Genomic DNA, 128,032 nt, shown 5'->3' with positions numbered 1-128,032 from the left:
GCTATGTGCGCATGTTTATCGCGGAGCCACTAGCATTCCTAGTGTTCAAACTTTACTTAATTACTTAATTTACCTGTAAGTAGTAGTACATGTAAATCGTGTTAGCACTAATGGTTGCAGGTAATTGTGTATAGACCTGTTTACCCATCTCACTCCTCATAAGGTTCAAGGTCAATTATGATTATCAAGTACAATTGTATTAAGGTGACATGTACACTTCCAGATTTTTATTGCTGCCTGTTCCAGAGGTAAACTGCCACGCAGCTACTTCATTGGTATTCTAAAGTACCCATTTGGGTACTCTAGAGTGCACACATCAGAATCACATGTACAGTACACACACTGGTGCTGCACTGGGGCGGCAGCAATAGGAAACCGGTAGTGTATTATGATGGTACAGTTTAAATGATAAACTTACACTATTAATTGAACAAATTGAACTCAACAACAAGCCTGCCCTTCACCAAGCAGAGACTTGAGGTACCAAAATGTGGATGGTAAGACAGAACACCCTAGGTATTTTGTTCAGATTCTTTTGCTGTGCATTAACGGTGACATTAGGTGTACACGCAGGATCATGTTCAACCCATTGACCTTTGCCCATACACATGGGAATTTGAATGTACCATATATCGACTGCTCAGTGCCAGAAGTGGGTAGTGCAATAGCAGCTCTGTGACCATTTGGCTACACAGTATATTGTACTCATCTATGGTAGCTACACATGGCAGTTATTGCACTTATCCACTTCTGGCACTGAGCGGTCGAGTGCCAGAAGTCTTGTTGTGTATGAGCACCATCGAGGGCGACATATGTACATGATGATGTTTGACCAGTTGATCTAAGTGCACATGTAGACACTTCTCATGTCCCATGCATCTAGTTATATTGTACATGTGCACTGTGCTGTAAGGTCATGCATTGGTAATGGCAACCAGGGTTATAGCTAGGCAAATTTTAGTGCCGGGTGAAATTTATATGAAATGGTTAAAAATTTTAAATTTTGATAAGAATTGCTAATTTTTATACTGATTGTACATTGATTTAGAAACATTTGAGACTGGAATGCCGGGTATTTGGGCTCAAAATTAACTTGAGTGCCGGGTGGAAATTAAGAGTGCCGGGCGGGTACGCCCGCCTCCGCCCAGCATAGCTACAACCCTGATGGCAACACACCAACAAGCTCTGTATAAATTGAATATTAATTCTCAAAAAGTTAAATCGGTTTGCTACAGGCAAAATATCTAATTCTCTAAAGCGCAAACACAGCTTCTGAAAATTGACCAATCATGGTTTTCGAATACGGTTGTCGCTAGGCAAGTTTCGGTCATGTAGGTCGCGCAATCTTGTTATCGAGAATAAGATACTTTGCCTAAAGTTTATGCAGTCAACATTACTGTAATTTAGACCTGAAAAATTTGTTATTATTATGCAGTGTTACTGTTAAAATCAGGATGTATATTGGATTGGTGTGTGATCAGAAACTGGTTAATAACATACTGTATTCTCGCTATTAAACGCCCCTCTTATAAACGCCTCCTCATATATTTTGCCAAGTAAGTAACATAGCTGGTATTACCCTTTTGGGAGGCATGTGTGTGAAAACACAAGTAAATAACATAGCCAATACCAGGTTTTTTATTTGAAAATTAAAGGCAGATCTTGTTGGATCTGTCTGCTTCTCAGTAAATGACAGTATATGCTAGTACTTGCAAATGCTGCATTTATACTTGAGACAGAACATTTGACTAGTCTGGTTTGGTTGTACCACATATGTGTACATACATATCAAAACGATGCACTTGTCGGCTGCTACATGTGTCTCATTTCACATAATAGCTAGGAATAAATACCGGACTCATCTCCGAAGTGGAGGTCACTTCAAATCATCCCAAGTCACATGGTTTAGGAATACAGATAACATTCCTTATACAATTTGACTTGGGGATGATTTGAAGTGACCTGCACTTGATATGAGTCTGGTATTTATTCTTACTAAACCTCATAAATATTTATTAGGTAATCCAGACATCTTATTGGTTAATAACGCCAGCGTCCGAGTACGGTATTTTGACTACTTCCCGCGCCCATGCAATTACGCGCACGCGGGAAGTAGTAAAACTTCCGCACCCTACTACCACACGGTGTATCGACCCCGCGTGTCACCGTTCCTTTTGACGTAGCATTATGCTACATAACAGCGATTCTGCAGATGCGTTTATCGTGAAAATGGCGTCTGCTGCAGTTATTTTGCCGAGATACCGATGGATAATAACACGCGAATTTGACGTTTTATGAAACCAAATGTTATTTATGGAATGTTAAAAAGAAAATTCAAATAATATAGGTCAAAATGTAGATTGAAATCCTCCAATAAAATCAGGTAAGCAAAGCTTATTTACCATGCCGGCCGGCCGCACGTTGACTGGTGTTTGTTTCGACTTTTGTTTACGATTTACCGTGATAGTGAAAATATTTATGAGGTATAGTAAAACAAATACAACATGTTTTATTTCGGGAAAGTAGTCAAAACTACTGGTCCCTCGTGTTGATGATTTGACTACTTCCCTCCGCGCGCCGGGAAGTAGTCAAATCATCCAACACGAGGGACCAGTAGTTTTGACTACTTTCCCGAAATAAAACATGTTGTATTTGTATACTAGTTATTATGTGAAATGAGACACATGTAGCAGCCGACAAGTGCATCGTTTTGATATGGATGTACACATATTAGCCAAAATATTATTTAAAATGTGAGATTGTCACCTTTTAACTCTATTTTTTATATTATGTAAGCATTATATACCATGTAATTCCATCTACAAGAATATACTAGTATGCCTCTAAACAAACTTGTTGTTTTTTGACGAAAGAGACGAAAGGCAAACACCTTCCACAAAAACATTATTTGGAGTTTGAGCAACTATATTACTGATACAGGTGGCTGTATGAACATGTAATATTATAAGACCAACCTATTCTGTCGGTCGGACATCCGGGCTATCTCTAGTCTCGGGCCCAAACTGCATGTGGCTCACGGTTTGTTGTGAACAACAGAAACCGGCTGTGAAGGAGGCTACATAGCGATGTTGCTGGAGTGACATTCAATTAAAAAAAAACGACACTCGACCATGGAATTTAATTTTAAGTTTGTCAGTATATAAACGGTAAATCAAGTAAGTTTCTTTCACTCTGAAGACTTAGAAATGGTTGTTTGATTCCACTGATTATTTGCGATCGAAATTTACATTACACCAATGACAGAAATCATCAACAAAAATCGAATCAGGGACTTGTTTTCACTCGAACATCATCAACCGGAAGTGACGTGACACGGACCGACAGAATTGTAATGTTTTGTGGAGGTGTCTGCCTTTCATTTAGAGGCATATGCTTGTAGGTGGAATTCTACGGTATATTCATAGGTTTATGTTTCACCTCTACATTTTAACATTGGACTCAATATTCCATCAACAGTATTTTTTTCTGTTCTTTTTAGGTAGTAGTATGTGTGTTCATTTTTAGAATCACTGCAGCCACACCAATAGATAAGGTTTAGGTTTAGGGTTAGGATTATGGGTCGGGTCAGGATTACAGTTACGATAAGAGTTTAGGGTTAGGATAATGGTTGTAGGTGGCTGCTACTGTTCTTAAGTTACTATGTGTGTTATATTTATGTTATAAGATTATAAAGATTATTTTCATATTATGAAAGAGGTATCTTTGTATTGCCGAAACTTAGCTTGGTGAAATACTGTAGAAATCCATCTACAAGCATATATTCCTCCAAAAAAAGTGTTTTTTGATGAAAGAAAGTAAGTCAGATATCGTATTTAGAGTTTGAGCAACTATATTACTGATACAGGTGACAAACAAGTATTATTGTATATTCAATCTATTGTAATGTTTTTGTGGAGGGTGTCTGACTTTCATCTCATAAAAAAACCACTCATTTAGAGGCATAAATGTTTGTGAATGAATTTCTACATTATGAGAACAGTTTTGATAGAAGAAAGGTAGCAGAGAAGCCAAATTTCATTTATTCTATGCTCTTATACTGGGCTTTTGTGGAAGAATGTTTATGAGGGGTGAACTAGTTGGTTTACTGGCTTTCTCTATGTACAATCATTGTAAATTATGAAGATTATTTGAGATTCCACATATTGTGCTCCTGCAGTACAATATGTATCCTCATCTCTTAGCGGCTCTATTCATTATTATGTGTGTGGTTTATTCTGTAAAATCTGATACATGGTATTTTGATCTAGTTTTAAAAATTAATGAAAAGAACTTTTTGGCCCAAGAATTTTTTTGTTACGGATCAAAATTTGGATTTAAAAAAATGGGTTTTTTTTTTTATTATCTCCAAAAATTAGCATTTTGGCCCAAATTTGACCTCGCAGATGAATTTATCAAGTCTTTGCCATTCTGAATATGTATACTTTAGACCAACAATTTAACAGTTACGAGGCCTGAAATTTTCCATAATTCCAGGGTTAAGACCACCCTTAAATTAACATGCGGGCCACTGTTGTACAAGGTATCTATGTAAACTATTTATGAAGCAGAATGAAAAATACATTGATAAAATTGAAGCTTATATAACACAACAGTACCAGTATGTCTGTTTAATATCAGCACTGAGATAGTCTAATAGAGGCTTCACGCTCACGGCCGCATTAAGATAGAGGGCGTTGCAATTATATTTCATATCAGTAGCTGTTGACAGTGTAATAATTAAATGAATTGTATAAAATTCACTTCATTTTGTATGCATATTCATAAACCATATAATCACTGATAAGGCAATAGAAACAAATCAGTTCGATCTTTTAATCAACCAACGATACTTGGTCGATCTTTATTATTTATATAATCAATTAATTGACCATTATTAATTGTGATAACATGTAAATCTTTGCCTGTATTGATATTGAAAAGTATAAATTTAACATTAATTCTGATTAATTAGTCGTTATTTCATTTATAACAAGCATAGAAGCTGTATCGACAGTCGATCCAAAGATTGAACAAATTTGTTTCTGGTGACTAATTATAGTATACTTGTCTTAACAGTAACTAAACACTGCTGTAAGGAAGTTAGATGTTAGGAGCATGACAAACTGAAATATGTCATTTTTGTGTCAGATTACATTGTAAAATCTCTGTTGCTAGTTGTGCATATAACAAATTAATCAATTATTTAGCAGATATTTGTACAAGAAACCTGAAATTCAAATACCACTTTGCCAATTATTGCCTCCCTATACTAAAAATCCCAGTGTCTATTGTGTTATATTGTGAATACATTGTTGACCCGACTGTCCTACATTTTACAGAAAGTTATAAAATATTTCGCAAAAACGTTTGCCAAAAAATATTTAGCAAAAACGTTTTGACAACATTTTTAAAATGTTGTAGCGTTTTTCATTTTCAAACGTTTTAAAAGTGTTTTCATTGTCTTTATATAACCCGACATTTAAATGTTGTTAAAACGTTTAAACCAAAGCCAAAATGTGTTTAAAACACATTTATAACTTTCCCCCCATAAATTTTCCCCCATTCCCCCTGTGGTGCCATACGTTATTAGTCCAAGATGTTGATGGTTCAAATGTTCTAGTCAAAAGGTAAAATTAGATTCTTTGTAAATATGGTGTAACATAATAAAGATTTTAATATGACTAAGGATATATTGATAAAAACAAGATATTGTTACTTCTCAAAATACTTTTTTATTATTATAGTTAATTGTGACTCAATAAGAGTAATGTACTTGTCAGTTGTGGGTAACATTATAGTATAAAATACACATTTTTCACATCATAAGGTTGAAAAAATAACTTGTTTGTGCTCAGTAGGTGTGCCTAAAACCAAAATGTCCATGTTTATATCAGTATTGCATGTCAAATCAGGTAATGTTAATTGTGATATTCAAATCACCATGAATTGTGTGCACCACCAGTTTTTTATTTTAAGTGTCCTCAGCATTATGTGGTTTAAGGTTGGGGACAAGGTTTAGTGCTAAAGGTTAGGATTAGGGTTAGTGTTAGGGTAAGGTTTAAACACACAGTATGGAGAGTTCTTGATTTGTTCCAGTTTGCATTTCCTGTCTTCACTCTATGTCTTAAAGCAGCTAATAATAACAGAAAAGAAGACATCCTTTTGAGGAGAGCAAGAGCAATCACTCTCTACTGCTCTCCTTAAATCTGATATAGGAGAGGGATTTTTAGCTCTCCTTAGTTGACCATTCTCTCCTTACATTCTATTGTAAATGCTCTAAACAGCTCTCCTCGAAGAGCTATTTAATGCTCTCCTGCAAATTCCAAAAGACAGTCCCTGCAAAAATATGTTTGTTTCCCTGAAGTGGCCTGAAAACCTATATGCAAACTGCTGTTTTTTATTTTATTTTTTTTTTTGAGTCGGGATGTATGGTAACAGATACCTCAAATCACTTGCCAAATCAGTGTAGAATATGTTAGATATGAAACTTGACAGATTTAGGAATATTATAGATTAATTTTCTTTGTGATTTCATATTGCTTGTAAGCAAGATATTTTTTTTAAATTTTCTCGTAATTTCTCACGAAAATGAAAAATGGTGAAATTGCTCCAAAAAAAAAACCGAAATGGATGACCTATGGGAAACAACGTTTGTTTAGCCTTATGTAATATTATTTATCTCTAAGGTACTTGGCTGGTACTGTGCAGTACCAGTGTAATACAGTGCAATACCACTGCTGGTGGGTCCTGTGCAGTAGCATCATTGGTACTGTGTAGGTAGGTACTCGGTGTGTATCAGTCATATACCTTGGTAATGGCGTACCTGTTTGTAACAGTGCAGGGTCCAGAATCTGAAATCATCTCACAATGGAGCTTGATGGGTATTTCCATTCATTATTTTGTGAACAAGAATATCCTGAAAAAGGGTCTGATACTCTGATCCCAATCAACATTCTGCACTGTTACATGTGCAAGCGGCCACAATTCAGTATCGAAGTTATGCAATGTTAACGGGATCACCCGCTTGAGTAATGAACCAAGATCGAAATAATCACCACACAAAGTATATGGCACTCGAAGGCATACCAAAATAGTGTGATCCGGTAACCAAGATAATTATGTAACCACTTTGATGCTGAATAGGAACGTACCTTGTAGTATACTTATCAACATAATAAACAATAAGCTGTCCCAGCCAGGGTTATATGCAAATTGTACTTGTTGTATTTTTAGGAATATACATGTATGATGCTTTATAATATAGGGCAATAATATCGGCTCTAATATTTTTACTTCAAATCTTAATAATGTGGATCTTTTTATTAATTAAAAGTTATCACCTATCTGTGGCTCTAAGTATTTGTTATTTATATGTGCCTACCTAGCTATCATGTGAAGGTAATAGAATATAAATAAATCGATAGCATATCTAACCTCTCAAGTGAAAATGGTGTATCTGTAAGGAATGACAAAGCAGATAATGTCTTAAGGGCTGGGGTATGAACGTTTGGACAGTATTTATTTTGGGACATTAGAGCACATCAGACATATCGAATTGCATTCTGAATACGAAGAATGTCATTCTGATATCAAATAATTTTGATTTTTGAAATTCGCAATTTAATACACATTTTATGGCAAATCATTAAAATTGATATTTTGATATTTAACAGTACTTGAAGTAAACTTTATAAATCTGATGATTTATACTTAAAGTGTATGTAGGTGGGATAAAAAGCCGACGATCAATTGAAAATTTTGACCTTTCGTATTGAAGATATGGATTTTTTTTCCCAAAACACCAAACAAAAATAAGGTCTTTTTGGGAAAAAATCCATATCTTTGATATGAAAGGTCAAAATTTTCAATTGACCGTCGGCTTTTCCTCCCTGCTACATACACTTTAAGAATATATCATTAGATTTATATAATTTACTTCAAGGACTGTTATATATCAAATATTTGAAAAATATCAAATTTTTATAATTTGTCATAAAATTTGTATTATATTGTGATTTTCAAAAATGAAAATTATTTGATATCAGAAAGACATGCTTCGTATTCAGAATGCAATTCGATAGGTCTGAGGTGCTCTCATGTCCCACAAAAATACTGTCGAAACGCAATAAACGCTCATTTTAGATCCCTTAACGAAGGGTTAAAAGTTTAGTGAAATGGACCCCAGTTTATGCTCTCATACACTTCTAGTGCCCGTTTCTATTCATCGTTATGTATTCTTCTCCCGTGCATTATTTTCGCGAACTACCCTTCACAGCCCAAATTATATAAACCTGCACGCTAAACAATGCATTATCTAAAACCTGCACGCTAAACAATAGATTCTAGATAATACGTGCACGCTCAAATACTAGAAATACTACTTTCACATAACCATATAGTAGAGTTAGGTGACGCTTTCGACACAGAGGTCACATAACTATATAATTGTCTGTTCGATATAATTATATACCATCAAAAAAGTACGAATATACATTCTGTGGTGTTAAAATGGTATAGTTACAAACGGTGTTCTATAATAGGGTACAATTACCGAATAGGGTGCAACTCGTTAGACTTGAGTCCAGTCCTCGTTTACGGAGTTTAGGGTTAGGGTTTAGGGTTGGGGTAGGGCAGTCTTGTAATAAGACTAGTAGAGTTGCACCCTATTCGGCAATCGCTCGTGCAAAGGGCAGATCATTGTCATAAATTATGATTAATGACCTCAAATAAATCAAACATCAAATGAGAATAATCGAGCTTCTATTAATTAAAAAGGGCCAAAAACAGGTGGATCATAATTATACAAGATGACACCATTGCAAAATATTCAGCATTTTACAAATGAAATATATGTAGGCCTATATCTAAAATAACATAGCCGGGCCCGGGAAACACACACTAGCGCATAATATCATGATCATGCACATGTGTTTGAAGGCCTATGATAATACTGAACAAATTGTTAAATCCCAATGTCGTGTGTTTTAATATAAGTAGATTTTAAAGTTCAAATTATAGAGCTATAAAGTCCAGTTGATATTCACCGTAGTACTAGTCGGACTAAATCGATCGTTTCCAACTGGTTCAGTGCTCTCTGTGTTCGAAACCACGATATTAAATGATCACAACATAAAGTCAATTGGTTACAAACCATGCGTGAATAAGTTACTAAAGTATGACGTATGGCGCAATCGATACCATTGATAGCTAACTTATACGGGATTGATTTTCTTTACCAGTTAAATGCTACGTAGCTGGTCAATGTCCTGACGGTGTTTTTAAAATGTAAGATATTTTCCCTAATATTAAAACTAATATAATGAATGCAGCAATTAATATTGCCTATTGTTTTAATAGGCCTACACTCAAAGTGTATGACGGATAATGTAGGCCTACTCGTGCAAATACATTCGTCAAGATAATTGCACTTGCCATGGAGTTATTGCATTTAGCTCTTGAGCCTATCGGCTCTTGAGCTAAATGCAATAACTCCACGGCGCGTGCGATTATCTTGACGAATGCATTGCACTCAGTTCATTATCCTTATCATACCTTTACTACACTACCACATTCCTATTGCTGCCACCCCATGAGCTACTCTTCTGCCCAGCTACTTCATTGATACTCTTAGTATCACACATACAGTACACACACTGGTACTGGATTGGTACTGCACTGGTACTTAGAGTAACCACTAATAGCTGGGCAGCAGTGTACCTATGGGGTGGATAGCAATAGGAATCTGGTAGTGTAGTCTACACCCAAGGTAAAGTATACAGTATATACAAGTAGATGGTATAGTAGATACTGATCTTCTGTTGGAGACAGGTGTTTTTGAATCAGTCTGCTTCAAGTAAAAATCATTATCTGGTAGGAAATAAGAAAGCAGGTACCACACTTTAACTTGGGAGCAGAGATATGCTGTCTAGTAACATCACTAAACAAAATCATTGTCTTGTATTCAGCTTTATGGTTTATTTTTGTTTGCATGGAAAGTATGGATAATGACCATAATCCAAATTGAGGGGATTTTGAGAGGTTTGGCATTGGACAAATATGACACTGTCAAGCTCTCATGATTAGCTATGACTTTTCAGGACATTTTGGAGCAACTTAGGGCCCTACTCACTACCCAAACCCTAATCTTAATCTATTAATCCTAACCCTAATCAACCCTAATAATCTTAACCCTAATTTATCCGTAGTCTTTTAATCATAACCCTGATCCTAACCCTAATGAAGTAGCCCTAATCCTATTGACCTTTTTTTGGTAAGTCCCATAAGCCTTTGGGGTAGACCCCGGAGATGTCGTCATTTGACGTCACGCCGATGTGCACGTTGTTTAGCGAACATCGATACCTTGCATTTCAAAGCTGTGAAGTGCACAGTTAGGCCTACAATATGTGCATTGGCGTGACAACACCACAGGTCTACCCGCAAAGGCTTGTGGGATTTACCGAAAAGGTTGATTGTCTTTGGGGGCTGGCAGTAGACTGCCCCTTGTGTTCAGTTTCATGATGGGATTATGATCTGAAAAGTAGATTGGTAATAATGGCACTCAAATATAGAGGTCGGTTTGCAAAGGTTTGATCTAAATAATTAGTAAGTGTTCTTCGTGTATTGTAAGAAGCATCAGACATTAATTTTGCAAAAGTTCAAAAAATTTACTAATTTACTGGTAAATGGCCGTACTATCACAGATTATACAAGCTGATTGGTATCATCAGTTTTTGTTGATAATGGACGAGTCTGACACATCAAAATTCAACATAAGATCCAAATAATTGTATACCAAGTCATAAACTACACATTCTGGACATTTTAAAAGGATTCAATGTTGCATTTGGAAAAGGCAGGCTTTTCAATAAACATCAAAATTGATGAGTGCCAATCATTGTGATACATGCGGCTTGTAGAAGGAAATCACGGTGGGCCTATATAAGAAACGTTTAATGATTTTGCTTCAGGATTAGGGAAGTGTCTTATTTGGGTCGATCCTTCGTGTAACCCTAAGGTTTATCCTAATCCTAACCCTAACCTTAACCCTAACCCTAATTTCGTATAAAATTACATGAAGGAATAACCCTTATTGGGGACATAACTAAAATAACGCCAAGTGAAGTCTTCAAGAACAACTTCCAATATATGTGGTTCCAGAAACCTTCGGAGTTGGGATATAATACATGATACAGAATCAAATCAAAAGACACAAAAAACTTTGTTTCAATTTTCATCAGAAAACAATGTTTACTTTTAATACAAGTTTCATCAATAATATTTCACATAGGTACATGCTTTTTATCTCTTGGAATGGCGGTGGATTAGAAAACAAAAACACAGAACATATCTTTACTTGAATGTAGTAGGGGGCTGTAAATACTCGACAAAGTAAGCGAGGACTTAAAAATTATACTATGAAGAAATACAAAAAAATATAACCTCTACTATACCATAAAATTGGTCTATTCCAGTTGAAATCCATACACTTCCTATGGAAGACATAACCGGTCTTAATCTGCCACCCACAGGATGTAGATTTCAAATGGAGTCACCCATTCAGGTAACCCCATTTGAAATTCACACTCCCTGTGTGTAAGATTAAGGTCTTGTCTTCTACAGGGGATGTATGGATTTCAACTGGAATGGCACATTCTATTCACCATTGTTATTATTTGTTTCGCCAGCTCGCTAAAGCCACACACAAAAAATAACCAAATTCATTTGAAAAAATTGTACATTATGGATTTAAGGTTGATACTGGCTCTATAAAAAAAAAGCCATCGTACTGAATGTTGTGGTTAAAATAATAATCAACTTATATTGTTTTAAAAATTCGAGATCACAAGTACCCTGTTTACTCAAAATATTGCACATTTTCCTCATGTCATTTCTAGTTGAAGTATTTTAAGTAGTATAGATTCCGTAAACATTGAAATTGCCATAACAAGGAATGATTTTATTACTACCACCCCCATAGTATTACAGAAAGTGTTTATTTACTCTCATATACTTTTTCGAGTATTTATTTATCATGTTCAATCAGGGCAAATTTGTATAAAACAATACGTTTCACTTCATTTTCAGGATTGAAATAAGAACCTTAGATTCCGTGCTTGTACTCGCACGTGTACGTATGACGTCACAAGAACAATGCCTCGAACCAAGGACCTGAACCTTGAAATTTATTTGCTTGAAATTATAAGCACAATACTAATAAATTAGTATTATCTATATTCTTATATAAAATATGTATTGTTTGTACATGTTTGCCCCAAAAAAGCATAAATTGAAAGGTTGCTTTTCAGACGGGCTATTCCATTTTTAAAAAAACACTACCTCTGTAGAAGATTTTGGAAATATCTTCCACAGGGGGTATTGATTTCAAATTGAATTAGCACATTAGCAGCTCCATTTGAAACTCACTCTCCCTCAGGGTAAGATTCAGATTGAATCTTTCTCAGATGGTGTATGAAATTCAAATAGAGCTACCTCATGTGGTAATTCCATCTGAAATTTATATTCCCCCTGTGGAAGACATTTCCAAAATCTTCCACTGGGGTAGTGTGGATATCAAATGGAATAGCGCAATTCACCTTGTTTTAAATAATTCTGTAAACATAACAGGAACAACAAAAATAATACATTAATTACTATCATTATGTATGATTTTGCAACATTATTAACAAATATCTTAATCTTTTGAAGGGAATGATACAATGATAATATGTGACGTATCATGTCAAAAGGAGACACTTTTGGGCAGGTTATAAATTTTGAGGTTTTTACATATCTTAAATATAGAGTTATTTTGCTCCACACCGCCGTTTTCCCCAATAAAATCGGACATTCCTAAGCGAAGATATTGAGTTTGTAAGTTACGGTATTATAAAATTGGAAATTGAGATATCGGCCTTTAAAAATATCATTGGCAATGTTGAGAGTAGGAATTACCTTGAAAAATGTCTCAAAAAATACAAGATACCCGTTATATTCCGGTCTGAAACTATCAGACAATATTTTTAACATTAATACCATCACAAATTCGCAACAAACCCAAATTTTGAAAAAATCACACCCGGGCAGGTTTTTGGTTATTTCTCCATTTACGATCCTGCCCAAAAGTGTCTCCTTTTGACATGACACGTCACATATTCAAACTCTTTTTAAATACGAAAAATCGAAGATAATTTTTCGAAATATACCAATATCAAGAAAAATATGTACAAAACATGTATTGTATAAACAATGTACATCTTTCAAATCTATGTACTGTTTAAAAACAGTTTTCAGCGTTGTCGTATCCCTAACACATTGTGTCAATATATAAATTATAATAAATAACAATAATAAATAGTAAGCTCTGCATTTGGAATGTCTTAGCAGGAATAGTTAAGATCCAATCAGAATAAAATAAGGATTTTTTTCTTTCAGATTGCACTATATTGTGTTTGTTGATTGGCAAAACATAAAAATAGTTAGCACACATAACATGTAACTTAAGTTAACAATATATTTAGCTTTTCAATATAAAAAGCATTCTAAATAAAGAGTATAATATAATCTTTTGTGTTGAAATACTGATTAAATTTGGACAGGAAAGTTCGTATTTCTGGCAGTGGTATCCCTGTTTAGAAGTATAAAGTACTAAATAAAAATGTTGTGTTAAGCAGAAAATCTGCAATGAAATATATTTAAACCCAATTTGGTTTCATTGTTGGTCATCTTATACTTTAAATGATGGCTGTCAGTCCAGCAGGGTATCAGAGGCGGGGAGGGGGCAAGGGTAAAGATTACCCATCCCCCTGCGGTTTTTACGGGAAGAAATCTACCAAAATTGCACTGTTAATCTTCGTTTTAACCTGGTAAACACCTCCGCAAATAAGTTCATCAGGATTGTCAATAAAACAGATAATTGAGGTACGTAACATCAACCCAAAATATTGGATTTGTTCACAAGAATCTTTCAATTATCTGGTAAACACATGTCCCCGGGAAAACGTGCCTAACATGATGCACATTGGAATTGTTTTAAATCTTTGTGCCAACCCCTCTCCCAACTGACCATGATATGCCACTGTCACAGACGCACATAGGTTAGTGTGTTTCTTAACAAAATTAATTCAACCCTGCTTTACCCCACCTAAGTTAATCTTCGGATATCGAAAATCACTTTCATTTAAATCTTTTCACGAAACAGTTTGTAGGCTTTAAACACTTAAACTACGGACGGTGCAAAAATATGATTCTGCGTATACAAGTAATCAATGGTCTAACTTAAATAAATAGGTAGTATAGGCCCTACAATAACACGTAGTGAGGACAAACGGACTATAGTAAGGTCGTAATATTAAGTGATGGTATGAATTCTGTACAACGTAACGTAGTTTTAACGGCTTATAGTGTGCTGATCTTGCGCATGGATGGAACATAGCTGGTAGTATCTCGGGATGTAAATGATCTCAAGAGTTGTAAACCTTGGAGTGTTAGAGCTCATCTGAGAACCAAGTTTCAGTACCTTGTGTTCGCTCAAAAGGTATGACGTGCATATAGCTGGTAGTATCTCGGGATGTAAATGTAGACATCCCTCAAGAGTTGTAAACCTTGGAGTGTTAGAGCTCATCTGAGAACCAAGTTTCAGTACCTTGTGTTCGCTCAAAAGGTATGACGTGCAAAGTTGCGTTCCTTGAACTTGAAGTGTACACATGAATGATAGGGATTGCAGTTCTGAGAACAAATTGTTTCAATTCACCAAGCTCATCGGCGGTTGTCCGCTAAAGTATAGGTTTAGACTAAAAAAGTGCTAACACGGTGCTTATGCTTTCTCAAACATAAAAGCATCATCAGTAGATATGAAAGTTCAGTGCATATTTGTAGCACTTATCCACTGTGTCGCCTTTGTGCGTAGGCGGTACTTGCTGTCTCTAAGTTTGTCAGCATGAGTAGCAGCTATAAAAAATCACGTATAAGACGAGATGAGAGAAAGAGCATAAAATTGAGTTGGAAAACATGTTCATCAAGAAACATCATCAATATTGGGGCTGTTCAATCCACGAATGTTGTGGCCCAGGTGTAAAATCATCGTAACTACCCGCACTCGGTGGCCCGGATGTGTTCATGTCCGGGTGCACCATTGCTCTCATGGCATCGCCAAGTCCATGGGTTCCAGGGGATAATAACCCTGCGGGCATACCGGCAGCATCACTGAATGGAATTGACGGCATCATGTTGTGTTGGCTTACGGGAAGAGTTGGGGAATGGTTTAAGGGGTAATTGCTGTTGCCGGGCGGTGAGGCGTAAGGATCACAGGAGTTGACTCCGTATGGGGTGCTTCTGACGCTTGGAGGGGCTGAGCCGGGAGGGGTGCGTTCTCCACTGCTGTAGGTGATACTTCTGTCGGGAAGGCCTACACTTCCTGGCGATTCTGTAATGAAAAAATAAAGCAATTCGCATTATTGATATGTTCAGTCAAATGACATGCAGTGCTATCTTCTGTATCACAGTTTGCCGAAGCAGACTGTACTGGCTTTTGAATGTATCTTCCGTAGATTTCGAATATGCTATCTTCCGTAGATAGCAGTTTGTCAAAGCAGATTGTGCTATCTTCAGTAGATAGCACAGTTTGTCAAAGCAGATTGTGCTATCTTCAGTAGATAGCACAGTTTGTTAAAGCAGATTGTGCTATATTCCGTAGATATTAGTTTGTAAAACAGTCTGTGCTATCTTTTTATTATTTAGATAGTCTGTTTTTGCCGTTCGTTTTATTGGATCAGCAACTAGTAGAATATACGTAGGCATACATGTATATGTAGGCCCTATATCTCTTATAGGTTACAATTAGGTTTGGTGTCTTCAAACTAATTTGGTGTGTGGTCGTGTATGCAAAATGATATTCTTCTATAGAGATTTTGAAATATATAGAAATGAAAACCAACCTTCAAAATCGACTTTATCAAGCTCGCCTTCAAGCTTGACTGGTGAGGACATTCGTTCGGGGCCCGATGCGGGACTACTGTTGTCTGTCGCTCTTTTCATGTTGCGGAAATACTGTCCCCAGCGTTGGCGATTTGCGTCTTTCTTGAGGCGTTTTTCCTTTGCACGGCGGTTTTGGAACCATACCTGAAAAATGGAAACAAAACAATTAAGATTAGTTAGAATAAATGTAAGATATAAATGAAACATTCCGTCGTGAGACTTCAGAATGCTTTTTTCAATCTCCAAAATACTTTATGATCTTATATCAAGACTAAAATGAAATCAAGTGAATGTTCTTTGACCAGAATTAGTTGTAATCAACAAAATTGTAGAAGAAATCTAATGGAAGTCGCTATTTTTTGCAGACTTACTACGTTAAATCTGGAACCTCCCGACCTCATCAGGCAACTAACCCGTGACCAGTCCAACGTTCCAGTATTAGATTTATTCTCAAACAAAACTATTTATTATACGGTTTTGATATTTTTATCAACTTTTAATAGCAAAATCTAAACAGTGATCTTGAAATATCTTGAAATTATTGAACAATTTAGCAAAATAATTTAATCAAAAAAATCGTGATTAGAAAACAAAATTGTGATTATAATTTACATAAACCGTATATTTAGCTTTACGTGGGTGAGTTGAATGAACGAATGTAATAATCGAACGAAAATAATCAGATACTCAGATATAAGAAGACACTCAGAATCGTTGATATCAATCCAAAAACATATTAGATTTGCAATATTTCACGTAATTCCCCTTGATAAAACTTGTCATCTTTGAAATCAGCGCTTTACAAAAAGAAAACAAAACTAAATTTTGAAATCTGCCAGCTTATCACGACTTCCTCTTTTGTTAGTTTCGCAATACTGTTGCAGAATATTCCCATGATAGTAAAATACGATTTGCAATCAAAATTGCGATTTCGTCAATTTTATTACATTAGCACATTTCTTATCAATTTAATATCAATCTACAAAGGCTTTTTATACAATTGTCTGTATTTTGTGCAAAAACATAAACATCCCTGTAGTATACATTTACCACGACACAACTTTTTTTCTCAAGTATTTCTCTCAAAATTTGCTTCATTTACACGGAGCTATAAGCTCTGTTGCGTGGCTTATCAATTTGCTAGCTATCTACTGAAGATAGCAGCTTCAACATTAATCATAATTATTCAATTTATATCTACAAGAAAATTAAAGCTGAATATATATAAGTATTTCTAGGCAAAGGACCTCATCATCAAACCAATAAATGCAGTACCCACCTGGACAACCCTCATGTCAAGCCCCGTCTCCGACGCTAGTTGCTCGCGGACGTGTCTCGCTGGTTTAGGACTGTTTGTATAGGCTGTTTTTAACGTCTCCAGTTGTTTAGCTGTTATCGTTGTGCGTGGTCGTTTGTTGCTGTTATCCATTTCTAGTTCTGTAAAAAAGTAAATAAATCAGAGATAGGGAATGATTAGGACGTTTTGGGGATACTGTTTTGTGCGTTACGATGAGACAGACAAACGGAGACGGGAAGCTTTAACGGCTTGAACGATTGTACTTAAAGGAAGTTTGCTCAAATCTTAGAGACGGAGCAATGTAAGAGTCTTGTTCAGTGAGAACAAAATGAATACAACAGCAGAAAATAAATTACAACAGAAATTGAATTACTGTACAGGGAAGAAAACAACTGACAGAACTTATAATTGAAGACCGAATTAAAAAGACTAGTTTGCGTATGACGTCCTGTCAACTAGACCAAAAATGATGTACTGCGCGGGTCAGCAACCAATCACGCCGTGCCTTTGCCCTGACGTCAGACGCAAACTAGTATTTTTAATTCGGTCTTCAATTATAAGTACAGAAGTGGAAGGAAAGGAATCTCTATAGACCTCTCATCGTCGTCATGCGTAGGCCTACTCAAAAAGTGCTGGATGCGAATACACTTCTTATAACTCATATTGCCGTGTTTTTTTCCTATATCATCTCCGTTCATCCCAACGTTGAACTTCCGACGTATTGTTTCATTTGGTTTTGCGTTTTATTCAATAATAATCTCATTTTATAAAACATCTAATAATAAGTACATTAAATAAAGTACAGGATAATGGATGTGAGTGGGTTTATTTTACGATACATATTTGACGACGTTGGTGACATTCAAAGCGTGCAAAAACATTAATAGCATGCCGAGTTCCTCATACAAAAGTGACAGGTAAAGATCCACAAATGTTTCATGCGACCAGAAGGCAGAAACAATTTGATATTCCCGTATTTTTGTGAAAAGATTATTTTCATTGTCTAAACATGCTTTGTGTATGGAAAGAATTGAGGTGCCAACAAGCTTGAAAACAGTGAACTTTAGTTTATTAAAGTTTAAAGTACGTGCGGGAAAAGAAATTTTAGAATCACGTGGGAAAATACAGGATGATGTGTAGATGAGGAATAAAAAAACCCGGATGTTCTTGCACACTTAAGTGCCCGGATGTTATTGTACATACCTGAGTTCTCTTCCTCTCCAGCAACTGAGGCTTCTGAGAAGAAGAGAACGGTATGTCAATAACAATATATTTAATACATTTATGGATTATAAGAATACATTTCATTAACACATAATATACGATGACAATTTTTATCAATAACAATATTATAATATAACTTTTTATGAACTTTTTATGGTACAAATTACGTTCAATAAGGTTAGATAATTTAGTATTACTTAATGACTATTCCGTATTTACTTTACATTCACGAATCATGTTTATATGCAGTAATGTTAGAGTATCTTCATGGTATGCGTTGAGTATGCGAACATCCGTAGTCTCTTACGCAACCTTTTAATTAACAACCGAATGCATTAAACTAATTAAAAATGACAAAAAATTGTGAAACTCACCCAACTCACCTCTTGTCTTGGCCGCTTCGTAGTCTCCTTTGCAGACTAATTTATTATCAGACATGAGGTAAAATTCGTCTCCAGTTGCTAGTTGTCTGTTGCACATGACGCATGCGAAACAGTGAAGATGATATACGTTGTCCTGCGCCCTTCTTACTATCTCTGTTGGTGCGATTCCTTTATCACAAGCAGAACACTTGGTTCCAAATCGTCTGCAAAGAGAAAATAAAACAATAAAGAGAAAAGGTTAATATTAAATGAATAACATTTTAAGCTGTGTTCCAGCTACGGTACTATTTGTAAAAGGTGAGCACGGTGTTCCGTTCTGGAGAAGAAAAAAACGAGCAATTATAAGTACGGAAACTATTGTAAGCTTTCCGTTCACCGGAACACCATACAAAAACATTCCCAGCTTTCTCCATGTACACGCACTTCATTGTCAAACGAACGGAATGGAACCGCCGCTCAAGGGGGAAATGGAAGCTCTCCGTTGGACTAGATCAATCGTGATATCCTCTTTAGCCAAAAGATAGATCATGTTTGGTCATGATTCCAAATATTCCCATTTCGCATGCATGCATAGCATTATATGAATATATAATTGGCGCGACACTGGTATTGTCACGATTAGAGTCTTCCTATCAAAAAAGTTATACGAACAACGTCAAACCCACACGACCTAAACCGATTACAGGAAGCACACCTTGGTGTAACAATGTCCGTATGAAAATGAAACCTAATATATGAAACTACTTGTTGTGGTATTAATAGTAAATTAATTAGAACAATAATTTATTCATGCATGAAATGTCGAAACATAAGTGATATCACAATACAGTGTGTTCTTTTATTAATGTCAAATGACATGGTATAAGTTAACATATAGTTTGACCGTTAGTTCTAATTAATTTGAAATAAATATCCTATAGTACTTCACATTAGGTGATCCAATGCCCACAAATAAATCATAAAACACAAACAAGTAGTTAAGCAAACCCTCAAAATATGCAATTTCATTCTGTCATCTTTTATTAACCGTTAATGTTTTGAGTTGCTGCTGCGGCAAAAGTAATAGGATTGTGCTCCGTCCATTCCAGCCGTCTTTTCAGCGTGGCCGAGTGAAAAATCAGTGTTTCCGAAAAACACAAGAACGATGATCTAACAGCTAAGCTTCAATTACTTTCCCCTTTATATGACCTCCATAACCGGTTATTTAAAGTTATGCCTTTGCTTACAATCACACAACAATATAATCCCACTGGGGCTACATATCGCTAACAACTATCTTGGAAAGCAATCTTTGATTTTTTTTTCGTCAAGTCTATCTTCCTTTTGTATGCGCTCTATACTAACTGATGTGAGTAGTGTTCGGGACGCATTTTGTCTCCTTTCACCCCTTTCCCCGTCTTCATCATCAAAAGAGGTTATCTTGGGACCGTAATAACCAAGATCAATAGATCAGGTCTTTAATAATACCTGTTTTGATAACTCGAAAATGATACGTTTTAAGCGAGAGAGTGTGAGATATATCTTATGTGAAACTAGGTTCAAAATAGGGGTACGTTTATATAGTGTCATGAAGATCGTGGAACGATTCGCTCAGAAAACAAGAAAAGAACTCGGGTTACATCATTTTGCCCAGTAGAGTTTTCTCCCTCTTTCTGTGCCTTATATGGCAACTCATCATTTTGTGACAACAAACAAAACTCTCGGTTTTCTCCAGAGAGTTTGGGTTGGCGAAGCGATTGAAGGGATACAAGAAAAACGAGCGCATCAATTTCAAAGCGATGTTAGTCGTTGATGCGCGTAACAACTCGACCCCTAGCTAGATGGTTTATCTTTCGTGATATCATGTTTACAGGGGCTTCGATGTGATTGGGGAGAGAAAGAGACAACCGGAAATTAAAAAATATGCTGGTGATGACACCTAGTGACACGGAGACAGTGTGACGTAGGTGTATTTGTGCGTGAGGCGAGGGGGTTGAAAAGTGGGTATGTGTTCGTGTCTGTAATGTATCTTGTTGTATGATGATTTCGATTTTCACAGAGAGACAGACAGAGAGAGACAGGCAGACAAACAAACATACTGAAAGACACACAGACAGCCAGACAGATTAGACTATACTCCACATCCACTCAACCCTACAAACTACAACACCGCAACCCTTTTTTTGTCCCTGTACACGCTCAGTGATTGGTCTGGTATTACTGTACACTTTCCTTCCGTCGAACCTCCTCGCAAAATTATTTTCCTCAAACATGTCAAAAACGAAACCAATGTACGCTTTCCATTTACCGGACCACCTCTCAAAAATCTTTCTTCATAATGTTATCAGTCAGCTACCTGCACAACCGATTCTTTTGTTCTGCAAGGCTCACTCAGTCATTTAATGAGGCAATACAAACGATCGAAATTGGTGTTGAAATGAGCAAAATTTTGAGTTACACCTTTTCAGTGTAAAAAATGTTTTCTCAGCCAAATGAAAAGCAATAATTTTCATTTTTTTCAGTAAATGGCTGGAAAAACTATAATGCTTGATACTGATTTTTTTAAAAATCCTGGTGTTAAACTTAGGCCTGAAATTCAGTCATTTAGTGTAAGATATTCGATTTTTATAGGCTTCAGCTCGGCCCGCGAGCTTTTTCTTGGATCAACCTTTTAGCTTTTCAAAGTAATATAGTTTGCTAATGAAGGATTTTCCCCAACTTTCTAAAGCACATCACCGTGAGCTATATATCATAGTTTTGTCAGAATTTCCGTTTTGATTTCACCATCTTTCACTGTCGGCTGAAAAAATTTCTAAATCAACACGTGAAATCTAAAGGCTAGTACTAGCATTGTGGATCGATATCCCTGGGTTTAATAGGAATACCGGCATGGCTATAGTGTTGCCAGAACTTCAATATAGCAAAGAAATTCCCAGACCTATAGCGCTCCTACTGATCATGTTTAACCAGAACACCCAATTGGGGATTTAATCGCTGGTCGGGCAATTTGCTTTCAATGAAAAATTGACCTGGATAACAACAAAGGAAATATCGACTATTTCAGCTGGTTGCTCTCGAGATAAAAGTACTCACCATTGCCTACTTTTACTTAGTTTGACATTTTCGGACCATGAATGGAAAAAGGGTAAAACAAAAACGGAAATTCTGACAAAACTATAACATATAGACCCACACGATGTGCTTTACAGAGGTGGGAAATATCTTTCTTTAACAAACTATGTTAGTTTGAGACGCTAAAACATGAATTCCGTAAAAAGCTCGCAGGCGAATTCAAGGCCTATAAAAATCAAAAATATCACACTAAAAGACACAATTTGATGCTTAATTTTAACACCAGGATTTTAAAAAAATGTATATCCAAGCACCAAGTTTTTAACTGACATTACTGAAGGAAAAAAAAATATTGCTTTATATTTGACCGAGAAAATTAATTTCATAGCAAAAAGGTGTATCTCTGAATTGTGCTGATTTTTACATGTATCGATCGACTTTTAGCGCGACTAAGCATTTCTAAAGAATTGGTTGTCCAGGCGGCAGACTGTTATGTGTGTTTTGTGTGCGGGGTGTGTAGGGGTGGTGCATTTATGTGGGGTGGGGTGTGGGGTGGGCGGGGTGTGGTATGTGGGTGTATGGATGTAGTGAAGGGTGCGAGCACGCGTCTGTCTGTCCATTTGTCTGTCCGTTTGTCGGGGTATGTGTGTGGGTATAGGGGTGTGTGTAGGAGAGTCATCATTCTGAAAGTGCATTCCATATAACAGGCATCCTCGTCCTGGTCTTCTAAATCACTCCTTTGGCATCAATAATCAAGGTGTGTCGTACTTCTTTGTATTAATCTGATGAAGATACCGATTACAATGTCAAGTGCAAGCTTGTTTAAGCAAGATGCCACCAGTTACAAATGGGTGATCATTTATAACAATGACAACTCATATAAAAGCTTTTACTCTCTCCTTAACAATGTGTCGCTACCTTTAAAGTATCTGTATTGTTCCTTGTTGTTTAAATGGATTATTCTTATCCAAAAAGCATGAATAAAATATGTTTAAAATGGTTTTGTCGTTGGAAATGGACACGCATGGTCAGCCATGCTATAGACGGGGAGGACTCTCGCGGGAGTCAACCAGTTGATAGGTCGCCGGAATTGACTGGCGTATATCATCAGCGGTTCAGTCGCGCGTGCAAATTAGTCGAACTATAAAGCAAATGCCTATATGTACCGAACCTGCAAATTGAAGTCATTGATATCTTATTTAGGCCTATACTTGCCTGCTTCAACTTGTCTGAAATTGTTTCTGTTTGTTATACCTTTACAAAATAATACATACAACAAAAGTATGAAATGAATAATAGAACAGGTCTTGTTTTCTTGTAGATATCATTTTTAACAAAGCGTACAAAAGATGTTTTCACGCTCATTTTATGATGATCGAAATTATGAGTCTGTCAAGTAGAGTAGGGTCATTAAGCTAATTATCTAAATAAGAAACAAAGAACATGTAATAAATTGCACTTAGTATAACAAGTGCATTGGTACTTCTGTACTATTTTGTTCTTTATAAAGGCAATACATTAATAGTGCATTAATGGTTTCAAATTGGTACAGGTGGTTTGCTGAATAATTTCTCTTAAGTATAAAGTTTATGATAGCCTAATGTACAAAGTTACATGCACACCTTGCGCGTACATACTGAGTGCATGAGATAGGATATGTGCAGGACATAGTGATGAAGAGTGGGTTAGTGGTTGAATGCGAAAAGGGGGATGACTACAGCGAATGTATGATGGAGAGGAATTAAGAGAGAAAAGAGGGAGGAGGAGAAAGAGGGTGGTATAAAGTCAGCAACCGGAAGAGATGAAGCATAAAAAGGGCATGAGAGGAGAGGTGGGAAAAGAGGAAGGGTCATTCTTTGGTTTGTGCTAATTCATGCTTGAAAAGGTCAATTGCTTTGGAGATATTTCTTAATTACTGTAGATTATGTGTATATGACCACATAGGTTTGTTTGCTTGCTTGTGTGTTTTCGGGTTGTTGTTTTTTATTAACAAGCTTATTTCTAGGGAAAACTCTCAATGTGAGTAATTTCAAGCTTTCATAAAATCACATTAACAATCCATGTTATTCAAAACTTTATAAAATGTGTAAAGACATTTCAACCCTTCCAGCATATCAACCACTTAGTTAACCCGCAAAGCATCATGGGTAGTCCGTCCCTGTATTTATATCCTCCCGGAGGTCCCATAAGACCTGTGTTATCAATTCACGGCGCTGACAGAGTCGACGGGATTTGTTATAATACCTCTCTTTCCCTGACATCTATACCGTCATGTTTTGTGCTAACAGAACGATGAACCGCCGTTAAATCTACCCCTGACGATGACGTTATAGCTGGTTTGAATCGTGCACCAGAGGAGAAAAAAGAGGAAACAAACTCACAGACGGTGTTTCTGTCTGTTACCCTTATTTTATTTTTTTTAAGCTGAAATTAAGTTAACAAATTTCATATTTTTGTATTTTAATGTAAATCAGTTATCTTAAAGTATACAAAATAATTTCAAAGTATGTATAGTTATCACATTTTTGAAATTATGTTAATACGGTATATTAGTCAATTCTGCTGTAAGTACACGTGAAACGTCGCTTGTTCTTGCTCTTTAGTGAAGACAGTAATTGGTCTGAAGATAGCAAATTTGTAGTATTCACTATCTACTGAAGATAGCAAATTCGTATTAATCACTATCTACTGAAGATAGCAAATTTGTAGTGTTCACTATCTACTGAAGATAGCAAATTTGTAGCATTCACTATCTACTGAAGATAGCAAATTTGTAGTAATCACTATCTACTGAAGATAGCAAATTCGTTGTAATCACTATCAACTGAAGATAGCAAATTCATAGAATTTTAGCAATAGTAGAATTTTACTTTCGTACTGTAGGCCTACTCAAAAGACTATACAAGTTTAACAAATTAGGTATAAAATAATTGAAAGAAAGATCAGGGACATCTGGTTTTCAAAAAGTTGATAACTAACGTACGTACACATGCAAAGTATTAATGAAGGCTGCATCTGGCTCAACTTGATATAATGTTTTCGGCCAACCATTTGATTGGCTACTATGTTCTATATCATAGCTCCAGGCATGTACATAAGCTATATACCTGATCTTTTGCGGTCTTCCTGTCTCTCTAGTTTATTTTTAACCAGCCTTTTTTCAACTAAAAAAGAGCTCTGTTACCACGTACGCAAGAAGCATCCAATAGAGATTGGTAAAAAAAAGGCCACGTCTTAAGATGATGATATGGCCTTGTCCCCGGCGGCAGTAATCAGAGAGTTTGCAAGTGAGGACCTTTTGTTTCGTGCAAGGGAATCAGCCGATAAGATGAGATACAACATGCCCGAAAGGAACCGCTAATTAGAAAGCTTCAGCGCACGCACCTGAATTACTTCTCACCAACTTTCTTCTTCTTCTTCTTTATTTGTACTGCTGACACAAATTTCATCAAGGTGTTTGCGCGAAGGGTTAGTAGTTTAGAAGTCTACTTGAGCGGGTTCCTGATTAAAATCGATCTTTCTTTTTCTTGTTATAGCATTTCTTTTTTGACATTCATTTGGTATGTTTGGAATTCGGTATACTATACTCTTGATTACAAGTTATGTATGCTTTTATAAAGATAGAAAAAACATAATATCTATTTTTACGGTTAGTAATTAAACCATGTTTTTATGCTGGAGGAGAAAATATTTCGTGAAATAATTAGGCGCAAAGCTACTAAGGCATTTTGTTCGTTGTCTACAGTCGATACCAAAGTTAGGGGTAAGGCTGTAAAGATACTTGCTACCTACTGAATAAATCACACACGTTTTTGCTATAAAATTGCAATTTTTACAATCTACTGAAATACTGAAGATAACAAACGTAAAAATAAATTTGCTTCACCCTGAAGACAAACCCCCCGCATATTTGTCTGCTAACCAAGGTAACGAAGGAACGAAGACTTTAATGCTATCTACTGAAGATAGCAAACTTGTGCAGAACATTACATCTAAAGTACCCGGCTAAAGTACTCTATATTTGTTCTTATCTATATGGTATCAATTATTAGTGCTATGTAACCCCTTGAAAAGTGTCATCTACAGAAATAAATGAACAAACTCGCCACCTTAATCCGACCCCACGGATGCTTCCCGTTTCCGGAATATTCTTTCCTGCATTGAGCAGCCTTCATATTATGACCTCTATGTTTGAATAGACCGAATCAGAGAACTAGCCCCCCCCCCACTGGCACTTCCAGTTTCCGGAATATTTTTTCTGGAGCGAATGAATAGACCTGTATGATCTCCAAGTCTGAGCCTAATAATTTCAAATATTAGTATTAACTAACTAACAAAAGGTCTAACTAAGGAGCTAATTAATATATGAATACATGTTTACTGACATGCAATTATGTCTAACTATAGCACTCCAGCAACGTGTACAAAAATAAAAAGAGTTAAATCTCCCAGTGCGATGATTTCCAACAACCTTCCGAATGTGCTGAATTCAACACACTTTGATTACCTATTCATAACTTAACAATTAAAGAACAATATAGCTTATTATATTTTCTATAATTATTCTGATTTTTGTATAATAAGAACAATACAATTAGGGTATGGTCTCAGGAAATGTAATAAATGTAATTTTTAATTGATTAATGATGGTGATGTGTTCGATTTATTATATTTAATTCAAATTGAGCTGCAATAGTATAAAGAATTCTTGTAGACACTGCATGGTACATGCATGCAACGAAAACTTTTGTACGACAGTAGTACTACACACGGTTTTGAGAACTTGCTATCTACGGAAGATATCAAATTAAAATTTGACTTCGCGAAGTGACCATCGATTATAAATATAACTATTACTTTGCCTCCGATTTTTTTGACAAGAAAATGGAAACTGACGGCATTGGACTATTCCATTTAAAATCCACGCTACCCCTGTGAAAGGTGTAAGAAATATCTTCCGCAGTGGGAGTATGAACTTCAAATGGAATAAAAATTTAAATTGCATCCACCCTCTGAATCTTCCACAGACATGGTGGAGGGGAGTTTCAAATAGAGTTGGTTAATGTGCTAATTCCATTTGAAATTCACACTCCCCCTGTGAAAGATATTTCTCAAATCTTCCACAGGGGGATTGTGGACTTTAAATGGATTAGCGCATTATAGGCCTATACTACAGTAAAGTGGGTATACGTTTGCAGAACATCATACAAAAGTTATCCAAACCAGGTAAAGTCAGTATAAAACGAAGTATAAAAATAGCAAAAGTCAAAAGTATACAGTAAGAAATAACTCATCGCAAAGGCATAACTCGTCACTACAGAAATATTTTGCCAATTTGGATGACTAGTGTGTGTCTTCTATGTGTGGGCCTACATACGATGAACTTATCATCTATCGGGTCACAGCTAGTGAAGATAATATAAACACACATTGCCATCGCGACTTTCCACGACTAATTGGAAATTTTAGGGGACTGCTCAGAACGAGGAGTAGATATTACAATCGGCTTAGAGAGAAGTCTTGATTAAAAATTTGAGGGGTCTTCTTCTGAACGTTTTCATCATGCCTTCGTGCGCGGATTGTTAGCTTTTTCTGGTTTTTTTTCTCTACTTTTTCTGCCTTTTTTTTTCATTTTTGTTTCCTTATATGCGATCGACGTGTGTGCACTTTTGGTATGAAACATTTTTTCTTTTTTATAATTACAAGACTAGCTTCACGGACAATATGATTTGTATAATTAAAATTACAATGCGTTGGAACGAACACAACATATTCAATTATGGTATAACTTAGATAAATCAAAATATTGTTTTTAAAATTTAATTTTATGCATTTTTTTTATTTTTTATTTTATACTTTTTTGTATTCAACTAAACTAAAAACAAGTTTTTAACAAGGTATTCATATATTCCGAGGTTTTGAAATGAGCAATTTTTGGAAGTACACACTCGCCTGCTGCCCAATGTTTTTATAATATGATATTGTTCACAAATCTTTACCGTCTCTTCTCTCTCCCCCCCACTCCTCTGCCCTCTCTCTCTCCCTCTCTCCCCTCCCCTCTATCTCTCTCACCCTCTTCCCCTCTCCTTCCTTCCCCCTCTCCCCTTCGCTCCTTCCTCCACTCATTCTTACACTCTCTCTTTTGAAAAAAAAATGTTTACAAAATAAAATACATTTGTACAAGGTATACATGTATACAGGCTAACAAGCTATCTTCAGTAGATAGCACTTTGACTGCACTGTTCGCTGTCGCGCACGGGAATTAAATTGACGACTCTAGCATACGCGACAATATCAGTTTACCCCAATGTATAAAACCACCAAGCGATTTGAGTTGACTAAATATGAAATTTGATCGCAGTTAGATTTTTTGATTGTTGGTGCGATCTAGTCGTTACTATAGTTTCTGTTTTCCATTTTCAGTTTTCTATTTTTGAAATTGTAGAAAATCAAGACATTCTCGACTGTATTTTAGATATGATTTTTTTTTTTAGATTCACGTAAAATATTATTGAATTTAAATTTAAGTTGTTTTGAAATATGTAAATAAAGTAAAGGCAATACGAAAGATTATAATTGAATGAAATATATAACTTGTATGAAGACATTCGTAAAAATGAATTAATTCCAAATTTCAATGCTTTGTACATTTTATCAACAAAAGGATGCCTTTGTGTTTCAATTACAATTTTAATACTAGGACTGTACCGAAAATCAAATAAATAAAATAGGACTGTTTGATTTTATTTAATAAGAACTGATCTATTTTAAGTGCCAGTCCGGTTTGTCACGTGATCATAGTCTGTGTAGTTTATGTCTGTTTTTTTTATATAACATGCCTTGGTAAGAAAAATTCCTTAAAAGGATAGACACACATAAAAACATATCAGATGGAATCGTCTACGGATATACTATATATGGCTAGTCTAATCAAGTTGTCTCTGTCTGCTGTCTGTCTATGTCTGTTTGTCTGTCGCTGTCTCTGTTCTCTGTATGTTTGTGTGTCGGTATGTCTGGGTGTCTGTCAGTCTGTAGGCGCTAGCCTATATCTCTCTCCCTCTCTCACTCTCCGAGTCTCTTATTCAGCTAAAACATGCAGTCTCTCATCCTCTCTCCTTCTCTCATTTTTCTCTCTCTACCTCTCTCTCTTTCTTTCTTTCTCTCACCCCTCTCGCTCTTGCCTTCTCTTCCCCCTTTTATCTCTCTCTCTCGCTCTAATAACAACATCATTTTAAATAACAATGACATAGTAAGAGCTCACCAGAAACCAGGTCAACATTTGCGCACGCGACGCTAAGTACCAATGCAAAACGGTGATAAATGTAGCGCAATTCTAGATTTAACACATCGCACAAACGCGGAAACAATAAAATAATAGATTGGTAAACCGGGTCAACATTTCTAAATGATCATTACGGAGCTTACTGCCACGCTTTGAAAACACAATTGATGATAAGTTTATCGCAATTTCAGATTTACATCTCAAAATCGTGGGAACGCCCTTGTTTATTCGCGTTTAACCACGTCTTCCACCATGCTGTTTTGGCCGTACGGGCCAAAACTCCCTTAGGACACCACCACCATATTACGCATTTCTCTAAACTCATTTAGGCAAAAAGAGTTTAGAAGAGAAACATAACAATAAAGCAGCTATAGTTGTGTGGTGGTGTAGAGATGATTATCAAAACGTCTCAAGCTCGGTAGGGATCCTGAAAAACCAGCTTGTTGCGTTAAACGGACAGTTGTAAAATACAATCATTGGTATCTAAAATTTAACTAATTAAGCGCGTCATTAAAGACGGTGTTGTGAAAACGCCACCATTTTCGTTCCCACCGTTTAGCATTCACTAATTTCTTATATCACACCCTCAAACTTCTTATCGTCAGATCTAACCCAATAAAATACTTCAAGATTATCTCAATCTTCATGAGAAGTATTTTCTTCCTCTAAGTTGATGACTTCAACTTAACAAATTATTAATATATTAAGCCGTGATTGACTCTAACACTCGACTTGCAACCTCTGACTTTACTCTTAACCCGCTCAAATCGGTATCGTCTGCAAATTCTAACATCTAAAATATCACGTAAAGCTTCATTATTTTTAACCATGGAAATCATAAATTTCATTATTTGAAGACAACATATAAAGGCATTTAAATGAGTACAAACATTCCTAGTTTCATCCGTAATTTTTTTAAATAGACTTTTTCAAAATCTCATAAAACCAAGCATTTCAGCCGTGTTAACCATTAAAGTCCCTGCTCTCGGCTTGTTCAACGAGGCGAACTAATATAACACCAATACCGTAGGTAAAGTAGCCTTTCTTAAGACTTCTACGGGCATTTTTTCTCCAACAGAGCTATAACACAAAGAGTCGTTATATGCCTAAGGCGATATCAACGACGTTTCCAGGCTCGAAACTCCAACAATGCAAGTTATATTTTGACTTAAATACAAGAATCTATCCTAATGTGATTATGGAACCACGACTTGTGCATTATTTTTATATACACATCTTTTCATTTTTTTACGTTATGTTTTTTTGTTAAGGATGAATAGTACATATTTTTACGACAATACGGGCGTTAAGCATGTGGCTTTGTCGGTGCGGTGAGACTGCACGTTTTTAGGTGAATAAAAGCTTTCTTATGGTATAGAAAAACATTTTAGCATCGCTATGCATGGCAAAATGGACAAGCAGTACAAAAAATAATAAAATGGAATATAATGATGACCCTTTAGGCTATAAACAAAATAGGAAAATATGAAAGTTATTGTACCAAATGGTGCTAATGATAGAAGTAATTTATTAATGATTCCATGAAAAGATGTTAAATGTGAAATAAAAGTGATAAGCAATCAATTAACCAACTTCTATCAAATGAAAATTATAAAATTGAAAAAAATGAAAGCATTTAAAAGAGGTCTACATACAATGATATTTAGTGTTCCAATTTTGCAAGTGTTATGTCGTTGTTGGTGACGTCATTGTTATATTGAGCTTTTTGTTGTTGTTGTTGTTTTGCTGCTACTGATGCTTCTGCTGTTGTTGTTGTTGTTGCTGTTTTTATGTTATTGATTGTTATTGTTGTGGTTGTTGTGGTTGTTGTTGTTGTTGTTGTTATAGATGCTCATCTCAATGCTGTTATTTTAAGTTTGATTTTGTATATTTAAGCACTGACGTTTCAAGCTCATGTGGTGCTCATTTCGAAGTTGTTGCTCTTGAAGGGTACAACGCTTTACAACAATTACATATTAGTGACAACATTTACAAGAAAACTTAATAAGAATTGATAATAAAACATAGAATATATTACGTGTTTACTTACTTAAAAAAGTCTTCTTTACAAAACACCTGACCCCCTCTTGAAAAGCATCTGTCACTGAGTTGAGTTCCGCAGTCAGCACACTGTAGGCACTTTGCGTGCCAAGAACGGTCTAAAACTTTCAAAATGAAGCGATCCAGGATTGGTTGTTCACACCCAGCACACTTTGGAATATTTTCTGTGAATGATTAAAAAAAGAAAAAGAGAGAAATGAATTATTAGAAAAATTGGGACTTGTTTGAGGATTCGGTGTAGATGAAGTAGTATACATGTTTGCTATCTTCGGAACATGATTAATGCTATCTTCAGTAGATAGCAAGTCATCATCGCGTTTCAATATGTGGATCCATGTGATAGCGCGCGGTCAACTGTGGAAAGCAATAATGACGTGGTTGTTATCAATAATAGCAGTTTACAACGCAATCATATCTTCAGTAGATAGCAGCGGTATGTTAATATAGCATTCAACAGCAATATGCTATCTTCATTAGATACCAGTAGTCTGATTGTCATTAGTAAAAGCAGTGGATTATAACAGCGCACTGCTATCTTCAGTAGATAGCCGAAGTCAGCGTGTTGTCAGTAAACAGCAGTGCAATGAAATCTTCAGAAGATAGCATAAATTCCACGTCGTCGAAAGCAACTCCAACTCTAGTAATAGTACTCCAAATCTCTTAAAATAACTTATTGGTTGTAATTTGAAATATAGCCTATTTAGTAACATATATCAAGTGCAATTTGCATGACGCTCCACGACGAACACAATGTGTTTCAATTCGAATTATTTAAATCTCCTTCTGCCGTATATAGCCCTATTCATCACCTCGAATAGAAAACATCAAACCCTCTTGTATGCAAGTTGGGAAAGCCTATACCAATTGACGTGTGCCACTAACAAAATACTATAATCTCTCTGAACTACCACCAGTTGTTATTTTTTTTATCGTTTTCTCTCTTTTCACTAATAATTCTTAGCGACAAGCTGTTACTCTGCTTTATTGTGTAAATTCTATTGGCATGTTGTTCATTAGGTTTTAAATACATATTCGACTTGTTGTATGAAGGGAATAAAAAAAATTATGCAGCGCTGGTAGGTCGTTGTCAAGGTTAAGCTATTGTGTTAGGTTGTGAACAGGTTATGCTTTTGAGATGATGATTTTATTTTGGTATTTAGTATTGTTCAAAATAAAACACCATATCTAAACATGTGTCGCTATAAGTGCCCACTGATGGTGCATGGCAAATATATTTTCTTGATCTGTTAATAACATAAATAATACAAGTGCATTGAGAATATCCTAGCAGTACGGCATGTACAATCATGTTATGTTTATGAGACATAGCAATGTTTGCGTTATTTAATAAAATATGATACTATTTTGATCGATTGATCATGTTAATGTAGCTAGTTGGATAGTCGTCCAATTTATAATGGATATGAAAATAAGCTAGAATAAAATATACATTATAATAATCTGTAATAAAGTAGATTCATGGGATGAAATTCAAAAATAAATCAGGCTTGAGAACAATCCATTTCAGTCACATAAATAATTCAAAATTAAATAGGCTGGGTACAAATCTGTGAATTATTCAAGAAAGTGAATTTTGGTACTGTAATTAATATATCTTAACATATTTCAATACCGTATTTTTAGCATTAATGTTCGCTTTAGAAAAGAAACTTGTTAGTGCAAGCACAAGGTTCACAAAATTAATCGCTTACCAGTTTCAAATTTGTACGTTTAAAATAGAATTTCGCTTTTTAAAAAGTCCTTGATTTTGGCTTAATATGGCTTGTATCACCGTAAAGTCTCTGATAATGATGAATGTTATTTTATATTTTATTAATAATCGTAATCAACTGTCCTTAATATAATACTCTAGAAAGACGATAGACATTAAACCATTTTTATCATTCCTTTTATCATCAATTTCTGTTTGACTATCGTGAATAATTTCCCTAAAGGTAACAATTTCGGCAAAAAAAGGCACACTTACAGTTGTATTACATAAACTTTACATGTACAATGACCTTACAAAACAATCAAACACAACTAAATCAAGTTACAATTTTCTAATATGGTAAAGGCATTTCCTAATATGGTAAAGGCAGTTAAGGTGGCTGTGTACTCTCAGACATGCATGTAGTAAAAGTGCAATAACTTTGTAATTATTCGCGCAAAACATATAAAAGTATACATTTTTATGAAGGCAAGACATCAATAAATCTTAATATAAATACAGATTTGGGGTAAAAACAACAATTTTAAGAAAATCACAAAAAGTGAGTTTTTGGCAATATTTGTTAGGTACATCATAACAAAAAACACTCTTTCCAAAATATTTTATTTTGTTTTAGCTCAATCTTGAGGCTCCATTCCAAAAACGGTTTTTTTATTTTTTGATATTGGCCTTATTTTTTGAGATATTGACCATATAAGGCATCAAAATGAACTTTTAAAATTCAAAAACGCCTATTTGCACAAAATGATGCCCAAAATCGGAAATAGACCAAAATATAAAAAATGAGAAAACCGTTTCTTGAGTCGATCATGCTTTTTACGATGATCATATTTGCTTACCTATAGATGCTGTATTTATTGAGTTATCGTGTACCTAAATCGTCATTTTACCGAGAAAATGAACATTGAAATAATGGCCGTTGAAGTTTAAAGTGGTCACATTTTGCACTTTCATCGAATCTCACAGGAGCATGCGACAGCTTTCGTTTTTGTAACTTATATTACGTGAACATCGGGTAAATCCACAGCCCCTTGAGAAGTTTGAGCGAAATCCATTCATAACTTGATATTTAAATCGGGTGAAAGAACTTGAAAAAACCCACATTTTATCAGCTAAAACGGAGCCATTTGACCACTAGGTTTTTGTGAAATCAGTGCTTCCGTGGTGTTTCCATAAGATGCGCCGCGCATGTAGATAAGCGTCGCGTATTTGTGCGTTAACAAATTGCGCGATACGCAACGCGATGAGTTGTTGCGCGCGTGTACCCTGGCTGGTACAACAATTTTTCTTTCCTTTTCAATTTCAAACACGAGTGGAATAGTGAAATAAAATCCTTAAAATATTGCAGTTGGAGTTTACAAATCTGGATTTTCATTATTTGTATTTATAAAAAACATAACAAAGTACAAAAATATCAAAAAAACTCAATTTCGCGAAAGAAACAATGTCTATAGTACACAGCCGCGTTAAGTTAGAATTGATTCGATAAACTAAACATTTGTTGGGCCAATGTTTCCAATGATGTAGCAACTCCAATCGATTCTAGAGGTTGGTTTGCTCAAGGCGAGTGGCGGAAACTCGGCTGGTTGATTCGTCGCGGAACTAACGGGGGAAGTCAAGTGAAAAGTTTGCCCTTTTATCGATCGAAGAGAGGAAGCATTGAGAAAAGGGGTTTTCCCATTATTGACATGTACAGAGGCGAGTACACACTTGAAGAAAATAAGTAATGTAAACCGTAGAATTGTATATTTGTAGACAATTAATGTTCAATGATAAAGTTATCACGAACACATATCTTCACCCAGTGGTGTCTGTATTTTATATGAAAGACAGTCATAATTTTCAGAAACTAATATCAAATATCAACGCCAATATTTCTCAGCATAATTAAAACGTAGTTTAATATGCCCACGATTTAATCATTCGACATAAGTCGCTTTATTATACAATTTGCTTAAAGAATGACTTACAATAATAACAGAATAATTCATGAAAAAAAGGCGTGATCAAATTTAAAAATATATAGAATACAATCGCCAATTCTAAAAAAGAATACCAAGTTTAATTGTGTAATTCAAAAGAGACAGTCTTAAAATGCACTATATGCCCGTTTTTAAAGAAATATATTCTGTAAAAACGTTTGCTAAAATATAAAATGTTATTTTGACAAATTAGGAAGAAAGGTGGTAAATATTATTTTGATCCAGTAAAATATGTGCAACATCATTACAATGCTATCTTCAGTAGATAGCAATATAATAGCCTTACGTTATATCATAGTTTGCTTACAGACAGAGAGTAACTAAGTTCTTATAATCATTAAAAATTTTAAAGATATCCTCAATATTTTGGTCCATCCTCAAATGCAATCCAACCATGTGTTGTTATCCATAGGACTAATATTCAGGCTCCACATGGCGCAGTAGTCAGACCAATTAGTTAAATTAAAAAAGAGTGAAAAAAAAAATGAAAATCTGAAGCTCTCCGCTCAGTCGGTCGGGCTACCCCCGATTATGCTGATTTCATTAGAGTAATGAGATTAATACTCAATGTTAATGACCATAACATGATCTAAACCCCTTTTTGTGAACTTGAAATTCAATTCTATTAAATTTGATACCTTTCTACCATTATACCATCGAGGATTCATTTTTAACACGATAGAAATATAATCAAAATCCATTTTGTACAAAAAAGACTTATCGTCACCGACGAACAATTTCAAAACAACACATGACATACCTGAAAAAAAATTGTCTGTACTATAATTCCCAAGTCATTCGATCGGAAATAAATTAATATAATTAGGCATCAAACAATCAAATAGTCTACTTCAGACGAGCACGTGGAAAGAGCAAAAGTTTAATACCCATTTAATGTAATTACAAACACTCACTGAAAATATAAATTGAGTCTTACTTTGTAATAGTGAGTATTCCGTACTGTGCGGCATGGTAACGGTGTCTCCAACTTCGTAAGCTTGAATTGCGTCTCTTTTCATTATTCTGTTTCACGAGCTGATAGATCAACTATTAAGTCCTTTTAATTTTTTTCCAGATAAAATATCAGGAAATGTGAACTTCACAGTTTACATAAATTCACCACGATGATTAATTTTCTCGAGTTGTACTTAAGCCGGATGGAAAGTCTTGCCAATCTTTTCCTGTATGTAGTTGCCCTTAGGGGCTACGTGGTGTTGGTATTTAGCAAAGGCGTTGCACCAACCAGCAGCGACACGATGATGAGAGTAGTGAAAAAAATGCGTCCGAATCTACTGCCGTTCAGTGTTGTAATGAAGCAAGTCTCAATTCCATATCATGCATAGCAGCATACAGCTAGGCGAGTGACTGGCTGACTGTTAAGTATGGAGCCCAAGTCATCAACGGCGTAGTTTGCTATTAACGTTGCCCGAGCCAGCAACGCGCAACTTGTCGACGATATTTCCGTCTTTAGCTATTGAGCGACACGTGTGGTTTAAAACTCAACACAGTGACACACGGCATTTTGTGGCGGTGACCAGCTGGGATTTCCATCGCTCGCCACTCTATAAAGCTCACTTATTGGACGTTGAATAGTTATCAGGGCGTGGTCGGGATTTGAGTACTAGCCAATAGCAAATTGGTATTAAAAGTCGCTCGCGACTTACTCGTGGCTACCACGAGAGTTTGGAAAAGAAAGTTTTCTTGAGGGCAAACGGGGTGGATTTGTGGGTTTTAACAAGGCTTTTGATTTCATGATAACAAAAGACTTGAAGTTGAAGTTGAACTTGAACGTTTCTTAGTAAAATATACCAAGCTTGATGATACCACTACTGAAGAGCAATTTTGAAAAGAATGCCAGTCAAGGACCACTTAAGTATACTCTACAACTAAGTCTGAGCTAATTTGAATTAATTCCATACTGGCATAGAAATGTCGAACCATGAACACTTTTTGAATTTGAAAGTTACACCACGTATTCATCCTCATGTAAGGGGTTTTATTGCCTCCAAGAACAACTGATTTCTCATCGATTAAGCAACCGGCGTACCAATGATACCAAAAGATTAATCTCACCCCCTAACAGACTGGGCTATTCCTGTTGCAATCCACCCACCCCCTGTGGAAGACATGACCATAATCTCCTACATAGGGAGTGTGAATTTCAAATGGGGTTACCTGAATGGGTGACTCCATCTACACCCGTGGGAGGTTAATGTCATGTCTTCCATAGGGGGTGTGAGTATTTTAACTGAAACAGCCGATTTATTTTGGTATGGGAGTATACATGCACCATCTTGATGTTGAACCCCCTTTAGCAAGAAAGTTGAGATGAACAAAAGCTGTAAACACAACTTCTTTAAGCTTATACTGCAGAAACTCGCAAAGATACCATCTACAGGCCCCTATGCCAAATCCATGATCAGTATATGTTCAATCCGTGGGAACTGGTTTTGTGACACTTATTTCATAATTAAAATTATGATGGATTTAAAGATAGTAAGGAATGAGTTTTTTTGCATGTGAAACATAAAATAAGATTTGAAGGCAACAAAAACAGATGTATGTAACAAGTTATGATTAAGATGTGCAGTTTCAAGCTACTCTGGCGGTTTGAATTTTTTTTATATTCGTAGCATGACATCCCACCTCAACCCACCCACATGCCACTTACATCCACACATCCCCCCACACACCCCCAATTTACACGAACCCATTCTTATACCCACACACACACACCCACCCACTCACAAAAGCGTGAACAAATATTTTGCCTATAGCGCTGATTTTTGATGCCGGTCAAGATTATCTTGGTTTTGAAAAATTAATAATAAAGCTGCAGAAAAAATATGATTTTACACGACGAATCACATCTGAGGTTTCCTTTCTCACGATTTCTGGTTTTACTTGGCGATGTATGTAACGACTTGGTTATTGCGCACATGTCTCAAACATTCCAAATTAAGGATCATTGTATGTTTTTCTTTAATTCACGGAAGTCTTGGAAGGCAAATTAAATTAGGTCGGAGTTGTAATCATATTTTGGCCAGCGGCGTTCCCTGGATGATCTTTATGATTTGATAACAAAAATGAAAAGTCTTGTTTGGTGCACAATAGAGAGATGTAATACGTTGTCTTGGTTTCAAGGTCTTTGCGGACATTGGTAGAAATGGGGGTGTGTTTGTGTGTGTGTGGGGGGTGTATATTGGCTGCAGGGGGGGTGTATTTGTGCAAAATTTTGTGTCTTCTTCTGTATGTGGGAATGAGCTAGTGTGTATGCACACGATCAGACACAATGTTCATAATGGTTACAAAATTAACAAATTGGCAAGGTAGACTTTCCTCTCTTTGGATGCCCTCACAAAAAAAACGTTTATTGATTGCCTACTGATGAGCGATACCATAACAATCATGATTCTCATCATGAATAAATGAAAATGATGATCATTATCAAGATCATCATATCATCATCAACAACATCATTATCAGCAACATCATCATTGTCATCATCCCAATCACCATAATTATGAAAATTGGTAACAAAATTTCGTTCTGTTACCCAAGGAAATCAAGCAATACTTTCATAATATCAAATTCGATATTACTATTTGGATGTTTACGGCAAATACTATTAGGCCTATAATGTAATTTGCTTCCCTAAAATCATAATACCCCTGATTAATCTGATAAACGCCGCGTTGTATATCGCTACCGATCCAGGACGTCGTCAGTGGCCCTCTAACGGCCAACGCCCATGGTAACCAAAAGAATATGCATAGCAACAAATATATACACAATGGGGCAGTGTGGATTTTAGTGACAAATCCTATTTACTATAATCTAAGTTGCTAAAGCAATCTGTAGCTTTAATATCATATTTTGATAAAGACAAATAACGACTAATATCTTAAAAATATTTATAGCCTTTTATGTGTTCATTTTGACCTAAATGTAGATTTTTATTCTTCCTACAATTTGTAAAAACAATGTCAAAACCATTGTATTATTTGAATGTTTGGTCATTTAAAGCGAATTTGTAAAACCATTAGTCACGGATCCTTTAAATGGTTTAAAAGCATTTTGATAAAAAAAAGAAGAAACCATTAGGTCAAAACTTCATCCATTCAAGCATACATCTAGGTTAGTGTCTTTACAAGCAGACAACGATAATCATAAAATACAGATAATGCCTTAAAATGATTCTACGTTTCTTTCTAATATTATAATACAGCAATGTGCTAATTCACTTTCAAGTTGTTTTTCTCGGACGCGGAATGTGCCAATATATTTAAAACCACATTTATTTAGCATTTTTAATACAATAATGTTTACAATAATTATATAAATAATCAGGGCTCTAATTGAGAACAATTTTGGCTGACATTAATGTGTTAAATTTAGAAACTATACTCTTCTTCTAAGCTGTAATGTGACATATAGTATTGTGCTGTACAGTATACTATCGAATGTGCTACCTTGCTATCTACTGAAGATAACGTATACCAACATTTTGAGAACAATTTTGGCTGACATTAATGTGTCACAAATTTAGAAACTATACTCTTCTTCTAAGCTGTAATGTGACATATAGTATTGTGCTGTACAGTATACTATCGAATGTGCTACCTTGCTATCTACTGAAGATAACGTATACCAACATTTTGTTAAATAGCTTCAGTGTATCGCTGAATTAGGAATGAGCCGTGGCGTGCCAAAGGGGGCTCCACTCCCTGTGAGAAATCTCCTTCTCTTGCGCCATAAGATTTAAGATTTGTAGGCCGTTTTGTACTTGCAGTATTTCCCTCTTGAAAGCTTTCGTGTCCCATGGCCCCTTTCTCCCCCTTTTCCCCTTTGTAAAGGTAGTGGCTATGCTGAGAGAGGAGGGGTTGTGAAAAAAGGGACATGGAGAGACAGAGATGAGAGAGGATACCAACAGAGAACAATGAGAAGTGCAGAGAGAAGGATTAGGGGAAGAAAGACTGAGCATGTTGGGTATAAAAGGGAAGATATCGCATGCTGAAACTGAAAGGATAAGAAAAGAGCTAGAGGGTGAGAGAGAGAGAGAGAGAGAGAGAGAAGAAATAAAGAATAGAAGAACGAAAAAAAATAGAGGGCAAGGAGAAAGGAGATAGATCAAAGAAAGCGAGAGAGAGGCTGATACTTAAAAGCTCTTACACCTTCCCATATACCAATGGCCAATTTCAAATAAAATTGTCCTCAAATTAGGTCAAAGTCAAATTGGCAGCGAGATCGATGTTATTATTACGCTTCTCCGTGTTCGCCTTCTCACGTTATTTCTTTAATGGTCACAGTATACTTGAAGTGAACACCAACAACAAACCCTTAGCCACTCACTCACTCACTCTCTCCGTAGTGGAAGTGCTCAGTTTAATACAATCAGAGCTCGCTTGATGATTAAATCAGGACTTGGAGACCTTGAACAGATAAATCGACACTATGACAATTCCGTAAAATCGTCCATCGTACAGCCTTTTCATTGCAAAACCGCCAAGTGATGAAATTCCGCGCCAATTTCTGTCTCTTATATCGTTTGAGAGAAAATATAGGCCACATCATGGTGGAGAGTTGACGACAAAGTTAGCTATTCCATTTAAAATCCACACCACCCCTGTGGAAGATTTAGCTAAAGTCTTCCACAGAGGGAGTATGAGTTTTGAATAGAATAGACAATTGGGGAACTTCCATTTGAATAACTCCCCCCAGTTGGGGAAGATATAGGTAAAGCTATAAAACAGAAGGGGTACCCCCCCCCCCCCCCCCCTGTAGAAGATATTTTCAAAATCTTCCACAGGGGTAGTGTGGATTTCAACTGTAATAGCCCAATTAGCTTAAGGATACGTGTTGATTAGTCTGTGAAATAAGACAAATATTAAATCTCACTGCTTATGATTAAATACGTGCTGTCATATTCATGATGATACTAAATCATAACTCTCTCAAATCTAAGACTAACCTAAATAGGTATTTTGGTATCAGCTAATATTATAAGTCTCAGCTAAAATTATAAGTTTAAGGGTACGTGTTTTAATGTACGAATGCCATGCAGGTTGTAGATATTTCATTAAGTTAGAATTTATGATGAAATAGATATATAGCAAAATAAATTTATAGCAGAATGCCCAATCTAGAGTAGATAGCAAAAACGTTGTCTACATTATATAATTTAAAAATATCATATACGTAGATATTGAACATGAAGGTCAATTCGGGCCATACATGAGATAGCAAATGCATCATACACTATTATAATAGCCTTACACTGTTATAACGTAACTATAATGCAACGTCGTTAACCCTGTGTACAAGATACGAGCTGCATGTTGTAGGTATTTTCTACTAATTACTTATGTGTTTTATCAAGCTTTCTACCCCGGTAAAACAATTTCTAATGCTATACTGAAGATAGCGCGAGACCATTGCAGTGCTATCTACTGAAGATAGCGCGATACCAGTGTAGTGCTATCTACTGAAGATAGTGCAAGACCATTGCAGTGCTATCTACCGAAGATAGCGCGAGACCATTGCAGTGCTATCTACTGAAGATAGCGAAAGAAATAGCACGTCGAGGACAGTGATTTACCTTTTATGTTTATTATTACATTATTCTGTGTGCAATCTAAAGGATTTAATCAGCATTGTTTTGCTGGTTGTTGTCTTTTCTTTGTAGTGTGTGTGTGTGTGGGGGGGTTGTGTGTAACCTTGTAGGTGTGTGTTTAGACAATTAAACATAGGTAAGACACATTGGGAGTGACCTATGCTTCGATTACCTAAAATAAAAACTATAAGGTAAGTATAAACCGATAAGTTTATTTATGCTACAAAACCTTTTCTTTTTATCCCACCTTGAAAAAGTGTCACAGGGATAAAGGAAACGGGTCGCATGTCGTAACGAGCCATTTTTCATATTTGCATGTGAAATAATATTGTTTTCATATTTTATATAAGCATAAAAGTTATTTTATGTTGTTAATAACAAAGAAATACAAAGGAATTGCAGCTCTCTTTTGGTCAAATTTCAACAAAAATCCTACCGACATTCAAGGGATTAAACTTGCTCAAATGGCAATCATTATTGCAGAATGGACTATTATAATAGCATGACGACCACTGAAGGTATGGACTTGTCAAGGTCGCTTAAGCGTGTTGTGAGAAAAACAAAATTCAACGAATTATTCAAAAATAGATACATCTTTTGAAATTGCGGTCGTATGGCCGGTGGGGATATTTTATTGAACAAAATAAATAATTCAGTATTAGGTAGATTTGAACAAAAAACATATGAAAACACTCAAGGTTTATATTTGCTTTGAGTTGTGTTAAGCACAATTGACAAGGATTTTGCTTAATTGCCACAAATATTTCAGTTAAATTTAGTTTGAGATTTGCCTAATTGTCTCTTAATTTGCTCAACAATTGAAAGAATTGCCCTTATTTTTAGTAGCAAAAATAGCCAATAGATTATAGGACTATATAGATGTGCTTTTGCCTATGGGTTAATTAACGAAGTGTGCATATTTAGAGCGAATAATATATAGTTTTGTAATTAAAAGCACCGACGTGATAATAAAAATTCACCCAGCTATAGCATCCCTAGGAATATTAGCCTTTTTAGTTTTGTTAGTAACTTTTTTAAAGGGCTTACAAAGGTTACCAGAAAACGTTAAAAGGTAAACGGTTATAAAACGTTTTACCGTATTTTTACCATATTTTCAAAAAAGGTATAGGCCTAACGATGTTCATAATGTAATTTCAAAGTTGACAAAACATTTTTAATTAATACTTGAAAATGTTTACCAATAACATTGAGACAACTTCGATAATAGTTATTCTAATCTTTCTTAGACTCGACAGTTTATATCTTTTTTTCTTCAGGTTTTACATGTTTTAATCACGTTTTCTGTTTGCTGTATCATGTAGCCTATTCAATAATCCCAGCAAACACAAAAACGTTTTTAAAACATTTTAAATAAGTTATATTTTGGGTTTTGGTTTAGGTAAAAACGTTTTAATAACATTAAAATGTCGGGTTATATAAAGGTCATGAAATCGTTTAAAACGTTTTGTATGAAAACACACTACAATAATATTTTTAAAATGTTTTCGAAATGTCATTGTAAACTATTTTTGCAAACATTTTTGGCCAAATATTTTGTCAACACTTAAATAACATTATGTTAAAATATTTGCACCCAGCAAACACAGAAATGTTCTTAAAATGTTTTTTTACAAAACGTTTGAATAACATTTAAATGTCGGGTTATATAAAGGTCGTTAAAACATTTTTAAAACGTTATTGTAAATATTTTGGGCAAACATGTTTTGCAAAATATTTTTTCAACCCCAAAATAACATTCTGTTTGGAATGATTTGTACCAAGTTTTCACAAATGTTTTTGGAATGTTATTTTAGTTTTTATACCCTTTATATAACCCGACATTTAAATGTTTTCTGTAAAACATTTGTGTTTGCTGTGCAGTAAATTACCAACAAATGTTATTTAATGTTATGAAAACGTTTTATACCATTAATGTATACCTTTATATAACCCGACATTTAAATGTTTTCTGACAACCTTTTATAACCTTTGCGAATGATGTCGAAAACGTTTTGTGTTTGCTGGTATACTTATTCTGAATCATTTTGAGACAATATAGGCAATAGTTGGCTTTATGTTTCAGACGAAATATATAATATTGTAAACACTGTAATCCCGATTTGAATCTAACACGAATGTTGATATAGAAAAAGGAAAGATCTTTGGGTCGATCCTTCATGTAATTATTTCGTGTAAGCTAATCCTAACCCTAATCCTAACCCTAACCCTAACCCTAACACTAACCCTAATCCTAACCCTAACCCTAATTTCGTGTATAATTACATGAAGGAGTAACCGATCTTTGTTAACAATAATATTTTTTTGCGATTTTTGATAACATTATTTCCCTAAAATGACCCATACTGTTTTTTATTGAATAATTTTAGTTCAAATTATTTCGCTAATATGTGAATCATCAAAAATACAGATCGAAAATGTTTTGTAATGAAATTTACATTACCTTGAATGTGTTCTCGACAAAGATAATATCGCCAAGTATATCGTTTTCGTTAAGGCTCATCTCATATCAAAATACGTAAACCTTACACGTTTTTATTTGATGATTTTGAAAGTAAAGTAATTACAAATTTGTAAAGTCGCGTGTAAAACAAAATGTTACACTTGCTATAATTGCCTCTACACACCAGTAGTTTTAAGTAAAGTGCAATAGAAACATACATTGCCTAATCACTTTCTAAATTATGGCAATCAACCATCAATAATGCTAGTTTTTTTTATACATATGATTTTTGAGGTTATATGTGGCACGCGTGCTGCCGTGGGAAAGCATGGTAGCTCCAATATGACATTATATCGTTCTGGTTTTGGATGATTTATTTCTCATAATTACACATAAAATAGCCTGCAATTATCAAAGTCAAAACAATCTTTACTAATTTACGGGTGGGTTAACAATAATTATAACAATGGAAAGCATGTAAAGTATATAATATTAGACAGTCAGTAAGAGAGGGGTACTTAGACGTATATGCTGATAAAATCACGAAAATCACGGGTTTACCGTGAGATTGGGTTGGAAACACACACCAACTCTGAAAGGGACATACTGTGCTGCATACCCCCTCGGAAAGCTTGCGGTTAGTTGTGTGGTGGTCCGAATCCACTGACCATTGTACGGTAATGGACGGGGTTTTGAAACTGAGTGTGGTGGGGATACTTGGGATACTTTCCCACCAACTTTCAAGAGTTTTTCGCATTTTCCATTTATGACCAGCTTAAGTTTTAGAGAACTTTAATGAGTGTAGGAGAGTCATCATACTGTTTAAATGTAAAACAAACAATTGAAAAAGAAAAAACCTTAGATGGTTGCATTTGCTCGAGAGCTAGTAAAATTGTAGGCCCATTTAATAATACACTTGTAATGACATAACATTAAATATGAGACCAATATCAGCTAAATTGACCCCCCCCCCCTCAAACCCTGACAATATGAGAGAAAGAAAACAATCTCCCCACCGACGACCAACAATCTATGGCCGCTCGATTATGTGTGATGAGTAAGCAATGTTGTTGAACATTTTTTAATAAAAAATGAAAATAAAAATTGTGGATCGAAACGACGTCAAACGTCAGCTGTATGGAATACTATTGCTATATCTACAGAAGATATACTATCTACAGAAGATAAAAATGAAACACTTTGTAATATCATACTCTAAATCAAAGAGCTGGTATTGACAATATTGGCTAATGAACAGGTACATAAAGCCAATAATAATTACAGGATTTGCTAATTTTAACCATCTCTGATTATTGTTTTTACAAACCACGTTTGACGTCATTTCATAACCTATCTTTAAATAACCCAATGACCTATATTTATCTATTTGGGGTCATGGGATTTTTTTATGATATTATGCTTTTACGTTAACATACAGCTGATGGAATACCTTTGCTATCTACAGAAGATATGCTATCTACAGAAGATAGAAATGAAACACTTTATAATGCTATCTACGGAAGATAGCATATTGCAGCTGATGGAATACTATTGCTATCTACAGAGGATTAAAATGAAACACTTTCTAATATAATGCTATCTACAGAAGATAACAATTGAAACACTTTCTAATATAATGCTATCTACGGAAGATAACAATTGAAACACTTTCTAATATAATGCTAACAATTGAAACACTTTCTAATATAATGCTATCTACGGAAGATAACAATTGAAACACTTTCTAATATAATGCTATCTACGGAAGATAACAATTGAAACGATTTCTAATATAATGCTATCTACGGAAGATAACAATTGAAACACTTTCTAATATAATGCTATCTACGGAAGATAACAATTGAAACACTTTCTAATATAATGCTAACAATTGAAACACTTTCTAATATAATGCTATCTACGGAAGATAACAATTGAAACACTTTCTAATATAATGCTAACAATTGAAACACTTTCTAATATAATGCTATCTACGGAAGATAACAATTGAAACACTTTCTAATATAATGCTAACAATTGAAACACTTTCTAATATAATGCTATCTACGGAAGATAACAATTGAAACACTTTCTAATATAATGCTATCTACGGAAGATAACAATTGAAACGATTTCTAATATAATGCTATCTACGGAAGATAACAATTGAAACACTTTCTAATATAATACTATCTACGGAAGATAACAATTGAAACACTTTCTAATATAATGCTATCTACGAAAGATAACAATTGAAACACTTTCTAATATAATGCTATCTACGGAAGATAACAATTGAAACACTTTCTAATATAATGCTATCTACGAAAGATAACAATTGAAACACTTTCTAATATAATGCTATCTACGGAAGATATCATATTACAGCTGATGGAGTACTATCAGCTATTGCTATCTACAGAACTGTATGCTATCTACAGAAGATAGCAGTGAAATACTTTCTAATATAATGCTATCTGCGGAAGACTGCATGGTTACCATCATGCAGAAGATACTGCAGCATAGCTAAGCTACTGCTTTTATGAAGAGAGCTGATATTATACCCTGCAAGACACAGAAGTTAGCATTGTAACGCTTTTTTACCGAAGTTAGCTTTGTATTTTTTTAATATAATATGTACGTATACTGATGGAGAGAATAGCAATTTAATCCACAACTGAAGAAACAATTTCATACTGTTTATAAATAGCATCGTCGTTTCATTGCTATCTACTGAAGATAGCAAGAAGATATTACTAAATCACAGTCTTAAGTTATATTCAAAAGATATTACTCATATACACTATGAAAATATGCAAAATTATAAATGAAAACTTCATAAATAAACTCAACAAGCTCCAAGTAAAGTTGTCTAAATCATAAAATACGTTAAATCACCAATAAAACTAAGATATGTTTTAAAGATATTTTAAAGATCTTTTTAGATACGAGGTAAAAAAACAAAATGCTCTTTTATTACTTCACTGCTATCTATTTAAATGCAGTATTCATAAGTATCGTTTAGTAGATCATGCTTGCGGATTTCAACAGCTTACCGCGCTACAACTCCGTCTAATCCCATGTCTTTGTTTTTAATTACTACTATTCAACAAGATAACTTGTTTTAAAGACTAGAAACAAAACATCGCTCATGACGTGTATTATGAACAAAAGAGTTAATTTTGGATACGATACTCAATTAAGATATAATTAGAATTGCGTTCTTGTCATGTGTATCTAACGACACGCTTATTCCTATAAACATACAAAGGCGGCATAATAATGACGTCATATTCATGCATGGGAAACAAATGCAACTAATAGCTGACACGTGACCACAAAAATCATTAGAAATAATTTGATAGAATCTTGCTCATTCATGTCAGACTTGTGCAAGTGTTCATGTACATGAGCTAAAGTCAACGTAAATGTGTGTATGCTCACAAGAACTTTGTCGAGTCTGCTGCTAATTCATCATCGTTATCATAATCGCATGCAATTAGCTAAAACACTATTTACAAACAAGGGTAGATCACGTGTTGGACCATAGGTGAAACCAACTATACAAAAACAATACCTTTTAAAACATTTTCAATGCCACATTTATTATTCGCATGGTTTTTTTCTCCTAAAGTGGCTACATTATACTCCTAGTTTTGATTGGTTAAAAAATACATAATGATGTCCCTGCATTTTTAAATAAATTAGCAAATTTGATGAAAAAAGTAACAATTTGATTTTATAGAGCAAAATTTATCATAATCGCGCGCTTAAAAGTGGACAGATGTGTTAGCCCACGACGGCTCTACAATTAAATTCAGACAAGATACGTATTACGATGTATTTTGACCGGCTCATTGACGTATGTGTGTATTTGGTAGGTAGCTAGGTGTTTGAGTTCATTGTTGAAAGTTCCTGAAACACGATCCAGTCATTTTACTTCTTCAGCCAATATTTAACAAGCCTGATCTCTCACTCTGTGTAATGCATGGTCAATATACCCGACTGGTTAATCAAGGCTGGTCAGTTTGAAGTCCGCTAGTGTCCATTTGTGTCTTTATTTGATTTAAACTGGCCTGGCCTAAGCTCTCACACATTTTGTGTACTATCTTTCAATATAATTCTACTTCAAAAGAGACAGTGCAGAGATGCGTTTAAACTGGTTTTTTTACACTGTTAAAAACGGTTGTTTACAAGCTTAAACGTAGTATAGCGTCGTTTACTATATGAACCAAATTGTTGTTTACAGAATTACCCAAATTGTGTAAAATGTTACCCAACATTTTGTAAAATTTGGCTAAATTTTAAAACAAGATGAAATATTGTTAAACGACAACTGATATGTTCAAATAATAAATACACTGTTTAAAACGATGTTTAAAAATTTAAACATCGTTGTTAACGAGTGATCTTTAACATCTTAATTAACATCTTAAACATCCTATTTAAATACTTTAAGCAACTGGTTGTTCAGTTCATCGTTAAAACCTGGTGTTGTTTAAACTTAGCAGTGAAGTTCAATGTTTTAACAGCCATTCTATATCAGGGTTTAAGAAATGCATATATTTTAAGACAAACCAAGCATAATGCCATTGGCACACTAAGATGTAGTATTTTATAACAAGTTCTGGCACATTAATTAAAGAGCACTTGTTTCCCGTTTTTCTGAGTATTATCGATACTCCAGATTTTATTGATACGTATTGTTATCTACCGTAGATAGCATTTGACACGTATTACTATCTGCTGTAGATAGCATTTAAACTCTTCACTGATGATATAGTATACATTTAACACTCTGCTGTTGTGTGTTGATGGTATGAACCGTACGAATTGCCATACTGTTTGACTGTACGCTATCAATGCTATCTACTGTAGATAGCATTGTACTCTCATTTTACACGTCACTTTATATGATGTTAAATGTTATTGTCGGTTAGTTTGTTTTGAAGGTGAAAACATATTACTGATAAAATGTTTTAAAACATGTCTTAACATATACTTGCATGTAAAGATATCCTTTTCACATTTCACATTTTTTTACATTCTACAAAACGAACTCTGAAAATTAATGATAGAAATCACGCAAACGGCCACAATTCCTGCCAAAAAGCCAACATATCAATCCTGAAAACATTCTTAATCGGCTTGTCAAGCACCAGCCATCATTTTATGATAAATCACACTCGACAGAAGGTGTGATAGGCCAACACTCTAGGCCTATTGACAAGTTGGTGACTTTTATAAGCGATTTGCCAATTTCTATATCACACTAGCGTGTTGACATTAAACTCAAATTAAGGTGACACTGGTCGCGTTTTACTATATTCAGAATTTAAATTTTATAATGATTTTTCATCATTTTTTTTAATATTGTAAGCTTGTTTGTTTTAAGAAATATTTATGTGAGAATAAATTTCTTATTATTCATTCTTCAGAGCCTAATTGTTTTAAGTACAGTATTATAAAAATGATTTTATATTTCATTTTGATTTATAATTTATTTTTAAGTATCTTATAAATTACCACAAACTCATTGAATAACATATAAAAAATTGTGTATTCGCTAGGATTTGTCGGACGACCTGTACTATGCATACACATCCACATACGTCCACGTGTTACTTTTAGTCAAATGCAATCGACTATCTTTTTCTTTTCTTTTTTCTTTTTCTTTTTCTTTTTTCATAAAAATGTCAAATAACTTGATAAACTATCCATCATCACCTTCATCAGTTGCAAAGATTAATTTATGTCACATTGACTAAGTTTACATGGTATACCCGGCACGGTCACTCACACTCACTCGATTAATCACGAGTGTAGAATTAATCAAAATACAAAGTAAGCATGTAGCTACTTTGTATATGCTCTCTCCTCAGTATTGTATTTGTAGTTACAATGTGTCTATATGGCTTACTCAAGTACAAATAATGCAATTTAATTAATTAAAAACGACAAAAATCTGCTTCAGAAGTCCATGTATCATGCCGCGAATTTCTGTCTTTCTTTATACTTTTGTATGGAATTGTATTTTTTCGGCACCAATATTCTTTAGGTATATACTTCTGTAGAGGTGGACGACCAGATTGACAGCTTCACATCCTCATTCCATAGCAAATTTGAGATTGTGGTGTCTAAAAAAACCTCAGATTTTTCTAACTCCCAGTAATAGTTTAGGTCTCATACATGCTTCCTTTAGTTTGTATGATCAAAACTATGATAGCCTCATCCTGAATTCCCTATTTTGCATTTTCTAAGATCCAACTCCCTGAAGCTATTCAACTCAAAATTTGGAGTTCGATTGGTTATAAGCCTCCATGTAAGGTAGAATATACTATACGAAAAGTTTGGAGCACTCACCCTTTGCATACATATGCGAAATAAAGATTTGTAAACTGTGCCTGCATGTGTCCCATCATTAAATTCTCAAGTAAAACTTATTTTCACCATCAAAAGATTAACATACCGAAAAGTACATGTATAATTATATTGTACCTCAATATCAAGATGTGCCTGACATTTGCCTCGTATAGCCGTTTCATTATATATAAATGTTTCTAAAATCTAAAATAATACAGTTCATTATTTTCTCGCTATTTAAGTGTGATTATATATTAATTTAAAGGATTTTCAGTAATTATAATCTACCAAAACACGTTTCAAAGCGTAAAAAGGCGCCAAAGTTTAAAAATTCTTTTTTAATGAGCAAGAAACAACAAATTGTTCATCTCAGCCCAGTCTAGTCTGTTTCATTGCTCACAAAGCAAACGAGGTTTGTATATAGTCTTGCACATAAGATATATTTATAGTGTTCTAAATATCACCACTCACACTATAGGATCCACAACATGCTCATCTATCAGGGGCACAGTTCTTAAACCCCAATACATTTGTACATTCATTGAATGACCTTAAAAAATTTGGGTACAAAAACTCATACTCTGCAACTTGAGGTCAAATGTTGTACTATGATTATGTAATTGAGGTTATTGGACTATGCCATTGGAATGAGGCTATTGTGGTCCATCGTGTCATATAATGTTTTGAAATAACAAGTGCATGAACTTTTTTGTTAGGTCGTCCTGTATTCCGATCAGGTGAAATCGTAGCTAGGCAATCAGCTAATAGATTTGCCCGCAATACTCGGCTCAGCTCAGTCGCCGGCTATATAGCTCGCTCCGACGGCACATCAGTCCATTCTGGCATTCTCTATATACCATTCGCTCTGTTTTATCTTTGATTTAAACCTTTGCAGATACAGGCGAACGATAACACCATTTTAGCAAATTAAAAAAATTGCTATCACTATAAAATAGTAAACCATATGTTATAATCTTTTTGTGGAATACGAATGGGTGTAAAACGCAGCACAAAGGCTCATCATCTGTATAAAGCAGTAAATTCACAGTCGTAAGAGAAGATATAAAGTAACATAAATGATCACAATTATTGTCAGATGTTCAAGCTTAATGTGTTAACGTAACATTTAAAAAGCTTAAGGATTTTCACTCCATTTTATGTTTAAGCTTAAGTTTAAGTTTCCCCATCTAAATATGTTTTGTTTTTAATATGTTATTTTTCTCCTCTTGAATTTTGAGGCTGCTATCTACTGAAGATAGCAATATAAATAATATAAATTAATTATTATTACAAAATAGCACTACTCCTATAGGTGGCTACATTAAATTAATTAAAATGCATATTTTTATAGGCCAAATCGCTCTATGGATTCAAACAATCTACATTCCTAAAGCGCATACTCTGATCAAACTACAATCAACCATAGCACCCAGATCCAGGTCCCAAATTCCAAACGGGTAAACAATATGTAGTTAATTCGTTGCAAAACTTACTTTTACAATTATAATTTTAGATACTTACTATATACCTATTTACAAAATCATCAATGTTATCTACGGAAGACAACAACATCATATTCCCCATATAAGCTGCGGAAGATTTTAAATATTGGATGCCATTTATATGAAGCCTACAGGATTGGAGCTGCCCTATGGCACTTGGCCCATTTCCACCTTAATGACCCCCACCCACCCGTTCTGGAGCCACTGTTTTCTATCTTCTGAAGATAGCAATGTAAATGGTACAGGCTTCACTCTTAAAAACCGGTAATAAGTAGAACCTAAAATGGTTCTTGTGATGTCCTGTATGTTGAACCATGGTTCTACAAAGAACAGAAAGGGTTCTGAAAAGGTTAGAAAGAACCATTTTAGATCTGAAAATGGTTCTGAAAAGACCAGAAAGAACCATTATGGGGTCTTGCAAATTTCAAGAACCCTTCTCTCTTACAGGTTCTACATACAGGACAGCCAAGACCCTTTTTTCCGAAAACAATGTTATCTACAGAATGTGATAACATTACCTGAGCATACCTTACGTGACCATTCCATCGTAATAGTATTAAAAAAGAGTTAGGCGTAAAAAATGGTAATATCGGAATAATTGTCCATAAGTCATTGGAAAAATACATGTCGTTATTAAAAGGCAATGACTCCTGGATATAAATTTTAAAGGTAAAAATGGTAGAATGGTAACATCTTCTACATCTTCTTCATGTAGGGACTAAAAAAATATTCACTGAAGTCATCTTTTTCAATTGAACTCTTTGGAGAATAAAAAAATACAAAAGGATGAAGTTCGATGCCTTTGTAAAATATAAAATGTGACCTTTATGAAAAATAGTATATCTTTTGTGTTTTATGAATAGTAAAATATTGATATTTTTTATCTTGGTATTTTATTATAAGAAATATTATCTTTCGTGTTGCCACATGTTTGCTGTTAAAGTGTAGGCCTATATATTCAATAGGTATATATGGCAACATATCTGTAGCTATATGTCTCTGGCAATTCGTCGTTAAAGAGAGTCTCGCGGCGTCCTTTTGCCCGTGCAAAGTGTAATCACAGGAAATCATGTCATCTCGTCTCTTGCGCCATGAGGCTGCCGGAGGGAAATAAAATACTAACACTATGTAATAAAGAGGTAAAGTGTTAAAAACCAGAGCGACTTTTAACGAAAATAACATCGACTTCTTGTCGACCTGAGGCTATAAAACTATACTTACTATAGTACAAACGGGGAACATACTATACAGTTGAATCTATATGCTGGCGAAGATGCGTTGTATCATAACAATAGATTGCGATGTACGTATTTTTTTGTATAGCATTAAAAAAGCAATTTTCTATTCGATTTTTTTTTGCAATGATAATACACAAAAATCAAAAGTTTGATCATATCTGGTTTTAATATTTTTGCTTGACTCTATAGCCCCATTGGCAGTATTAAAGAATCCGCCAAGACTATTGACCTTAGGAAGGTAGATATTGTTGTCATTCGGTGCGACTTAACGACGTTTCTGTAACGGGTTGAACCGGCAGAATGATTCTACGGGGCCACGATTACACACAGGGAAATTGCATTTCGCACGCCGCCTAGACCACCACATAATCTAATCATCTCAAAATAGTCTCCGAGCCTTCTGCTGTAATTTGATTTTGTATTTTTCTACTCTTTTCTAGCCTTTTTCTTCTGTTTCGCGCGCGCGCAAGATAGGATGCAAGGACAAAAATGTAACAACACGCTACATGTTTTGAGCAAAGAAATATCAAGCATCTAGATTTCATCCAAGCTGTATAAATTGTTTAATATGCAAAGATAACTTGGGCGGGGGATTCTTGTTATATTATACAAAAATAACTTGGGCGTTTCGCTGATCCGGACGTATCTTTCAAGAGCCTCTTGGTCTTTATTTGTCTAAAGTTTGTTACGGACAATGATATTCTAAGTATCGCTTTTATGCAACAAATATCGAGCTATTTAGCATCTTTCTAAACCGACACACGTAGTCCACATTTAAAATAATATTTGCCTTTTGTGCGTACTTACAAAAAAAAAGGCCTCAAGAAAAATAAACAGCGACTGGCTCCTTTATACGAACGTAATTGTTCTTGAAAATCTAATCTGAAGTAAAACACAGCGCCAGGCGAGAGGTAACTGTTACTAGTAGTTTACACGAGAAATGGTTTTCTAATGCGTGTGTCAACATCCCCGTATGTCGTATCTTTAGCCTTAGACACGAGTGTTTGGGGGAAAACATATCAGAGAGCCGCTTTTGACTTGTTTGACGCCTGTATAACATCGGCTTGTATCCCCGTAATTAGACAACTATTAAATTGTCATTAAGGGCGTAGAAAATATACACGTCAAGTCAAACGATCGAGCTAGGGGGACGTTTAAAATTGCACAGATTTACAAGTATACCTACTTAACAGCGCAGATTTCAACATTGATTTTATAGTGTGAAAGGATTGCGGTGTTTTAAAAATCTTTCGTTGGGTTTATTGTGAAGCAAAGGTTATTCATTTTAAGAATATTTGCTGTCATTAAAGGTAATATTTTAAGACTTCCCCCTTTCAATTTGATGCGTAAATGTGTTGCGCTTACAAGTAAAGGTGAAATCTTTTAGTTCAAAATGGATTTGTACTTCGATCTTCCCTCATTAAATTTTAACTTTTAAAGGGTTGTTGCCCCCTAGTAATGGCTGGTTTTCGTCTTTATAGGCTATATTTATATGCGAGTTATGTTTCGATGATGACATTTTTAACTGAAGTTTTAAAGCAGGAGACACTGTCGGACATCGTAAATCAGTATTTCTCCTTAATTTTCGGTAGTCACTGAATTTGTATTATATAGTCCTATATCACATGCAGACAGTATAGTCACTGTATTAATTTGCAACATTGAGATTCCTTCGACATCCGGGAGCCTTACGGAATGAATGCCACGAATAGCATCATTTAGAGGTTAGCAAACAAGGTATGCTCCAGGAGCATTACATATTGAAGGAATCTTAAAAACTTGTTCTCGATATACACCGCTGTTGGAATGACGCAAAATCCGCAAGTAAGTCGCCCGAGAGAACAAACAACGACTGGCAAAGAGGTTAAGGTCCTTGGTGACCTTTAAAAATGGCTGCTGACAGACGATAGTAAATAAACCGGTAAGTGCTGATGAGAAGCTGCAAACAGTGTTATTATTGCAAGAACCAACAAGGCGGTAGAGGAAGCACCTCTGCGCACTTGTTCTCGCTGGGATAAGAGGAATTATAAATTCCCAATCACTCTATATCGATGTTTAGATTGCCTGACCGACAACTAATCAATAGATCGGCAATCGACAACGACCGTGACGTCATTGACTTATAATACAGTGACTTGCCGCGCTGTCTTGGCTTTACACATGCGTAGTGTTTAACTTTATTATTTTGATATATTTTGATATTAAAAGGCCAAGGAAAGTCGATTTTGAGTTTCCCGTCACCCGCCCTCACTTCATTTTCTGACCCTCACTTGAATTCATTATTGTGATTTTCCAAAAAATACCAATGAAAACTGGTTATATTTGCAAAAAAAATTATGAATATCCCTTTATTTTTTGTGGAAAAATCAAAATCAAAACATACATTTTGCTGTCAACCTTGCAGACTCTTTGTAGTATACTTTTGAATCTCATTTGGGCGAAACATCCATCTTCAAGTGCGTGAGCAGCAAATAACAACACATTTTACATGCGTGTTGGTCATATAATGAAAGGCAGACAAATAATGAATAATGAATAATGAAAAAGTTACCTCACTTGCGTTCAGAAATTATGTGACGGGAAACTCAAAATTGACTGTTAGGGGCCTAATAGGCCTAGTATATGTAGGCCTACTTTATTAAAACACTTCATTATTTTTATATAAACTGAGAAGAGATCTATAAATCATAATTGATATTATTTATAGGCCTAAAAAAACGTTTGTTTGGCGTATTAAACATGAAAAAAAAATAGTGTAGGCCTAGGTAGTAGGGATTTTTATTATTTTTTTAGTATATCCAAGGGCATTCTTTGTGATAAAAAGTTACCAGTGCAACTTTTAAAGCTGTAAATTGCGTTTGATAAAAACCTTGGATATTTTCTTCTTTTTTTTTTTTTCTTTTTTTTTAAATTAAATTTTTCTTCTTTTTTTTTTTCATTTTTTAGGCCTTATTGATATAGCCTTTGTATCTATTTTACTCTGAGTTGAGAGTCAGTCTTTTAAATGTCATCAATACTTCAATAGTTTATAATAAAAGTTCTGCAATAACATTGTAATTTTAAATTTGTAATAATCAAGTTTCTTCTTTCTTTCGTTTGTTCTTGCTTGCTTTCTTTGTTCTACTTGTCATCATAGGCCGGGGTCATAGCACATCGTCAGTGCATGCACATGTAGGTGCCCGGGCTAATATTGATCAACTGCATGACTGAAGTAGGATGAGGAGGTGCGATCATCGAGATAAAATCTGGATGGTGCGATGATGTCAAGATCGATTAGGAGATTATAATCCCTCTTATCCCAGCGAGAACAAGTGCGCAGAGGTGCTTCCTCTACCGCCTTGTCAAGAACCATTACATTTTTTAATCAAAAGTAATCTTTTGATCCTCTATTTTCTTAAAAGTAGTTTGGTTTAATCGCCAGTAATGAATATTTTGTGAAATTGTGCATTTCTTACCACGTAAATTCTGTACCCGTTTTCCTATCGACTGTATTGTGTTGGATCGTATGCAAATATGCAGTACCGGCGGTGTGTGTTTTCAAAGCTTTCCGAACTTTTCCCACCGTTTTGGGCATTTGATACACCTTCTTTAATGTCTAATATCATAGGAGAATGAAAAAAAACATTCTCAATAGGCTGATTGAATAAGTTATACCATATTTAACACACCAAGTCAAAATTATGTAGTAAGCGGGTCCATCATCCATGACATGTACGTTAGCGTGGACATTGTGGATAAAAGGAAGGAAGTTGCAGACTCAAAAATAGACATATTTAATGTATAAATTTTAAACAGCTTAGTTGACTACTGCAGTGAGGTAAGCTTATTATGACATGCGTAAGTTATTTATAAATATAAGTATTTTAAGCTAATTCTCTATAATTTAAAAAATTGTTGTTTTTCTGTAATGATTTTTGCTTGTGGTTTAATATGAGAATGGAGTCTTGTTACATTTTATGGTGGTTACATTTATCATTTGCATTGCAAGTACTCAACATATCAGATGAATAATGTTGGGCTCAACCGGTATTGCATGTCTACTGATCCAATATCCGATTACGGTATATAATTTCGTTTTTAACTCTGACTCTGTTTATATATTTTGTGTTACTCCCCCATTGGATGTTGTGTCATATTTTCCCTGTTTTTTATATAATTTCAGTCGATGTCTAATCTGATTTTACAAATTTTACAAAAATTACAAACTGTAATGTTTTTGTAATTTTTTTTTCAAATTAACTGTGAATGATCCTAGCACCTCAGAATAGGATAAAAAAATGTAAATTTATATTATCTGGTCGATATGACATCAGATCCGATAATCGGTCGAGCCCTAAGTAGGCCTACATGTATACCTTCGCTCAACTTGCTTTAGATAACTGACCTCCATGAGCATTCAAAAGTTGAGTTATCCAGATTCCACATTCTGGTTCTATATAGTTAGGCCCAATCACATAATGTGGTTAACAAAAATAAACACTCATTGATCATGTCAGATAAGTATGTATTATACTCTTTTAATTAATCATACTCAGTCCATATCTTTATTATTGGGCTATACAATTTAAGCCTACTCATGTATTGTAAACATTTCATTTGGATAAACATAGCTTGACGAACGCCCGCATAGCTGGTTTGCTCAGGATTTTGGATTGCCCAACATTTTGGGCCTTTAAATACCATGAAATGTATGTCTTGGGCAGGGGTGTAGTACCCACTTAATTAAGAATCATCTACTGTTGTATTCATTTAAGTGAAATTATTACTATACCATAGTTGGTTCAGTGACTCTTAGGTCTTATAAAATTGACATTTTCGTTCTAATCCAGAGGATTTTTATGAATTGAGGAGGGAGAGGGTATTTAAAAAAAATTTCCACTGTAAAATTTGCATTGTTAGTAGTTTTATGTCTTTTTCAGCAGTGGTCGAGGAGAGGAGTAGGACGATGGAAGAACATCAAAATGCGGTAAGGCAAATGTGTCGTGTATGTGGCCAACGACTTAAGACATGGTGTGCTAGAGCTTCGAGCAAAGCAGCACAAATTAAGGCAACTTACAATGTGGACACCTCAAGAGATGAAGCAAACGTCCACCCCCAACATCTGTGTAAGTGCTGCGATGCAGACCTGTATAAGGCAACAAGCTCAAGGGAGGTAATTTATTTTTGGGAGTCACACAATGACGTCAAATGTCAAACATGTGAAATGTACAGGTAAGTTCCCATATGAAACAAGAAGAGTCCTTAAAAAGGACATATTCCTGTGCAATGATTTATTTAAAAGATTCAAAAAGAAGAAAAAAAGTAATGAAAGTCAGACCGTATGAGTATGAAAAAAAACAGAGATCCAAGTGATTTGCCTGTAACAGACGGGTGAATCTCCGGGGTACCTTAAACAGTGCTATTTGATAGGTCGAAACAAGATCCAATGGATTTGCCCGCAATGGACGGGCAAATCTCTGGGGTACCTTAACTGGTGCTATTTTACAGGTCGAAACAAAATCCAATGGATTTGCCCGCAATGGACGGGCGAATCTCTGGGGTACCTTTACTGGTGCTATTTTACAGATCAAAACAAAATCCAATGGATTTGCCCAAAATAGAAAGGAGAATCTCCAGGGTACCTTAACTGGTGCTATTATACAGGTCGAAACAAAATCCAATGGATTTGCCCGAAATAGACAGGAGAATCGCCTATTTTATAGGTCGAAAACAAGATCCAATGGATTTGCCCGAAATAGACAGGAGAATCTCCAGGGTACCTTAACTGGTGCTATTATACAGGTGAAACAAAATCCAATGGATTTGCCGAAATAGACAGGAGAATCTCCTATTTTACAGGTCGAAAACAAGATCCAATGGATTTGCCCGCAATGGACGGGCGAATCTCTGGTGCTATTTTACAGATCAAAACAAAATCCAATGGATTTGCCCGAAATGGAAAGGAGAATCTCCAGCGTACCTTAACTGGTGCTATTATACAGGTCGAAACAAAATCCAATGGATTTGCCCGAAATAGACAGGAGAATCTCCAGGGTACCTTAACTGGTGCTATTTTACAGGTCGAAACAAAATCCAATGGATTTGCCCGAAATGGAAAGGAGAATCTCCAGGGTACCTTAACTGGTGCTATTATACAGGTCGAAACAAAATCCAATGGATTTGCCCGAAATAGACAGGAGAATCTCCAGCGTACCTTAACTGGTGCTATTATACAGGTCGAAACAAAATCCAATGGATTTGCCCGAAATAGACAGGAGAATCTCCTATTTTATAGGTCGAAAACAAGATCCAATGGATTAGCCCGCAATGGACGGGCGAATCTCTGGGGTACCTTAACTGGTGCTATTTTACAGATCAAAACAAAATCCAATGGATTTGCCCGAAATGGAAAGGAGAATCTCCAGGGTACCTTAACTGGTGCTATTATACAGGTCGAAACAAAATCCAATGGATTTGCCCGAAATAGACAGGAGAATCTCCAGCGTACCTTAACTGGTGCTATTATACAGGTGAAACAAAATCCAATGGATTTGCCCGAAATAGACAGGAGAATCTCCTATTTTATAGGTCGAAAACAAGATCCAATGGATTTGCCCACAATGGACGGGCGAATCTCTAGGGTACCTTAACTGGTGCTATTTTACAGATCAATACAAAATCCAATGGATTTGCCCGAAATGGAAAGGAGAATCTCCAGGGTACCTTAACTGGTGCTATTATACAGGTCGAAACAAAATCCAATGGATTTGCCCGAAATAGACAGGAGAATCTCCTATTTTACAGGTCGAAAACAAGATCCAATGGATTTGCCCGCAATGGACGGGCGAATCTCTGGTGCTATTTTACAGATCAAAACAAAATCCAATGGATTTGCCCGATATGAAAAGGAGAATCTCCAGGGTACCTTAACTGGTGCTATTTTACAGGTCGAAACAAAATCCAATGGATTTGCCCGCAATGGACGGGCGAATCTCTGGGGTACCTTAACTGGTGCTATTTGATAGGTCGAAACAAGATCCAAATGGATTTGCCCGCAAAGGACGGGTGAATCTCTGGGGTACCTTAACCGGTGCTGATTATAAGTTGGCATGGCCTGTATATCGGGATCATTTGATAGGTCGAAACCAAGCTACAATTAGAGGTTAATAACTGCGCGCATCGGTTATTTGGAGGGCATTATGAAAAATCTAAACATTTTGCCTTTGGAACCGAGGAATATCCCGAGGCGCAGCCCCGAGGATATTCCGAGGTCCAAAGCAAAATGTTTAGATTTTTCACAATGCCCGATATATGATGCAAAGTTATTAACCGAATTCATAACCGTCACTTTTAACTCATCACTCAACCAAATCTCAAGATTTTATTCTCCGAAATTTGATGAAAATACAAATTTTATCAAAACAAATTAAATCGCCCTTCAAAAAGTCGAACAGGCTAAAACGGACTTACCAATTACAGCACTGCGCAATCACGCCATGTGCAAATATGGTAGTTGCGTGCGCAGTATAGAGTTCGGCGCAACAGATGCGCACTACGCTGGGAAGTCATTAGCATCTGTGGAGGTCATTGATGGATATCAATAACCTCCGCGCCGGTGTGCGTATATCATCTAACGAGCATTTTAATTGGGACGCACATATGGCGTAATACGCGGAGGTTATGAATAAAATATATAAATATGGCAAAGTGTCAGTATCTTTTTAATTGCAGAAAGCAGGCCATTGGAGGAAGGCCAAAGAAGAAGCAGACAGTGGCAGCTTTGAAAGTCAAAGCAAGGAAAGATGAGCATTCAGTTGCTGCAGAGGTTGAGAATGCCTGTGATGTGTTACTATCAATACAGCCCTCTTGTAACGATGTTGTCAGCAACAAACTGCAAAAAATAGCCAGTTTTATTGTGAAAGACATGCTGAAAGAAGCAAAGGATGGATGTATTCAACTTCCAACAGGTGGACCGGTAATATAAATTGAAAACATTGTGTGAATAATTTAAAACTATTAAGGTTGAACTAGAATTACGCAGTTTGTCATTAAGGTGCCCCCACAAAAAAGGTTGGTAAATATAAAGAATAGGCCTACTATTAAAAGACTGAGTTTGAACTTGACCGGTGCATGCATGTAAGTCGGGGAGTGGATTAATGACAATGTAGGCAAAAAATGCAAATGAACTCATTAATATTCATAAATATGCAAATAACATGACACAAAAGTATACTAGCACATGAAGCCGCCATATTAGCGATATTATCTGTGTATGTTCCATAATGTACACAAATTAAATAATTTTTCTATATAGATGAATCATCTCAAATTGTGACATATTTATATTTTCTTTGAAGTACAGTATGAAGAAACCTATAGTTCAACTTTAAAAATATACTTAAATTTCATTTTTCAGTTTAATTGTTCTAGTGTGCAAATTATACATGGTTCTTCTTTCCCTGTTTACTTAGATCTGAGGGATCTGCCTGCAATGGAAATGACAATCTCCAGGGTACCTTAAATACCTTTCATTACGTTTCACTACATGACGAGAATATTGATCAAAAATTAAGTTCCCTCCTGAGGTTGGTATCTGTCAAGGAGTCTACACACCACCAGGCTGTCATTATAATGTAGCTAGAGGTAGTATGGCACACATGGGTCAATGCGTTACATCAAAATAACTTTGTGTGGTATTTGGTTCCCAGGATGTGAGTTTTGCCTGAGGCAATTTGTGATTAAATGTTGATCCCTCACTACAAGAGTTATTACCGTCAATTTGGAAGAAAAAGGAGGTGAGACATGATCAAGTCTCTCCAGGTAATAAAATGTAACACATTTTCTGTCTGTACAATCTAGAAACTATCCATGACAAAGGCGGTGATACCACGAATAACATCATCCAGAGCAAGTAAACGAACCATACAATCAAGAAACCAGATTATCGATAGGTCCACCAGAATCATCAGCGGTGGCATTGCTGAAGGACGTTTCCAAATGACTTTGTACATTCAGTCACGTAAGGAGCTAAGGGAGCAGATAATACCAAGAATTAAGATACCAAATGGTCATGAGCTGGCCATGAAGGCGGCCTTGGGATGGTCATGGCGACACATGAGACGCTTAAAGAAGTAGGTCATCAAGTAATGTAAATCATTGTATTATATATCAATTAACTTTTACCATTAATTTTGGTGTATTTATAATGTCTCTCCTTGTTTAAGGGCAAATTTCAAACCAATTCCTCGCTTTTTTGTTTGATTAAAACCCTCGTTTAGGTTTAGTTTGACAAAATGTTGACATTCTCGCTTTTTGAAAGTTAATTCACATGGATGTTTACAACTTTCATACATGATTGCCCCCCGGTCCCTCGCCTTTGTTGATATACAATTCAATGATATCAAGTGGTCGAGTATCAGACCTGAGAGTAGGTCTGTGAAAAAATATCTGTTTTTAACTAAAAAATCTGAAATTATTTAAACCATACATATTTTTGTACACAATAAGTGTACAAAAATATCTGGAAGTTGAAAAAAAAATATTCTGAAAACAGATAAATATCTGGTCTCTCATACATCTGAGCTATGCATATAATTACAAGCCTAAACTAAATGGGGAGCATTTTGATCCTCTACATGCTACTGAGGTAAATCGAACACTGATTAATATGAATGAAATTATAAGTTTAATTGTGTTTTAATTGTTATATATAACTGCTCACACAGCTGTGTTTTGTCTTTCACATCCATATGCAGGTGGCTTAAGTTGTATAACATTAAAATGGCAGGCGAGACAGCAACGCGGGTACAGATGGGTCTGCTTTTGGAACCAGCCCATCTACAGTCCACCATGCTCCCCTTTATCTTCAAACAAGAAGACGGGTCAAGCTTATGCAAGGAAGCACCCATGGTGTACATACCTGACATAATCAGCCATATTAAGTACACATTGGATCGTCTTGACAGGTAACAGAAATTAACAGAATATTTTGATTTTGACCAGTTATATATGAATTGAAAATAGCTATTGAAAAAGTGAACTTTGTCAAGAAATTAGAAAAGACATGTTTGATGCTATGGTCATGATAAGTCCATGGCTTTACCTTACCTGTTGCTGACTTCAGGTCTCAAGTCTCTACTTTTTTTGACCAGTTTGTCACACATTTGAATATTTTAATACTATAATATGTAGTGCACATCTTGACGCAGATGCTTTTCTTTTATCAAAACAGACGATAGGTCGAAACCAGATCCAAGGGATTTGCCCGCAATAGATGGACGAATCTTTAATAAGTTGAAACAAGATCCAAGGGATTAGCCGGCGACGGGTGAATCTCCAGTGTAACTTAACCATTTGACTGTGTAATGCTTTTCTTTTTTTCCAAACAGCAACAACATGCTGACCTGGGACCATCATCCCACTGATCGCATACTTGTGAAGATTGGAGCAGATCATGGTGGCGGTACAACCAAAGCGTACTACAATATCATCAATGTCGATAACACCAATTCGTGCAACGCAACAACTATATTTAGTATGTTTGAAGCTCCGGAAACGCAGGCTAACTTGCACATAGCATTGGATAGATTTGTTGAACAAGTGAACAAGTTAGAGTCAGAGACATGGAGGTAAACTTGATAATTCATGTTTGATTTTGGTCACCTTTTAATTTCTTATTATTCACAAAATATTTAAGAAATATTAAGTAATGACAAGGGCAGTTCTACAGGTTTTCTGTGCATTTGGGTCAAACAATATTATGAATGAAAATCACCAGCTTTAACATGTTTAATGGGAGTCAGATCCTTCAGTTCATATTTTTTGAGTTTTGGTTATTTTGATCCATACTATTAACATATTGATCTTATAGGAAATGAGTCAAGGAAGCCATGCACATGCTGGTAACAATTATATGTATTGGAGTTATTGAGTTATGACCGGGGGTACTCAGTACAAATGACCATACTGGGACGTGCCGCAACCATGGGTAGCCTTTTCAGCCTTCTGGTATCTCAATGACCCCTTTTTCAATCTCGAAGCCTATTTTGGTATAAGAATGGGTCCTTTTTTTCAAAATTTTCTCAATTTTTTTGGAAAACAGCCCAATTTTTCCTTAATCTAGCCAACATTTTCAAAATTTTCCCAAAAGTTTGGGAAAATTTGTAAAAACTAAGACAATTTTGGGTAAATTCGGCCGAAAATTTTGACTTTTGGTATATCAATGGGTCCAAATTTCTTGAATAATTGGTATATTTATGGGTCTACTTCCAAAATCTCAGCAGCACGTCCCTACCAAAACCAAACTTGAGTACCCCGGGTTATGACCCTGATTATGACAAACAATTGGTACAATTGAGTCATGTAATCTCACATATTGAACCCTTTTCCTTTCTATATGTGAGTGTGAGCTAACTTTTACTCAATATTGCAAAACATTTCTGATTGAATGAAAATTAAAATGAGCTATTTGAAACATGTATTTCTAGTACCCATTTTATCCAATTTTGTTACTTTTATTTATTTTCACAGAGGTATGGGATTCGAAGTTTACATGTGTGGGGACTATGAGATTATAAGAAAATTTCTGGGCCTTCAAGGAGCCTCTGGTAAGGCAGTTTAACATGATTTTAAAACCACTAAAAAGTAGTATACTTTTCTTATGTTAATACATTGTAACTATGTATTACTTGTTGAGTAAAATTTACAGAATGTACTTGTGCTGATAGTGGTTGGTTTGGTTGAGATGATTGTGTGATAGGGTGATAGTGTTGGGATGTATGTGCATTAGACACATCAACATTCGGTGCTGAAAAACGGGGATGTGCAGCCACATTGACCCCCATTTTCAACTCCCTCTCACCCAATGACCCCCTTTTTTGTTTTACTGAACTCCCTCTCACCCAATGACCCCCTTTTTTGTTTTCCTGTCTCCAAAAGAACCCCTTTTTTTCAAATAAATTGGTATCAAAATGTATCAACTTTTATATCTTAATCAAAAATGTATCCAGTCTCACCCCTTTTCTGGTCAGAATTTCCTCAGTCTCACGGAAACACCCCCGTTTTATGTGTCTAAGATCTCACTGAAAGACCCCTAGCTTAGAAACACTGTCCGCACATCTCTGTAACTTTCAAAGTTAAGTGCCCCCAGGCATCTTATTGAGGGTCACCAGTGAGAATAACCTGAAAAGGTAAATGAATGCAGGTCTAAAAGTCCAAAAACAGGCTGAAAATAAGTAAAAAATTTGTGAATTTGGACTCCGACTCAAAAAACTATGAATTCAGGTTAGAATCTGAAACTGGTATTTTGTATTACTATTTTAAGTTGTAAATAAACATTTTATGAAGGACATTGAAGGTGTTAATTCATTACACTAAATTTGTATTTTGTTTCGCAGCTACTTACCCATGCTTCTGTTGCACAGTAAGAAAAGAAAACATCAACAATACGGAAACCTACCCAAGCCGCACACTAGCACAGATTATTGAAGACTCTGAAGCTGTGGAGGCCAATGGAAATACAGTTCAAGCCAAACAGAAGCACCACAGCGTCTTTGAGAAACCATTTTTCAATATTCCCATTGAAAAGGTAAGATAATATTTAACCAGCATTTTCATTAATTAAAGAATCAATTTTTGCATTTGACAAAGGGATCATTCAGGGGGCTTGTAAAAAAAAGATGATCTTTCCAAATTGATAGTATAGTAAAGTTTGATTTGTGCTGTGAGTTCGGCTCAAAACATGCATTGGAACAGAATTTGTGACGTTATGGTCATGCATTGGAGCATTGAAGCGCTTAATATTATATTAACATCCGGGTAAGTGGAGTCGATCCACATCACATTTTGGTGTTAGTCAGAACGCGAAATCAATGTGGACTCAGTCCACTTGTATGTGGACTCGGACCTAGGTACGAGACCCCATGTCTGTAGTGAGAACACGACCTAAATGTACATAACATAATTAAATATCACAATCTTCATACTTTAAAATGTATTATTGCAGGTGTGCCCTCCAGCACTGCATATATCCCTTGGATTATGGCAGACCTTCTTCGATATGCTGGTACGGGATGTCCAATGTTTAGGAGAAGCGATAGCTGATGAACTTGCTGACATGGTATGATTGTATGCCTGGATTTCATTTGGGAGATATTTCATTCAGGATTTCATTTGGGGTGTGCTGATTTTGAAAAAGTGGACTTTTTACCAAGGGGGCAATTTTGTGGAAAGTGGACTTTCTAAAATTTGGACAAAAAATTGTAAAAAAACAACTTATTTGTCCAAAAAGTGTAAAAAACCCAAAATTTTGGGACTTTTTGTATACTTTTCCAAATTTGGATGGTGCATCGCCTGCGTATGGGCCTGGACTGGATAGAAACTTAGGTGTGAACAGAAAACAGTTTTACCAAAAACATTTTGTGGGGCTTATATCACTCAGAATGGATGCCTGCATGATTGTGTATCCTAAATGACAATCTAAATTGATCGAGTCAAATAAACAAGCAGATAATGACCAATGTGAGCAATCTTTATACACACACAATATTAATGTTGCACTTAGCATTAACAAAGGTCATGTGTGACAAAAGTGGGTGGTGATGTAATGGGTTAGGGTGGTGGGGTAAGAGGTGATGATGAGGGTTAATAATCGTGAGATAAGGATGGCGATCACGAAAGACTAGTTGTTTGAGAACCACCTTGGTATTTATGGATGCTAATGAATGGTGCATAATTAGAGTAATAAAGTGGAGAGAACTTAAGGCCAAAAAAACTAATTGTTTGTTTGTCCTCCACAGCTTTGAAAGAGGACGTGTGGGCGGGCGGATTTTCTTTTTTGGTTACTTTTTTCCCGGATTTGGAGTATTCCTGGACCTAGCTAGAGCTAAATGTTACAATCATTAAAAAAACCCATTTTTTAAATTTAATATGCAATTAAAGTTATAATTTGTGTTCATGTCATAGATTTTAATGATTTCAAATCCAATGTATTTTGAAGTCATTAAAAATAATAGACTATGACATGAACACAAGTTATAACTTTGCATATTGAAGACACAAAATGTTTTTGGGGGGCTTTTTTACTTTCAACCATGACAAATCTTAGTATTTAGCTCAGCTCTAGCTAGTTCCAGAGATACTCCAAATCTGAAAAAAATTGAAGTTTACTTATTTTTATAAAAAAACCAGAAAAAAAAACCAATATTGGTCAGGCCTTGATCTGAGGAGCGGGGGGCGGAGGACACACAAACTACTTTATTTTTGGCCTAATGTTGTAAAAGGGAGATCTGTTTTAAAAATAATCTTCATGTTTCTAAAACCAATCAACAAAATATACCTTAACTAAATTAGATTTTTAATGTTTCCATTATCTTGTAGCCAACATCAACCACAAATGGAAAATTCTCAGATTATATTCAAGTTGTCAAGGATTGCATGGAAGAAGTACAGGAGAAAAGAACACTGGCAGATGAATTACGAGACCAAGCTGTGGATATTGAGTTTCAGCAAATGTCTCAGGCATTGTTTCATCCAACTGAGCCAAGTGATCAGCAAATGAAGGAAGTTGAAGATTTGCACAAGAGGGCAAAGCAATTGGTAACCAAGTGTGATTTAAAATTATTTTAAAGGAAATTATGTAGGGACAGGCTTGTTAACAACCAGCAACGTCCCCCTATCCTTCTATTTCTGCATACACCTACCTATAGAAAGCTCAAAAAGCAAAAGTAACCAGGGGAAATCAATCCCTTATTTATAAAGCTACCGGTATATATACCAATTTGGATAATTAAAGTATGTGGTGTGATCAACATAGCTGTAAATTAAAGCCAAGTTAACTTTAAAAATAAGTTCCAACTGTACATGTAGTTATGTGCATATGACAATTGCAATCTTTTTAATTCCAAAATGTAAGGCTGCTGCTTGATATTTCCCAATACTTGATTTTTATTTCTCTGCATGTAGGATGATGAAGCAGATGGAATTCGGAAGAAGCACAAACTATCAACAACATCAAATCCACTACTGCAGAAATTGGATACAACCCTTGCCAGTTTTAAGGTGCGGAGGCAAGCTTACTTCGGTGGGATTTTCAACGGCAACCATGTGGACAAATGTTTGAAAGTGAGTGAATGTTATTATAAAATTATATAATTTCATAGCCAAGTAGAAAAGCCGCTTGTAGACAAATATCCATAGTATAGCAACTAGCTGTGCAAAGTGCATTTGCATCTTGCCCGTTTTATTATTTTTTCCAGAAGGGAAATGTGTTGCAGATATATTGTTCAAATTTTCAGACATTTTTAGTATTTGCTTCAATTGTTAAAAAATAAAAGCAGATTTGCAGAAATTCTTTATTGAATATGATATAGGTTTTGAGTGTGCATGCAATATTGAGTCGAATTTCTCTCTCAAATACTCATTTATCTATAAAATATTCTACTTACCTGGAGGTTATTCACAAGGAATTTTATGTAACTGAAGATTTAACATCACAAAATGGAAAATACATCACTGTCAAGTTGAGGGCGGGGGGGACAGTCACTCAGAAGATCCGCTACTAAGAAAGCGGCCCCCTATTCAGAAAATCAGTCACCCAGAAGGCTTATCAGAATTCTGAATAGCGGGCATGTTTTCATTTAAAATGACCACTAACCAGAAGACCCGCTAATCAGAAGGCTGTTAATCAGAAGGCCCGCTACTAATATTATAATATTTTCTGAGTAGCGGGCCTTCTGGTTAACAGGCCTATTCAGACAACCCGCCACTCAGAATTGAAGTTCTCAGAAGGGTTGGGGTCAGAGACTTTCAAATGATTAAAACAGCCCACAGAATTCTGAATAGTGGTCATTCTGAGTAGCGGGTCTTCTGGGTAACGGATACAGCCTGCTAGCCAGATAATCCGCTAATAAAAAAATGAGTAACAGCTAACAGGACTTTTATATAACATACAACAAAGAGTCCACTATTCAGAAAGTCCGTTATTCAGAAGGCCCGCTACTCAGAAAATTCTGACTAGCGGCTCCTCTGAATAATGTGTTTCTGCAGGTCTTCTGAGTGACAGGCTGCACCCGTCCAGTAGAGGCATGGTTCAGATCTTTAAAAAAAAGGATGCAGCATCAAATTTTACACATACATGTACATGAATACCCCATTTCATACTTCAAATATTACAATTGCACTATTCATTGTAATATTACAGGCTGACAACTATGAGAAAGTTCTTGACTGCATTGTAGAGGAAACAAGGAAACTCACAACATCTCTGGAACTGGACGATAGAGCAAGTGCAATAAAGATGCGTTACATGCTTCTCTTTGAGAAGTTTTCTGCCTGCCATGCCATCTACAGCACAGCAAACCCAGTAACAGCAGAGGAAATTCATGAACTTGGTGAGAATATTAATTTATATAATACCATTATTATGCAGCTTTTTTCAGATTGTATGAGTTGGGATGTGGATGGGTGGGTGTGGAAGGTATGTGCTTACCAGACTGAGTGAATATGATCTGCACTTATTCTGTCATATGTGTTGAAATGAAAATGGATTTCTGATTAACTACAACCGATCTCCTTTTATAATATGCAGGTTTAATTGACAAAACTAATGCAATATATTATAATAATAATATTGATTCTAAAACTGACCTTTTTTTGAGTGGGAAATTTTCACCTCCAATCCTGAACACATCATCAGCCCTATACTGATCATCTGGCAGGAAATAGTTGAATGGTCAAAGCTGTTTTTGAATTTTTGCACTCAAAAATAGTGAGTCCAATTGCCTAGATTTACAAATATTATAATTGTTTACTACCTGGATGAATATCTTCACAAACATATTTTATATAACCAAATGATATACAATGGCTGGAGGGCATTGGAGGGCAAAATGAATTTCAGGGTGCAAAATCAAATAAATAAACAAATTGTGTAAAATTGCTGCAAAAGGTTGACATTTTTGTGTTTTGTGGTTTTTAAGGCTGACAAGATGATAGTGGTGGGCAATCTGTGGGGGGGGGGGAAAGTTTTGTGGGGAAAATTCATTCAGGCACTCAATTTTGTACTATATCAATAACAGCTTATATATAATGTCCATTATTTGCTCTATTTTCACAGAAAGGAACATAGACTTATTGATCAACCACATAAAGCACAAATGGCCAAAGAAGCGGTTTACGCCAAAACTGCACCTACTATACAAGCATGTGGTGCCATTTATGAAGAGGGTTGGGTTTGGGTTGGGAAAGTTTGCAGATCAGGGGGGGGGGAACAGCTTCACCACAAATGCAACATTCTTGGACGCAGATTTGAGGGAGTAAAGAATACTAATGGTAGCAACCCAAATTTAGCGTTTTACACTGCGATAATGAAGGAACATATCCTCACAAGTCATCCAGATATCAGAGCTCTAATTCCAGAACAGTAAACCAATGTTTATGTTCCTTCATTATCGCAGCAGCTTAACTTTTACATATTGTGCCAGCTATAAGGGATATATGTGACCATACAGCACGAATGAGCTGTAAATCCTAAATTGTATTCTGAGTTACAGTGTAAAATGTGCTTCAAAACTTTTAAATATGCTAATTACATACCTTATTTGCATAATTTATGAATATTTTATGATTATCAAGCAAACAACCTTGTGAACAGATTGGGGCGATTTTTGGCCTTCCCGGCCCGGAGGGGGCTCATGATTATTGCACAGCCTCTTAACATCACCTATTTTCTCGGAGACTATCACACGTTCCTCAAACTTGGTGGGTGGGTGCATCTTGATCCCAGACAGGACAAGTTTGTATTGGTTAGTGGGTCAAGGTCACCAAGGGGTCATCAGAGGTCAAATTACTTAAAACTGTTAAAAAATTGTGAATACAATTCATAATTCTAGAAGCTATTGAGTATTTATAACATCTGCGTTACTTTTTGTGCAGACTTTATGTGGTCCATGTAGCCAATTTTAATCCTGTGCAAGGCCAGGTATGGATGTACAAGCTTAAAAATAATAAAATTTATGTAAATTGGTATATTTCAAGGTTTTTAATGCTGGCAGCTTAACTTGCAGTAAGTTATGGTAATGGTTTAGTGTAAGAGAAGGAACTTGTTGGGGCATAATACTTCTGTTATACAATTGAATACCTGAGTGGAAGAAGGGCCCAACTCCATCAAAACTGTTTTTGAGATATTAAGAAAAAACTTAATATTTGGAAAAGTTTTATAGACAGAATGTTTTCATCTTCAGGAACCTTTAATACATGGCCATACATTATTACATACATTCAAAATCATATATGATGTTTCCATGGCAACGGTACATGTCTTAATACGAGCTGGAGTTGGGCCCTTCTTCCACTAATAGACTGCAAGCGGTAGTTCCGTAAGCAGATGTGTTATAAATAGCTACAGAAATTTGGTAATTATCCATTAATTGCACAAGTAGAAGCATGTAATATGTTAGCAAGAAAGTTTATTGTAGTGAAAAGCGGATTTCATGGAGGAACAGAAATTCCTCTTTAACCCAATATTTGTGGAAGAAGGGCCCAACTCCATGGAGTTGGGCCTTTCTTCCATGAAAACCATGATTAAGTGTACGTGGAAGACTATTTAGAGAGTGGATTTTGGCTCATCTTTCACACACAAGGAAGAACAGTCTGCTGGCAATAACATGCTGGGTCTAACTCATTTTTGTTAAAAATTGGAGTTGGGCCCTTCTTCCACTCAGGTATTCAATTATGAACCCCGTACCAAACTTGAATAGGCCTATCATCCTGTTGTATTATTTCTAAGTATTCAGAATCACAGTGATTCAGAATATATATTCATAGAAATAGAGTATATTCAAAGAAATATTCAGGATGTATTATTTTTTAGTGGTTTAATACTAGGTACCACATATTAATTCAATGGACATATCATAATATATAATATGTGACACGATCTGCTCCATGGGGGCCAAAGGAGGCATTTTTAAAAATTGAGTTATTATAATTATTACCTCATACAAACAATAGGCTATCAGATACTGAAAACACCAAAGGCCTAGCATGCTTGGTTCTAAAGTTCTGAAGCTTTGTGCATGTATTTTCTTATGTATTTTATTGTTTTTTACTCTATATTTTTGCCTTTATCTCTATTTCATATTTGCCGCCTTTGGCCCCCATGGACCAGATCATGTCACATATGTAAATTAGAAGATTAATACCAGTATTTGAACCAATTAAAAGCAATACCACTTATTTGGGTTTAATCAACAAGTAGAGCATCGGGCTGAAAACGGTTAGTGGTATTTATATGTATATGTGTTGAAAAGCGTATGAAGTGCGCTAAAAAATTTGTGATTTTATGCGCTTGTAGGGGGGCACAGAATCGATTAAATATGTTAAATGTTGAATTGGTCAATTCGATGGCTGATTTTAGGAGATTCGCAGTGAGTGATATTAAGTGTCTTTGGCGAGTGGAAAATCGCTCATTAGAAATCGAGTTTGGGCGAGCGGTGGCGAGCGAGAGCGATATGGCTCACCTCAAACGTCAAGGCTTGGTATATACAAACTGTAATATCTCAATGTATCAATATCTACATTTAAAAAATAGATATTGAGGGCCTTATAGGAAGGTCATTCAAACTGCTGCATGATTATGATCAGCAGGGGATGTCAATTTTGATTATTTCCATAGATGGATTTTCAGCTATTTGACTTTTTATGAAAATAAGGAAAGCCGTGATGCGGGTGGGTGACGGGAAACTAAGAATCAACTTTCATTAGCCTAATAGGCCTATTGTATATAGTAAGTCACCCTATGAGTGAACTATGGCATGTCTAATGTGTTTTTAGGATTCTGGCGTTTCTGGGCACGTGCAGTTAATAAAATAAAATAACTTTCACTTTGAAATAGGGCCGCAGCGAGCCTCGCTTTTGAGAATCTTGTTGTTTTTCATGAAAACACATTTCTGTTTATAGTCTTGACCGTCCTCATTATAATTTTTTATTTTTAATGTTATAATTTTATGCTTCTGGGCAGTTAAAGGGGTACTACACCCCTGGCCAATTCTGTGCCTACGTATGTATTTTTGCATTTTTCTCAAATATTATAGCGCATTGGGGACAAGTAAGATATATTATAGGGGTATGGACTACAACTACTGCACTGGAAATTTTATTTCAGCACAGACAACAGTTGTGGAGTTACAGTCAAAAATGAGGGAAAACCAATATTTGATCAATAAATAACAGAACTACTTGCCTTGAGTTGCTGAATTTTCAGTACAGATATAGTTGTAGTCCTTGCCCCTATACATATCTTACTTGTCACCAATGTGCTATAATTTTTGAGAAAAATGCAAAAATAGGCACAAAATTGACCAGGGTTGTAGTACCCCCTTAAAATGAAAAAAAAAAAAAGCATACATTGGGCTTCATCTGCCGCCTGCACAGGTACACTATCGCCAACTTATAGAGGGGTTAGTCTACTATAGTAGACCATTTAAATTTATCATCCCTCTAATCCAACCATGGAAAATCCACCAATCCTGTTCTGATCCAACAGCTAGCTATCCATGAGAAAAATGTAGTCTACTGTAGTAGACCATTTAAATTTATCATCCCTCTAATCCCACCATGGAAAATCCACCAATCCTGTTCTGATAGACTAACAGTGATCTATCCATGAGAAAGGGCAGGACAGTCACTGGGGATGTGGATGTGTTAATTGTGTTTTATGCCAGGAATGGTATGAATTGTTTAAAAAAGGAATGCAATGCAGTCTAGAGAGGGGTTGTCATGGTCCCATATACTAGGCACTGCACAAGTGCTTGCATTGAACAATTGCTTATAGTCCTGTGCAGTAAAAATAGCACAATATTAGGAAGAACCTCAATGCACGTACAAAATAGGTATTTTGTGTGCACCAGTTGGATACCTTGGCAATGGTGCACCTATACAGGCGGCCGCAATTCGCTGTTGTAGTGCACGTTAGAATATGACCGTTGCTAGGTCAGCTGGTTCACGCTTTCTTTGTTACGAACCACTGATCAAAATGATCACAACACAAATCCTATGGCATATCAAAATTCGGAACAGGTGTATGAGCCCAGGCTTGAACCAGCGTTCGAAATAGGGCCGGTCATCCGGCCATTGGCCTGTAACTTTTTTGGCCTGGCCGATAACTTTTCTGACTGGCATCTAGTTGCCGGCCGGGTTGGCCGGTAACTTTTTAAGGTCACGCCCAGCTGGCCTGTAACTTTTTGAGGCATATTTCGAACACTGGCTTGAACCAGTAACCAATGGTTACTAACGTGCACTACGATGTCACAGCGAATATGAATAGTTATTTGTGACAGATTTATATGACTATATGGTGCTATATATTTATACAAAATAAAGAGTAATATATTATAGAGATCCAAATGAATACAGTTTCCTGTGTCCTTTAATATATAAAGCCATGATTTCTCTGTGATGCGGAAAAACAGAAAAATTAACAGAATTTGGGGTTTGGTCGCAGATATAAAACAAAGAAAAGTGATTTTTTTAAAACAGTAATCAAGCATTTTTAATAAACAATCTTATAGCATTAATTAATCTAGGCCTACGATGCAAGAGTCTAGCCATACTACAGTAAAAAGTAAGACTTTTAAAACATGTTTGTTTGAACTTTTCAGTGCTTTTTGTAACACAGATTTTAAATTGTAACACGGAGAAATCATGGCTTTACTTTAATACATTGTACTTGTTGACATTTCCTTTGCAGCTTTGAGATATTCAAGTCAGTGGCCAGGTTCTTAGAATAGGGGATTCAAACTCCAGTAGCTGTGCCAGAAAAAAAAATGGGGGGGGCATTAACGGGCAAAGGGAATTTCGGGGGGTTGCAAAATTGCAGTAAAATATGAGGGCAAAAACTGGGTGTGTATTTACAAATTTAGATGTGTAAAACACTTGGCTGCATAAGTCCTAGACTCTAAAGTAAATTATTAGTTTTTAAGCTTACCTGGCTTTTCATGTGCAATACACTTCAAAACATAGTCAAGCAATAAAAAACAAGACAGTAAATGATATTCAACGGGCCTTGACCCTTAGCCCCTTGCTTGGACATGTCAAAAATATAAGTTATGAAGATTTATTTCATAAAAATTATTAAACATATATCGTATTCGCGTTCGTAGCAACGCCGCGCCGGTATATCCTAAATCCTTTACCTGGCTGGATCTAGCTGCATGCCTGCTATTAAAATAAATATTATTTTGCCATATTCTTCATTCTCTCATCTGCAAAATGTTATAAAACTTTTATTAAAAGTACTGCAAAGTGCAAAGCTTTAAATGTTCTCGAGCGATTGCATGTCATCGGACCCGGCACATGTGATATGTCATGTGCATGCTGTATTTGTAAACAAACCGTGTCAGAGGTGGCTAGTCTCGATCAGGCAAATGAGAATACATTTTTCGTGATTTTAGTATGTTTAGAGAGAGAAAAAGAAAAACATAGTCTTTTTCTACCTGCATTTATTTTTTAAGGGTAGAAATGTGCCAACTTGCATTTATTTTTTTAATGGTAGAAATGTGCCAACACAATTTATTAGGCCTACATCGAATTCAAAAAATCTGTATAAAAAACAAAAAATAAAAAAAAAGAGGTAAAAGTGGTACATTGAATTTTCCTTTAAATTACGAAATCAACCTATTGAGAAAGAAAATTAAGGTTCAGTGTATTGATCAAAGATAGTTGTTTCCAGGCCCGTACGCAGGATTTCATTTGGGGGTGCTGATTTTGAAAAAGTGGACCTTTTTCAGGGGGGGCAATTTTGTGAAAAGTGGACCAAATTTGGACCTTTTTTGTCCAAAAAAGCATTAAAAAACCCATTTTTTTGCTCGCTACGCTCGCAAATTCGGAAATTTTGGGACTTTTTGTACACTTTTCCAGATTTGGGGGGGGTGCTCCGCACCCCCCGCACCCCCCCTGCGTACGGGCCTGGTTGTTTCATAACAAACTATCCCAATTGGTGGGATAACTTCAGAAAAGATGAGAAACTGGCACCAAAAAAGGTTATTTTCATCTTTAAAACTGTGCCGAAATGGAAAAAATCGTGTTTTTTTAACATTTTTGAATGAAGTGAATTTAATATTTTGATGAGTCTGAGCAAAGAATACTCATAATAAATTTCAAGAATAAACATTTTTAAACAAAAAAAATATCTGGAGCAAGTAATTAGGCATAACAAATTTACGCATGGGACTGAACTGTGCCTAGGTGCGTTTTGTAAGGTACCGCGAAAATGGTTGAAAACTCCCGCCATTTCCTACTATAAATGCCGTGCTCATGCGCGACCGCGTAGAACTCAGATGTCACGCATAAACACCGGTGCGTCGGATATCCTTGCAAAATTTGTTGGTGGATGGGGTGGGGGATGGGTAGGGGTGTGTATAGGGTATTTGGGATGTGCATGGGTCTGTGGGAGTGAAGGTCTGTGATACACTTGTTTAAAGTTCCATTCAGTGACTTGATTAATTTATAAATTATTATGAAATAAGAAAATTTTGGCAAAAAAAAAAAAAAGAAAGAAAACAGCAGTATGAAGCCCCATTCATATAGCTAATTTATAAACTGTCAGTATATAAATTACAGATTCATGAAAATGTCTTATTTTGCCTTAAATACACGACTTTCGGCTGAACCACTAGCAGGCTATGTTAGCACATCTATGACAATGACCAAGGTACCAAAATCTGAATTTTGATGATTTTTACGATCGTCCGGATGAGCAAATCACTGAATGGGCCTTAAAGTCACGCAATGAAGACAGTCCACACCCAAATACTTTCTTTTGGCCATGCATATTATAATAACATAAATGACGTCATACCGTTAATAACCAGAGAAATTGGGGACATGATTTAGACATCATAGGTCTGCCTAATGTAAATAAATTCTTAGATGCATCGCCATTGCATCCAACATGACGAAGTCACAAGCCAAGGCAGACTAAAGTATGAAGATGGGAGAGCAAATGTTAGATACCACCTTTTACAATACATATAGAGAGGATATCTACACGGTGAGACAGAATCCAGTTTTATCTCCAGACGGTCAATATTAGGATCAGATTAGGATCAAATTAGGATCAAATTTGCGTATTATGCGTCACACGCACATGCCATACTGATAATGCGCAGTGCGTATAGACTATGCGGTCTATTTATATTCAGACTCGCCTTCAAAATTAATACCCGATTGGATATGATAGTTGACTCAAATTTAAAATGATCCGAATCAATTTGGTTTCAAATCACAGTATAGCTCTCCTCGGTGTAAATCATGCATGGGATTTTCCTGATTAGTCTCATGCAGTCGTTTATAATCAGATTGGCCATGAGTGAGTTTTTTCCTCCGTCTCAGTCAAGCCCAGCCATTTTAATGTCATTAAAAAAGCTCTTTTGAATAATGCTTCTTAACTTAATCTGACGGTCTTAACACACCAAATGAGTTCCCAAGTGGTCTAATATCCTGATCGATAAACTGTTACTATCATAGGTGAGGAACAGAAAAAAGAGCGAGAAAGAAAGACGGAGAGAAAAGGGAAGGGAAGAGGGAGATAGATAGGGAGAGAGGGAAAAAGAGAAGGGAGAGAGAGACAGAGAGCGACAGAAATATATAAGGGATAGCGACAGATATGGTAACCTGCTATATACAGAATGTTTATCTCAACAACCTCTGGCGCAAAAGTAGGCTAGTTTCGTGAGTACTCATATTTGCGCACATATTATAATTATTTAGAAATTTCAAAGAGAAATTTGTAGGCCTACATGTATTTATGACCTCATGATTGCATCTAAATTTTAATGCAAGTAGTTCAATATGATAAGGACCGAGTTGACTTTAGTTTAGGGGAGGACAACAATGGCGTGCGATGGCTCCCTATATGTTTGTATGCGTTTCCAAAATGTTTGACTGTTTTAGTATGTGACTGAAACGATAAATAAGTAGGCACTTTTGAAATGCCAACTATATATACAGTTAATAAACATTTTAATAACATTTTTATAAATGACTGAAGCATAACTTAAATCATAAAAAAAAATCACAAATCGGTCACTTTAAGGGACCGGATAGCGACGTTTGCACAGTATTTTTTGTGGGAACTGACAGCACATCAGACACACCAAATTACATTCTGAATACGAGGAATGTCCTTCTGATATCAATTAATTTTGATTTTATGAAATTTGCGATATAAATACAAATTTGATGGCAAATTATTAAAAATTGATATTTTTGACAAACAGTCCTCGAAGTAAACTTTCTAAATCTAATGGTATGTACTTATAGTATGTAGCTGGGAGTTAAAGCCGGCCATCATATAAAAATTATTGACCTTTCGAATATTAAGATATACATTGTTTTTTCTAAAAAAAGACCTAAACATTTTGCTATCCGATCCCTAAGACCAATTTTCTATCATTTTCTTTGTTTTTGACAGAGCAGGTCATGAACGTATAACTTAACATATGTCTAAAGAAGTGAAATGGTTACAAGAAATAAACGAAGAGGATTGGCCGTGTAATATGTCTATCATTTTAGCACGGAGTCTATCTCGAGTTGCCCTATTATGGACGCTTGAAGCGTATATGATCAAATTAAGAGCTATGGACCTATAATCAAATGCATTAAGTCGCATTAAGGGTCAACAAAAAGTGCAATGTTTCTATTGTTGTATATAGTTCATAATGTGATGTTTATTATAATGGAATCTAAAGAATACTTCATTAAGGCAAGGTCGTTTATTATTTGTAAAATAAAAAGCAAAAATATAAACACTTGGTGTTTCTTTACAGTATAACATGAAACGCCTTGACGTAATTCGTGAATATAATGAAATAAAATATTAGGATTTAACTCTACATTATTTCCTATTTTCTTCTGTGAAAAGCGTTTGGGAACTTTGTTTGTTGTTTTATAAATGTTATACCATGAATAATGTTATCTGCAATAGGACAATTCAAATAGTGTCATTTATACACCATAACAAACTATATCTTCGCTTGAGAGTAACCTGCTATCTACAGTAGATAGCAACGCATAATGAATTAACCTGAGAATAACCTGCTATCTACAGTAGATAGCAATGTATAATGAATTAACCTGAGAGTGCCCTGCTATCTACAGAGTAGATAGCAATGCATAATGAATTAACCTGAGAATAACCTGCTGTCTACAGCTGAAAGCAATGCATAATGAATTAACCTGAGAGTAACCTGCTATCTACAGTAGATAGCAATGCATAATGAATTAACCTGAGCGTAACCTGCTATCTACAGTAGATAGCAATGTATAATGAATTAACCTGAGAGCAACCTGCTATCTACAGTAGATAGCAATGCATAACGAATTAACCTGAGAGTGCCCTGCTATCTACAGTAGATAGCAATGCATAATGAATTAACCTGAGAATAACCTGCTGTCTACAGCTGAAAGCAATGCATAATGAATTAACCTGAGAGTAACCTGCTATCTACAGTAGATAGCAATACATAATGAATTAACCCGAGAGTGCCCTGCTGTCTACAGTAGATAGCAATGCATAATGCATTAACCCGAGAGTGTCCTGCTGTCTACAGTAGATAGCAATGCATAACGAATTAACCTGCAGAGTAACCTGCTATCTACAGCTGAAAGCAATGCATAATGAATTAACCTGAGAATAACATGCTATCTACAGTAGATAGCAATGCATAATGCATTAACCCGAGAGTGTCCTGCTGTCTACAGTAGATATCAATGCATAACGAATTAACCTGCAGAGTAACCTGCTATCTACAGCTGAAAGCAATGCATAATGAATTAACCTGAGAATAACCTGCTATCTACAGTAGATAGCAATGCATAATGAATTAACCTGAGAATAACCTGCATGCTATCTACAGTAGATAGCAATGCATAATGAATTAACCCGTGAGTGCCCTGCTATCTACAGTATATAGCAATGCATAACGAATTAACCTGCCGAGTAACCTGCTATATCTACAGTAGATAGCAATGCATAATCAATAATGTTATCTATGATGTTAATGACAAATTAAAGTAATCTATTTTGCAATAACAAAATATATACCATATTTGACTTGTTAAATGTTATCTTTATACATACAGTATAAAGTATATACAGTATACCAATTTACATTAAATAATGCATGTTATACACTAAAGTAAGGAAACCGTATATACTATCTTTGGTGGTGTGTAAAATGCTATCTACAGAAGATAGCAAACCACAGCAAACAATGCTGTTTCTATAATTATTATTATATAATCTATGAAAATGCAACTATTTGCAATATAATGTACTATGTTACCTTTAGAAGACGCAAAATGCTATCTATATAGTAGATTGCAATACAACGAAATATTAGTTTCTACAGTAATAGTAAGCAAATGAAAATAATGCAATCTGCAACCAAGAATTACTGTGTAACGTAATATCTACAGTATAGTAATACACCGAAAATAATGCAATCAACAATACAGTAAGCAAATTTCGATGCAACTTATATACAGCGGACACTAAATAATATTTACCGTATAGAAACTTATAATATCTCCAAGCTATAGCTATAATATCAAAATAATATAATGCTATCTACAGTAGATTGCAGTTAACACTAAACAAATTAACCTAACATATAGTCGACAGCTGATTATGCTGGTGTATCTAGTTTTATTATATCTATTTAGTAGATAAAAACACATGACAATAAAGAATAACAATGAGTAACACAGCAGATCAATTTCTCCAACATTAAACGTTTCATCCGATGACGAAATACAAATTTATACCAAGAACGTGATTTCCAATTCTCTATGAATCACATTTGACGCTTAGAGAATAATTTCGCCGTGCTAACACATCATATAAGCTTATTTTAGCTCGTGCTTTTATCTCTAGTATACTGTACCATCTCCCGGCCTTTCTGACCGACAGCAAATTGACGCTTACAAATTCAAGAAAGACCTCCTTCTACAGCTTTTTCCGACTTTATTGGTCTTTACCACATGGTCTTACAACGCACCATTAACGATTTACTTCTTCATTTTTGTCAGTAGCTGTTGTTAAGGAATGTCACTCAAAAAAAGCTCTTTGTTGTGGTACTTTAAATCTTTGTATGGTCAATAAAAGGTATATTAGAACATTTTTGTAATTGCACAGAAATAGCATAAATATAATTTGCTGAGAAATTGAACTTAAACTAAGGTAGTCGTTTTCGCAAAGCATTAAAAAAAACCCAAACGGATATAGATATATTCTTTTGTTAACAAAACTGAAGATAACAAAAACAAGTATTTTTTCAACGCCATTATAATCATGATCATGGAGGATACCCGTGAAGATGACGAACACCGTTTATGTTAATACTAAGCTGTATTTCATGTGTCATGAGGGCATTTAATCCCGGCCGATCATGATAATCAGGATGATACGTCCTCACTAAATGCCTGGGATATAACCTACATGTACGATCACTGACATTTTGATGGTCCCCGCCATTTTGGATCAGACAAGGGCAGCAAAAGTGCATGAAGCATGCATGTGTTGCATATACGAAAGAGTACATGAGGCATACTACCGGTGCAATGTATTCGATACTTGTATCAAATTTCCTTAAAGGAAATTGGTGCAATTTCACCACCATGCACTTTTCTTACCTTGTTATATGACTTTCGTTGACCTGTACATCATATAACTGTGACGTTTTACATAATCAATTGATCATAGAAGACATACATCTACTATATACTTTAGTAAAAGGCTAGCAAATGATTTGATTGTATGTGCTATCTTCAGTAGATAGCAAGAATACGTACATCTACTATATATTTAAATAAAGGATAGCAAATGATTTGATGTACTATCTTCAGTAGATAGCAAGTGAAGCTTTACATTGATTGTTGCTTCTGTTTTAGTGTGTCTTAATCTTATTAAATAAACTGTTATATACACAAGTAACCCATCTTCAGTAGATAGCAAAAATGGTCAAAATAATAAAATAAAAATGATTGCTATACGTGATTAATTATAATAAGATGACTACATATGCAGATTTTTACACAGCTCTGTTAAATGCATTTTGAAATGTTTCGGTTATATAATAACCCTTCAATGTAATGATACTTTTTGACCGTAATTTTGTTTCTAAAGATGGGAGCAAAATATATCAATTATTTACCACATGATTTAAATCAACACCAAGGTTTTTCGTCATGGGCCTGCTTGTTTTACAGAAAATAAAAAGAATACTTGCGCACTTTAGCTTTATACGACTTGCTTGTTTTCATTATACCATATATCGTATATAGTTTGAAAGTAAAGAAATAAAAGAAGGCAGGAAACCAAAATTGTATTCCATCACATTTGTGGACACTTAAGCAAACATGCAATAAATACGATATGCTTTCTTTTCTTTGTATACAAAACGGCATTGACACGCCCTACATATTTCCTGGATTAAAGCGATCAAATAAGCTTCATGCCGTGTAAAGAATATCTTTATTAAGGTACAGAATATCCTGATTAGACGTAAATTAATCCTTCAACGCTTCCTCAACAAAAACCTCATAGATACCAATTTTTCCTAATTTTAACCTCCCTAAACGATACCAATTTGGTCGTAATTTACCCATCGGCACTATCAAACCAGTGAGTGTACGCTATGACCATTTTTCTGAACACCACATGTAATTAATTACGAATAACTGATCGACCTGGTTTAATATCTTTTAACACTCTTCACACTAAATCGCATGAATTTCAACGATTTCGAAGGTAAACCTTTGCCGTGTTAATAAGAAAGGCAAACTAGCCGAGGTTACGGCTGATTATGAGGAAACGCACGGCCAACACGTTTAGTCAATATTTCACGTCACCACCGCAATGTCGCCTTTACGATAATTTCGCTCGTTTTCTTTCGACCTGTTTTGTGTACCATTCTCTACATATTGAGTTTTGTGATTTCTGGAAAGAAGATAACTCATCTCAAATCTCTTCTCACACAATAAGTCACTCCTTCTCTCCAGCAAAAGCTTTAAAGATTCGAATAGCTTAGAGGTATAGCATCGATATGTTACCGTTGTTGAATCACTGGCGCGCTCTTAAATGGGTGCCCTTTAACCCACTACCTGCCCAAATCAACCGGACACTTACAAATTTGACACAATTTTACAAATATTAATTTAAAATTTCCAAATTTTTATATTTCACTAACATATTCAAAATCAGCATGAAAAATGCATTCAAATGAGTACAAACAATCCTGATATTGGTTCAGTGGTTCTTGAGATATATCACTTGGTATGTGATAGACATGGACAAATCATGGCCTCTCGATAATTTCTAGCGCTACAGACACACGCTTAAATGGGTGCAATTTGAGAGGAGTCAACCGAGAAAAATCGATATTTCTGCTCTCTTAAAAAGGATGTCGAAGGTGAAGTTTACATGTAACATTTAACGCAAGACTGCATGGCATGATGATTTTGTATTTGTGTTGATCCATTTTTATATACTGGCATTTTTATCTTTTTATTTTTTTCAAATCACGGCCTGACGAATTTGTATCCTTTCTTTATTTGTATCTGTTTATTTTAGATGTCGTTCTCATACATATTTTTATTTATTTCCATCATATCAAAATAAATGCAAGCAAATTTAACAAAACGGCAAAATTGAATTTAAAAAAAGATAGCGGAGATGTAACAAAAGGCAAAAGCCTGAATTGAGCGTTACACCACCTTAAAAGAAATATTATAGGCTAATTAATATAATACTAGAATTAAGAATTACACTCAAATACAGATACATACATTTACACACACAAAAAACCAGATGTCTCAAGCAACAAAAGCAATGTAGGAAAATAACTCACAAAAATAAATCATTTGATCAATAAGTCAGAATTACGGATGTGATAAGAAAAATAGTTTCAACAAATCCTAAACCAATTGTATACATGTACCAAATACTGATACATAATTTACAACAAAGATGATATATATCACTTGGTATGTGATAGACATGGACATATCTCAGTTTTAGTTATCTCCTTAATTAAATCCATGTCTGATTTCTTACTCTCCTGTGTTATTGTTAGTTTCTCTTTTGTTGTTATTTTGTAGTTGTTTAATTCTCCGTCAGCCGTCATCCTTCAAACTATATTTAGTAAAACTTGTTTTTCACAATAATTTCTCGCGAAATTTTATATTATACAATAACGCCCATATTCCCTGATTACTTGCATGTGGGTGATTATTTGCTAAAATCTTTTAATTAAATAATACCAGAACAATGCAATGAAAATCACAGATAACTATGTAAGAATATGATGTCAAGAGGGTGTTGATTAAATCAGAAAAAGCGTCATTAACGCTAAGCCATTGCGAACTAGTCACTTAATTGCCACCTGAGACAATATTTCAAACACTCTCAAAATAAAGATATTGTTATTGACAAATTTAATGTTCTTGATTTTCACAAAACAAACCACACATTATGCTCGTTTCGTTTTTATTCTTAATTTTGCTTTGTTTTTGTTTAAAACCTTTAAATAAAATGCTTGCAAATTTTTGCTGATTTGTTCATGGTCTAGAAGATGGATCTATTCATAAATTCATATAGCGATCTCGAACATTTTTCAGTTGTTTAACATTGCAAAAATATAGGGGCCTCATATTTAATCGACATACGTAATTACCGATTTTTTGGAATATTGATTATGATGGCCCTATAGCGAAAAGAAATTAGGCAAAAACAGTATAAAATATGAGGAATGTGCCTAAAGATAATATGTAATTTTAATATTAAAGTAAACAAAAACGAAAACAATTTTCATTATTCCGTTAATATGATGTTGATGTAAACAAATTCTAAACTTGTCAATAGGTGCAAATATCGGATCTTTAGTGTTAAAACATGAATAATATGAACATGTATAATGTACATTTGGGACCTCGCATTTTGTCCACATTCAAAATGGCGGCGGCCAAAGTGGCAATGATCGTGTTTTATACACTCAATGACGACATCATTTTAAATCATCGTGTTAGGGATTAAACTCCCTTGTGATACACGAAGACAATATGACAGTTTTTAATCATCATTGTCACAATGTGTTGCAAAATGCAAAAAAAAATAACCATTTTTGTTCACATCATCTGATTATACACGGGAAATCAAGACAATTAAATAGCTATTTTTGATTCTTTATCTTTGAAGAAAAGACTGAAAGACTGGCTTTTTCTTATCAATGTTGAAGATTTACACGTACTTTTAAATATCTTAATTTTCTCAAATCACAATCTCTTTTTAGTCATCCAAAACGGTTCTAATATACCTTTTATGGATCATTTTGATGCTGACAAAAATACCACAACAAAAGAGTTCTTATTGAGTGGCATTCCTGAACAACAGCTAAGGAATAAAATGAAAGAATACGTCGTTAATGGCGTGTTGGGAACATCTACGGACGCGAACAAAAAGAGAGAAAAGCTAAAAGCGAGGTCCTTTCTTGAATTTGTAAGCGGCATTTTGCTGTGGGGTCAGAAAGGCCGAGGGATGGGGAATGGAAATCAAAGCGGGAACGAAAATAGGCTTAGATGATGTGTAATCACGAAGACAATGTCTCTAAGCGTCATATTATGTATTTCATGAAGAATTGGAAATCACGTTCTTGTGGATACTTTAATATTTTAGTTACTTCTTTGTAAAGATGCTTGATAAATGATGTTTATGAAAAAGGGTGTTTATAATAAAGAGGGATTTGTAAAGATAACTTAACTATCCTTTTCTGGCATTAAATTTGGCTTACGACATTTCACGATGAAAACACAAAGATTACAATGATGCAAACTCGAATATTTCATATGTAGAAACATTGCACACATGTATCAAAAAACAAAGCAACCAAAACATAACTGTCATGAAACAAAGAATACATAACAAGAGCTTAGAATTCACACGGGGACAAACTATAAAATCTCTCTAATTTCTTTGATATGGATTGTTCTCTTCTCTTTTTTTCTTCCCTTTCTGTGTCTCTTTACCTTTCGCTCTGATTTGCTGTATCTCCTTCCCCTCTCACCTCTCCCTTATTCTCTTCTCTCTCCATCAATCTCCTCCATTGTACGTAGTTCTCTTTCCCTCTCTCCTTTTCTCTCCTCTCCCTATCTTTCTTCATGTCTCTCTTAATCTCTCCCTTCTCTCTCTTTCCCTTCATCTCTCCCCTTCTCTTCATCTCATTCACTCTCTCTCTCTCTCCCTCTCATACACAATGGTTCTTCTAATGGCTATCAAATTACTAGTAGAAGACAGATGATAAACTACGAATCTGTGTGACAATAAAATGGAGATAATGTAAATGTGTCGATGGAACTCCCTGTACGTAAATGGTGACCAAAGGCAAGTTACGTGAGTTACTTACAATCCGTAGCTCACATTTTTCTGTTTTCATCAGGTGTGAATTTCACGAGCACTAAAAGTGCTGTGATACGGTGCTGTTAGTTGTTTATATGCAAGAACCGGGTCTTTTCTTGAAACCAAATTTGTATTCTGTATTTTAATGATGATTATGCATACACAATTTACAATGATGTAAACTTGAACATTTTGTGAAGAATTTGGATTTACTACCGACCAAATATGAATATAAATACATGTATATATCAAAAAAAAAATAGCAGAGCAACACTTAATAAACACTTTAACACTTCATAAACACTTGTTTGTACAGTGAAGGTATAGAGGTGTTAATTTATAAACACCAAAACACGTTTAGAAATATGAAGATGTTTATCTTTTTTAACACAAGATAGTGTTTAAAATATGTATTTAAACACTATCTTGTGTTAAAAACATAAACATCTTCATATTTCTAAACGTGTTTTGGTGTTTATAAATTAACACCCCTATACCTTCACTGTACAAACAAGTGTTTATGAAGTGTTAAAGTGTTTATTAAGTGTTGTCCTGCTGTTTTTGCAGTATAGCATCGGAGAGGTTTAAACAGGTATGAAGTTGTGATTTATGCCCGCAGTCGACCTCTCTAAATAGAAACAATTGCGTATTTATTTCACTTTTTAAGAATTAGAATTGTGTGTCAGATCACGGCGATCTATTTATAAACTCACTTAGCTATTATAATCACAAAATAGAAATACCTGCTTTATGAACCCCAATATAAATACTGATATCAGCTCTATGTATTCAATGAACAGTAAAATGATCAATATCGACAATATAGATAGCGATTTCAACAATATTAATATCAGCGGTAGATAGAGCTACTTCATCAATCCCGATACCAGTAGTAAATATAGTTATTTCATCAATACCAATATCAGCAGTAAATAAATTTACGTTATCAGTAGTAGATAGTTACTTCGTCAACACCAATAGGTATTTTAGAAACACAATATCAGCAGGAGATATAGTAACTTCATCAACGCCAATATCAGCAGTAGATGCAGCTACTTCATCAACACTAATATCAGCAGTAGATGCAGCTACTTCATCAACACTAATATCAGCAGTAGATGCAGCTACTTCATCAACACTAATATCAGCAGTAGATCGAGCAACTTCATCAACACCAATATCAGCAGTAGATAGAGCTAGTTCATCAATACCAATATCAGCAGTAGATCGAACTACTTCATCAATACCAATATCAGCAGTAGATAGAGCTACTTCATCAACACCAATTTTAGCAGTAAGTATAGTAACTTCATCAACGCCAATATCAGCAGTAGATAGAGCTAGTTCACCAATACCAATATCAGCAGTAGATCGAGCTACTTCATCAATACCACTATCAGCAGTAGATAGAGCTACTTCATCAATACCAATGTCAGCAGTAGATAGAACTTCTTCGTCAACACTACTATCAGCAGTAGATAGTTACTTCTTCAATATCGATATCAGAAGTGGATATCTACTTCATCAACACCAATATCAGCAGTAGATAGAGCTACTTCATCAATACCAATATCAGTAGTAGATAGCTACTTCATCAATTTTTGATATCAGCAGTAGATATAGCTACTTCATCAATACCATTATCAGCAGTAGATAGCTACTTCATCAACACCAATATCAGCAGTAGATAGTTACTTCTTCAATACCGATATCAGCAGTAGATATAACTACTTCACCAACACCAATATCAGCAGTATAGAGTTACTTCATCAATACCAGTATCAGCAGTTGATTGGTAATATAGCTATATAATAAACACTAATTTTAGCAGTAGATCTAGCTACTTCATCAACACCAATATCAGCAGTAGATATAGCTACTTCATCAACACCAATATCAGCAGTAGATAGCTACTTCATCAACACCAATATCAGCAGTAGATAATATAGCTATTTTATAAACACTAATTTTAGCAGTAGGTATATCAGCAGTAGATAACTACTTCATCAACACCAATATCGGCAGTAGATAGAGTTACTTCATCAACACCAATGTCAGCAGTAGATAGCTACTTCATAGACACTATTGTCAGCAGTAGAAATAACTACTTCATCAACGCCAATATCAGCAGTAAATTGGGCTACTTCATCAACACCAATATCAGCAGTATATAATAGATACTTCATCAACACTATTGTCAGCAGTAGAATTAGCTACTTCATCAACGCCAATATCAACACTAATATCAGCAGTATATAAAGTTACTTCATCAACACCAATATCAGCAATAGATTAGTTACTTCATCAACACCAATTTTAGCAGTAAGTATAGTTCCTTCATCAACGCTAATATCAGCAGTAGATATAGTTATTTCATCAACGGCAATATCAGCAGTAGATATGCTAATTCATCAACGCCAATATCAGCAGTAGATATAGCTACTTCACCAATGCCAATATCGGCAGTAGATATAGCTACCTCATCAAAGCCAATATCAGCAGAATATATAGCTACTTCATCAACACATATATCAGCAATAGGTATATATATATTTCATCAACATCAATATCAGCAATATAGATATACCTACTTCATCGTTACAATATCAAATGTAGATACAAAATCAATATTGGCAGTGTACAGCTTCTCGACGAAAATACTACCAGTGGTATCAGTAGAGAGTGGTGATCAAAGTGAAAATTCCACTTTCATAATTTTTCTGGAATTTAAATTATGGAGGAGTCAGTGTTAACACATTCTGGAATCAGTTGGTGGTAACCCTCTGCACATAGGGTCTACATCCCCTTGAACCCCCTGTAGAGTCTAGATGGAAAATTCAAAATATCGGAATGCACAATTGTATTATAGCAATGATCCAAATGCACCCATACTCGTAGCGCAGTCTAAACGAGGAGACGGAAAAACATAGTGTGTGAAGTGTGTTAAACTGTACACACTCTACATACAAAACGAGGAGTTTTCACAGGAATATGAGGAGGTGTGTGAGGAGAACTTAGTACAAAAACAATTATGGAACTCCTCGAATTGAAGGCAAAATGCCAGAAAAAGACGTCCTAACCCCCTATAGGGTTCCCCACTTTGAGGAGCTGCTCGAATTACTGCTTTTTGGGTCTAACCTCCTCAAATTCCTGTGTTTGTAAACACTCAACTCCTGGTTTCGCACGCGCTACACACGCATTTAAACGTGTCTAAAATAAACAACAACAAAATTTCAAGCAGTTACCTTAATGCACAGAATAAAGGAAGTGGTGGATGAAAGAAGAGGAGGAGGAGGAGGAGGAGAATTGAGGAGGAAGAGGAGGAAGAGGAAGAGGAAGAGACGGAGCGGAATGAGGAAGAATATGAGGAATCGATAACAAATGATATTAAGGTGGTACTATTCCCTTGATAAATGTGTGACTATTTTTGCATTTTTCTGAAAAAAAATTAACACACTGGTAACAAAAGTTATGTATATTATAGGAGCAAGGAATCCAGTTACTACACTGGAATTTCAGTGACTCAAGACAAGCGGTACGTTATTTATGATTTAAAAAAGAGGTACCGCTGGAATGTACCTCATTTCTTTACATACATAATGAACCACTTGTATTGAATCGCTGAAATTTCAGTGAAGTAATAATTGGATTCCTTGCCCCCATAATTTACCAAACTTTTGTTACCAGTGTGTAGTTATTTTTTGAGAAAAATGCAAAATTAGTCACAAAATTTATCAGGTTGTGTAGTACCACCTTAAACTGATGATTATATCATGGACGATCAGTAACTTAAAGGTTTATTTTGGAAGGGTATAAAAACCCAGTAAGATCTACATTGTTCTTTTTTATCTTATTACAATTCTGTCCAAAGAACGTCCTCGTGTCTTATTTGTATTCAAATAAAACTGATCATTTCTGTGTTAGGTTTGCCCTTGTTGAAATGGCCATATATCGTATGCGATTTATGTGAATAATAATCAAAACACTAACAAAATAATCAAGTTAACGAAAAAATGCATTTTTGCTCTTTACAAACTGAATTATAAGACATTTTACATAAATATCCTTTTATACATTATCTTAAAAATAAGAAAAAGTTATATTAAATGGATACAATATAAAAGCCACAATAATACTACGCATTGACTATGTATATTAACTATAGGGAATAAATTGCCAGCAAAAAAAAGGCTCTCTCGTCCTTTCTTTTACATACATTCATACAGACAAATTAACAACGGTAATTCTTTTATTTATAAGTCAGGTCAGAAAGAAGAATTGAGAGTAAGTCTCCCAGTGGTATTTCATCTTTTTGTGGCATTTTTCTTTCAATCTGTGTACACCATGTGAATTTAGCGTCCCTAATGAGTTTGGCTATAGAAGCTGAATGCTTTTTGCGGGTAGTTTTTATGCAGTCGACATTTTAAACAACCTTTTAAAAGTAGTTCGTAACAGTCAGTGATTTTATAGTTATATTTATACTTTCTCGAGGCTATGGACTTCACATTTAAATATTAATTCATATATATTTATCATCAATCTATTTCTAGAATCACTGAATCAGCATTAGGAGTGATAGTCCTCATGTAGTTTCATGTTGTCTCGAATATGATGATGAAAACGTAACATTATGTACAAAATTTACACACACAAAAAGACTTGTTGGCAATTGTCACGGCGTGTGGAGTGTTAGTTACTTCTGCGGTCATTCCCCTAGGCCTGACCAAGTAAATGTCCCTAAAGACCAGGGATATGGGATTGCTTGTGAGGGGACGAACGAAAACACTTTAGGCAAAGTAGGGTTATCTACGGGTGACTTGAAATGTTTTAAAAACAGATAGCCCATCAGTAGGAGATTTTGCTCCTAGCGAAATGTTACATTTTGTTTGGATAAGTTGAGTGAGCTAGGATATACTAATGGTTCTGGTATATATTTTGCTTCAGTAACTGATAACAACAATACTGTTCTCATCTCTATACTTTAAGATTTGATTTAAGATACCTAGACGGTTATACCTATATTCAGTGACGAATTCCAGAATTATACGTTTCCAGAAAATGTTTGCTTGAGTAAAATTTGTATTTGTGTCTTTGTGTAATTGTATTTTGTCTGAAAAATGGGAATTCTCAAATTCTGACACACTTGTTACAACAATAAGCATTCATTTCCACACAATATTCTATAAAGTTGAACAAATCCAACAACGAAATTCTAATCCTGGAAAAGGTTAGGAATATTACTCAAAAGCAAACTACTTTATTTAAAAAAATTCTCATTAGCTCATCCAAAGAGTCAACGTTTTTTGGATTTCTTTGTTTTATTTAGTGAGATGTTGATAAATTATATAATAGTCAATCGAATTCCAATTCAATAGTTGTTTTAGATCGGGTTATTCCAGTTGTAATCCCTACACCCCCTGTGAAAGATATGACTTTAATAATCTCCCAAACAGGGAGTGTGTATTTCAAAATGGGGTTACCTGAATAGGGTTGACTCCGTTTGAAATCTATAATTGAAGACCGAATTAAAAAGACTAGTTTGCGTCTGACGTCAGGGCAAAGGCGCGACGTGATTGGTTACTGACCTGCGCAGTACGGCATTTTTGGTCTGGTTGACAGGACGTCATACGCAAACTAGTCTTTTCAATTCGGTCTTCAATTATACACCCCATGTGTGATAGATTAAAGTCATGTCTTCCATAAAGTGTGTATGGATTTCAACTGGAATAGCTCAATTGGTCTACATCAAAGGCACTGCGTTTCACACACGGACCCCGGAATGCATGAAGTGTGCTGTCACAACTCTGAAGAATTGTATAACAAACTGTTCATATTCACGTCTTTTCATGCAACACTTGTTATGAAGCATCATTCTGAAAAAAAAAACAGCTGACTGTATTTTTTAAGAAGCTCGTTTTATTTTGAGCAAAATTACGCATGATAAACTGTAAACATGGAAATAACAGATTCCAAAGTTGCTTTCTAGACACATATCATCTCTTATCTTCCATTTGAAAGAAAAGGATGTTTATCATCCTTTTCTCAAATATCAAACCACCAACGTACCTGAGTGGCCACAATTTGAAAGAAAAAATGCCTTTTGTATGGGACAAGTTTAAAACCCTCGCGGTCATCTTGTCTTAATCACAATGTATATTGCCAAAAGCTACTCGTATGTTTTGTTCAAATTTGTCTCTTATTTTCCATATATTTTTTTTTTACATTTTACACTACTATTAAGAAAGCTCTCAGTGCGCCAGTCAGGTTCTCTCGGGCCCATTTTTACACAAAGAAAAAGCAGCATAGATGGGATGCGAGAGAACTCAGGTAAAAGCAAAATTTTGGAGAGCTAGGATGAAAAAATAAGACGAAAGTGTGAAAAGAGTAGATTTGTGAAGTCATGGAGGCTCGGTATAGAATCTAAGCCCTTCCAGGCATATTGTGACAACGTATATGGTATACAGAGCAGGTATTGATCGTATCCCATCATCCATTTCGGCAGTCTTTTATTTGGTTTGGTTACTAAATTTATGGTGTATTACTAGAAAGAGTACGTCATCGGCATATCAGTTAAAATCGCTTTTAATATGCTTAATCGGACAATGTCCTTCGAAAATCTAATATCAACCTGATATGCCGTATAATTTTTGCTTAATTTATGTGATTAAGATTGCACACGGAACATATAATTGTGCGATGATCAAAGTGCATCTTCGAATTAGTTATTTTAGAATAATTGTTATCACATTTAGTATACCAAATACGATAACTTATATAACCCAAACACATGCAGCATTTAGCATTAACCGGACAACGTAATTATCTATAACATTATTATCATATACAACTACATTGTAAAACTGGTGTCTTGGCGTCATATGTAAGACATGTCTTGACAATAGACGTGTCTTGAACAAAATAAAATAAAATAGAACCAATAAAAACATCGTAACACGTCTTAGAAACCCGAAGTGTCTTGCATAAAAACATGACTTGTGAATAAGTGTTTTGCAAAGAGACGTTATATTTGAACATTGTACAGAGACATGACTTTGTGTCTAAATAGAAACATGTCTCCCAATTGATGATATACATAAAGTGTCGTTTGCCAAGACATCATTTTTACAGTGTAGGCTATATATAATACAAACGGCAATATGCAAAATGGAAGCAACATGACATGACATGCGTAAGTATCTTTGGTAGTATGTTACACAGTGTCTCGCTATGCATTCTGGGACGGCTTACAATAACCCTCCGAGTAAGATGGAGATGGAGATGGGTGCACATAAATTAGACCGAAAGTTCGTCATCAGTTTCTCTATATAACATCATCCTGAAATAGCTGGGTTCGATGTTTTCAAATAAAGGTAACAGAAGTACATTTAAAGGTCCCTAATTACCCACTCCAAACCTGTAGTTTAATGTTAACATTTTTAAGGTATGAGTATGGTACATGATCGCCTTTATATATAAGACTCAGTATTTCGTCAGGTAAGTGCATGCAAGGTGGTCGGAGATATGTACCATTTTCACAAAATTGAGTTTTAGTGGCCCGTGGAAATATATATAGGTAAGTGTGCACATTTAAAGGTGGTTTACAAGCCTTAATTAATTTGTAATTAAATCATTGAAATGTTTAAAAATAATAGATAAGTAACAAAATTGAAACACAAAAACGCCTCTCCTGCAAATTACCAAAATGGTTCACTCTTATAAAAAATATAAAAAATGTTCTTGGCTTTCCTGTATGTAGAACCCTCAAGAAAAAAGTGTTCTTGAAAATTAAAAGAACTCCAATATGGTTCTTTCTGGCCTTTCCAGAACCATTTCGGTCTAAAATGGTTCTGTCTAATCTTTCCAGAACCCTTTCAGGTTCTTAATTGTAGAGCTATTAAATTAAGATTCCACCATTCCACATATATGACAACTCAAGAACCAATTTAGGTTCTACTGAGAACTGTTTTCTCTAAGAGTGTTTATAATGCAACTTTTTGCATGACCACGACGAGTTGGGCTGGTATTGTACATGTATTTGGAGTTGATTTAAAAACAGGATTAAGATAAAAATGTACATCGTATTCATAATTATAAAACATAAAATTGTACAAAATAGCCTCGTTTTATTCCAACGTGTATGGATCAAATGATTGCGACAGAGGATTTTGTCAGTACAAGACTCTGTATATAGCAGCAACTTATATACAAGGGTATAGTCTTGCATTTCAAATTGTCATCACCGTGTAATCTTCGCCCTTAATAACAGCCAGGATTAGTCAGACTAAACCGCTGCAGAAGCACGGGCATCGAAAACCAAGATTACGCTGTGATTTACCATGCTAGAATGGTAGTACTACGCTTGCTTTTAAATGCTCAACAATTTTTTTTTAATTGTAATTTATTACAACAGTTTGTGACATGTAAATAAATAATTATACATTTTATAATATTTGGGAACACATAACCTGTGAATGATTTAATATTGATGAGAAAAAATTGAGAAAAATCTCTTAAATAATTTAGCCTACTAATTTCAGTCCCAAATAATTTCAATTTATAGCTATACCATTTCAAAGTACACGTAATATTCTTATTTAAGTTTTTAAATATTGTGCTTTAGACAAATTTGCTAAATTCAGGATTGCTTTGTTTTACGAATTGCGATTTTCCGACTTGTTTAGTTTACACCATCAATTCCTTTTGAATTGAATTGATTTGATTTGATTTGATTTGATTTGAATTGATTTGATTTGATTTGATTTCTAAATAATGCGATTGAACGTTAGTATTTTTCATTCAACTGTTATAAGATAAAATCTCGCGAATTAAAATTTCAAAATCATCCGCTATATAAATCGTCAGTTTGACAAGATCACGTTATACATGTGCCCATGGTACCTGTATTTGCATGTTAAGACATTAATGCGCTTTATCCCTTATTAAGAAAAAATATCTGGAGACCCTTTTCATCAACACAATTTCATTGTAAAACCGTAATAATTTGTGACGAAAAATTGTGATAAAAATAAGAAGAAACCTCCTTGCAACACATACAGCAAGATGATTAGTGACTTCAAGATGACAGCAGTATATTAATGAGTTCCCCTGCTACATTAAGGCCCGCATTAGGGATGATTAAAATCCAAAAATCACGACAGCATTTTAACTAGGAATTCTAAGCCATGCATGCACGCATATACATGACAACGATGTCAATTATGACATGCGGATCTTTAGGTTGCTATATGGCAACAAACGTGTTTGACATTTTGGATATTTTAAGAAAGTTTGAGAAATGTCGATCAAAAGTTTTCAGATCGATGTGGTAAAGTATGGATAACACAACATTCGCTTATTGAAAAAATAAAGAACAAAGGTTAAAATTGATCATCTTTAAGCACATTTAAAATTGAATTTTTAAATAATTTTTAAGGTTAAAACACTAGATTACAACTTGTTGTAGTCGCCTGCTCCGCAGCCGAAGGATGATGATGATGAATTTACCATGTACGTGGGTTACATACTGTACGCAAAGCCTACCTATTATGTAACTCATAATATGTTTGATTTTGACATAATAACCGAAGAGTATGTTTTTGACCAGATCTGTAATTTTCCTAACAACAAATCAACTGGGCTTGATAATTTTGATGTGAGATTACTCAAACTCGCTGCCCCAGTAATTTGTCATTCACTTACTCATATTTGTAATTTGTCATTATTGACGGCAACATTTCCTTCTGAGTGGAAACTTGCCAAAGTAACACCTATTTACAAGGATGGTTGTAAATCTGATGTATGTAATTATAGGCCAATATCTGTTTTGAACATAATCAGTAAGATAATTGAACGGGCTATACATGATCAGTTGTATAAGTACTTAACTATGTGTAATATTTTAAACCCAGCCCAATCTGGATTTAGACGTAACCATTCAACTAACTCTACTCTTCTTGATGTATCAGATTACATTCTCCACAACATGAATAACGGTAAAGCAACTGCAGCTATTTTTCTAGATTTAAGAAAAGCGTTTGATACTATCAATCATCAAATTCTCTACAACAAATTATATGACTATGGTATTAGAAATCACACCCTGAATTGGTTTGTATCTTATTTAAGTAACAGGGCACAACGAGTTAATGTAAATTCCTCTTTGTCTGACTTCAAAAGCATTAATATAGGAATTCCACAAGGGTCAATCTTAGGGCCTCTGTTGTTTATTATTTATGTTAATTCCTTGCCTGATAGTGTGTCATGTAATTGTGTGATGTATGCTGATGATACCACTCTCTTATGTTCCTCTTCTGACCCCGCTATACTCCAACAGGAATTAGACAAAAATATGAGTTGTATTGGTAAATGGTTTCATGAAAACAAACTTACTCTTAATGTTAAAAAACAAAACTCATGGTCTTTGGTACTAATCATGTTCTCAACAAATTTGATGATATTTCACTTTCTCATGCAAATAATGTTATTGAAAAGGTTGAAACATTTAAGTATTTGGGTGTTGTACTTGACCCAAAATTAAGTTGGAATGATCATGTAACCTTTGTATCAAATAATATCTCCAAGCGTATTGGTATTATTCGTAGAGTAAAATATTATCTTCCTCCTAAAACTTTAAATATGCTTGCCAATGCACTTGTAATGCCCCATTTTGACTATTGTAGTACTGTATGGTCAAACTGCAATGCTGATTTATCCAACTCTCTCCAGATACTTCACAATAGACTTGCTAGAATTCTGCTCAATGCCGACATTAGAACTCCTATAGTTGATTTAATGTATTCTCTGAATTGGTTTAAACTTGATAAAAGATGGGAAAACCATCTACTCATTGTACTTTTTAAATGTCTGAAAGGTCTTGCTCCAAATTATCTGAGTTCCCAATTTTCTTTTACTGAGTCTATGCATGGTAAATGTACGCGAAGTCAAAGTTCTAAAACCCTTATTGTTCCACTTTGGAGCAATAATCAGGTAAGCGTACTTTTCATTATAGAGGTGCCAAGGCATGGAACAAACTTGCATCTGATGTACGAAGTAATTACGAGTCAATGAACCTTCATATGTTTAAAAATGTATTTGCTCAATGTTCTAGTTAACATGTCTTCTTAAAATGTTTTCCTTGTTTCCATTATTTCTGTATTAGAAAGTATAAGCTTTGTTTTGATATGTTATTTATTAAGTATTGTATATTTTGTAATTAAGTGCAGGGCCTTCTTGGAGATCAGTACTAGATACTGAAGAGGTTACCCTGGATAAAGAAAGAATAAATAAATAAATAAATAAATACCTGGCAAAATACGGTAAAAGTGCCATCATAATTATAAATAATGCTCACAAAAACAAACAAAAAACCCATGGGGAACTTTCCCATTTTTATATTGATCGTTGCTGCCTTGAAATGGGCGAAAAGGCCCATTTTCGAACATTTATGTCTAAAATTCACTTAATTTGAATTTAGTCACGTGACTTCTACTCCAAAATATACCGTATATCATGAGTTCACATATCCCGAAGGAACTTATGTGGGACGATGGTACCCGAAGGCTTCATGTAACATCCATTTCAATAGTCTTTAAACATATTTTCTCTAATTATTTATGCGCAGTCACCTATGCAAAATATATTCAAGCCACCGTCATCCAAAAACTAGGGTATCAACCCAGATTTATCAATTTTGTTGAAGTTCTGAAACAAAAAATCTCAATTTCTATATTATTGGATTATTTTTCACATTGATTATCCTTTAAGTGTTACAAGCACTGCCTTTGCAAGCATTGCAACAATTTAATCAAAAAAAAAATCCTTTTGTTTATCAGTTTTAAAATAAACAATACATATCCCGGTAAACGCAAAAATGTTATTAAAACGGTCTAAAACATTTGTCCAAAACGTTATATCACGTTTTAAATGATAAAATGTCGAAACATTTTTGAAACAATTATTATTATAAAAAATGTTAAAACAATGTTGTTATTCTTATTTAATATTATGCTAATTCAAGCATGAATGAAACAATGTTTTGACATCTTCAATAACATTATAGAACAACGTTTTCTGAAACTTTTTTGAAAAAGTTTTATAACCTTTACTAGAGTCGACATTTTAACGTTTTTTGGTAACCTATGTGAGCCGTTAAAAAATTTACGAAAAAAAAACCCTGAAAGTTTTTTGTGTGTTTGCTGGGAATCTAAGCTTGATATCAAACCTTTCCTTTGTATGATATGGACAAAGAAGACCATGTATACTATGATACAGTCAAAAGAATTTACCCAAATGTCAATAACCTCAAGTTGGACAAAAATGATTAATTTTTTCAATTATTACAGAAATTAACAATGATTGCTGACCATGCACAAATGACCGCATTGATGTTAAATTTTCCACCATATGTGTGTAATTTGTGTTTATATCATTATCATGTGTATATGTCTGTATATTTCTGTGAACTTATGACCATATAAAAGCTCTTCTAATATTGAATTTTAGGGGAAATCCGTTGTCTTGTGTCATGTGTGTGTATTGTATGCAGAATTTTAAGATTCAACGGATTGCTTCGGATGTGACTTTTACCAAATTTGTATTTTGTTTCATAAAATTTAAATCATCATCCTTTACATTGTCATCAGCAGCACGCTGCACAGCAGCAGCAACAGCATCATCATTAGCAGTAGCGGCATTACATGCAAAGTCATCAGCAGCACAAGGGCAACAGGATTCTCTTCATCGTCATTATCATCATCAGCAGCATTATTATCATCATCATCAGCAGCAGCAGCAGCAACATCAGCATCGGCATCGGCATCATCAATACAAAGAATAGCCTCTAAATGATACATCATTCAAAAAAGTATTACTTCAATCTGAAAGTCACCCTAGGAAATACAGTTTTGTTTGATTGATATTAATGAACTTTTTTGCCACGTGCTATTTGTAATGACCAGTTCAACAAATGCCTGCAAATCGCATAGCTCATGTAGTTTAAATTAACCCGGCTCATGTACCCCATGACCCTTACCCCCAGGTAATTAGACCCAATAAAACACTCACAATACCTTAACCAACTCGTCTACTGTAAATCGCTCAAGAAAAACAAAAAAACTGCCGAATAAAAGGTCCAGCATTATATATTTCCACACTATAAAACTTTAAAACATCTTTTTGGTTATACTGTCGACTGATAGATTTGTTATTCGCTAAAGATATCGTTCTGTTGTAGTCTGCCAGCCATGCGTTGTATGGGCGTTTATCGCTGTTAATGATTGATGAGAATTCGGCAGCCTTAAATCTCTTAACGCAGACGATGATAATGGTTAAAATTTTCTTAATTAAAAAAAAAGAATGTAACATAACATTTTTATGAACATTTATGGAATCTACACGAAAAATGATTTCAAATGAGTACAAACAAGCATAGTTTTGGTTCAGGTTTTCTTGAAATATTTTTTAAAGAAAATTTCGCGAAATTAGTATGTAAAGCTTTTCTCTGCGTGTAAAGCATGGACGGCGAGTGATTGATGGTGGTCCGGCATCATCAAGGCTCAGAGATGGGTAACCAGAGGGAGAAATATTGCAAAGCGTTGAATTGTTGAAGTATATAAACGATGGGCTGAATCAGTGATGAGCGAACTGAACGAGAGAAGTCGTATTAACAAATATTTTATCTCAATTGGAGTTTTAGTGGGCCTATGGGAGGTAATTCCCCCGGAGATATCTAGGGCTTATGTCAGTCAATGATCGTGCGCGGGAAATGCCGCCTGACCAGCCGGGGACAATTTTCAAACAGATGTGGGTTTGAAAGCTAAACTTAGCAGAGAAGAAATATTTTCACGCTCTTTGCTTTTCTTTGAAAGTTTTTCTCTGAGCGATAGTAAGCCGACAACCTTCTTAATACCTGTATGATCAACAACCCGATCTAATATTGTGCAGTATTCCTAGCCTATGTAGCCAAAGGTATTGCCAGTTGACACAAGACATGTCTTTGGCTAATGATATTTAAATAACAAAATGCTTTTGACAAAATCTGTGAACTCTTACGGACGAAAAAAAAAATTTTCTCCACTAATTGATAAAGCGGAACTAAGATAGAAATTAAGCAAATTATACATGGCGACTTAAGTGCTCAGCATTGCTAGACTTGAGACCTCGTGATGAGCACAAACTACAGTAGTACATCAACCCAGAAGAACATGACCTTCAAATGGTTACACACGATTGGCTGTGCTGAACATAATGCGTAAAGATGCGTAGTTCCAGGATGTCTTATTGAAACAACGCATGTAAGTCCTTAGTTTTCTGACGTACATGATCGAAAATGCCATTTTTCGGCAATGGGCAAACCTTAGTTGTGTACCTATAGGCTATATCATACAAACATAATACAGGCCTATCGTAAATTAGGCCTATTATGTGTAAACCAAATGGAATATAAAAGGTGACATCTAGTACTTTAGTAACAGAAATGTGTTGACATATCTTCTTGTAATACCTTGCTGAAGGCCCTCCAACGTTGACGACGAGATTGTTGTCGATCGGCTCGCAAAAACTAAACAGCTCTGTAAAATTCCAGATAAGTGGCCCACGCTTAACATGATGGTGCAAAATGGTGGAGGTTACATCCCGAAAAAAGAAAGCGCAACTGCACATTGACTTCAGTATATAAATCAAGAGTCACAACGAAGGTGAAAATCCAATTGAGAACTGCCGTTGATGAAGTATTCCAGGGAAGTGTGTAAATTTAGAAGCGAGAATCCAATATTAGTCCCGGTGATATAGAATATCTCATATACACTTGTGCCAGTTTAGCATATTACCCAATATGGGGCCCTTTTTTTCATACTACTAGTAAAACTAACCCACTCATCATAGTAATTACTTGTACGTCTATACCAAAACCAATCTCATAAGTGGCCCATGACTGTGTGTTAATATCCTATATTGGTCTCGGCTATCACCATAGTAGCAGCCAGAAAAACTAATTTGGCCCAAACAAAATAACTTAATATATAAATGATGATGATAATAATGAATAAGATGACGATGATGAAATTATATTGGGAGAAAAAATTAAAACGATTATAAAAGTAGAGTAGGGGATGATATAGGAAGCTAGAGGGTGATAGGGGGAGGGTTGACATAACAGAGATAATTATTATATTGCCCACCTTCAAGAGCCCTATTCTGCTTCAGTAGCGTGTATAGCATATCCGGAGAGGTAGTGGTAGTAGATGCAGCGCCAGTAGTCATCTTCACTTCAGGAAGAAGAAAAACGGAAACAGTTTCCGGATCGGAACTCCGGATCGGAAATTGATGTTTCCTCTAATAGCGCGCGATACGACAATGATTTTGAAATTGAACCACAGCTCACCGTGACACAAGCATGAAAAAAGAGGATTCGCGGTGTTAGTCAGCAAGCACAGGATTGCAAAGAAAGAAGATGTAAGGAAATGGCATGGTATATCTATGTGTGTAAAGTCTTGTGTGTTTAATGCTGCGGGGTCTTTCTGTTCGCTTAAAAATGTAGAGCGCCAGAGAAGTAGCATACATGCTACATAGCACTACGAGTTAGTGGTTGTAACGGTATTTGAATTGCAGACGCGCCGCGGTCATTATTATGCGAAAATAGACACCTAAAGACGCTAGAACAGCCCACATGACAATCACCACAATATAGAACCATTTTTATGTGAAAAATAAATATCAAAATATCGGAAAATAGATAATTTTTGTGTCAAAACACAGATTGTGCGAGTGATGAAGTACAGAATGTTTGATATTATGCACGCTAGCACGTTATATTGCAGTTGTTGAAACGGCAAAGCCGAGGTAGTGAAGCATAGCTAGGGTTTCCCCATAATGTAATAAGCTTTGCCGTGGCGAACCCGGTAAATTTGGGTAATGCATTAAATTTGATTAACTGAGTGAGTGGTGGATGCCGTGAACATTGGTCCATCGATCTAAAAGAGCTCTTTCCTTTTTATCTTCTACATTTTTTGATCGTTTCTTTTCTTTACAATTCTTTTATTGACTGAAAATCACGTTTAGTTTGGTATATGTGTTCGGATTTCAGTAATGCTTTGCGTGCAACGTGGCTAGGTTGGTTGATACAAAAAATCTTATAACTGCAGAATTATTCGTTACATTATCGATACATATTTCAAGATGCATCGCACTAATACTAGGCATGTTTATACTCAGTCGACTGCGGTTTCAGCAAATTTAGATACGAAAAATTCCATTCAAACAGCGTTGGTCGGGCAAACTGCACAAAAAGCGACCTTGTTGTATGTCTTACACAAAATCGGCACGCAGATTGAGGGTTAGATTTATGTAAATGCCCTATGAAGACTTATTTAGGTTACTTATCGTTAACTTCTGATTATAAGTTGAGATATTTAGACGGTTTATAAAATTACGAGGCTATACCGTGACTGAATATGTCCTCTTAACTCCGCTAATTTGATCTCGCCTTGTTGGGTGGGGGAAAGTCATGAATCTAGTTCACTGGTTTATTTTATCACCTTTATTCTTTTAAAATAGCGCTAAATATATAATTTAATAATTTTGTTAAATATCACCGCTCAACTATCTGTCGCTGGTGACTATGAATCATGTGAGGATATGTTATATTTGGTGACAAATCATCGATAAATAGCTGTGTGATCGGCGACGCGAGTGAATTATGAAACACGCAACAGCTCACAATCGTTAAGCATTTTCCTGCTCGCGGGCTTCCATTTTGCAGACGATACTTCATAATCATCAAAAAATCCAGTTTTAATATAAAATTCTACTTTTGCAATTCACATTAAGGTGAATTTTAATGAGTACCAACACACCTAGCATTGATTCTCTAACTTTGAGAAAAAATTAATAGTTTGAAAAAAAATCCAAATCGTCTGCTTTTTGGTGAAACCATAGCTGCGTGTGATGGAAGTCGACGTGGTTCTCGCGCCCTGCAAAGCGCCAAGGGAAATCAAGGAAAGTACCACACATAAACACGGATGAATTTCAACTTGGCGGAAAACAAAAGTTGATTACTCGCTCCTCTTTCACGTGTGTGCTATATAAGTTATTATGGTAAAAAAATATGTAGGATAAGCTTTAAAATAGGCGATGTGATGTATTTTTTTTCTATGCCGAGTACTTTTGAGGTAATTGATGATAGAGGGGTAGAACCAGAAGAATAAATTTTTGAGACAGTTGTGCAGCGTGATGTTTTAGTAGGGCGATAGCTTTTTACCTGATTACCTTAAATGGTTCGTGTCAGAGACATTTTCTTCTTTGACATATGCATTCACGCGTACGCGTCAAATAAACTAATTATCTAAATTACTAAGAGTTCAAGTCGGTCAAATAGATTTCCTATTGTTATCATTATTGTCAACGAAACATTGATAGCTCTATATATATGTCTATATATATAAGGTAGAGAACAATGTGGCGTAACACGTGAGCCCTATAATATAAAATCTGTGGTTAAAATTAGTGTAATAGGTCTAATCATCTAATAGTGAAGGCGTATATTTTTTTTCTCGCGTTTAGACTAATTTTAATCAACGCTCCATAAGTGCGTAAACACATGGCTTGTATATGTGCCGTTGCTTGTTTTTGTTTTAAAATGTGTGGCATACGTGTATGGACATTATACTGGCCATAATGATGTGTTTCATCACCGATCTTTGTAATTGTACGGTAAAGACATTTTCAAGGGTGATAGTCCAAAGGGTCATTATTCCAAAAACCCAATAGCTTAGTTATAAACCTCAGTCTTTACCATACCATATAGCTCTAAACTTCACCCTAACCCTAACCTATAAACTAAGTCCTAATCCAATTAACCCTAAATCTAACCCAACTCTAATCCTAACGATAGCCCTTTCCTAACCCTAATAACCATAATCCTTATGTTAACACCAACCCTAACCTTAGGCCTAACCTAAATTAAACCCTAACTTAAACCCTTTTCGGGTTATGACCCTTCGAACTAATGGGCGGTTATCGAAAATTTTACCTATGGCATTAAGGTGGTACTACACCCCTTTATAAATTTGTGAATATTTTTGCATTTTTCTCAAAAAATAATAAAACACTGGTAACAAAAGTTATGTGTATTATACATATAGGGGCAAGGAATCCAGTTACTGCACTGGAATTTTAGTGACTCAAGACAAGTAATTATTGATTTATTGATCAAATATTGGGTTTCCCTCATTTTTGACTGTAAATCCACAACTGCTGTCTGTGCTGAAATAAAATTTTCAGTGCAGTAGTTGTAGTCCTTGCCCCTATAATATACATATCTTATTTGTCACCAATGCGCTACAATTTTTGAGAAAAAATGCAAAAATAGGCACAAAATTGGCCAGGGGTGTAGTACCACCTTAAAGTTGACAAATCCAGATCTTTTGAATCTTCAATGATCTATAGCAAGAGCTCGGAGTGATGGCAAAATGTTACAAAGAAATAAGTAGGCAATTAAAATGACATACAATTAACAAATTGCTACAATCTTAATGATAATGACCTATTGTTAAGTTAAAAGCGTAAATCAGCGATATTGGGAATGATTTAACAGATTTGTAAAACAATACAACAACGATGTATCAATTTTAATTGATTTAGCAGACATTTTCCTGAAAGGATGGAATCTGAGGCTTCTTTTAGAAACATAATTTAATACGTGTAAGAGCATGTTTAAAGCTGAATGTGTCTGTGTGCATCTTCTTTTACGTAGGGTGCGTTTGTTTGGGTGACATGATGTGGGGTGAAATATAACAAAAATGATAAATTCATGTATATTTTTGTTTTCTTTTGGGGTTGGAGTTTCTATTGGTTTCTGTCTTGGTATTTGCATGCACCCGCAATTCTACGGATCCTAAAAGTTTGCACTTCGTGTAACTACAATATATATGAACATCTGTAAAATCTATGGAAAGTGATATTTTTGCCCTGTTGATCGTTTTATTTTGTTATAATAATTATAAAAGTACAAGTTGAGAAATGCAAAATGTAAATTCCGGATTACATAAAAATCTCCTGGTGCACCTTCAGGTGACATAAATTGAAAACATTTTGTAATTGGTACCTGTTGATCTTGCTAGGATACATTCTAGATGACATCTATTATATATTTCAGAAAATATTGAAATTTGCAAAACCTTTTCGTTGACATAAATTCATCCAGTTTGGTAACACTTATATGTTGTGAATGGGCTATAGCTTCCAAGACCCATAGTTCATTTTTGTCATTTTCAGGAGTCACTCGAAGAATTAAAGTTTCATAGTTTGTATCCATTAAGGATTATGTTAAATTTGTAGTTATCATATTTTCGGCAAAAACAACATAAAATAAGAGTAAAAAAACACCAAAAAACAAAATAAGTAAACAAGGATTGCCAGGTGTGTTGAAGAAATAGTTTTCTATTGCTGATTTGGGTATTGATGGAATAGATATCTACTCTTGATTTAGGTGTTGATGAAATAGCTATCTACTCTTGATTTAGGTGTTGATGAAACAGTTATCGACTGTTGATTTAGGTGTTGATGGTGTAGCTTTCTACTTCGGATTTAGGTGTTGATGAAATAGCTCTCCACTGTAGATTTAGGTATTGATAAATTAGGCTTCCACTGTTGACTTAATGAAATAGCTGTCTACTGTTGATTTAGATGTTGATGAAGTAGTGTTCTACTGCTGATTCAGGTGTTGATGACAAAAAAATATTCTACTGCTAATTTAAGCATTGATGGCGCAGCTATCTACTGGTGATTTAGGTGTTGATGAAATAGCTCTCCATTGCTGATTTAGGTGTTGATAAAGAAGCATTTTACTGCTGATTATGTGCTGATGAAATACCGTAGCTTTCCACTGCTGACTTATAGGTGTGGATGCAATAGCTTTCTACTGCTAATTTAGGTGCTAATGAAGAAGCTTTCTTTTGCAGATTTGAGTGTTGATAGCGCAGCTATCTACTGCTGATTTAAGTGTTGATGAAATAGCTCTCCATTGCTGATTTAGGTGTTGATGAAATAGCTTTCTACTGCTGATTTAAGTGCTAATGAAGAAGCTTTCTGTTGCAAATTTAAGTGTTGATGGTGCAGCTATCTACTGCTGATTTAGGTGTTGATGAAATAGCTTTCCACTGCTGACTTAGGTATTGATGAAATAGCCTTTTACTGCTGATTTAGGTGTTGATGAAGAAGCTTTCTGTTGCAGATATAAGTGTTGATGGTGCAGCTATCTACTGTTGATTTAGGTGTTGATGAAGTAGCTATAATCATGATAATTGCCGAGTTAGCTGTTGATGACGTAGCTCTCTACTGCTGATTTAGGTGATAATGTTGTTTATGATTAAAAGATCATTTAATGTTATTGGTAAAGCAGCTAGATCTATTATACTGCTGAATTGGTTGTTGATGAAATAGTATTCTGTTATTTATTTATTTATTTATTTATTTATTTATTTATTTATTTATTTATTTATTTATTTATTTATTTATTTACTTATTTATTTATTTATTTATTTATTTATTTATTTATCTAATTGACTCATTTTATTTATTAGCTTATTTAACGAATGAGACCTAAATTGAACATTTTGCACACCTGACTTAACATAAAAAGTGGAAAAACTGGTTAACTATTGGCGCCGTGGCTTAGCGGTTAAAGCGCCTGTCTAGTAAACAGGAGATCCCCGGTTCGAATCCGGGCGGTGCCTTTATTAGTTTGTTTTTTATCGTAGCTGATATAACATAGTTTGTATTTATTTATTTATTTATTTAATTGATTCATTTTATTTATTAGCTTATTTAACGAATGAGACCTAAATTGAACATTTTGTACACCTGACTTAACATAAAAAGTGGAAAAGAGTTTAACAATTGGCGCCGTGGCTTAGCGGTTAAAGCGCCTGTCTAGTAAACAGGAGATCCCCGGTTCGAATCCGGGCGGTGCCTTTATTAGTTTGTTTTTTATCGTAGCTGATATAACATAGTTTGTATTTATTTATTTATTTATTTAATTGATTCATTTTATTTATTAGCTTATTTAACGAATGAGACCTAAATTGAACATTTTGTACACCTGACTTAACATAAAAAGTGGAAAAGAGTTTAACAATTGGCGCCGTGGCTTAGCGGTTAAAGCGCCTGTCTAGTAAACAGGAGATCCCGGTTCAAATCGGGCGGTGCCTAAATTTATATATTTTTATCGTCGCTGAAATAACATAGTTTGTATTTATTTATTTATTTATTTATTTATTTATTTATTTATTTATTTATTTATTTATTTATTTATTTATTTATTTATTTATTTAATTGATTCATTTTATTTATTAGCTTATTTAACGAATGAGACCTAAATTGAACATTTTGTACACCTGACTTAACATAAAAAGTGGAAAAGAGTTTAACAATTGGCGCCGTGGCTTAGCGGTTAAAGCGCCTGTCTAGTAAACAGGAGATCCCTGGTTCGAATCGGGCGGTGCCTAATTTTTTTAAATCGTAGCTGATATAACATAGTTTGTATTTATTTATTTATTTATTTATTTATTTATTTATTTATTTATTTATTTATTTATTTATTTATTTATTTATTTATTTATTTATTTATTTATTTATTTATTTAATTAATTCATTTTATTTATTAGCTTATTTAACGAATGAGACCTAAATTGAACATTTTGTACAACTGACTTGACATAAAAAGTGGAAAAACTGGTTAACAATTGGCGCCGTGGCTTAGCGGTTAAAGCGCCTGTCTAGTAAACAGGAGATCCCTGGTTCAAATCCGGGCGGTGCATAAATTTGTATTTTTTTTATCGTCGCTGAAATAACATAGTTTTTATGAATGAATGAATGAATGAATGAATGAATGAATGAATGAATGAATGAATGAATGAATTAATGAATTAATTAATTAATTAATTAATTAATTAATTAATTAATTAATTAATTAATTAATGAATGAATGAATGAATGAATTAATTAATTAATTAATTAATTAATTAATTAATTAATTAATTAATTAATTAATTAATTTATTTATTTATTTATTTATTTATTTATTTATTTATTTATTTATTTATTTGATTCATTTTATTTATTAGCTTATTTAAGGGAGGGGTTATGGGCAGGAACCTGGTTTGGATTCCAGAGGGAGTGTGCCTGCAAGAGACACAGCCATCAGAAAAGGAATAGCTCAGATCGCGCGCCAAATAAGTTACCAGTTCAGAAATTGATTTTTCCCAGCCTTGAAAAAAATTAGGCAGCGCTGGGAATCGTAGCTGATATAACATATTTATTTATTTATTTATTTGTTTATTTGTTTATTTGTTTATTTGTTTATTTGTTTATTTGTTTATTTGTTTATTTGTTTATTTGTTTATTTGTTTATTTGTTTATTTGTTTATTTATTTAATTTATTCATTTTATTTATTAGCTTATTTAACGAATGAGACCTAAATTGAACATTTTGTACACCTGACTTGACATAAAAAGTGGAAAAAACTGGTTAACAATTGGCGCCGTGGCTTAGCGGTTAAAGCGCCTGTCTAGTAAACAGGAGATCCCCGGTTCGAATCGGGGCGGTGCCTTTATTAGTTTGTTTTTTTATCGTAGCTGATATAACATAGTTTGTATTTATTTATTTATTTATTTAATTGATTCATTTTATTTATTAGCTTATTTAACGAATGAGACCTAAATTGAACATTTTGTACACCTGACTTAACATAAAAAGTGGAAAAGAGTTTGACAATTGGCGCCGTGGCTTAGCGGTTAAAGCGCCTGTCTAGTAAACAGGAGATCCCCGGTTCAAATCCGGGCGGTGCCTAAATTTATATATTTTTATCGTCGCTGAAATAACATAGTTTGTATTTATTTATTTATTTATTTATTTATTTATTTATTTATTTATTTATTTATTTATTTATTTATTTATTTATTTATTTACTTATTTATTTAATTGGTTCATTTTATTTATTAGCTTATTGAACGAATGAGACCTATATTGAAAATTTTGTACACCTGACTTAAAGCCATATTATAACATTTGCTGAGGAGAACGCCCTTAAAAAAAATTAAATTCTGGTTTTTACACGATTGTAACTTTATAGTCAATACAGGTACTCTGCAAATATCAAGACTTAAGGTGCTGTAGTTTTGTCAAAATCCGAGATTTTGAATAAAACGCTGGAACCGGTGTTTTATTATTACGATGAAAATATTAGTCGAACACGTATGCACAGTATGTACACGGCGTGCGGGATACACATACACACCCAGAGGACCGTGCCGTATTACAACCGCGGGAGTAACATGCGTGGGTGCTAGTAGTAAATTCCAATTTTCTATGCTTTACCTCACTTGTTCGGCTCAAAATTAAAAGGGGGCATATATCTGACAGTAAAAGCTAACATTTTATGGAAAATAAATACTAATCTGTTTTTATAGAAATGTTATAATATGGCTTTAACATAAAAAGTGGAAAACTGGTTAACAGTTGGCGTCGTGGCTTAGCGTTAAAGCGCCTGTCTAGTAAACAGGAGATACCTGGTTCGAATCCGGGCGGTGCCTTAATTTATTTTGTTTTTAATCGTAGCTGGAACAATAGTTTGTGTTTAGTTGTTTGACGGCTCAGTTCAATAAATTATCACATTTAGTACAAGTAAATGAATAATGCAATTTGGAGTAAACATTTTTAAAATAAATTCATTGAACAACTGGTTAATGTTCAGTTGTTATTCTGAACGTAGTCTCTACAAATAAATAACATAACATAACATAACATATATCGTCTGATTAATCAAGGTCAAACTGGCTCATCTGGGTTGTCCAGGAATCTCTATATCGGCCCATATCTGAGAATACCTGTTTTGAAGTCATTTGAAGTCATTATTAATATATCCCATCCGAAATTGAAACCTGTCTAAAGTGCCGCGCCTCATTTGGAATTTTCACCACTGTCTCTATAAATATAACCAGTCAGACTATATGACTGATTTTGTTGCGGATGATGAAGTCATCTGTTGCTGAGTTTGGTGTTGATGAAATAGCTATCTTTGACCAAATAATTTCAAACACGAAAAGAAAGTTAAGAATAGACATTGATTCAAATGGTTGGCAGTACGGTAAAGTGTACTGGAATGTTATGTAATCTTGTCTTAATTATGAGGTTCTAATATGTATAAGCCTGTAAAATGATAACATGATGTATTTGAACATGAAATCCCAATCAAAAAGTATTGTATGATAATAATATATGTAGGCCTATGTATGATACAATAATAAGATGTATGACATGACATATGTATTAATATGAGTAATGTCAAATCAAGTGAAACATGATATTATGTAATAATTATTAGATAATAATGATATGGAAAAGAGATAATAACAAAGAAATAAAGGCATTTTGCCTCACCTCTTTGAGGTTACAGATAAAAAAAAAATCTTCGGCCTGTTATGAGCAACAGAAAAACAGAAGAACTACGTACAGCCAAAACAAAAGATGAAACATACCATCTAATAGTTTGTTGTTGATGAATTGTCTTCTATACGGTTCACCAAACCATATCGGAAACGACGTCAGCTTGAAAATAGGCTCTTTTAAACAGACACGAGCTTCCATTAACAAAATAATGATAGCCTTATTTACCACCTGTTTTTCACATTACGATATCACTATGCACACACTCGTAGGCAATTCATATAATATTTGAATTATTAATGATAACATGTATGATCTGTGTGGTTAGAAAAAATACATCCATGTGCTGTTGCTAAAGTCTAGACTATAGGGGTAGACTATTAGGTATTGTTGGTCGAAGCAGCCAAAAAAAATTGATTTTCATTATCTAAATCAATATATTATTGAAAAATAACACTTTGATGTTTTGCAAAAGTTCATTCTACAAATATTATACTTTGAAAACTTGCCTGATTTATTGTTGTTAATGAGGTATGTATGTTTTATAAAAGTGTTGTTGTTTCAGGCCTCTTTACAACATAACTCAAGAACCACAAGACCTACACAAATATATCTGTGATATTTGAATTCTTCTACATACATCCTATGAAATTATCAATGCAATTTTTGCCAAACCGTACTCCATTCGCGAGATGATGGGAACTATCAAATCGCAACAGTTTAAAATAATTGCTAACCTTAAGGCATCCAAATCGCGAATGAGTACCGATTTCAACATCATTGACACCAATACCGATGTAGAGAGGTATATAGATAGCAATTTCAATTAAATGACCTTGATCTTCATTTGAAATCTGCACCTGTTTTTTACAAGTGCAGTATTCAATAAATAGTCATAAAAGTGGGTTATATATATTAGGGGTATCAGCAACAGATAGCTACTTCATCAATGCTGATATCAGCAATAGCAGCTAGATAGCTACTTCATCAATACCAATATCAGCAATAGATAGCTACTTCATCAATGCTGATATCGGCAGTAGATAGCTACTACGTCAATGCTGATATAAGTAGTAGAGGACTGTTTCACCAATACCGATATTAGCAAGCGATAGTATCTTCAAGTTTGTTTATTCTTTGCTCTGATTATTTTGATACAAATGCTGACCACGACAGTAGACAGCAACAATAATTTTATATCCACACTTAAATAAACAGTAGACAATATAGTTTATCATTAGTTATAAAATGATAACTTGAACTTCTAAAACTAATACCAGTACTTTCCCCCAATTGACCTAGAAAAAAATGTATCCTAATTTGATTATTTTCAACAATAAAAGGTTATTTTACATACTTTATCAATACCCAGCGTTTTCATGCAAGCGACTCACTTCCATTTCAATCTCATAACTTACGAATCTGAATAAAGCATAAAACAGAATAAATAAAATTCAAAATTGGTTTTCTGGTGTCATCGATCAAAATACAATTGTGTTTTTGATTGTCATTTTTACTATTATACATATCAATCACACATTTGACACATAACATCGTGTATGTGTCAGGCAAGCAGCTTATATCTTAATAACATACATATCTGTTTGTCTAATGTATATGCTTAAATCGTTGGATGGCAGTAAGACAGCCATATTGCCGGGAAGCTGTGTCATTACTATTGATGTTTTATCTAATCAGCTGATCAGTGTAATGTGTAATGTATTTATCAATCTTGGCCTGTTATTGTTGTTTATAAAGTAGATTTCTTTTGCTGATATTGGTGTTGATAAAGTAGCTGTCTACTGCTGATATTGGTGTTGATAAAGTAGCTGTCTACTGTTGATATTGGTGTTGATGAAGTAGCTGTCTACTGCTGATATTGGCGTTGATAAAGTAGCTGTTTACTGCTAATATTGGTGTTGATGAAGTAGCTGTCTACTGCTGATATTGGCGTTGATGAAGTAGCTTTCTACTGCTGATATTGGTGTTGATGAAGTAGCTGTCTACTGCTGATATTGGCGTTGATGAAGAAACTGTCTACTGCTGATATTGGTGTTGATAAAGTAGCTGTCTATTGCTGATATTGGTGTTGATAAAGTAGCTGTCTACTGCTGATATTGGTGTTGATGAAGAAGCTGTCTACTGCCATTGGCGTTGATGAAGTAGCTATCTTCTGCTGATATTGGTGTTGATGAAGTAAAGCTATCTACATATTAATATTGATGTCAATATAGTAGTAATTGATACAAGTGATACAAGTGTTGATGAAATCAATATCTTCTGGTGATACCAGTATTATTATATTCCTATTATATGAATAATCTAACATGCCCGCTGATGATGATTTTGAAGTTGCTATATATTCTCCTACTGATATTGGTGTCGATATCAAAGCTATCTACTGCTGATATTCGTATTGATGAAGAAACTATCCACTGCTGATATTAGTAAGTAGTAGTTTTTGGTAATTTTCCGATGTTGATGAAGTACATGATTTACTAATGATATTGGTGTTGATAAAATACTTGTCTATTGCTGATGTTAGTGTTCATTAACATGAAGCATTCTAATGCTAGTATTTGTATGTGTTTCTACTGCAGATGTTAGCTATCTATTGACGATGTTGGCGTTGATGAAATAGGCACACGGTGCTGCTGATATTGATGTTGACAAAGTAGCTCATCCAAAAGTAATTGACAGGTAGACAGAATTTCTATTTATAGAATAATTAGTCTAAGCATTTCTCAAATATATATATACATATACTTGCTTACAAACTAATGACCTATGACAAATTGCCATACTATACCATGCTGTTCATTAACATGCGTCTCTAAACATTCCTCTGCATTCGAGTGCTACACAGGTGTTCAGTTTAAATCTAATGTACGCGATATAATGTTCAGTATCTGCTTAAATTAGTTCTTGTGGTAGCCGCAATTAAGACATGCATTTTATATAAATTAGAAAGAAATTAGGTTAATCTTTGTAAAGATTAGACACCTGCTCTTTGCTGCCTTCAAACAACACGACCGATTGCCATGGATAACCAGGGGTACACACTACTCTTTCCGATACTAACTTCTAGCATGAGTGTAGCTTTCAAGTACCGGTATGGCTCTTTGTATGATATGATACACTTTCTTCCATTGTAAATTTGGAACAGGGTGCCATATTCACTAGTGGCTGGTCCTTCGGAGAAGACACCCAGCTTTATACATCTTTACAGGTTCATAATGACCCATCCGAAGGACAATCCACTTATGTTTTCTTAAAATTTACCATGGTAGAAAGGAAGCATATTGAAACAGGATAAAAGACTATGATTTAAGGTTTTTTTTAAAGCTCAGTAATTTATAGTGCGCTACGCACGGGCACAACGCCTAGACGTTGATCCACAAGCCTCAGCACACCTTACAGGTCGTCGCTGACCCCTACGGCCCCATATCATTCCATAAACCATTAAACAACAATTATACTAGTGAAGAACTATTCTGAGTCCCTATAGGGCCTATATTTCGACTGAATCGAGAAAAAAATGTAGGAATTGTGATACAAAATGATAATTCTACCTGCCATATCAATATAGTTTTTTGTTTTCTATTTTGTACTATTTAATGCTCTGTTTGCTGGCTATATATAGGCTTCAAGATAAAAGGCCCAAGTTTTGAGATATTTTCTCAAAATTTCCAAAGCTATTATCTTAAGAACCACTGAGACAATACTAGGCTTGTTTGTAATCATTTTATTGCATTTTTCATGCTGATTCCAAATATGGTCATGATAATTCGCAATTCTAAAATTTTTGAATAAAAAAAATTAAACTTAAGTCGTCTGCTCGCGTGGAGAGAGTTAAGTATCAAATGGTGCTTGAAATGCTTTCAAATATCAAGATTGGATTTTTTAAAGCATCGGGTAGGCCTATAATATGCTTAACATTTCAATAATTGTAATGAAAATTAATTTCAACCGAAATATATAATTTTCTTCTTTACACTATAATACCATACATACCATCAGATTTCCAAATCCTTGAAACTACACTCGACATTCCAAATCCCGCGAAATCACCACCTATCCTGTCCCTTTCTTTGCCACCTCCTACGATAACACCACCACCGACACTACCACCGCACTCCGCAGTATTCCTTACGACTCGTACTATGTCCCTTGCAAACCCCGGCAACATATCTGCGGCGGAAAACACACCAGCACCTCGCCTCACCTGATGCGAGCCTCCTCCCGTAATGCTACGCGTCATCGACATCGCATGCCAACAAAAATCACACTGAGTTTAAACGTCTCACCACTTTAGTAATGCAACAAGTCCTATCTCTATTCACATGGATCTACAAAATGAACTATAATACTTATTCTGTGTTTTTTTTTTCCTTCTGGATTCATGGCACTTGTTATAATGCAAGTTTCAATCAGCTAATTTACGTTCATTATTATAAGTCTTCTGCTTTCATTTGTGACTATATATAACCCGTAGTACGCTGGTATTAACTATAAAAAAATATAATTTCAATAATATTGAAACATTTTAAAATATTATCAATTCATTTTTTACAAATATATCAATAATTGCGTTTAAATTATCAGCATAATGACTACTTTTAATGTAGTGGTTCTTAAGTAATAAGCACTGCTATATTTAGCATGATCTTAAGCCTGATGGAGTAAACACGGAATATCCGCTTGCAAAAGCTTAAACGTTTCAGAGCGAACAATCTTTAGCAATATAATGGCAGCATACACGACAAAAACTCATTAACTTAAGTGCAACTTTCCTCTTCACTCTTATTTTCATTGCTTTAAAATTTATAGCAGTACAAAAAATGCAGTGAAGGTGAACCGGAACAACTATTCATGCAATGCAATGAGCCGATGTGATACAATATTATGTAATAGAAATTTTGCCAAAATATTTGTAATACGAGAGCGGTTGTCAAAAGTAAATACAATAATGTTAAAGATGTGTATCCACTTTGATAAATAATTGATCAATGTTTAATGGCATGTTTATGATAAGTACGGTAGGTATACCTATAGTTGAGCAATTCACATTTTATTTATATTTAGGTGTTTTTGTACCTGACTAATTGATATTGCCAGTCGACATTTCGTTATGTAAGATTACAAATGTGTATTTCGATTCTCTCAAATACAAGCAAACTTAAACAAATAATGCTACGGAAAAATAATAAAAAACAGATTTATTCCACGGATTTTACATCGTCATGATTTTATCAATACCAATGTCAATAGCAGATAGAAAATAAAAAATTCAACCATTGCCATCATCATTTGGTATATCTACTTCATCAACAGCAACACATTATCAATCAACACCGATACCTCTCAATACAAGAACAATTAAGCTTAACCAAATAAACAAACCGAGAAATGAACAAAAAATGTAAAAAGCTAGATATAGAGAAACTAGCTCGCGTCTGACGACCCTGTCAATCAAATTCCCATCGGCCCGTGATTGGTTTGTATCGCGAAACTAACAAAGGCACCACCGTAGTTACGCAAGAGTATAGCCAATCACGGGTTGTGCTGGAGTTTGATTGACAAACTCGTCAGACTCGCGCTGTTTTGTTTTTTTTCTTTGACTTTTATTATATCAATGTATTTCATCAATACAAACTATCAGCAGTGGATAAGAAACTGATTTATTAATACTAATATCAGTAGTAGATCGCTATACTTCACTCATGCCAATTAATAAATATACTACTTCATCAACGCCAATATCAGTAGTAGATATACTACTTCATCAACACCAGTATCACCAGTAGATAGCTACTTCATCAACACCAATATTAGCAGCAGATAGCTTCTTCATCAATATCAGTAGTAGATATACTACCGGTACTTCATCAACACCAATATAAGCAGTAGATGACTACTTCATCAACACCAGTATCAGTAGTAGAAGACTACTTCATCAACACCAATATCAGCAGTAGATAGCTACTTCATCAACACCGATATCAGCATTGGATACACTACTTCATCATTACTTCTTCAACACTTTGACTATACAAATTACGCCAAAAGTTTTAATGTCGTAAAACACGTCATATTTTGGAATACCTCTTATTTAGTTCCAAAAACACCATCAAACAACATCAAATTCCCATTACGATATATTCAGAAAGTTCAATGATCACTTCCCTTTTTGAAAATATTACCCTGCACTCCTAATAAAATAAAAGATTAAATCCTACCCTAGATTTAACCTTATTATCCTCTCTCAAATTTCACAATGTGCATGTCACCGTGACATCCTATGTTATTAAGGATCATTTATGAATATTTAATGTACATTTACGTGTAATTTTTACCCCATTTGTGATTATGAATATTTGATGTTTTACATCAAATACATGAGTAATTTAGAGCTATAATAGTGACGTTATGTCGGACTCAGTCATCCATTATCCGCTTCTAAACAATATTAACGCTCAATTTCATAGTCACTGGTTGTAATAAGCGATTGTATTAATCTACCATTGAACAGCTTTGAATCTTTTCGGCATCAGAAGTAACGATTCATTTAATTGGTCAATTTTTAGCGCTTCCTAGTTGCCGATTGTAGTATAAATTTATATTGTCTAGCAAGTATATTGACTTGAGGTTTAATGTTTATGGAACAATCGGAAACTCAAAACTCCCCGAAGAACCACCACACACAAACTGTGCATGTTTGTACTAATTCAACTGAATAATGTACATTTATACGCTCAATACTTCAAATATGATCTGACATTTTTCAGATTTTGAAATCATTTTTACAAACTGTCAAAAAACAAGATGTCGTTTGCAAAGGCAACATTCGAGCGGTAAGGGTTAAGTTCCATCCGTAATGTGCTATTTGCAGTCAACATTAGTAGATTATGAAATGAACTATGGAGACCCCTAGTGAGGATATAAACATGTAGAGCACGTTCAACACCTGTAGCACCATATTAGAGAGTGGATGTCGTAAATGCATCAAGAGGTTTCCAGAGTAGGAACTTTAGATCTTTTACCGCTATTCTGGGTAAAATGCGCTCAAATTCGAGCGAAATAAATATGTTAACGAATGCTTCTCTTTCACTTTGTTTTCTATTATATTGAGAGAAGTGCTTGTAGAAATGAACTTGATCTTGAGAGTGTTTGATTTCTTATGTAACCTTGGTGAATCATTGAATCTCATACACTGTTCTCCCACGATACCATGCAGTGATGTACAGTAAGCCAAAACAAAAAATTAAGGTACCAGTTATGTTCACCTCCTGTATATCCCAAACAAAGACAGATATGTCATAATTGGAACCAGCAGCCACTAGCTGCATCTTTTAGCTCGAATTTAAGACCTTATTCGTTGATATTGTTCAAGGAAGATACCAATTTAAAAGTTGCAGTTTGCTGCATTAAATGCCCTATTGATTTGTACACAAAGCGTTCGTGAACAGGAGAACTAGCGCTGCGCTTCCATTGATTAGCACGTTAAAACTAGCGTCGTGCTTTCATTGATTAGAACACAAAAGTGCAACTTTTGATTTCGTTTCTTCATTAGGTTGTAGATCACTGTTTCTTTAATTCTCAACCAATTTCAACAAGTAAGGTCTTAAATTAGAGCTAAAGAGTACATGTAATTGGCTGCTTGTTTTAATTTGGACATATTTGTCTTAATTTAGGATATACAGGGGTGAACACAACTGGCACCTTAATTTTTTGGCTTACTGTATATGGTGTACATATAGCCAGGCATTACCCTGATCAGAACTAGCCACGAGATCTTTGTCATTCAGGTATATCAAATGCAGTAATGGAGAGAGCAGATAATGAATTTGTGATATTTGCCTCTATCGGGAATCGAACCAGGGATCAATTGCACCAGAGAAAGGCCTTAACCGCGCTGATTAATTATTTCGTTAATAATATTGTCAATTTTAGATACTAAAGCACACATTTATAGCGCTTTTAACTACAAATAGTGTAAATACATTTTGTCTGTTTTTTCCTTCTAAATGATAGTCCAAACAAACATAAACACAGGCGGCGGATGACATGATCGAGCCGGCAACTTGTGTAACCGCCCGGCCGTATGCCATTTTCCAATATAGTCGGTTAGTTTTGTGGGGTTTATTATTGAACCCCAACGGTTTTAGCTTGTATTTGTATTATTTATCAACATAGGCCTATTTGTTTGTGATATTTCAAGCGTTTTAAATTTCAAAATAATCCCATTCAATTACACGGTTGACGATGAAAATTTACTGAATTCAGAGAATGCAATGCGGCCACCACCTGCATGAACATCAACTTTTGTAACCTTCTCATGAGGTATGGCACTGGGCTATTACACTTGCAATCCATACACCACTCATGGAAGAAATGGGGTGTAGATTCCAAATGGAGTAATCCATTCAACAGAAACAGCCCATTGCATAGACCTAAAGTGAAATTTGGATCTCAAAAAAGTTTGGAACTTCTGTTGTCGTTAATTGTAGTAAAAGTTGTTGTTATTGTTGTTGTTGATACATAGATCATGTAGATATATTGTATTTGTTTCAGTAGCTTCATCATTGTTAGTGAGCATCAACATTCGAATTTGTTATATTAGCAGACTGACGACCTTGAGTTTTGCCTAAGGTTGTTCATCAAAGATAACAATATTTTTTTCTCAAAAAGGTGTAATAATATTATATCACATCATATCGACAGATCGGGGAACATAATCAATGGAAAAGGTTGCACATTAGCCTTGGAAATAGTAGGCTTGTACTTGTACACTAGCCAAACCACGGAGGCAAGCCTTTGGCAACTTACTCTTGATTAGCAACAGCAAATAACCCGCTATCGAACTGGGCAACGACATCGTCTATCGAACTGGGCAACGACATCGTGTGCACAGTATGTGCTCTTGTTTCGACAACCATCACTAAAAGATTAAACTTCATCACCGCACACCTGAGCACTGGTCTCTCTTTGAAACCTTAATACGGTATTATATACTCTCTGTAAATTAAAAAAAAAAGAGCCGGCTTCATGCCTAATCACAATAATGCAATTTTCAGAGGGTAATCATGGGTTTGTCACAACCCGACGAGCGATTTGCCGGGGAGAAACTAATCAACTTAATGCGTCTGACTCAGCGAACGATTGTATTCATGCAGTCAGTCAGCCGGCTAACGGAGGCAGTATCATCGCTTCGTTTTCATCTTCTGCTAGCAAATATCCCTCAAAGCAAGCATTGCACGATATTCTTTGACATTTTTTCCTTATAGAGCCCTTTTTTGTCCTTTAATATTCTTATTCCTTTTCACAACGTTCTATACTACTATTATACACGTGTTTTCACAAATGTCAACAAATTTATCCTGAGTCGTTGTATTCAAAATGTGCTCATCTCAAAATTAGCACCATACGCGCGCGCTAAATTGGATATCTGTATGAACCTGCGGAAAATGAGATGAGGAAAAGGGACTCGGTTTGTTTAGGGAGAAAAGGGTTATTTTGAAGTGGCGCTACTTAAGTAGACTCTTAACAGCACCGAGTGGCTCTTCCTAGTCCAATTTCTTTATGAGAACCGCCACTTATTAAAGTATTAAATCACTCTTTAGTGATCATTTGCCAATATTGTGTCAAATAGTGTGGTTTTTGATATCGCGGTTTAGACAAATCTGCCGGTGGTGTTAAGAAGTGATAATCGCAATGAAAGCTAAAATTCATAATTGAAAATTGTCGTGATGACATCATTTGGTTGACATATCAACTGCTGGAGTTTTCTAGTTGACTGGAACTGGAAATGGAAACAAAGGGGATGATTAAGACGAATTAGAAATGTGTGATGACCTTCTGATAATCCGTTTATGGAGTACAAAAGGTCGCATCCTTGAACATTTTTATTTGACTAGTGTGATGATGAACAATGAAATGACATTATCTTTTGTTTCATTGTCTTATTTTGTTTTAATGATGATTGCAATTATGTCACTGTAATTTAGAAATAGATAGATAATAATTCATCTGGATCAACTGTACCAGCTGTATAGACTGCTAATTCACCAATACTTATATCTGCAGTATACTTCATCAATGCAATATCAGCAGTATATATGCTACTTCATAGCATCAGCAGCTATACTTCGTCAATACCAACATTAGCAGTAGATAGCTACTTCATCAATACCAACATCAGCAGTAGATAGCTACTTCATCAATACCAACATCAGCAGTAGATAGCTACTTCATCAATACCAAAATCAGCAGTAGATAGCTACTTCATCAATACCAACATCAGCAGTAGATAGCTACTTCATCAATACCAATATCAGCACAGTATAGCTTCCTGCTGTTATTGTCGTTGACCAATTAGCTATATCTTCTGCTGTAATTGTCGTTGAAGAAATGGCGCTTCTGAAGATGTTGGCGTTGATGAAGTAGTTATCTTCTGCTGATCTAATGCCGATTCACGACATAGTCTTTTTCACACGTACCTGTCATCTGCTAAATATTTGTGTTGAAGAATTTGCTATCTTATAATAATGCTAACATTGTTGCTGATGAAGTAATCATCTCATGCTGATATTGCCGTTGAAGAAGTGCTGCCTTCTGTTGATATTGTCGTTGATGAAGTAACTATGTTATATATGCTGACATTGTCGTTGATGAAGTAACTACCTTGTGCTGACAGATCTTCTGTTGATATTGGTGTTGACGAAGTAGCTCTATCTTATGAAACTGAGAAAACGGACGTTATGTTATCCATATAACTTGATCAAAATCGAGAAAAAAATAATAACAATCGATCAAAATTCAGGTCATACATTTGATCCATATCAAGAATTTCAATTTGTGGTTTTTGACCCTTCTTCCCAGTGGATTTGAAGACTTTGCGAGAAAATAATCTTATTGAAAGCGGGTCAAATCATGCGAAATAAATAGTCCGGATGTCAAAGATGAACGCAGAGAAATCAATCTGATTAGAGAATAAATCTGTTGGGATTTATTTCACAAAAATATGGATAGTTTATACATGATGTTTGGAATTAACATGGCAAGTAAGTACTATAGTTTTGAAATACCACCAATAACAAACACAGGGTGGCGGTGTTTCTAGGCATCGCATACATACACTAGATTTTGATTCAAATTCTGTTTCTTGGTATTAAACTGTTAAACCAAGCTTGTAAAATTGTTTGAGTAAATAAAAACAAATCTCTACTTGTCACCTTTTGTCACGTAAAATAAAATGGGAGGAGAAGTTTGGGAAATAATACGAGCAACTAGTGTCATTATATCGACTTTGCTTACGTGGATATCCTCCCAAATACTAGGTCATCAAACATTGGCCAATATGTGGAATATAAGTATCAAAATATATAAATCGAATAATAGATAACATATTTTCGAGATGAAGGATGAAAATTATAAAAACTAGACCACGTGAGAAGATAAGACAGTTTGTGATGTTATTTTAGCAAAAAGTGTTGGAAGCAAAACGAAGAGCACTTGTAGTTACAGAACTTTGTGGTTGAGAACCCACCAAACACGTATTAAGGGGTTATAAACGCGTTTTGATTTTGGCAAAACGTTTTAATGACATTTTAAATGTCGGGGCCATATCTAGGTCATGAAAACTATTTTGTGAATGTTGTCAAAATATTTTTGCAAAATATCTTGTCAACATTTTATAATATTATGTTGCAATGATTTGCATCAAGTTTTGACAAATGCTTTCTGAATGTTCTTGCAACGTTTTATACCCTTTATATAACCTAACATTTAAATGTTTTCTGCAAAATGTTTTGTATGTGGCGGGAAAGTGGGAAAGAAAAGATGTACGAGTATTTTAGTACGTGTGATGGGCTGATTTAGTATGTTAGGTGTGTGTGAGACTGATGAAGTGATAGGTATAGAACGAAAGAAAAGGCGTAATGGAAGAATACCGAGCACCACTCTCAAATTAGGGTTTGGTTTAGGGTTAGGGTTAATATTTAGGGTTAGGATTAGACCAGGTAATAGTTTAGTGTTAGGATTAGTGTAAGAGTTTAGGTATAGGGTTGGTGTTAATTCCCGGGAAGGAAAGAGGAAAAAAACAGAGGAGAGAGGCAAACACATGCAAAAAGAGATATATGAGAAATTATATAAGACAAATGGATACAAATTAATATAATTAAGATAGAAGAAAAGAGTTATACGGATTATATGGTTAATCACCCGAAAACGTCATTGAGGAGGTAAAACGGCTTAAAAATGGAGCAAATGGATAGAAATAAAGGTATTAGCCAAATTCTATCAGCCGTTGAAGAGTAAGATATGAATAGATGTTGACAGGGCCGTGACTATATACTGAATGTCAAGATAATCATCTATTCATCAATCAGTCTTGAGTTACTCCATTCAAGAGGTTTGCTATCGATATATGTAACGGTAATGTTGTAAAAGGTGGTATATGCTGCAATGTGATAGTGTATGCTTGGATGATGCATGATGATAAATATAGCAATTTTTGCCATTTTCGTCATTTATTTTCTAAATTACAAAAAATATATATTATTCTGAATAGAGATAGAAGATAAAATGTTATTTATTTTTGACAATTTTGGCCAATTTTGCCATTTTATTTTCTAAATTACACAAAATAGGAATATGAATATCAATATAAAAAGGTATTATTCCTGGTATAGGAACAGAAAATAAAATCTTTAATATTTAATAATGTTTATTGGTATTTCAAACAATGATGGAGGAAGATATATAATGACAAGTATACCAAAAATGAAATCAGTTGAGAAACAACCTTCTGTATAATGTGTCTAAATCCACAAATCAAAATTTGCCATTTTATTCTGGTTATGGCCAAAATATATTCCAAGTAGCCTAGTAATTAATTAACAAATGGGTCTTGACACCCTTTTATAACAAAATATAAATATTGAGCATAAATGGCAAGATATGATAATAATAATATAGTATGTCCACTGTCAAAAAGTGACAAATGCTCAATGCCGAAGCAGAGCGAATAATATATATATATATATTTTAAACTAACACTTGACTGATTATCTTCAAATTTGATTCGAATTGATTTCAAAATGTTATTTGGACTCAAAATGGGTGAATTGGAAGACCATTGGACCATGTATACAATATAATTACGATTCTCACAGACCATATGGCGATACATGTACAGGTGGTCCTCTGGTGATTAAAAAATGACTACCACAGACATTCTATGATCCTCCTCCTTGTCTTATGATGCAAAAATGATACCAATAAAAAGTATAAATTACACCGGTCCCCATTCCTATGTTATTGCAGGTGGATTGGTCTAAGTATGATACCCTCGACCAAAATGAGGTACTGATGTAAAATGAGACGATACATGGAAGACTGATTACGAACAGAGCGTTTTGGTCGTTTTTACATTAATGAAGTGTGACTTTACAGTAAATTAATGAAATTAAAGATGTTCAGTAAATATTATCCTTTGCTCTTTTCTCGTAACAATTATTGCTTGACTAATCCACGCATGGTCTATTGAACTGAAAATACAAATTTAAATTCCTTACAACTTAAAATATACATCATGTATTTGTTTGTGAAGGTTGTCATTCATCCAGGTTTAATAAATATTGAATTAAACAATGAATCAAATAAATGTGAGTCCAGTTGATCAGTTTTATGTTTAATTCAATATACATCATGTATTGTAAACGTTAGGGAAGTTTGAACCCAAATGAGTACTGCTTGGTGATTGGTTACCAGAAGAATATTATATGATTTATTGGACCAATCGGCATCATGGTAAGAACGGTGGTATGGCTGAAGCTGTATTTTGATTGGTCACTCAGTTGAATAAATTGCGTGATAACCAATCAAAAACGTCGTAAGGAAGGCAGTAATCCGCAGGGGTTTAAAATCAACGTACGGAATGGTAGAAAATAGATAACGGACACACTCCCACGTGTTACTTTCTTTATCCATTGTACAGCGGTCTGTATCTGTGGCCTATATTCTGTACAAATGTGTCTTATTTTGATTGCAACAACATAATCTTATTATAACCATGTTTAGAGATATGTTGCATGAAGGATGTATCACAAGTTTTGAGAGAGTTTTTTTTTAAATTTATGTACATCCAATCATGTTATACAAATACAATATTCTTTTGTAAAGTTGTGGCCTATATTTTATACATATGTCATGTTTCTTTTTTCTGTTTGTTTATTTGCATCCGGCTATTAGATGATTTAGGCACATATAAATTGCTGTAAAGAATAGAGAGTGGGTCTTCATAACTATAATGCTAATATTGATGAAGCTGCTATCTACTGCTGATATTGGTAATGATGAAGTAGCTACTGCGGATACTGGTATTGATGAAGTAGCTATCTACTGCTGATGTTGGTATTGATAAAGTAGCTATCTACTGCTGATACTGGTATTGATGAAGTAGCTATCTACTGCTGATATTGTTAATGTAGTAGCTATCTACTGCTAATATTGGCATTGACGGGGATGTTATCTACTGTTGATGTTTGTATTAGGCAAGCATCTACTGCTGATATTAGTATTAATGAAGTGCTGATATCGGTATTGATGAAGTAATTATCTACTGACCCATTCCATGTCAACTCCAGGGATGTGCACCGCAGCACCTCTTCAATTTTTTTCTTTTTCTGTGTGGTGGTAGATATTGATGAGAAAGTAAAATCCCGAAAATTTGAGCTTCATACTCCATTTCGTTTTCCCGTGGCATCAATTTGAAATTTAGGGGGGTCAGCATAAAAAATGTGTCGTAACGCGAAAGACGACGTTTGGAGGTCCATAAATGTATAAAGGGAACCATTTACAACTTTGAAAAGTATGTATCCTGGGATACTTATTTGTGTAGAATTCAAATCTGGCATCAGAAAACTTGTAACTCCTTTACTTTAAAAGATATAGGGCCCTCAAAATGCAACTTCGTCCATCCAGGACCAACTTTGGGGGGTCAGAACTCCAAAAGTAAAAATAATTTTACTGTCAATTTTTTTGCCAGTCAGAGCCCTTTGGTAGGACATTACTCTTATCCAATATTGAACCCATTAGAATACTTTTAGCTGAGATATTACCCATGCAAAACCCCAATTGTACATTTTTTTTACATTTTGACCCCCCTGAAAACCAATGTCAGACAATTTGATCCACCATCAACTTCAGGTATGTTGAAAATATGTCCTTGGACAACATTTCTGAGAGATATTGGCTTGGAGTCTCGATGGCTTTTATTTACATGCAAGCTTTATCCCATCAAAATACAGCAAAAATCCACTCAATTTGTAGATTGATATGGTGAAAGTTCTTCAAACAATTTTTTTGTCATTTCAAGAAGATCAGATGTCGCATTTGAATGAAGTGTGCCTTTTAATAAACATCAAAACTTATGGGTACCATTCATTCTGATACAGCCAGTATAAGAAGTATATAAACAGCTCAACTTATTTTGAATTTTGAATATAACTCAAAATGTAAAGCTAACTCAAAATAAGCAAGTTAAAATTATGATACCATGTCTCATTTACCATCGCATCACATTTATTTTGTGTGGTCATCCGTTATCTTTTATACATCCTTTATTTAACTCTCTTCACGCGGGTGTCGACTGCAGACGACAAGTTAAAAAAAAAATTCAAACATTTCAAAAATGTAAATTTTCATGACCATATTTGGATTCAGCATGAAAAATGCATTAAAATGAGTACAAACAAGCCTAGTATTGTTTCAGTAGTTCTTAAGATAGCTCTTGATATTTTGAGAAAATGTTTCAAAACTTGAAATTTTTCTATTGGAGCACATGGCTAGCACGTACAGCATTACGCTTTGATGTATTTTAAACATCTTGCTGACGTGGAAGTCTTGTCATAATGACTGGAAACCAAAGGGTATCAATACAACTAGAATAGTTTTACGAATAGGCCCTATAATTAAGCCATAGTTTAAAAAATGACCTAATTAATCTACTGAATGGTGAAGTTGAGAAATGTTGGTGTCTAAATATCTATTTACTGATGGCTTACTGTTGATGAAGATGTTACCTACTGATGATAAAGGTATCGATGATCTATAAGGTGTTGATAAAGTAGCCGTCTAATATGTTTTTATTGGCGTTGCTGAGGCAGATTTTCGCCAATCATAACAAGTGTTGATGAGTCCCTGTGATGAACAACCCTATGAACACATATTGAATAACTCTAATACCCTCTCTGCAAATCATTTGTAAATGAGTGTTAATAGAGTATCAACTGATGATATTGATAGTGTTGATGATGTAGCTATCTACTATTGATAGTTTGTTGATGAAGAAGTTATTCACTATTGGCATAGTGTTGATGAAGTACTCATATAAAGTTACACTTGGTGCTCTAACGGGCGTTTATGAAATAGCTATCAAAATATGGCACTTGTGCCATTTGATGAAGTATTAGCTATCGGCGTTGACGAATATGCTATCTTCTGATGATAACAGTATTGATGAAGTAGCTCTATATACCACCATTGTATTTTACTTGCAGGAGTCTCTTTCTGCTAAGTATACTAATACTGATAAAAGTACTGAAGATAGCCAAACTTTTCACATCTGAAAACTTCATCGAAACACAAGAACAGATTTTGACATCGCAAATTAAGAAGTAAAAAACATACATTTGTAACTTGTACATGCGCTCTCTTTAGTACATCAGAAACCCTGCCTTATTGGGAATAGTTTACAAACTCAACACGAAGGCATATGTACTGCCGCGCAGGGTATAAAAAAAGCGCGGGTTATTTCTCGTCCTACCACTTAAGCTTATTGGTTCGTATCTACTCCACAACAATTACGGTAATGAGCCAGGGAAATACCCGGCGACTATAACACAGAATTGTCGTGCTCTTTTTTATTTGCTTACATCGAACCTTTTAAATTTTAAGGCTTTTTAGAGACACGATGTACAAAAGCTAGACCTATTATCTCCAA

General features: G+C 34.9%; 2 protein-coding genes and 6 non-coding genes across 15 annotated transcripts; 7 read left to right on the top strand and 1 right to left on the bottom strand.

The window, feature by feature from the left end:
- Positions 1-13,679: 13,679 nt before the first annotated feature.
- Positions 13,680-115,365, bottom strand: LOC140137669 (LIM/homeobox protein Lhx3-like). Of its 8 annotated transcripts, none has more exons than XM_072159409.1 (7): positions 115,042-115,365; positions 31,260-31,434; positions 18,868-19,079; positions 18,473-18,505; positions 17,252-17,409; positions 15,933-16,116; positions 13,680-15,421 (listed from the first exon to the last, which is right to left on the bottom strand). In XM_072159409.1, exons 1-7 carry the CDS (start codon positions 115,292-115,294, stop codon positions 15,027-15,029), a joined length of 1,410 nt encoding a protein of 469 aa, XP_072015510.1. In that variant the 5' UTR covers positions 115,295-115,365; the 3' UTR covers positions 13,680-15,026. The 8 variants fall into 8 exon arrangements, with proteins under 8 accessions (XP_072015510.1, XP_072015511.1, XP_072015512.1 ...); XM_072159410.1 differs by having other exon boundaries at positions 18,473-18,502; XM_072159411.1 differs by having other exon boundaries at positions 18,877-19,079.
- Positions 58,024-71,264, top strand: LOC140137663 (uncharacterized). The gene is made up of 12 exons (XM_072159398.1): positions 58,024-58,372; positions 60,872-61,115; positions 62,000-62,271; positions 62,896-63,105; positions 63,529-63,768; positions 64,670-64,746; positions 65,536-65,726; positions 66,144-66,257; positions 67,517-67,735; positions 68,102-68,260; positions 69,339-69,528; positions 70,254-71,264. Exons 1-12 carry the CDS (start codon positions 58,068-58,070, stop codon positions 70,454-70,456), a joined length of 2,424 nt encoding a protein of 807 aa, XP_072015499.1. The 5' UTR covers positions 58,024-58,067; the 3' UTR covers positions 70,457-71,264.
- Trnat-agu (transfer RNA threonine (anticodon AGU)) lies at positions 107,245-107,317 on the top strand. Its single transcript has one exon. It is a non-coding gene; the product is annotated as a tRNA-Thr (tRNA).
- On the top strand, positions 107,483-107,555 carry Trnat-agu (transfer RNA threonine (anticodon AGU)). Its single transcript has one exon. It is a non-coding gene; the product is annotated as a tRNA-Thr (tRNA).
- On the top strand, positions 108,016-108,087 carry Trnat-agu (transfer RNA threonine (anticodon AGU)). Its single transcript has one exon. It is a non-coding gene; the product is annotated as a tRNA-Thr (tRNA).
- Positions 108,328-108,400, top strand: Trnat-agu (transfer RNA threonine (anticodon AGU)). The gene has a single exon. It is a non-coding gene; the product is annotated as a tRNA-Thr (tRNA).
- Trnat-agu (transfer RNA threonine (anticodon AGU)) lies at positions 109,120-109,192 on the top strand. Its single transcript has one exon. It is a non-coding gene; the product is annotated as a tRNA-Thr (tRNA).
- Positions 109,359-109,431, top strand: Trnat-agu (transfer RNA threonine (anticodon AGU)). The gene has a single exon. It is a non-coding gene; the product is annotated as a tRNA-Thr (tRNA).
- Positions 115,366-128,032: the final 12,667 nt, after the last annotated feature.

The sequence above is a fragment of the Amphiura filiformis genome, chromosome 17 (assembly GCF_039555335.1).
Source record: "Amphiura filiformis chromosome 17, Afil_fr2py, whole genome shotgun sequence".
In the NCBI taxonomy this organism is placed as follows: Eukaryota; Metazoa; Echinodermata; class Ophiuroidea; order Amphilepidida; family Amphiuridae; genus Amphiura; species Amphiura filiformis.
This window is presented reverse-complemented; position numbering and strand designations above follow the sequence as displayed.

What these genes read in the sequence shown, in the direction of transcription:
- LOC140137663 (XM_072159398.1), top strand. Translation starts at nt 58,068, where the DNA reads ATGTCTTTTTCAGCAGTGGTCGAGGAGAGGAGTAGGACGATGGAAGAA. An exon ending in CACATGAGACGCTTAAAGAA is followed by an intron (nt 62,272 to 62,895) that starts GTAGGTCATCAA and finishes ATCCATATGCAG; the next exon opens with GTGGCTTAAGTTGTATAACA. An exon ending in GGGCCTTCAAGGAGCCTCTG is followed by an intron (nt 64,747 to 65,535) that starts GTAAGGCAGTTT and finishes TTTGTTTCGCAG; the next exon opens with CTACTTACCCATGCTTCTGT.
- LOC140137669 (XM_072159409.1), bottom strand. Translation starts at nt 115,294, where the DNA reads ATGTCGATGACGCGTAGCATTACGGGAGGAGGCTCGCATCAGGTGAGG. An exon ending in TGTAAAGAAGACTTTTTTAA is followed by an intron (nt 19,080 to 31,259) that starts GTAAGTAAACAC and finishes TTCTCTTTGCAG; the next exon opens with ACGATTTGGAACCAAGTGTT. An exon ending in TGATAAAGTCGATTTTGAAG is followed by an intron (nt 15,422 to 15,932) that starts GTTGGTTTTCAT and finishes TTTTCATTACAG; the next exon opens with AATCGCCAGGAAGTGTAGGC.